This window comes from Saccostrea cucullata, unplaced genomic scaffold, assembly GCF_032062105.1.
Source record: "Saccostrea cucullata isolate Sc308-1 unplaced genomic scaffold, CSIRO_AGI_Scuc_v1 ctg765, whole genome shotgun sequence".
In the NCBI taxonomy this organism is placed as follows: Eukaryota; Metazoa; Mollusca; class Bivalvia; order Ostreida; family Ostreidae; genus Saccostrea; species Saccostrea cuccullata.
In genome coordinates, this window is record NW_026932784.1 from 119,342 (window position 1) to 252,500 (window position 133,159).

Genomic DNA, 133,159 nt, shown 5'->3' on the forward strand with positions numbered 1-133,159 from the left:
ATCATATCCAGGCTTATAAGTCCAGTCAAGCAATTTAAATTAGGATCAGAGCAAACACAGACATCTAAAAGATCAGAAGTGCGATCAGGTTCCATGAAGGAGTGAGCATACTCTTGCGACCTTGATGCCATACATGATGTAACTAGACTACGCACTGTAGGATGTTTTTAAATGTGAAAATGTGATGAGGAAAGATATTGTTACCGTTGAAGCAATATTTACAAAGTTCAGATTTGCTGCTATATTTGCTATTGAGTCTGAGGGTGTAAAGTTGTTTTTTTTTTACAACTACCATTCTAATTTTGCTTTATATTACAGAGTATATGTAAAACTGAAGAATATTTTTTTTCTTCTGAAATGATTTTTCTCGGCTTTTCACTTGTTCTAAATTACGTGTATTTCATTTATTTTCTTCGTTTTCTGTTATAAAATTGCTTTTGGTGTAATTTTAATTTTCAAAAAGAATTGAAAAAACAAAATGTATAAATTACACAGTCATGGACATTGATAAAATTCATATATGAACAATTGCCATGATAGCAAATTTTTTCAGTAAAGTACATTTGTATATCATTTATTGGAAGACTTAATCCCTAAAATTTCTTTTTGAGAGTCAGAAGGTTCACCTCAAATCAATGATATTGTAACATCATAGCATTTCAAGAAAACGTTTTCACTGTAGGATTTAGAGAGGCAGAATTTAAAGGCATGATTCAATACCAGTGCATTCACTAAAAGAAAACACATAAGATATTTGGAAACAAATTTCCATAACCAGCTAACCAATTTGCCAATAATACTTCTTTAACTGCTTATCCCTTTGTTTGAATGAGTGTGTATATATATTCTTCGTTAGATTTCTTAGTTTGGTGGTAGAATTTTCAAACTTATGGTAAGGACTTTGTTTTTTAATTGAATTTGATAACGGTTGTTCCCTCTACCTTATAAATGCCTAATATTCATGACGGGTGTGACCGTCAACAAGGAATGCTTACTCCTCCAAGGCAGTTGATCCCACTTCTGGAATAACTAGGTTTGCGTTTACAGATTGGTTCTGGTAACTTGTTTAGATTGATCACGTTTTTTTACCGTTCGTTATCTTCACCTGTTATTGTTTCCTGTGTCACTAAGATTGTTTTGTTTACAGGACCCTGGTTTTATCCCACTGTATACCTTACTCAATTTCTTCGCACCGTCACGTCAACCTTTTAGCTTATTTATTTATCATTCATAACCCTAAGCCGTCTAGGAAGAACCCTCGCTTCGTGATTGGAATGGCCGAAATTCAAATCACGACTGCTTCTTGCCTTATAGTAAATGAAAAATGGGAAGAAACACATCCTTCGCCAAGCGCTCAACACTTTGAAGTGAAAGTCTTTGGCGAGATAAAGAACCTTTACTGCTAAATGGCCCTGAGTGCCGAGCAAAAGTCTAAAGTTGAAGCCCTTCATCGGCATACGTCTCTATATAAGAGGCATTCTCATAAGGGAAGTAAAACACAAAACAAACAATCAAACAATCAGAAAGCCTGCTTTAACATGATATAATGTTTGATTCAAGGGACATTTTTAATTTCCCCAAGATGTCCTTTGTCCTCTTTATAATAAAACTATTCATGTAATATTGAAAAATTATGTCACAATATTTTAAGTCAGCAGAGAGGATACATCAACTTCTGATTATGGTTATAATATAGAATAAAATCAGGTACATGTACTTCAGAACTTTTCATTCTGAAGTCTCTGGTTTTATCCTATAATCATAACAGGAAGTTGATATATCATCTGTGAAGTTGTACATGTTAAATGTATATTTACATTGTATATAAAACTAATCAACGTGAAATGTAGGAAAAACCTTATTTACTTGCAATCATTTCAGAAAAGTAGATATAACATGAAAATGAAAGAATCATTCTTTGACTATTATTTTGTAACATGACACACGAGTCTAAAATCCATTCTCATTCGGGGCTTCATTAGTCAAGAAATGAGAAAATGATACTTAGACGACCTTCGAGGCAGGTGATCTTAGTTTCTTGCTACGGCAAATCAAATTTTTCAAGTTAATAATTTTTTTAAAAATATTTATATTTTATTTTAATCTTAAATTCAATAAGGAACATACCAATCCAATAACTATGGTTATTCTTTATATATGAATTATACATGTATATACAAGTAAAGGTTTGAACGCGAATGATTTGGGGTATTTGCGCATTAATGTACAAAGCGACTTATTTTCTCAGTTATTCAAAATGTCAAAGGTTTCTGATGAAATACAATACAATTAAATGTTCAAGACAATTGACAAAATTTGACTTAAGTCTACGACTGCTTTAATATCCCTGTGCATGTTAAACTTTAAAATATCAAATTTCAAAGCTGATTTCCAGGAACACATTGTCATTGTTAAAAAGTCATCGAATAATACTTGGGTTATTTCTTCACAATACGCAGTACTTGACAAACACAGTGCACTTGATGAATAATGATAACCACAGGCATGCAACAGCAGGCAAAACAAGGACATGTAATAATTTATTGTATGATGACGTATTTGTTCCACAATTTTCTTTTACAACAAACACTAGTACTTCATTATACATTAGCGATGCATTCATTAAAAAAAAAGGCAATTACGACTTCTTATCCTTTTCAAAGAGGGCTATTAAAGTATATTTTTAGGAATTTCCCGTATAGTGTTCTGTTTTTGCATTTGAATGTCTACAGTAAATTATTTAGCACATAAAAAATGTTTTCAATATGATTTGCAAGAGCAAAGAGCATAGATAGTTAGAACCAAAAACCCTGAAGATACACTTTTAAAAAAATTCTCTCGTTGTGTTTAGAGCATTAATATTGTTTTAACTCAAGTTATTTAAAACAAACAAAACTACTTCGCAATTTTTTCCCTCCTCTCGACGGGTTGCTCCCATGCAGGAAGTAAAAAAAAATGACGACAAATTTGTAGATTTTGCACACCGGAAACTTCCAATTGTAGATACAACAGGGATGTATGAACAGACGTCGTATCACTTCATTCAGGGATTGTTTATATGAATCGAAAAATGTGCACGTCTCGTGTGAAAGACCGCATTCGACAGCAAGATAAAATTCTTTAGAAGATAAACCATAAGGGAATGAAATAGTAGTTGAAGGATGTGTGGAAGAAATGATGCAAAAAAATCTGGAAGCAATGAAGGGGAGGAATCACAAGGTACGAAAACAAGTTTTTTTTTTTTTTTTTTATTTTTTTTGTAAATTTCAATGATTAGATCAAAAATTTTAATTATTACTTTTAATTCTAAATTGATATTGAATCGTTACGTAACCTTAAACCTTTAACATTTATTCAAGAAATATAGTCAACCATGTGTATTTTCTTAAGATCGATAAGGAGATGAAAATCAAAATTTAAGAATCAACAATTTTAGATGAAAGTGTAATGATCTAAATTGATTATTGAATTACGATTATAACATTTACGGTTTGTGAACTCAAACCATTAAATTACTTACATAGGAAACAGAAATATATTCAACCATGATAATTAACATCGATAAGGAGATGAAAATCAAACAGAATAGGACCTTTTACTGTGATTAAAATCCCAAATCTTAATATCCTTTTAACAATTATGATGAATATCCTTATATAATTTTAATATTTTTAATTCAATAATATTATTACATTACCACAGAAATATAGTGTAAAACTGTCTAATAAAATGGAAAAAATATGCTAATATTTTTTTTCCCAAATTTCATGTTAAATTTCTAAATAAAGTAATTTTTTTTCAAGAAACTAATGACAAAACTACAACCACTGTTTCTTCAGAAGTGGACTGCAGCGTCAACAATTTCAACACAACTGGTAATTCAAAATAAAATTTTAAAGCTTGTTTTTAACTTCGTTAAATGTACCTGAGCAAGATAAGGCAATCTTTTAGTACAGCTATACACCGGAAAGCAAAAATGTACATGTATATGTAATTATGTCTTGTGGAAACATAATTGTTACTTACTGTATTTTAGGGGCAAACTTTTGTACAGAAATATTTTCTAGCAGTAATATATAGTATTGTCTTAAAGAGATAATAAAAGAGACGTATCAAAAATCACAAAGTGACTCTGATTAAGCATTTGCAGTAGATAACTATTTATGCAATTTTAGTAGATGATTAAAGATGAACATTTTCATTATAAATTATGTTTATAAGCCCTTTACCACACTTTTTTTTCTAATCATCATAATTTTGCTTATTTTTTTCTTCTTTTAATGCAAAGGATGTGAAATAACACTTGCTGGTAAACTGTTGATAGTGCTAGACGGTGCCAAGGATGGTATGATCATGAAGAACAACGGATTTAAATGCTTTTGTGAACTAGTGTATTTCAATCTCAACGGAACCAGTGTAACTGCAGAAGTTCTGACTGGCAGCAATAAAGCCATAAACTGTTCCTCTATAAAAACTGAACGTGTCAATGAAACTTTTCTTGAAGAGGAATTAAAATCTTTGGGATCAGTATACAACCCCAAAGTTGGGGAAGCAGGAATGGCGGTGATTGTATCAGAAAGTTCAAACGTGTCTGGTTTAATTAATAACCGGAATTTTCCAGATGAGAAAGAGGAGCCGTTCATATATTTTGTTAGTGTTGGAAAGCAAAAGAACACGAGCATTGAGGACTCTTGTCATCGGCAGTACAGATCTATAAATGATATGTCAGAAATTTCAACCATCGGATCGGAATTGATGGAAAATGCATGTAATCGTATGTATAAGTTCATAATATTAAGTACTTTAAATATGTTATATTTGGCGTGTACGATATTTGGCGGAAATTCATCTTTCAGCAAATTGGCGGCGTATATTTGACGTAGCGCTTTCTGCATGAGCTAGATGTAAACGCTAGTATAGTATTACAAGACAATTAGCGATGTACTATATATAGGAGGTTCTGCTCTCTGCAAAAAACGCTTAATAGAATGCACCGCCAAATGTAATCCGTTTACGATATCTTGTCATGAAGATGATGTATGGATTAAAATCATAATGATTTTACAGTGTTATTTGTATTCCACAGCTATGGATTATATGAAAAATAACAGCTGTCTAACTTTATCAAAGACTGAAAGTCCGATATCAACACCCTCTCATCAAGGTATTGTCACACAATTATTGATGTGTTGAAAGACATTCTTCTCCAATGAAGAATGATTTTATTTTGGCTGCACTTATATGGCTGTACCTGTGGTAGATGGTGCATTATATTCTTTTAGTTTGAAAAAATGACATATTTACTAATACACACTTATCAAAGGGAAATAATATTAAACATTATAGCTAAAGCAATTAAATTATGGCAAAAGATCGACATTGACACTGAAATATTTATTATTTCTTTACGGTTGCAACTCAATAACATACCATCGAAAAGTTAAAAAGATTTAATTTTGGGGTATTGGAATTTAATCTCAAGACTAAATACTATGTTATTAGAATGGCTGAGAAAGCTTTCTAGTTACCCTTTCAACAAATCCTGAAATATTTGTTCAATTACTTGCAAAATCTCTATGATATTTTAGCTCACCTGAGCTGAAAGCTCAAATGAGCTTTTCTGATCATCTGATGTCCTTCGTCCGTCCGTCTGTCCAGTTGTACATCTGTAATTTTTTTTTACATTTTCGAATTATTCTCAAGAACCGTTGTGTCAATTTTAACCAAACTTAGTACAAAACATCCTTTGGTAAAGGGGAGTTTAAATTATTAAGATTCGGGGCCAAGTCCCCTTACAAGGGGAGATAGACAAGAAAAGACAAAAAAGGGTGGGGTCATTAAAAAATCTTCTTCTCAAGAATCACAGGGCCAGGAAATCTGAAACTTATGTGGAAGCATCCTGGGATAGGGTAGATTCTAAATTGTTAAAATAATGACCCCGGGGGTAGGGCAGGGCCACAATAGGGAATCAAGTTTTACATAGAAATATATAGGAACAATCTTTAAAAATCTTCTTAAGAACTACTGGGCCAGGAAATCTGAAACTTATGAGGGAGCATTCTGGGGTAGGGGTGATTCTAATTTCTTAAAATTATAACCCCTGGGGGGTAGGGCGGGACCTCAATAGGGAATCCAAATTTTATAAAGAAATACATAGGAAAATTCTTAGAAAAATCTTCTTCTCAAGAACCAATGAGCCAGGAAAGCTGAAACTTTTGTGGGAGCATCCGGGGGTAGTGTAGATTCTAAATCGTTAAAATCATGACCCCCAGGAATAGGGCGGGGCTACAAGTTTTACATAGTAATATATAGGAAATATCTTTTTCTCAAGAACCATTGGGTCAGAAAAGCTGAAACATATGTGGGAGCATCCCGGAATAGTGTATATTATCAATTGTTAAAATTATGACCCCTAGAGAAGGGCGGGACCACAATAGGAAATCCATGTTTTACATAGAAATATATAGGAAAAATCTTCTTCCCAAGATCCATTGTAAATTCTAAAGTATTAAAATCATGACAGGGGAAGGGGGTAGGGGGCGGTATAACAAGAGGGGAAATCTAGGAAAGAGCTGCATCAACAAAGTTACTCAGGTGAGCGATGTGGCCCATGGGCCTCTTGTTTCGTTTAAGCTTCGGTGGAAATGGCCGTTGTCGTCGGTAGTGTTATCGGGGCCCTGATTCTGGCAGTAGTAATCGTTCTTTGTCTCATTTTTTCACCAAAACTTAAAGGAAAAGGAAAATCTAAAAGAGACACCTTTGTGGAATTTTCGGCTGTGGACAGCGGGGTAAGGTTTCTTCTTCCTATATATGTTTCATTACATTTCATCTTACAATGTCAATTGATAAAATATTGCTTAGATTAAATTAGTAGAAATATCAAATTTGCAATAAGATAATATAAATTATCAATGGCATTGCACATGTGGACATGTTGACTTTTAAAAAATACTTTTTTCAGAAGTATTTATTTAGTATCAAAATATTGATGTCAATATATTTTTTTATAAAATAGACCGGATAAAAGAGTTACCTTTTTTGTTTAGTTTGGGGGATTATCCGTGTATTCGGAAGCAAAACAGATTCCACGATATTCTTCAAGAGATTCACAGAACGTTTACAACGCCCTGTGGGAAAAAGAGAAAGCCAAGAAAAACAGAGATCAAGAAGAAAATTATCACGATTTAGACATGAACTTTGTCGACGGTAAAGCTGATACGTCATTATATGATCACATGAAGAGAGAAGAGGATTTAGATGACGTATTTGAGGCACCTGGCTAAAACAAATAAAAACCCTGCTACACTCTTATGGGTTTCAGAAGAGGACAAAATCCTACAAGTTTGAAAAAATAACCTACTTGTTCAAATTGAAGTCTCTTTTCCAAGTACTGTTAATTGCTTTTTATTCACAAAAACGTTATTTTTACATTATTTCATGAGACGAGACATCTTCTTCGCTAAAACTTCATTTAAGCGAAATTTGTTATTGGCTCAGATTATAAGGAATTACCCAAATTCGTGAACTTTTTGATTTGGTTATAAACAACTAATTCAAGATGAAGTGAAAATAAGGCCTTCAGAGAAAGGAAATCTGATGAAATGTTTAGATAACACTTGTCAAAGCATGTATAAGTAGGTATTAAGTACAAAGTATGTATCTAGATTTTTGCATGTTTTTGATTACTGCTGGGTTTCTATTTAAATATAAGTGCACTTAGCAGAAAAAAATGATGTGTGTAATTGAAATTTCGCCTTGATAATGTATTTTAATCTTTTACCTTCAATTGTCTTAATTCAGGAAAAAAGTTCATATTTCATAATTCTCTACCCTGATTTGGGTACAAGTTTAGAAAACTCAGAGTGGTATATATTCACGGAATAGGAAAACAATGAAACATTATACAATTAATTTTTTAAGCTTCTATGTTTATGCTTAATTATAAACAAATGAGCTACTTATGAATATAAAATGTTTTCTTCATTATTACTTAAGAGCGTTCATTTTAGGCTTCCCAACCTAGGGAAGCATCTGTTAAACTCCGTATATCCTTCAATAGAAACAAGTTTTCTTTTTTTTAATTAAACTCTGGTCGTTACTTGATTTTAGACTGATTGAAGTAATGCAATATTGACAATGAAATATACAAAGTAAGTGAATTGATAGGTGTGAATTTACAATATGATATTGTAATTGACTTAATTATCTATGTATAAAATTCTGACAACAGAAACAAAACTTATAGTCATTAAAACCATAAGTTTAATTGATTTCTTTTGAGATACAAAAGAGAAAGACTTAAAAAAAATATTTTTTCTAGTTCATTTTGATTTGATTTTAGATACATAAGAGGAACATTAAACTGTTTTTAATTGATGTGTTTGAGATACAATAGAGAAAAACGTTCCTTCCTGGTTATCAGGAAATATTTCCTCGTGGAATATCATTACACTGATGTTATTCTAGAAATTTTTATCTAGGCACAAACGGTGAAGGAAATGCATGTCAAGTGGAAAATGATACAAAAAAATTAAATTCGGTTTATTATTTTTTTATTGCTCCAATTTACATGTACATTTTTAACTTGTATATTGTACTTACAGTCTTTTCAACACCGGTCGTAATTTTCGTAATTGTGTAATTTTTTTTTAATCTTGAATATTTTTTAATAAATAAAGTGTCAAAAAATTTAATATGATTTCAATAAATGTTTTTTTATCAACGAAGGCGACGAATTTTTTTTTTAGAGAATATCACACAAAAAAAAGTTAAAGGTTAACAGCCATCCAACTTGAAAAAAAGCTCAGTTTAATGTACATGTTGGACTTTCTAATTTTCAATTTATTATAGACAAGGTCAGTAACATAATCTTTGTTACAGCATTTCTCTTTATATAATTAATTAAAATTAACGTATTTTTTTCAAACTGCGAAGGGAAATGGATATAAATTGATAAGAGTCATGTCTTAACTACCGTTAATAGCTATAGGCTAGGACAGAAATAATAAAGAAAGGACACAATTTTTAAATCTATGACATTCCGATATCGATGAAGATACATGTAATGGGATCATTTTGTATCCTAGAAAGATTAATTAATTATTGTACGTTGACATTTTCTAACTATATAGAAGTGCCACCATATACCCGTCTGGGGATTCAAATCTAGTCCTATACTCGGCACTTAGAGCGAAAGTGCAGGTGTCATAAGAGTTTTTCATTTGAATTGCTGGTCAAATCATGGCTGATGCATAATAATTCATGAATCTTCCATTCCGATTCGGACTTTTAACACGAGACCGGAGCTGAATTATTTTATGAGATGTAAACTTCAACCAGATACAAATTGACGAAATTTATTATTATTTAGGGCGTGTTGATTTCTTCCTATACATTGTATTTGAGTGGGGAGTGATCAGGTCATGGACTTGATTTTCAAGCACCAGCTCCACTTCGACCGAAATAAACTTGAGTGCCTTGCTTGATGGCTATTTATTTTTTGGTCTAAAATCTTAACAAAGAATTGTTTTACAAGATCTGAAATGGAAACCTCTAAAAAATACCACCTACCTAAATTTGTGTATCTTTGGTAAGAATACATAGCATAATTTAATACTTTGTTCCAACTGCAATGAGGGATCTCGATCGTGCCAACTCCTACCATGATACGGGACCTTGATTTTGAAGGCCTTTTTCAAAAGAGCCTTGGCTTTAATTTCAATTGTAGGAAGTTAGGCGAAGAAACAGTACATATGTAATAAATATATGTTGTTGGATTTGATTTAAATTGATGAGATGTTGTTTTACGTCTCTTTCAAGGACTTCTGGTATTCAGTTTACAGAGATGTCACCATGTACCGGTTACTTTATACGAAAATCGAAACCCGACCCCCTATCATACACTCGCTCGACAGGGCGGCCAAGATTCAATCCTCGTGCAGAGGCCATCCTTTAACCTAACATGACTGTTTTTTTCGATTTAAGAATATAGTTTTTCAAGGATGCATGTTTTATTCTCAGTTAAAATTGTGAAATAATGCCACAGAAATTATAAATGAAGTGAAATAGAATGAATTTTGTTACTCATAATCTGGTTTATCTTAGTGGATAACTTGAATCTATAATGCACAAATAAGACTGAAGGAATTTTTGGAACCTTATAAATGCGAAAAAAGATGTCTTCTTTAAACTTAAAAAGGACTTTTGACAACCACATTTATTTAAGCTGATTGGAATACTAGTATGCAGATGATTTGTTATATGTTGTATAATATGTTCTAGGGTTTAAATTTGCAAGAGTATAAAACAGCTAATTTTAATATAGCTCTAGTTATGTAACTTTACATTAACTTTGAAATGATCGAAAGATTGAACATTACTTCAGTCTTAATGCAATCACATTTGCAACTTTATTTGTATAACAAAGTCTAACAACACCATCTATTTCACCTTTTATGAATAAATATGATGTTTTCTCTTTCTGTTGATTAAATTAGGCTTTCGAGTGTTTTTTTTTACTCTAATATTTGATCGTTTTACCTGGAGTCAGTTACTGATTCTCGAATTTCAAACAAATTCTAACTTAACTTAAGAAATTTTTCTAAACCACTGAAAAGATATGACTGGTTTATCGAAAGGTATCACTATTCACTTAACATCCCCCGAAAATGTTCATGCTCAGTAATTTCAGTCATATTTTTCGTCTTATCGAAAGGTGTTAAATTCACTGCATTGTCTTTTAGACCTCCAGATAATTCATTTGTTTTCGTCTTTCCTTTATCTGCGGATTTATACTTTATGTTAATCGTCACTTTCATCTCCCGCACTTCGGCGTATTCACCGTTCACGGAATCTGTTTCAGATACCCAAGAAGCACACTTCTGCAAAGAGTCATTCAGACGAGTTGTAATGGATTTGCTGTCCATGCTTTCTTTACTTGAGTATCTATCCTTGTCTGAATTTACCTCCTTATTATTAGAAATCTTTGGTAATTTTCCGAATTTAAAGACTTCTGGTTTGAAGGGTTTGTTTGTTTGTCGTAAAAAGTTGATATGTTTTTCAGCTTCCACTACTTTTTGACCTATATCCCTTGAACTTGACTGGGATTGTCCAAAAACACTGTTATCAGAAAGTTCAGAAGTCTCGGTACTTGTGAATACTTTCTGAGTTGATGATGTTGTTATTTCACTTGGATCGTTTGATTGTTGCACGGTTGTGATTGCAAATAATTCAGAACACTCAAGTTTTTGTGGTTTTCTTGCCTCTTGTAATTGTGTGCTCATGGGTGGAAGATGATGTGTCTTTTTGAAAATCTTTTTCCCCATGAGTCCATTTGTCGAGTTAACAAACTGAAGGTGTTTGTTAAGATCAAACATTCTTCGGTACCTTTTCTTAAATTCAATTTCGTTATGTATGCTCCCAAAGACAGAGGTCTCGTCATCTGGGGCGTCTTTACTGATGGGAAAAGATTTGGATAAAGGAGGTCGACCATTGTATGATCGTCTGCTACGAAAAGTTTCACTATCCACTGAAAAATCTGAATCTGAACCGCGCACTGTAGAACCCCCTGATGTCTTTGTGTCATCCAAATCTTTTAATTTCAACCGTTTCTTCTGTAGTTTCTTTCTTTTAACAATATTCGAATTGCTAAAACGTGGAGCTCTTTTTGTTGACAACGAACTGTAAAAACCACTTTGTGCAGGTTTGTCTTTCATCCAATGATCAACTTGTTTTGCAATGTCTTTATTCCAGTTTTCAAATTCTTGTTGCATACGGGGAGTTTTCCGATACATTTGAGACAAACTACCGTTCCTTGGAGTCTCCAATTCATCTGAGTTGTATGAAATTTGCCTACAAGTAATAAAAAATAGAACTGTTTTAATCAATATAATTTATCTTTGTTTCAATAAAAACTAGCATGTTGGTAACAATGGGCCACAACCCTCACCTAAGTCATTATGATCCAACATAATGAGATTTTCCCATTTGCATTACTATGTAAACCTTTGATCACATAATTTAGCTTCCTCTTATCCCAAGGGATATAAACAGAACAAACTAGAAAAATTGAAATACATGATAAATTGTTTCACGATAATTTTGACTTGACATTGGATTTACAGTTTTTGAGAGAAAGATTTTTCTGTGTATTCATTCTGAATTTTGATTACTCATTGTCGTCTTTCCCTTCCCCCATGGTTTTAACAAACTTAAATCTACACTACAGAGCAAATATTAATGAATCAAATTTTCTAACGAATGCTACAATACAAATATGACAATCTGACCTTGAAGTTTTCGAGAGAGATACTGTTATAGTTTTTCCCCCCGTATTTCCTCTACTTCCTAAATAAACTTCAATTGCTCATTGTCCTATCTAAAGGCTCATAATTATATTAAAATTGAATTTGATTTATTTATGAAACTTTCATATTAATTTCAAATTTCCTGGTCAAGTGATCAATAAGAAGATTATTTTTCAATATATTTCTAAGTGAAACGTTAAGCGCAAATTGTTTCCAAACCTACCCCCAGGGACAAATGTTTGCTTTGAACAAATACACTCTACCACTATAATGTTTTCAGTAAAGTACAACATTCTAATCCAGTGGTTATTCAAAAAATTGACCTCATCGTTCTTGAAAAAGAAAATTAAAATTTTGAAAAAGTTTAGATACAAAGATGGACAGACGTACGATGGGCAGAATATAATAAGATCAGAAAATCACACTTAATTTTTCAGCTCAGGTGAGCTTAAATGTAAAAGCGATTGCCGTGATAAAAAAAAACATAACTATGTAGCAAGAACTTGAATTTGTAACATAAGGTTTCCTTAAAATTAGATGCTACGATATCGGCTATACCATTATATGTTTCTAGCTTTCTACAATGCCAAGTCAAATCCAGAATCCAGGATAATCAGTTTTAAAGGTAAAGGCTTATCAATCGGAAACACCCTACAATCAAAGTGCCATGCGCCAACGATCAAAATTAACACATTTCCTTTCGTTAAGACTTGTCACAGAAAACAACTGCTTCTCAATAATGCTTTGTCACTGTGAAACTCGTTTCGCCCTTTTCCTCATTTGTTGCAGATTCCTTTTTAAGATATAGTGGTACTTGTATGAATATATTTATGTTTTTGTTATAAAATTTATTGCATTTTTAAGCTTGATAATTTTACATCTTCTTAAACCTTTTATATATTTTGCACGTATCATTCTTGAGCATTAAAAGTGTTTTCTTAAGTTCTCATGTTATATGACCTTGATATATTATTATATCAATATTTAATAAAGCTGTTTTCATTTTTGTGCATTTCGTAGAAGTAAGTCTCAATGAAGCTTATCATTACACATTTTATTTTTGTACCCTATATCGGAAATAATAAAACTCAGTCAAATTAAAGGAGGACGAGTTTCTTCCTTATTCATATTCTTTTGCTCTCTTATCCTACTTATCTTATTGATGATAAATAATTGTTTGTCAAAACAGACATCCACGTCCACAAATTTAAAACAGAAGTAAGCTGCACAAGCTTCTGAGTTAGTACTTTTAAGTACTGGAATGACTGAATAACTTCAAATTCGTAAAAAAAAACAACAACGGTATAATTCTTTTACATCACCTGGTACTTCCAGAATGAATATATAAGGACAAATTATAACTTGCAAGCAGAAATACAATGAACTCAAGTGACGTAAACTTTTTGTGAAAAGCGTTTTCCTCTTTTCAAATGTGGGTGGAAATCTAAAATACTTTTCATGGAAGAAGCAAATGAGTGCATTTTTATGATGAAAAACTGCTGCGCAGAAGAAAATTACACCTTACATTACAACATACAGGACACTGACAAAGCATCTTGGTTTCAGTAATAACCGTTTTTCATTAACAATAGCGGAAAATGATTTAATTAGAATATAATAATTAAGAATAAACTTGAAATAAACCGCTTTTGGTTTTAAACATGCTGTGTTTGACAAAAAAAAAACCAGCTGAGCAAATTTCAATAAACACATATGGATACGTACCATGAAATTAAGCATTATCCAATTCGAAAAAAGTTGGCCTTAATTCTATCTTTAAAGGTACTTCCTATGCCTTGTGACTAAATATAACATCTCATACCCTTACCAGAATACACAATCTTCATCTATATACAGTGTATAAGTTAACGCTACGAATTAACGCCCGTTGCAGGATAAAAGGCTACCCTTTCAGAAATGGCGTAACAGCTTAATTTACTTTGTTAACGACCTATTTGGACCTTATGATTGAAAATTATTGTATACAGTCTCCGTGGAACTGGTTCCCGCCTTGCTTCCACCACAATCAATAAACGTCCTGTCATCAGTAATGTTCCCTAAATGGAAAATCATGCACCAAGGCGGATATCTAAGACGGTTGCCTTACAAGTTAATTGGCAGAATCCTGCTTTCAAACAAAGAACGCCAAGACGATGTAGAAAATGATATGTAGTAATTGTGATAAGCAAACCTTTTGCAAAGATATTTTTGTTAATGAATTTTTAGAGTGTTCAATACTTCAGAAATTAAATAATAGTTTTTGGTTTTTGAAATCGAAACCAAAAAGTGAGTTCATTTTCACTTACAGTACATGCGCACTTAAGTATGGAATCTTCGGACAAGTGCTTTAAATTTAGGTTTTGTAGACCATGCATGTGATTTACATTAAGAAAAGAGACAAAATCTTGTTTTGAACCCATTGTAACTGTCAATACATTTCACATTCAACTGAATGTGAATATTCGTATGTTTTGAATTTTTCTTTCCATATTCATCATGTGCTGCTACGAATCTTTCTTTTATTATTTTCATTATAACTTATATACAACATTTAGTTTTATTTGTAATGTGGTAGAATAAAATTGTATCATAATTCCAATTATATTTAATGAAAAGGGAAATAAGATTGAAAGACTAAAAGTGATCATACCTATGTTTAATTTATTTCACATTATATTATATATCCTATTATATGAAAATTATACAATTGATTACTAGTATATTGGTTGAATAGCTTTCGCTCGTACGCGGCAAAAATCCTCGTATTTTATGCCAATAGCAAATAAAACAACCATGTTCACCGACGGCAACTTAATTTACAGACTTCAACAAAACCGTCAATATTATTCTCAGAAACTAATTGCAACATATTGATTCTCCCCGTGCGATTTTTTCCTATTATATGTTAATAATCCTGGGAAAAGTTTTTTTCCAATTTCTTCTAATATAGAAATTCAATTAATTTATTCCTCGTCGATCTTTTTATAGCATCTATGTGAAAAATAGATATGAGGCGATATAATATAGATTAATATTGTCTTCATAACTACATATAATATCTCTCTTGAAAGTCACAGCCTTTAAGATATTTATGAAAGTTTGTAACTAGACCAAAAAAATTTGAACGGATGTTCGACATCATCATTATTTGATGCCAATTCGATTCTTACTACCTACTATAATTCAATTTCGTGATACAGATCTGTAGAAGATCATATTCCAGTCTAATTTTCTCTTTTTACTGCTTGCAAAATCGCAGTATACATGTATATACATATAGATAGATAACAATGCATTATATATGTGGATCACACAATTCAAACATTGATAGTTTTCAAAAGAGCTGAGATCTTATATCTATCGATTTGAAAACTCCTAAGGTGAAAATGTAGATATGAACGAGAAAGTTTATATTATTTGAACAATAACTTTTAAACTTTGTGATTTTTTAAAACTTTAGAAATTTTATTGTTTCCTTGAATTTGATGTGGGGTGTTGTTGTCATCTTCAAATATTTTATCTCGTTTATCTTACATTTTTTTTTCAGTAAACGTTAAAACATGGCTTCACATCATGTATGTATGTCGTCGTGTTTTCTTGAATTTGAAAAATTCAGTTGTTATGCATAGCTCACGAGAATGTTAATATACAAATTTTAAAAAATAAAAATTACCAACCAATAATCCGTCTAAGCTAAAACTAACCCTCTTTAGCAGGCTCTGGAACATGCATTAATTAAACTAAGATGGCATATGCAAATAGCGTAACATATAATCCTTTCTAACAGGAATCAAACAGTCATGTAACCGAACCACTCCATCCCAAACAACGCATGACAACGTGTAGCAAATGCTCCAAGTTTGAACTTTTATTTTTTAGCAGAAAAACATCTTTTAACAGATGATGAAGGGTAAATAATACCAATTTATCAAATCATATGTTTTTCATAACATTCCATGCGGTAGGTTTTGAACACGATTTGATGACTTTTAACAACCGTCTCTCTAATTTGTAACTTACCCCAAACTAAGTGAATCAAAGTCAGGAATTCTATATTGCCACACAAAATCTTCTTCCAAGCCTAAATCTGCCATTTTGTTAAACGAATGTCTTAATTCAAGAAAACCTTAATGAAACATAAAAGCGATTCTTTCACCACTTGTTGTTCTCTTCGATACAATGCAAAGTTGGTGTGCAGTGTTGACATTTCCTATCTACAAATAACATTCCTTATGGTAGAAGTCATTATTGAAACGGGTGCCAAAATCAACCTGGGGCAGGCAACAGTTGTGCAAACTCATTATTAAGAGTCCAGTGAGGGGACCTTTGTCGCCACATGAATTAAGCATCTATGTAACCCCTGACTCAGATCAAAACGAATTACACAAAAGCTCGGATTGAATTTAAAATATAATCTGGGTAGCTCAGTTTCGTTATAATTTATTTCAGGCGTCTTTGGGAGCAAAATCCTATATCTTCATTATCGATAAATTTACATGCGCTGTTGATTTAATTAATGGATTGTATTCAATTTTTGACATGTTATTGATAAGTATTTAGGCTAATGTTTCAACGCTATGTACTGGGCTTGCGACCAAACTTTGTTGATATGTGTACCCCTAATAGTGCTGTGTTCCTTGTTGAAAGAGGATTTAAATGTATTTAGTTGTATAGTAAACATGGATTGGTGTAGATTAAGTATGGTGTTTCGAATATTTGATTGTCTGTATTAACCTATGTAGACAATTACTGCACTGATAGGATTGAAACCTTTAGAATACAGAGATTGGCGATACCATTGAAAGAGAGCCGACTTCTTTGATGCAAGACAATTCAAGTATTATTATGGTGAAGTAACTAAATAAATGTTATTTTTGTCTGAGGTTTTCCTTATGCTATCTAAGAGTCATCTTGTACTCTCAATTAAAAGCTAAGGTTTGGGTTACCCATAAAAAAGTAATGCAATACATATAATTTCTTTTATATAAACGTTTAGTGACCTGTTCAGGATAAATACATAGGAATTATTTAATGAAAGATTATATGTCAGACGTATTTGATTTGAATGGGGTTTGTTAGAAAGAACATGGTTTAATCAACTTAATACATGCATAATGTTAAAACTTCAACTTGTCAGAAGAAAAAATAATTATTTCGTGTTGTTATTTGAGGCTATATTGTTAAACTCATGATCTGTATTACGATAATTAAAATTTTACGAAATTGATTTTATACAAAATAAATGTATATTTTTCTACAATTTTCATTTGTTTTTACTATCTTTTGCAATTTGGATAAAAATGTCCATTTGAACCCTGCTTGAAAGCAAAGGACCTTGGAGGCATATGTTTTAAAAATTAATCCTTAAATTTGTTTTAATTTTATTGCAAGTTTATTTTTAGGCTACTTAAATTCTGAAAGAGAATCTACAAATATACATATTCGCATAAAATTGTAAAAAATATATATTTTAGTTCATTGATTATTTTAATTACAATAAAAATGACACAGGAATTGCATGTCTTTGCATTTTTGTTGCACCTTAAGTTAGCTGTGGTGAGGTCAACGCAATGTCATCTATACAAACATTTACGATACATCACATCAGTAAAAATAGGTTACTCTTATTTTCACTTTTCCAATATATAAATGACAAAATACTTATTGAAAGTGAAACTTACTTAATTTTTATCGGTAAGGTGTTCGAAATATTCTTGTAGAACGTCTTCTCCATCAACAAACCAGAGCTTGCCTTTGGTGTCGGAGGCTTCCCGGACGTGTTTGGTTTGGAATCCACTTCCTGTATTAGTTGAAATGGTGGCACAAATGAATACCCCATGACAGCGGGTGATGCACCGATTATCGGGTTGGAGTAAACACTGATAGATGTCGTTGCCCGGGGGTCCTCCACTTCCGTCATCAGATGGAGGGAGGGGACGAAAGCGTATCCATGTGCGGAGGACATGGAAGGAGTTGCTATTCCTCCTGCATCCAAATCCACACTAGAAGACGCATCCATGATCAAAATTCTGTAAAAAATTAAAAAGGATACTGGCTTGTTAACCTTCATTAAATCTTTGAACATGATGTATGTTCTTTTGATACAATTTAGAATATGATGCATTGATTAACTGGAAATATTGTTCAGAAATGGATTGTTCATATTTTTTCCATTGTTAATGTAACAGCTATTTGATTTTCCATAAAATGGTGTAATATTTTTCTTTGATAGCATAAAATAACAAGTGTGACAGTGACAAATTTAAATAAACAGAATAATAATATCAATTTGAAAGAAATACAAATTTGTATTAAATGTAAATAACTTCCAAAGTTAAAGCACATCTCCATAATATTTTTTTATCCGTAAAAGAACATAAGTGTGTTGATCAATATATATATTTCATAATGTTGTGTGAAAACTTGTTTAATGGAAAGATAATTTATAGTGAAAAATTCTCAAAGCAATTGAAGATGAAAAATAGAAGCTATACCTGTATATATTTTTTCCTTTTCTACTTCCAAGACAATAATATTGAAACTTTAGACCTTATCCTTGGGTGGTATAACAACTTTAACATTGTGATTCAAAAGTGATTATTTTAAATAGACTTCCTAAAGCATTGTAATGTTGCCAATGAATCTGAAATTATTTTATTGTTTTACAGGCAAGAAAACAACGCCCGGAAAGAGTAAGATCTTAACCTTATGATTACAGGTCTATTCAAAAGAATTTGATTTAAAATTTTCTTTATTTCTTAAAGGCACTAATTTTCATTCACAGGTCGACGATGAAAAGAAAACTTTAAAAGTAGTTGTGATATAAATTTTACTGACTGATTATGTGTTTATTTTGCCAAATCATTTTAAAATAAAAAATGTACACTGGAAAGCTAAAGGATATCATATTGATAAAATAATAATCTAATGAAAAATAATAAAGAACGCTAGAAGAATTTTTTTACTTTCACATTATATTACATTCTTGTTATACTCAACTCAATTTTCGAGATTTAAGCACTAAATAAACACATTCGTTTACAAATAATTAAAGGTTATAAATCTATCAAAAGTCTTATCGTTTTTCTGTCACTACTTTTATCACAATAATAAACTATTTTATTGCTAAAACTTTTAACCCACCCTGTAATGGCAAACGTCCACCTTTTAAATGATTAGTCATAAATCAGATTATATTCATTTATTCCATGCGAATTACGGGTCGTTTATCTCTTCTTTATTTTTATGATTTAAAGGAAAGGATTTATAAAAACCTTTGACAAGATTTTAAATATTTGTGATGTTCTTAAAAGGTGTGTGAAAGCACACAGAAACCCATTGTCTAATGGTTTAGTCTGACAAACTTTTAAGTATCATCAAATCTTGTCCTTTTGAAAGATTTTACGGGAACCTTAAGTAAAATATTATCGTTTGAAAACTTAGGTACAGGATTTTCATGAAAGATTACTTTCATATTAATCATTCGATATATGCAGCTGTACATGTAAAACGTCTTTAAATAAGGAAAAAGTGGATATTATTTGTTTTAAATGATGTTCATATATTTCAATTTTTCCTACTATGGAAAACAAATTGATGCATTGACTAATATATAATTATTTTTTAACTGATTTTGAAACGACATACCTTTTTCTATGAAATTTTAGATAAAACTGTAACAAAATTTTTACAGAATTTTCTCACTTACCTTGCAATCATTTTTCAGCTTATCTACATAAATCATGAAGAAAAAAAATGTTATTGCTATTATCTCGAAATGCAGTCGTGATTAACCTTTTCTAATTATTTTTTAAATATCCGTATAAAATTTTATGTCTAAGATAAATATCATTTTCTGAGAAAATTTTGAATAATTTATGCACTTACCCAAACATTATTGCACAAATTTCCAGCGAATATGTCTTCAAACTGTGAATGAAATACAAACATTCCATTAAACGTGTGATTTTTTCCTAAAATTATAAGTTTAAAGATTGTAGTTTTAAAATCATGCTCCTTAAACGAAAAAAAACCCATTGCAAACAGTTCTTTTTCTCCTTATGCATTCTATTACTTTGCAAAGATTCTCTATTTTACTATCTATCAAGTTTTTCTGTTACCTCAAACTGTCAAAATGAAAGAAACCAGAAAAGAAGAAGACAGTTTAAGTCTCGTTTGATAATTCAAGGTAAACATTAAAGTGTCTATTTGTCTTACTCATATCTAATTCATTGTTCGTTTTCAGAGTAAATACTTTTTTAAATCTCTGGTATACCGCCATTAAGCTTTGAAAAAATGTAAGCGATTAACAATCTTTCTCTAATTGAAATATCCAAGAAACTGTTTAAACTGTTTGTATTTTACTTTTCATAAAATTGTATGATAGGAAAGGGTTGAATTTAAATGCACTGGTAATCCTTTTGCGATTTTAACAATATAATATGTCGGTGACCACATGATATTGAAATGTATATTTATTCGTTTAATATCACGAACCTCAGCAACTAACAGAACTAAGAAATAAGATTTGCATTGTCAACTTATCTTTCATATATGTGCATATTAAACACACATGATTTTTAACAAATCTCTGTCCTTGTTTTCATAGTATATATTTACAAATATCAGTGTCGCATAACAGCTGAAAATTAATAATAATCAATTTCTTTCATCCTGTGAACAATGCAAAACGCAAAGATCACAGAGAATCCACGGATCTACCTAAACCCAACCGACCTGACCCGAAGTAATGGAGGTAAATATTCTATATTGACACAAAAAACTTAACGGCGTAAACCGTGATAAAAAAGAAACAATAACCTGAAATAGGTATAAAATGTACCCTTCATAATTCGAAGATACAATGAAGATTGTATTTGCAAACTTTATACTCATTTTCAACAGTTTGCTGAAGACCTTTAACAGCATTTTCATTTTAGGAAGCTACATTTGTTTGAAATTTGATTGTACTCAAAACATGTTCTTGTGAACATTATCAGTGAGGAGAGATCAATGTCATTTGTACTTCATAAATAGGGGAAGCTGGCACTGGAAAAAATAAGCTTGTTCATAGGTTTATATTTCGATGTTCTATTGACTGAAGACGACAGGGCTAATAAACAACTAAATTGTTTGACAGAAAAAAAGCCTTCAGATTTTCCATTGCCAACTTTCTTTATTTGTAGGTAATTTTGTTTTAACCTGTTTATTGCCTTAAGAAGATGTTTTAGAACTAATTCAAACCGAGGCAGACTTCTATCAGATAAGTTGAAGTTAGAAGGATTGCAGGAAAATCGTCTTTTTCTTTCAAAATTCGTCAATTCTGTGATCATTATAATGATCTTTTTAGAAGGTATATCCTATTAATGGCTATTATTTTGGCTGACTTGTAAAGCCTTCATTTTTTATTCTTACTTTGGCTTTGGAATATTTCGTCTAACTGAACAATATAAAACTGACACAAATTGATGCAAAACGATATTATTCTACCTGGTGCAGTGGTTAGAGATTTTTCTCCATAGTTTATTTGTAATAAGCTGATCCCATAGTCGCGGATTCGAATCCAACTGCGGAACAAGGAGACTATTCCTTCAAACGAGACCATATAAACCAACGTCTATGGCAAGCCCTTTTACTATTTATTCGGAAATTTTTTTTTCTTTCAAAATGAGAGATATCTCTCTAGCATAGAGAGATATCTCTTTAACTTATGGAGATATCTCTTTAGCTCATAGAGATATCTCTTTTACTAATAGAGATATCTTTAAACTTTAGAGAGATATCTCTTTCAACAAAAGAGATATCATTTTTTGAAAGAGAGATATCTCTTTTTGTAAGAGAGATATCTTCATAAGCTAGAGAGATATCTCTTTAAGCGAGAGAGATATCTCTAAAAGTTAGAGAGATATCTCTTTTACAAGTTTAAAAGAGATATCTCTCTTAATTAGAGAGATATCTCTTTAGATTTTCAAAAAGAGATATCTTTCTAAGCTAAAGAGATATCTCTTTTAATGAAAGAGATATCTCTTTTCCAATCACCCTTTAAATAAAATAATTAATTCTCCCGTTAAAAACGAAAGCGAAACAGGAAGTAATGTTTGTTAAGTCGTTCGTTTTCTGATTATTGAAAAGAAGAGGATAAAATGGACTGATTGATACAGGTAAACAACGCTTTATTGTTTTATGCGGAAGTAACAGGATTTCAAACCAAAACGTTCCCCAATGATTGGTTCCATATTATATTTATTTCATTTATTAAGCTCACAGGACAGCTGAGGTGGGGATATAGTTCTAATGCAAAGTCAATAAAAACAAATAGGAAATACATGTACCCAATTTCATCGATCACGGGAATACATGGTTGATTACTACGTCGATTAAACATAATCCTGATAGAATTAATGTTCTTTTTTAATTAATTTAGTAATCCAAAAATAAAAACGTCCAACATTACTTCTTTCATGTACACAGGGATGTATACATTCAATTTCAATATTAACTGTAGGACGTTACAGTGGCGTAGCATCGCTTTTGAAAGTGGGGGGGGGGGGGGGCAGCCAGAGAAAACATTTTTACTACCTGAAAAGTTGACAAGAAAAGAAAAAAAGGGGGGTTGCCCAAAGTCGAAAATTCAGTGCCAGTTCTAATACTACATTTTCGATACATCGCTAAAAGTCTAAAAGTTGGGGGGGGGGGGGCAACCAGGCTTTCAATTTACTTTTCCTATTGTATAAGTTAGGTTGGGAAAAAAGTGGGAGGGGGGCAGCCCCCCCCCCCCCCCTGTTGCTACGCCCCTGCGTTAATCAACATACCTGTACGATCAGTATATTAACTGTAAAGCCTTATGACCCCCTTCCCAAACACAGGCACCTGAAGTATGGATAATACCCCCCTTTTTTTATTTAAAAAAAAAATGTGGAGGGTATTATCCATACTTCAGGTGCCTGTGTTCCCAAATACTCTTACAGTTATGAAAAAGACATTTTATTTTCTTAAAATAGGTATTAGAAATAGGAATTTTCTTATTTGTCAAAGCTAGAACAATCCCCAATTTATCCAATGGTGTCACCCGACAGGTCCGCACTGGGTCCATAGGACATTCACCATACAATGGTAGAACATTTTATGTACATTTGTCATTATATTTTACAGGGATCCAGGAGGTACTGAAAAAGGGACAATGCTTTGACTGAATGTGCCATCCGTGTACCAGTATAGACCTGTTAAAATGAGGCATATCCAATAATTCTTATACTCATGAAGAGTGTGGCAACTTCCAAGTAGATGGCACTCGTTTTAAATCAGAGGTACAGGGTAAATTTTTGGGCTGCACTTTTCTTTACTTCAATATTTCAAACTTACTAGTTCAGTTTCAAGTCCACAAAAGCTCAAATAGCATGGTAAATCAATGGACCATAATGCTAGTTAAATTTGTCATATGCTTTCTTATTAAATTATCAATTTGAAATTTGATTGGTAAAAAACATTTATTAATAAGTACAATTCTTCTACTGTGTGCCTGTCATTAAATCCCAATGATTGCAAATGCACATTGGTAGGTTCTCCATAAAAATTGCTAACTGTGCAAAGTGTTTGCACATTTTTTTTTTCAATGAACAACATTTTCTTAACATTGAATCCTTCAGTATAACAAAAACAAATATTGCATGCTTATTTTAATACACGATAAATAAACTTAAGAACAAATTTAAGGAAGTTTAATTTGTGTATTTGGTAGTTACATCCATAAATAGTTTTATATATATAAAGGATGTACACAAGCATTTTATAATTGAAAATATTCAAGAAAGTATTCACTTAATTTCTTGTAGATGCTCACTTCTAGGATGTTTTCCATGTTCTTGTGAAAAGTGTTTTACATCGCACCATTCAGCTACAAATACTTTGCCGGTGGAACTGTGACATCAATCAACTGCTCATGCCACTGCGAATTGGCAGAATTTCATTTTGGGACAAGCAAACTGTTTCAAATATTTTACACCTGCAAGTTAGTATTTAAGAAATTTTGTTTGAAGGAAGCTAAAAGCTAATGAGTACTGAAAATACAAGCCAGATGAAGTACAAAAGTGTTGATACAAGTCATTTAGAATGTTAAATTCTTTGCAGGTAGTGATGAGTGTACATGAAGTTTTTTCGGGATCTGGTCCAACATCATACGTACAAAAGGTCACTGTGCTTTCTTAGTTATATAAGCAGGCATATTGTTAAAGCGGTTACATATGTAGCTTCAAATGATGCTTGACTGTTAAAGTGTTTTTCTTCAATTTATAAGTAAACCATGATTGATCTCTGATGCAGTTTTATAGAGCCATGTCCATTCTTTAATATTCCATCATCCAACTGTCACAAAGAACTGAAATAAAAATGATTTTGATTTTAAAAATATTTTTAGTTTTTATATGTAACATAAAATTCTACAGAAATTCAAATATTAAAACTACTTCAAAACAAGATGTGTTTGTGAAACACTATGCACCAGGCAGCAACAAATTCAAACAAGTTTTTTTTAGCATATAGGTCACAGTCAAGGTCATAAGGTCATTGGCTTTAGTGTCATTTGAAAGAGCTTAATAAGTGGAGTATGCAAATCAAATATGAAGTCTATCTTTAATGGTTCAAAAGGTAAGGCAAAAGTTCAAAATGGTATTTATAACATTAAAGTCAAAGTAAAGGTCACAAGTTCACTGGCCTTTGTGTCATTTGATAGAGCTTAATTAGTGAAGAAGGCATTCCAAATATGATATCTCTATCTTTAATGATTCAAAAATTATGGCGAAAGTTCAAAAAAAGCTATTTTTAGCATATAGGTCACAGTCAAGGTCACAATGTCTTTGACCTTGGTGTCTTTTGAAAGAATTTAATTAGTGGAGTAAGCATATTATAAATGAAGTCTGTATCTGTCTGTCAGTCCATTTAGTTTCCATTCATTTTCTTCACAACCATTGCCACTGAAATTTGGTATACAGGTATATCATATGAATATCTAGGTCAAGTTCCGTTTTGGGTACGATCATCGTGCCATTTTTGACAGAGTTATGCCCCTTGGATTTAGAAAAATTCCAATTACTTGCAGTTTCCGTTCATTTCCTTTGCAGAGGTTGCACATAGTGAAATGCAATTTAGTATACAGATTTGTCAGATGAATATTTAGGTCAAGTTCTCTTTTGGGTATGATCGCACCATTTTTGACAGAGTTATGCCTTTTTGGACTTAGATAAAAAATTCCAATGTGGGGAGAGGGGGGCATAAGTGTTTAACAAACAGCTCATTATTTTTAAGTTTAGAAAGTGCACTGTGTGAGTGTGTGCAATTGTGATGGTGAGTGGGTGAAAATTGTCTTGTGTTTGTACAGTGTGCATTGTATATATATGGATATGGAAAAAGCTTCAAAATAAAGCATTAAAAAAAAAGTTTTGGAAAGTATGGCAATCATATACCAGTACTCAGAAATGCTAAATAAAAGGCTTCGTAGATGAAAAAAAATAATTAAAACTACCAGTCAAATAAGTATTAAATGTAAATCTTTTAAGATGAAGGTTTTGCTTTGTCAGATTCTTTGCTTATAGGGACACTTGCCTTTTAATGATGTCATGACAGGTGAGGCACATGGCTGGTCTTCATGCTGGATCAGTTCTTAATTAAAACCATCCAGTATTGTCCCAAGATTGCCAGATGTACAGACAAAACCTGTAATTTCTGTAACATGTCATTTGAATTATTACATAGGCCATAGTTGTATGTGCAACTGATAATAATGTAGGAACAGTAAGGTGCCTGACAAATAATGAGTTATAAATCTTACAAATATCCATTCATTTCATACAAATCTTAACTTTCTTCATTAAATTTTATCAATGATTTTACAAGAAAATCAGAATAAAAATTGTCCTTTTTATACACAAAAAATATTTTCATTAAAATTTTTTTTAAAATATTTGTTGCATTTTCATATTTAGGGTACCCTTCCAAGGCCAACAATAAAAAATGATTTGTTTTATGTACTCTGACCGACCTTTTAAAATAGCCCCTACCCATTTGCAATCATTTTCTGGATGCACTTAAAAATTTTTAATCCCCCCCCTTAATTTCCATAGATGATTTAATGATAAGGTGTCATATTTTTTTTAGGATGCTTTTTAATTTATAAATACAAAGTCTTTCTCACTAAATGAAAACATTAACAGATTTCTGAGTCTGTGGTTTTAAATATGACAGTTATCAATTTATTCAATACTGTAAGGCATAAAAAAACAACTAGAAGTATGTCCAAGGGACAGGAATGCCTGCCGAGGGTATATTAGTAATGCAACATGAAAATTCGTAGGAAATTTGATCAGAATATCTTGAAAAGTGATACAGTTGAATTGCTTACATCAGCATATGAAGTTTGACACTAATTTCAGAGATGTGAGGTCAAGGTCAAATAAAGGGTCAAGGTCATGTTGATGCAGTTGAATTGCTTACATCAGAATGTATCACCATATGAAGTTTGACACTAATTCAGGAAAATTGAGGTCAAGGTCAAAAGAAAGGCTAAGGTCAAAAATGTTTGTTTCAGTTGAAAAGCTCTCTTCAGTATGGTAAGTATGATTATACAGAAAATCTCATTTAGTACGAACACGGATATTGCAAATTCACAGGTATAGCGAAGTCATCTTGGATTCCCAGCTATAAAAATTCAATTAATTTCTTATATGATTATAAGGAATTACGGATATAGCGAAGTAATTTCATAGGTCCCAGCAACTTCGTTATAACCGAGTTTTGCTGTAACACCATCTTGAATGGTATGTTTAAAACTGAGCTAAAAACAAATTTAAGAAAAGGGCGATCAAGGTCAAAGGAAAGGTCAAGGGTAAAAAATGTTAATGTAGTTGCATAGTTGCATAGCTCTTATCAATATCTATCAGCAAAGTTTGATGAAATATCCTGTATAGTTTCTTTGAAACTGGGCTTTGAACTGAGCTAAAAGCAAAGTGTGACGGAAAGACAGAAAGATGGAAGACAGACATGACAAACACTATATGCCCAGGCCATAATCATGGCAGCTGGCATAAAAAAACTACCGGTACCTACTGACCTACTTACCAACCTTGATAAAAGTGGGTAGGAGTACATCAAACAAATATATTTTTAAAGATGGCCAATGTTGACAAGTATATTAGTCATTTGATATATGCTATGTCTTATAAAAAATGAATTTTATATTTGTCTTAGAACTTATATTATTTTGTTTCATCAATTTCATACCTGTATTTGATTTGCATTGTTTTGGATGCTGTTAATTCAAAGTCAGTTTATTCTTAGGTGCTGCTGACTTTGGATCTCTTAGGAACTGCATCTTTTATCTGTCACTGGTTCTCTTGTACCTCTGCTATAAAATAAGTTTAAGTGTATACAGTTGTGTAATATCAGTGAATAAATTGAACAGACAGATTGATTGATTGTATATTGTTTATCGTTCCTCTCAAGAATTTTTCACTCATATGGAAACACCAGTGGAGAGCTGCAAATTTTGTCCTATACTCGGCACTCAGGGCCATTGACTGATTGAGCAGGAAGGGATCATTTTTAGTGCCAACACCTGTTCTACTCCGACAAGGGGCCACGATTATGCTGTATCATCCCAAGGACAGGTCTCCACATCCCACAGTGGGATTTAAACTCATGACGTAAGGATCAACTCCTTACTTTAGAGCAGACACTCTAACCACTGTGCCATGCAGGCGAATTTGAACAGACAGAAAATTGACCAAAATCCATAAATCATGTTCTATAAACAGGGAACATACTCTCTAAGGGAGAAATATGGTCATCTGAATTTTATTTTATGCAGAGAGATGGCAAAATATATGAACATCTTATCCTTGTGAAATAGTTCTAAATTGCTACAAACATTTAATGCTCAAAAAAATAATCCACAGATACAAAGCAGGTTAAAATTTACTGAAAAAAAGTATATTAAAACAGGGACTTATATACTAATAGTATATAGGTCCCTAATTTAAAAAAATTACCCAATTTGACCAAACAAAAGTGATGCAGCCACAATATCATAAATATGACGTTGGTACCCATCCATGACAAAACTCCTCCTTAATCAGCTGATAATAACATCTCGGATTCAGGAGAAATCTGTTAAAACATTAAGGCAATAGATAATTTCGAAACTATTCATTCGGTTAAGCATAAAACACTTCATTTTCCCTCAAAACAAACAAGAAACGGATGACACTCTCTGATCAGGTCCAGGAAAATCACTATATTTAGCTATATAGCTTAATTTACCTATATAGGTTTATTTACCTACAAAATATAGCTTTATTTAGCTATTTCAGAGTAAATTTCTGTTTTATGAAAAGCAGACAAAAAGTCGCATAATGAGGCAATATTAGTTTTCTACTTTGAAATGGACTGAAAACAATTCATCATAAACCCACTTATAAAAATGTTTCTCCTTTTGTAAAATTGCAATCAAAGATCTAAAAGTTTTGGGGCTATGTTTAACAGTTAATCTGTGAGTAAGCAGCTACTTTAACAAAGGAAAGAAGTTTTGGTCAACAAGATAATTGATTGGTGATAATTGAGCACAATGCAAGGCAATCATACTTAGTCATGCCTCACCGCACTTCCAGCTATCCAAACAATAGAGATGCATTTTTTGGTTAAAAAGTGTTTAAAAGAGGCAATGCTTTTACTATCTATGCCCTAGGTTGTTTTTATCAAACCTTTTTAAAAAAATATCAGCCATAATTAAAATGCGACTTTTTGTCTGCTTTTCATAAAACAGAAACTTATTCCAAAATAGCTAAATAAAGCTATATTTTATAGGTAAATAAACCTTTATAGGTAAATTAAGCTATATAGCTAAATTTAGTGATTTTCCTGGACCTGCTGATTTGTTTACCTGTATTTCGATCGAAATATTCCTGGTGGACGCTCGCACCTAATTTTTTATGACATGAAATTCATCCATCGTAAGTCGGAAAACCCTTCGGCTTTGTAAAACTATTTAATTTCCCCCCGAAAGCTTTGTGTAACCCAGAAACACGCTGAAATCAATACACAACACCACACGGAAGTGAAAATTATCGTAAAATCTCGCGAGTCACGTGATGAGACTTACAGACTCTGGACCGAATTTTCTCAGCTTTTGAAATAATGAATAAAAAGTTTACTTCCGGTAAAGGGAGAAGTCATTTTAAATGGAATTTAAATAAACATAATGAAGAAAGATATCTCTTTGCATTTAAGAGATATCTCTTTTTGCTTCAGAGATATCTCATTTAGACCCGTTTGAAAGATATCTCTTTCACTTTGAGAGATATCTCTTAAAATAAACTTAGAGAGATATCTCTTTTACTTTAAGAGATATCTCTTTAAATAGGAAAGATATCTCTCTAAGTGAAAGAGATATCTCTCTAGGTGAAAGAGATATCTCTCTTGTTGAAAGAGATATCTCTTTAATGATTAGAGATATCTCTTTAACGTTCAGAGATATCTCTTATCACGAAAGAGATATCTCTCAAGGAGAAAGAGATATCTCTCAAAGAAAAAGAGATATCTCTCTAAGTATAAGAGATATCTCTCTAACTTTAAGAGATATCTCTTTCTTATAGAGATATCTCGTAAGAATAAGAGATATCTCTTAAAGTTGAGAGATATCTCTATTTTTTAAGAGATATCTCTCTAAAATGAGAGATATCTCTGTAATTTTAAGATCAAATTTATTTTCCGAATAAATAGTAAAAGGGCTTGCCATAAACGTCCCTTATCGAAGTAGGTGCTGGCACGAATAATCCCCCACCGCTCAAATGTCTTACGTGCCGAATATAGGTCTAAATAACACAACCCATCACCGGCAAGTGGTGGCGTCTCAGTATGACTGAATTTCGAAAGGACAATCACTAAAAAATATACGAAATGATGTAAGCCTAATAGTTACCAATAAGGGATGTACTAAAATTTACGAATGTATAGTGATTATATTCTAGAGTCGACCATTTGAATGTCTTTGAACTCAATTATATAGAGAAGAAAAATATTGCTATTAACTCGAAAAATGGTTTTTATTCAGCGGTTAATTTGATGATTTATACATGTAAATGTAACAAAAATGGTATGAAAACATTAAAATTAATGTTTTGAAAGATCAAATATAACTACTCTTCGCCTTAGGATTTAATTGAACCAAAGGAAGGAAATAATTCGCTCAGACTGGGTTATCTCGCTTTCAAAATAATTCCAAATCAATCGAAACTATACATGTATAGAAAATTTTATGTTTTTTTTTTTAAAGAAAGCATACCTTCTTTTAGTCAAAAAACACTTTTTCCTTGAACAATTATAACGTCCCACACTTGTCATTAGTAGAAGCATTGTGGGACATGGCGCAATTAATAATATCGTAATAATTTGTTAATTTTTGTCTTATCAATCGCATTATTAATGTGATGAATTATTTTTTATGACCTTGAGACCAAGACACTACATTACAAATATTGTCAAATTGCCACTTTAAATTGTTAATAAAAGCATCAAAACAATCATCAAAATCATTAAGGATCTAAATACCCAAGTATGTACTTTAGAATTGTATTAACTAGACCGTTCATTCCACACTTTAATCAGATATATTTCCAAAACAAGCATTGGTAATAATATTCAAAGCTATACGAGGGTCATAATACACAGTATATCATAATACATATTGAGGTATTTGATTTTATTATTTCATATTTGAAAAGTTCTATCAAAGATCTCCTAAACTAAAGAAAATTTCATAATTTTCATATTGTCTTCGCGAAGAAATCCATTTTTAAAGTAAGATGGCCACTACACTGTGCTGAAATCAGTTTGTAAATGATCCAAGAAGATGAATTTAAGAGCGTATTTAAAAATTGCGGGGTAAATTGGGGTAAACCTTATATCTAAGATATGATTTTCTCATGTAGAAAAAAATATCTTTAACGCTGTATACTTTTCAGATAGATTCAATAATTCAGAAAGAAAAGAGTTCAAATATAACAGTCAATGCGGTCAATTGAAATTTGTGGGGCACAAAAAAATCGACTTCATGTGCCAGATGAAATTTGAAAATTTTATTTTCATAGAAAGACATTGTTAAGATACTGAACATTTAATTGTCAAAGCAATTTGCAGAATTCTGACAAAGGAAAAATATATATCAATCTTTCAATTAGATAGGTGCCCTATTTTTTCACAAATGCTCAGAAGAGAACATTCGTTAAATGTGCCAATGGTTTATATAAAGACAAATTTTTAAACAAAATAGAAGATTTGATTAACTTGCGTAATGTATGACGAAACATAGGTGCACTTTTTTATACACTGTAGTCGTAAAATAAGATTAATGATAAAAAAATGTGGAATCAGAGAAAATGGTGTCATTATATATGATAAAAGGAAGCAATGGCTCCAAATAAGTTTTATTAGTTTTTGTGTATTTAACGAGGTCAAATAAACATGTACATACATCCAAATGAAGATCTAGCAATGGTAAGTTTCATCTTCAAATTGCACAAAGGAAAGCTGAATAGATTTCCTGCAAAGGTTTAGTCCGAAATTTGGTAACAAGGGTTTTTTTCGTGTGCCTGACAACGCAGCTGCATATACGCTTAGAGTAATAAATAAGATTTTGAAGAAAAAAAGTATACAGGACTTTTTATTCACCAATATTAGCTTGATCGCAGCAACTGTGAGATCTTTTGATTCCCAAAACACATGAAAACAATCAAAGGAAGATTGTACAATCAAAGGAAGATTGGGTAATCAAATGGGAAATGATATTCATCAGTGTCTTTGGGGCATTCCTAAAGATGAGTATGCTGAGGATTTCTGCTCATAGATACAAAAATTTAAGGGTAACAGAAAATGCCCTGAGGGATTGAAACTATTAAGAATATGTATTTCGTACTTTTATTATTTTTAGATGACATGTTGCATTATTCATTGAACGACTCTCGTATTAGTGTTACAAGTGAATGTGCGCAGTAGTTTATGTTTTCAAATTCTCTATGTTTTTACGCTGCAAGGCAAACAGTTGATAGTTCTAGGAGTTGACAGTTTGACAGTGGACAGTTTGCTCCAGCAAACAGCTAAAAATGTTTTGTAATACTTTTTACCTTTTAAGACAAACCTCAAAGCGGTCAAATATCTGATCGACTTATTCACTGAGCAGTCTAACATCGATTACTTTGGACTACTCTGGAAACTTTTAAGTATAAAGATGTTATAAATGTATAAAAAAAAAATCTTATTTTTTACTTTCCAGGGAGAAATGCACCGATGCACTTGCAGTGTATATCATTCTGATTTTTTTTATTTATTCTAAAATATCTTCAGTTGCATAATTTGAATGAACATGTAAATTTTCAATATTGAAAGACAAAGGCGTTCGATCTTTATAACATAAAATAATACATGATCAGGAATAATTTATAAACACGGATATAAGCTGAAACGTTCGGAAAACATCTTACGTAAGAATTCCATCCAATACTATCGAAAAATATTAACTTCAAAGTCATTGTGTTTGTTCTTTTAATTTTCTTGATTAACATACCGGTATGGTGTAGCATAGTGTCTAAACAGTCGTTTATTCATTTTTAATGAGGAAGAAATGGAACATTCGAGGTTTACTATCCATTCACATTTATAGGATATGTTCCATGATTTTATCATTTGAACATCACATTTTACTACATTAATCAATCAAAAAGTAATCATATTCGACAATTTGAATTAAAATTCAGCTGTATGTTCATAGCAATATGCAAAGTATTGGATAACAAATCGCATCTATCGCTTTCAGATATACATGTTTGAGAAATATATTTGTTCTAACTTTGTGATCCAGTGCAAATAAAGTCGATTTTTATGACAAGGCATCAGGTGTAAAGACGAAAAATGGCCCCATCGAATAATGACCGGGGGTCATTTTTCAACGACAAAAATGACCCGCACTCGTAGAAAATCAATTTTTTGTAGAAAAAGAACCCCATGGGTCATAATTTCATATGTGCGTCCTATAAAAAAAAAATGACCCCCGTTGAAAAACGTCCCCTTTTAGAGTGATACAAAATTCAAAAGTTTAAAATGATGCAAAGCATCAGATCGCCAAAAAATATTTCATTTTAGTATTTTAAAGGAATTTCAAAACGAATCCATAGGAAAAATAACAAGAAAATGCATGTACAAGTACTATGCATGGTATATATCTTTATATAATTTTCAGTGTGATCAAACGAAGTAAACAAATTTGTGCATATAAGATTAGGACATCATTTGCCTTGTTATGTGATAATGACGATGTTCTAGATATCAAAATAGGAGTTTAAAGATAATTATTGTTTTCAAAACAATATTTACTAAAGCCCTTTTTCTTAAAAACTTGTACAAGTAATTAGTTATTTTAGGCACTAGTATTGTTCTTCATATCCAGAAACTTTTAAAAAAACGTTTTGATTCCATGCCTTATGCACGTTCATCTTGAGGAGCAATTCATGCAAACTTTATTTTCTATAAAATCAAAAATCAATGAATATCTGAGGAAAAATAAACGAATAAAAACCTAACCACAACCATTTAGACAAAGTATAAAGCAAATTTTTAAAACTTATTCATTACAATGAAAAAATAGCGCCTCAATTCCCCATGTGCACATTCTAACACAACCAACACTTAATTCTTGATCTGACACTTATTTTGGGTCTCACAGAGCAAAGCATAAATTTTGCCACTATAATCATATGGGAGGAGGCGGGGGGGGGGGGGGGGGGGTTATCATCTAGTGAGCTCATGGCTCATTTGATTGTCCATGGGTTGTTAAGATACTTTACAGGTACATGTGGGAAGTATATACATACATAATTAAAGAAATGATCTTCAATTAATTTTTCATACTTTGCTTTGACTCAGTATGAAGAAAACGTTACAAAATCTGATTTTCATATTAAAAGCGCTCTACAAATTATACCCAGAACAAAGTGAAAGAGTGGAATAAAACAAGATTAAAACTAGAGGTATTGTGAGCACTGAGCTCAGTAAGTGATATACACCCACCCACCCATCCCCGCGCCTCCCATATGATTATATTAGTAAAGCCCATGCTTTGCTCTGGGGAACACCAAATGAGAGACAGATCATAAAGTAAAATAAGAAGTGCACAATTACATTATGTACATGTAATAAAGAATGTGTGAAAGTATCATTAAGTTTTATTACACTGTCCAAAAAGTAAATTAGAGGATGCACAATGGCATTATGTAACAAAAAATCTGCATGTGAAAGTTGGGGATAATTATTCTAGGGGGTCATTTTTCTTCACGTGGGGGATTGCAAATTTTTAGGGTGATGACACTTTATCTACGGGCAAAAAGGGTCATTTTTCGACGTCGAATAATGACCGGGGGGTCATTTCTCGCCGTAGAATAATGACCGGGAGTCATTTCTCGCCGTAGAATAATGACCCCGGTCATTATTCTATGGGGAGCATTATTCGTCTTTACACCGGCAAATGTAATCAGTCATTTCAATTAATTTCATTATTTAAAACAAAAATCGTATCTGTTTTAAAAGCGTTTTGAGCATAGTAATCCTACACAAATCTTTCATAAAAGGATTTAATGAGATGGATTTTGTTAATCTTCTGACTTATAAATCGATTACGAATATCCAATAATTCAATTATTCGTTTTCTGACCATCGCCTTTGCCTTTCTCTATATAGTTTTAGTTGTAAAAAAATATACACTTTTTTGCATTGTTATTGATTTTCCAAATTAACTTCTTGTAGTATGAATAGAAAATATTTTATGTGAACAAAGATGTAATACAGATCTTATTTATGAATAAAAGATTGTGTATGCTTCATTACTGAACGAGAAATAATACTCAAATTTTAAAAGAAATTAGCCAGCTGAAAAAATATGAAACTTCAGTTGTTTTTAAAATAATTTTTTAGTCTGATTGTTTTACAAAAAATTGATAAAATTCTTCAATTTATGAACAATTTGAACAAAATAAATGAGATATAAAGGTATTTTAAATGAAATATTAAATTATTTGTGTTTAAATAAGAGATATTAAAGCAAAACAAAAACAGCTGTAGAAATTGAAAACACTTATTACTTACATATGTCATTCCAATACAAATGATGTACAAAACAGATCATTCATCTTAACAGAGAAATAAATACATACTTGGTTTTTAGTACCACCTTTTATCAATGTATCAACAGGAGAGAAGTTGTTTAAAGCACTGTATATTGTTAAACACAGATGAACACATAAGGCAAGACTGAGCTGTTGGCAAATAAATCCAACTCCTTCAGGGGGGCTGAGAAGTCAATATCATATGCTGGAGTATGTTTACACGAACTTTTCGATCATACCTCTCTTCCTAGCTATTGTCAACGCAAGAAGGAGTTGTTCAAGCACATGGAATGGATTACTAAAAACGCATTGTTTAGCCACTTTGAAAAAAGTGGTAAATCTGCAATGCATACAATTCAAAATAATAGAAATCTCAAGTATGTTGGTTGCTATCTGTCACAAAGAACGCGCTCCGTTCTTGACTAGGTTTTCTCAAATGTGTCATTTCGTCGATGCCCTCACTACTGTTTTGTTGATCTCCCCCATTCTTTTTGAGTGAATGTGATTTGATAGCATGTTGTGTCACCGTTTTACCTGAGTAAGAAGTAAAGCCTTCGATTTGTGGGCTGTCAATTTTTAAACTCTTCAAATATTCATCAATTGGAGGCACCCCCTGATCCGCGTCAAAATATTCATCATCCTCCATTTCACCCCTATTGTCTGAGTGTACTTTTCCTTTAATCTTGATTTGATCCCCGCTACCTGGGGTGACAGGGGCAACATTAGAGCCGTTGGTATCATTGGAGGCCAAGGTTTGATCTATAAAGTCCATTGCTTGCTGGGCAGCATTGATCGTATCGGCGATATCTCGCATTGACTCTTGGTAGAGATTACTGTATCCTGTATGTAACCCCTTAGAAGTCCCGTGCTGGACATTCCTACGCGCCGAAGAACTCCTGCTTAATCCAGATTCTCTGCTTCCAGGAATAGAATTTTCTTCAATAACATCACAGTTTATGTCTTGTCTGGACCACCGAGGAACCATTATTTCCTCTGATGATATGTTGCTTAGCTCCCTGATGACGTCATCACCCCCTGTTTTGTAAGCTATTCGAATTGACATTCGAACATCCGCCGGTGTTTCACTTGCTGCTTTAGTTTTTGTAGACCGAGTAAGATTACTTTCCTCTCTCTCCGTTATATCTGTTAGATTACAGACTTGTGGGAAGTTTCTGTTATTCTGTTTAAATATGGGCTGTGCGCCCGCATTGTGTCTTTGTAAGGCGGAAATAGATAATGGTAAAACGTTATCATTTTCCTCCATGTGTTTCAAATCGTCTGTAACAGTATTAAATTTTTGATTACTTGATTTTGTACTATTAGGACGAGAGTTTGACATTGTCAGATGACTACTTTCATCATCGTCAGACTCAAAATCATTATCGTTATCTCCTAAATGAAGCCGAGGAACACTTGGATTGGACATCCCTTTCTCAGTTATACCTGAACCCTCATCTTCGTCGTCAGCATCAGAATAAGTGTAATCTGAAAGATGATAGTGAGGGGTTTGGTAATCTGTCAATTCAGATATCCGACTTTGTGGAGGAGCAACAGGATGTAGGGAAGATTTCCTTGTGTACTTCTGAAGAGCATGATTCTGCATTGACCGGATGTTCATCATTTCTATAGAGTACTCATCGGTGGGCACGTGGGATCCTTTCAATTTAGGACGGCTATTATATTTCTGCAGGCGCTTCACACGTTTGTTATTTACAAGAGAGGAATGGACAAAATGTACATTTCGGTTGGCATCAAACATCTTTTGATATCGTCTTTGAAAGTCGTTCAAATCTTTTAATGTTTCTTCCTCAAGATTCTGTTGCATTCTAACAGGGAAACCATTTATCAGTGATACTTCACTGCGCGTGCTTTGGTCCCCAAGCTGACTGTAAACAAGATCAAATTCAGAATCGTAACCAGACGTTCGTGTATCAGTATCCGTAGTAATCGTCTTGATTTCGCTGAGGTCTCTTTCATCATTTCTCACTGTTCTTCGTCCTCTGTACTGCTTATTGCACTTTGAGCAGTTACGTTTTGTGTGTTTACATAGAGAATTAATGGGCATTGCTTGGAATAAATGGTTAGTTGCATTGCATTCATCGTATTTGGTACCCATCCCTAACTGGTAGGTTCTGCTCCTCAAGGTATATGATCCATTCTTGTAGACATTCATGATTGCATTCAAATCTGAGTCTGTGTGCTCTTTAACCATTTTCCTGTGCAACGAAAGGATGTTTTATATACTTAGCAGACAGCTGTAATACGACCCTATATTTCATTTGCAAAAGTATAAATATTTAGCTGTTCTGTGAATGCAACACTTCTGTATATTACTTTAATAGTAATAGTAACACATTCTTTTGCCGTAAAGAAAGTGCAACCGGAAACCAATTCTTTGTCTGACTTTTTTTACATTTATAAAATTGATGTTTCTTGAAACCATAAACATGTAGTTTTTTGAAAAGTTGCATGTTTAAATATAAAATGCAAGAAAGATCATATACAAACTTTATTTTGATAGGAAGATTGTCAAGACTTCGGCTGACGGCTTTATTTGTCCGTTCCCTTTCCTTCTGCAGTTTCATAATGTACCTCTGGGACACCTCCTGGCTGTTAAGTCCTTGTAATAGACCCTGTTTAGCAGACAGTCCTATTCGGGCGGGAGGAACTCGGAGGGAGGCGGCGGTGGGAATGGTCCCTCCCTTGCACAGGTCCTGCCAGGCAGACGACTCTTCTTTTGTAGCCACTTCCTCTCGGCTGTAAAGTAAAGAATCTGTATTGAAGTAATTTTCATTTCCAGGAGATTTTGAGGCACTTGTACCAGATTTTGATAGGTTCTCCTGAATAAACAAATCTCTTACTACTAGTTTAAAAGAATAGCAATGATTGTTCAAAACTTCCACCTATTTTGCTTGCAAACAACAAAGACGTTTTGGAACTGGCTATGCAACTTGCTGGTCAAAATTATTGTAAATACAGAATTACAAGAAATAATTTCTAAGATGGAACATTTATAATAATGAGGGTAATTTTAAAAGTTGTGTTAATTTTTAATTCTTGCAAGTTTTGTCAGTTGCAATGCATGGAAGATCTAGAAATATCCATTGTTTAGACAAAAGAAGCCTGTAAATTGAAACATTTTGTCTAGTAAATGGATTTTGGATCCTTCAAACTTTTCAAAAGAGTAAGCTTTAAAGGGTTTCTAAAAATGCATTGAAAACTTCGGTTCAAGAGAAATAAAATGATTATTGAAAACTGAAAACTCTATTAACACCCTTTTATCTTCTTAGCAATCAGATAATGCTTCTGGATACGAAGGCAATAGTAGCATTACATACCCTAACCAACAAAGACTCCTGAGAAAAACTCTTCCTCGATACTTTTGATCAATTCTATTGCTTGATCCACAAATCATCGCCATATTGCGTACCACAATAGACCTTTCTGCTATTAATTTAGAGCTGTTCGGAATCGTTATTTTTTCTCACCAATACTATTTTAAAACATCGACATCCTGGCTCTAAAGGTGCTTCTGAACAGTTAAAAACGAGACCTTTATAACTGAAATCGGAAGTCTGTTTTGATCCTACGTCTTTTCAGGTCCAAATTAGTTTTCTTGTGTATTAATGAGAAATTTATGCAGTTTTCTTGTCAACATTTTCATTGAAATTAATAAACATGGCTTAGCGAAAAATCGATGGCAAAAGAAATGCCTTCACCTTTATTTGGAAAAGGTCCGCTAACATGTTTTGTTGTACTCTTACTTCTGACACTGCCTGTAAATCCCAAGTTCATTTACTTGTTAAATACCTTAACTATACATTAATTCGTAGTTCACTAATGCGAAAGTCGCGACTTCAGGATGGCTATCATGTGCAATTTTCTGCAAACTCATGCATTATGCAATACAATCCAAATAAATAAAACAATGCTCCAGAAACTTATATTTCAATCAATCTTGAAGGATGTAAAGAGGAAAAAAATGACGTAATTAATTACCTTTAAAGACTTTGTGGACATATTTTGATTAGATAAGATTTTTATTCATCGATACTGCCTGACAGAAGATTGCTGACTCGTCATTTTGGAAACGTTAATGCCTTATTTTGACACAGACAGACTTTAGATAAACATCATATTAAACATTGAGATATTATCAGTATATATATATATATAGGTAAATCTTTTTAAAAAAGAAACACGAAAACCTTTAGTTTAGCTTAAGCGCTTTCATTTCAAATCTTCAGAAGCTTTATAATAAGTAACATAGCAACATAACGTCATAACGTCATAATAAGCGGAACATTACATACAAACGTCTATTGTGACGTCATAGTCAAACTTTGCGGGAAAACTGTAGAATGAAAATTATAAGTACAATTTTTACAACAATTATGCTCAATTGTTCAGTCTAGGTTTGAACACATGTATAAAATGTTTTTCTTTCTCACGTCTCTGAATATCACTTTCACTTGAAAGTTTGTAAAAAGGAAATATAGTGAATTGTTTATTTCCACAAGTATCCAAATGTTCACTCAGAGGGATTTGCCGATATTCCGGAGAATTAATATGTTGTCGGTGGACACGCACCCGGGCACGCAATTGATTGCTCGTTTCCCCGATATAAAATTCTTGGCATCCAGCACACGTTATTACATATATTACATTTTTAGTGGCACAAGACATGTTTGCATTGACTGTGAATTGTCTTCCTTTAAAGTCATAAGTTGATCCTTCCATTATATGTGCACACGTCCCGCAACGCGCGTCTGCACACTTAGTCACTTTGTAACTATTATTAAAATGGGATGAACACAGAATTCTTCTAAGATTTTTGGGCTGTCTTCTGCTGTTAATGAATTTTACATCTCTATATATTTGTTGTGTTGACCGGTCCGTTTTCAGAACGTTGTTAAGTTGGTGTACTACGGAGGTCAAATTATGGTTCCTTGGATTGTGGGTATGCACAAATGGAATTATATCCGTTTTATTTTCCTGGGTTTTTGTAGACAGTAATTCTGACCGTTCATATCCTTTGGCTTTCAATATCCCGTTATCTATCAGGTTTTGGGGATATCCCTGTTTTAAAAGGTAGAACTTGAGTTCTTTCAGTCGGATATCTCTTGTGATTTCGTCACTAACGATAGCACATAAACGTCTTGCCAGATTGTATGGAATTGCTGTTTTTGTGTGATGAGGGTGACAGGATCCGAAATGTAAATACTGGTGGGTGTCAGTTGATTTATAGAAGATATCTGTTGAAAGTTTGGTATCTTCTTTAATGACAAGAACATCAAGGAAAGGTAATTCCATATCGCTGCATTCCATGGTAAATTTAATACTGGAATCTAAGTCATTTAATAATTGGTGGAAAATTGATAATTTCTCAATGATGTCATTCCAAAGAATGAAACAGTCATCTAAAAATCGTTTCCAATTTGATGTTATAGCTTTAGCGTCCTTTTCTCCCCATAGAGTGACAAGTCGTTGATGGAGTTTTTGTTCAAGGTATCCCAAAGTTAAGGTGGCATACGTGGGAGCCACTTTTGTTCCCATCGCTGTTCCTTTGGTTTGAATAAAATGCTCTATTCCGAAGGCAAATGTATTGTTTTGAAGTATAATTCTTAATCCTTCTAAGATGAATTCTTGTTCAAAACGATCCTGTAGTAAGTGTGGGTATCTATCAATCCAGTATTTAACCGCTTTTATACCCAATTCCACGGGTATATTTGTGTATAAATTCACGACGTCGAATGACACGAGTTTCGTATTAGGTTGAATATGTTCTGGTAGGTGGTTGATAAAATCTATATCATCTCTTATAAAACTAGGAACCTTTTCACAATAAGGCTTTAATAAAATGTCTAACAAGTGACTCAGTCTTTGAGTTGAACAATTAGGCCCCCCTACGATTGGCCGAAAAGAGAGATCTTCAGGATTTAGACAGCAAATATATTCTCCTCTCTGAGCCTTTATGGCGTTTTTGATTTCTAATGACTTGTGTACTTTTGGTAATCCGTAAAATTGACTCTCTTTTGTTTCAAAGTTTGTGAGGTAGTCTTTCTCCTTAGCAGTTAAATCTAGATGGCCCACAGACAAGTTGTTTTATCTTTGATAAAGTTTTTGTCTCGTGATTTGCATTAATACTCCCATAGTAGTTAGGGTCCTGTAGCATATTCAAAATCTTGCGTTCGTAATATGTTTTATTCATGATGACTACTCCGCCTCCTTTGTCGGCTTCTTTGATAACGATACTTTCGTCATTATGTAAGTCATTTAGAGCTTTTTGCTCTTCTTTTGTGAGATTAGATCTAATATTCTTTTTAATATTAGGTAGGTTTATATTATCTAGGGTTTCACATACCGTATCTAGAGTTCAATTTCTACCTCGTTTTGGAATAAAGTGGGATTTATTTCTAACCATATTTTCACTATCTTCTGTTGATTCGTCGTTATCTTCGTAAAAGTATTCCCTTAGTCGTAGTCGCCTTGTATATTCCTTAACGTCCGTTTTATATATATATATATATATATAGGAAGATGGGTCGTTAACACATACATAAAAATTAAAGAACTGAGAAGGATTATATTCCAATTATTAAGTGGAATTGTGATATGAAAAAATGAAATTGTTTATAGTTCTTCTACTAAATGTGCATAATCATCCTTAGGAATGTTTTCCTTTTGTTTTCAGAGGAATATTCAAAATTCGACTCCTTTATTTATTTGGAGAAACCTTTTGCCCTATCTCTGTAAAATTTAAAGACCACCTTAGACAGAGTACTGAGATTTGAACCTTGACGTGTACATCTATCAAATGAGGACAATGGGGGTTAAATGGCCCGCTTACATAGAATAATATACCCTCTTCTTATCTGGTACATGAAGTGCATTATAACTGACCTTTACTCAGAGATCAAATAAAAGAATATCGTTTGATATACCCACAATTCGTGTGCCGTACTTATTGCGTGGTATCCAAAGTGCAGCATGTTTAAGCAACCATATAATTTAGAATTTTGTTTTATTATAGTCTTGAGTATTGGTCATTATTTTCTGACAAAGGCTTGGTGCATTGGGTGATTTGTCAAAAAGTCTTTTAAAACATTGCAAAGCATTTACGGGTTTTATTTCACTTTCTCCTAATCTTAATACATTCACTTTAAATGCCTTTGTCATTAATTTCATTATGTACGTGTTGGTTCAATAATACGCAGTTCCAAATATTAATCTTTTGATAAAGTTAACCATGTTCATTGTAACGAGAAACAAGTATGTAATTAAAATAAATATATCCAAAAGTGCATACTCATATGTACCAACGGTATTTATTTATCTAAAAAAAAATTCGGAAATGTACACGAAAAAAAAAACTTAAAGAAATTTGAGAGATATTTCAAATTAATATGCATGGATGACTTCGTAGAGAATACCTCGGAATGGAAGATTTTTTTTCTTGTTTATGATTCTGAATTTGCTGTAATTTTTCCTAGCATGATACCTAGCCAGTTCTAAAACATTTGTGTAACTACAGAAAACTAAAATGTATGTGTGTAACTTATATGTAACAAATTACATATATTGAATTATCAATTCAATACATAATGAAGGTTACATAGAAATAATGGGAAACAAAGAAATCAAACAAAGCAATCACTGACATCATAAGTACAGTTTAATTTATATTATATAACCAATAACAATGAAAAAGATGGTATATGAGGTAAATTGTAAGATTTGCCAGATAATTTGGATCGAACCTCAGCCGATCAAAACAGAATACAATGATTGAAACTATTTTGACACACCTTAAGTGATGTAATTTAACTATTATGACAAATAGAAAACATTTTTCATGCCAAACAAGGACTGGCGCTCTAAATACTGAAATATAAATTGTACCCCAGGAGATTTTCTCTTCAAAATCATTAATTTTTTTCTTACATTCATTTTGAATGATATGTGAATATAACGAAGAGAAAACGTGCTCAAAATCCATATTGAAACGATAATCATTCTGAGCAAAATATACATATATAGCTTGTAAAACATCAGAGATGAGATCAGGTGTCATGGAGGAGTGACCATCCCCTGTGCTATCGGTCACATCCACAGTGTGGCTTTTAAGCATGATCAGGTGTAAAAATAATGGCGTAATAATTTGTGTACATGAGAGAAATTAAAATGTAATGATTCTAAGCTTTCGAATAATATTATATTCTTTTTATCCAGTGCCATATGAAAGTGAAGGGCTAGATAATTTTAAGTTTCTCAAGGCTAATCCTTGTAAATCTCATCTTGAACAAACTTTTCACATTACTCTTCATGCACTGTGTTATATATTTAATGTTCGCAAGTTATTTGTTAAACAATGAGGTCAATAGTCACTTTTGATTTACCTGAAAAACACCCACAACATTCGTTTTTTTTCCTATCTGTGCTAACATTTGTGTATGGATAAACGCCTAATACCATATGTTTTTACAGAGAGAGAAAAAATCAGTATTAAAATTTATATTTCAAAGGACATCAACAAACTTGAAAGTAGGTATTGGTATATCTATTCAAGCAAGAGGTACAATGCTCGTCCGACAGAAGAATCTTTTGCACTTACTATAATAACAAGTTCATCTTACCAATCATTCACATAGAATTTTTAATATACCACACCTGATCAATCTTTTTCTTCTTTTTTACTAAACAAATGTTTTCAGATTGAATAACAAAGCACATTTCTGGGTTTAAAACACGGAATTACTTTTGTTCAATATATATAACACAGTCATGTATATGTGTCAATTTGATGCACCAGATGAAAAATGAAAAACAAAGAAAGGTAATTATACAGGCAATGGTAAACATTGAATCCATTTATCAGTGTCATGCGTTATATTTCAAAGGCAATTGAAATGTGTCACCTTATTTAGATTTTTTTCTAAAAAAAAAAAGTTTCACAATATCAGGGGGAAAATAAAGTAGTTTCAATTGGAGATTTCAAATTTAAATATTTAAAAAAGAACTACTTAAATACCTGTATTTATGCAATGAAATATGAAGTGCTTTTTGTTTATCTTTTTTTAAATGAATTGTTTTTAAAAAGCATCAATTAAAACTATGTTTGATTTTCTTTATTTCACGTTTCTATTCAAGACCTAAATTAATTTTTGATAACTTCTTCTATGAATGTAACAATGGGAAAAAGCCTTTGTCTATTATGTTTTCACTATATGAAAAGGTAAATAAAATAGAAATTTATCAAAAATGGTACTATCATAGCAAAAAAAAAACATATGATTGAGAAATTAGGAAGCATACATGCAATAATGATAGCAATATGTTACAACCATTGTGGAATTATGTGGCACCATGATACTAAAATACTTGATTTACATTAGAAAGCATACTTACACACTGCAACACAGACAAAGAGTGTTAATGACATTTTTATATCGCTGCTCAGACATCTCACACAGGGACACACTTAGCAGGTAATCATCATCTCCCTAAATTATTGTTCTCCAATACATAATATTCAATGTCCAGAAAAACAAACTTGATCAGTAAATCCCTTGGTGTTTTCGTTGGAGTGTTTCACACCTAATCTCATATTCTTAAACCATGTACAAATGTGGAACTATATAAGCGCCATTGTTTAAATCAAAGACTCGTTTAATAAGTCTTTACATTTCAAAGATATTAAATTTATTTGAGCTGGGCTGCCTCGATACTTGATCGATGTGTAATTTGTAACGTATTTTATTTCTTCTGGCGTTAGAGCTTAGTTGGTCAATGATCAGAGAGGTTACAGACTTAGAATTATAAAAATCGATACATTCAAATTTATCTTTGGGGAAGCAAATATTTAATCCATTATTCATAAAAGAAAAGTTTGTTTTATTATTTATTTCACCTTCAATTAGCTTTAATCAAGAACTAATTAATTTGTATATTATAAAGTGTTTCAAACATTTGTACTTAACGGATAGGTCGTTAAATGCATGAAGGCTTTATATGCTTGCACACAGATTGCATTAAGAAAAAAAGTCTTCATATGAAAGTGCTTTAAATTTACAATGATAGATTATGTAACTATGTTTATTAAAAATCAAGTGCTCAGTTACCCAATTTTTAAAAATTCTAGACGATAATTGATTTTTAGCTTTATGGGCTTTTATGCATTTTTTTTTCAAATAGAGCTCTTGATATTAAGTTATTGAATATCTTTGTTTAAATAGTTCAAGAAAAAAACTGACTTTATTTGATTCAAGTCAATTTAACAAATTGGGAGGATTACATGATTTAAATTTTCATCATCTTCATTGTCGCTCGGTTGATATTTTATAAAAAGGGATTTAGCTTTTAATTACATATTTGTGCAACTAAACTATCCTTCATTTATGTGCAAGTGCACAGTACTAATTTCATCCTTGATATAACAAATTTTACCTCAAACTTACCAAAAGCAGTACTTTAAACGTATAGATTTTTTTTTCTTTTTTGTAAATTCTGTTTTCCAATTATTTTAACATCTTGTAAATAAAATCCTAACTGAAATAGATAATAAACAATAATTTAATTAAATTTTCTATGTATACCTTTCACTGTTCTCTAGTGGGCTCTTCCAAGGGCGATCTATGGATGTTGTTCTTGGTGCTTTGATTCCCGCCATTTTCAGAAAAATGTCCACCGAATAAGAACACCAGTCTTGTTCAGAGAGTAAACAAAGTCAGCTGGAAATACTAGCCTCAGAATTCAATACATCACGTCAATACCCGGCAAACATTACTTAGTAATAAGATTTCAGGTATCTACAGATGTCTGCAATGTCTTCAGACAGGTGACACGACGCACAGAGTCATCATGATCAATAATAAAGTCAATGTATATAATATAATATTTAGGGTGTAACAATAACTAAAGACCTGGGGCATTTGATTTCTTGCCAAAAAAATCGGTTCCTGATCAGATATATAAGATATTGTCTACCACAGCTGTGCTAAAAGGAACGGCGGACAATAGAAAAGAAGATTCCATTTTTGTGGTAAATGTTTGAGCTTATCGCATTGTTAATGATTTCACCCCTTAAATAGGTCCTGACATCACTTTAAGACAATCATGACGTTTAAGGTTCTTGCTCTTTGAAAATCATATCGATGTGAAAGGAAAAATCGAAGCAGTTGTTTTTGAAAACTGTCATTTTTAAAGACATGAAAACAATTTGGGTTCACGGTCGGAAAGGCAAGGGTTAAACACAATACAGAGAATAATGAACACGTACACCCCCAAATATTGGATGATTGAATTACATGTACATGAAGTAGATCAACTATTAGAAATTCATTTACGTTATTCTTTTCGCTTGATATAAATACTTCAGCTTTTTACAATCTGGAATGAAATGAGTCAAAACATTATGAAAAATAACTTTTGAACATTAGGTACTCGGGCTTTTTTATTTTTATTAATATGTATTTCTTGTGACAAGATTTTCCTTTTGGGTACCAACATATTTTACCTCCTGACTTTAGTGATTGACCTCTATACGTTAGCATTTTTTCCCAAAGTTTAGCCTTTACTTGACCATAAGTTTAAACACTTAGGGTTTGCCATTTGAGAATTTAAAACCTTGGCATTGAGCTACCATTCAGGGATTTGGTATTTCTAAAAGACATCTTGGATTCCTCGTCTTTCAAAGCTGGGAAATAGTATATTACGCCTCTTTTTGTGACATTAAATCTAACGTTAGAGGGAAACTGTAATCATCAATACTTCATTCTATTTAGTTGAGTACATGTATATAATTATATAATTATTTTGATAGATTGGACGGAATACATAATATCAACTTTTCATTATCAATTCATGACTATATTATAAATAATAATTTGAAATATCGATAGTTATGAAAAATTAATATCCGCTTTTCTATGCTTATTTGGCGTAATGACGGGTCAACTTGATTATTTTTTGCAAGACTTTAAAAACTTAAATGTCTGTTATATAAGAATAGAGTAGGAAATTGACGACCCAAACATTTTATGAGACAATAAATGTCTGCCGCGCAAAAAACATAGATGTTAGTATTTAATTTCAATAGATTTCCGTCTCTCTTTATAATTAAAACGACATGTCTGCTAGCATAAATGTAAAGCAGTTTTGTTATTCATTTATAAACAAAGTAATTTCCAATGACAGATTATTACAAGTAGTACATGATTTTTAGCTGTGTGAGTAACATATGATGGGTACAGTTCCTTGCTGAAGAACAATCTAGCTATGTTTGTTTATAGTTTATAATTTACAGAACGCATTAAAAGGATGTGAAACTAAACGTTCATAACAAATTTTAACTGGCTGTAAAAACAGTCAGAATCAATAAGTCAAAATAAGTCAAGGGAAGTAAATTTACGAGTTCCATTTTTATTCAAAAAGCAATTGTTAATAATATCAAAAAGCCTGGACTTTAATTTATGTTTGGAAATGGTTTTATATAAAGGTGAAAAGTCGTAATTTTTTCATGTTGTTGATTTTGGTAAAATGGAAATTGTTATACATATGTATATATCTGATTTACACCACTTTTCAAATATATTGTTGCATAGATTCTCCTTCAAGTAACGAGGAAAGAAAGAGGCTTCAGTTGGTACCTAGATTTTACTGGAACCAGCTATGTATCTTTATTATTCTTTGTTTGTTAGGATTTTTAGTGACGTTCCGTAATCCAATATAGATAAAGTATATAGACAATAGACAATATTGAATTTCCAATCAAGGGCCCCCAGAAAGGCATGAAAGATACATTAGTAGACAAAGACAGTACGGTATCAATAATGACATAACAAAAAATCAAGCAAACTATGTAAAAGTAAAAAGTCATACTAATCAAGTTGTTGTGCTTTATAATGTCATATTAAATGTTCAGAAAGGTAGTATGAAAGTTGAAGTAAGACATTCATATTTTCACATGTAATGATCCAAAGATACTTTTTGAGATCTATCTATGCTATTAGAATTTTTTTTATATTTCTGTGCTTCATTTAGAAGTTTGGCTCTTCTTTCTTTGTAAAAAGGACAATCTATGGTTAAATGTACATGTATTTCGTTTTCCACTACATTACATTTTTCACATATTCTTTTATCTCTTCAAATCCAGTATACGAGGGGTTATCAAAAAGTTCGTGGACTAGCGCCATAAAATTAAAACCGCTCAAGGTAAATCAATGAATTTTTAAATATCTAGTAAGCATCATCTTTTCTATCCAAAGAATAAACCGCAAATCATTAATTTTATTTTTTAATAAATTACTAATGTTTTTCTAAGCAATGGTATGTCCAAGCGGCGCAACCTCGAAAACGACGTTTTTTCGACATATGTATAACTGAGAAAAACTCATTTGATATGATTATTTGACATCCAAAATTCCCGTTAATTCAGGTATGTGTCGGGACACAATTGTTCTATAAAATATTAAACTTTCACTTCATTCTGGACGTTCTTTGAAATTTTATCGTAAATTTTACACGGAATGTCTAAACAAATTAGGCCTTGAAAATGACGTCAAAAGGCGGAGGGGTTTCCGTTTCCAACATTATATTAAGTTTTGCCCCTGAAAAAACTAGTATAGACCTCAAATATGTTGAAACTGGCTACAGAGAAGTAAAATACATCCATATTACTTGTCTTTTAATGTCAAAATAGATTCAGAGAGTAAAGGGATACACAGTTAATGTCGATTTGCAGTCAAGGTGTGAAAAATCAATCCCGTCAAAAATGACGTTGATCATGTGTTGTAGATATTGAACTCCCAAAAGCAAAATATGCCGGCACAATCAAGCGCGGATGTTTCCCAATGTCTTAATCCATCTGGAATATTATATTCATTGAAGGCCACTGTTAATGATATTGTAAATTCATAAAAACAAGGCGGGTTTAAGTCCTTACTCAGCTCCAGGGAATCTCATCAAAAAAGTGTATGAGGTAGAAGATGACATTGAAAAAAACAATGACGTTATCGGACGTCGTGAAAATAAACGACGACAGCGCCGGTGTAACGTTGAATTTTGACCCGGGTTGAAAATTGACCCGGGGGTCATTTTTCAACGTTGAATACTGAGACCAAAGGTGTTGAATTTAGACCCTAATCCGTTGAATACTGAGCCGGGTCGTGGAATTTTGATCATGAAACCGGTTCAAAATTCAACAGCATAAAAACATATATTTATGACTAGGTTTTCACAACTGTGATTTAATCCATAGATATGAAGGGCCGTTTTGGTATTTACTGCCAAAAGTAATATCAACTAATTGAATAGGTGATATCACCTATTCATTTGGTGATATCACCTATTCCAATAAGTGATATCATCTATTCAGATTTTGAATAGGTGATATCACCTAATCGAACAGGTGATATCAATAATTCGAATAGGTGATATCAATAATTCGAATAGGTGACATCACCTATTCAAATAGGTGATATCACCATTTTTGAAAAGGTGATATCACTTATTTAAAATGGCAGTGAATACCAAAACGGCACCCCATATATAAGTATATAACAGCACAAAGACTTGGGATACTATTTATAGAATCTGAAATGCATTTCGACTTGATGTTTCTTAAAATGGAGATAATTTTCTGTAAAACAGAAATAGTACTGATTTCACAATTAAAGATAATTAAGAATATGGCTTGATGTTTCTGAAAAAAAATACTACAAATTGTAATTAATATTTTTCATGTTCAGTAATTGATAAGATGTAACAATACCTTGAAGTCTTGAATTAGGATCTACATGTACTTTATATACATAAACATATTGGATATGTTTGTCAAAAATTGATACAAGGCATAATCTATGTACAAATAATATAGCAAATGTAGCCTTTTTTCGGTCGTGCTCGGTCGATATGCTTTTCTGTGAAGTCGATAAATCTATGAATCGACCTCATCAACGGGCTATATTTATATATTCAAATAGGTGATAGCAGTTTTTGGTATTAAATACCAAAACGTACTCATATATAGACGTCGGGAACTGGGAGAAGAATCAGAATATATTTTTAAAAACTTTATATGACAAGAAGAGAACACTTGCTGTGGGCTCAACTCAGCATTTAGATACACCAGTGACGTATGATCAAGTAACAATAGTTACTTTAGTTCTTATGTCGACTCTATTTACATTGTGTATCCGAGTAAACTTTAAATTAAAGTCACCACTGAATGTCCACAACTGTTTCATGTTTGGAGGTTTTACTATCTATAACTGAAACTATACTGTATAAGAAAAGAAATTTATGATTTCTTCTTAATCTTTTCCAAAGTGAACTTTCCTTATTTGTAAGTAATGTTCCACTATTACATGTACCTGTTTATGGTAAAACGTATACAGCGTTGCATTATTATACTTTTATGTTATCAAAAATTTTAGTTTCTTTTTCTAAATCATGTCATTCCTAATCATATGATTCCCATTCAATTAGTTGTTAGTCTTGTGCAAAATAATGTTATGTCTGTTCGAGAATTCATTATCTTTAAGTTGTAATTCTATTCGAAAATTTGTGATTTATTATTCGATAATTTTTTTTCATTTCTGTTCGATAATGAAATGATTTATATTCGATAATAATGTTAAATGTGACATTCCTATTTAATTGAGTTTACAACCAGTTCTAGTTTTGTCATATTTCTCAGAATGCAATTATTGAAAAAGAATAAGAAAAAAAATCGCATAGGGGAGATAAAATTATGCAATAAGAAAAGAAGTTTATCGAATAGGAATCGTATTTTTACGAATAGAAATGGATGCTAGTATATTTTCGAAAAACTTTATTGCAAATAAACCAAATAATTATGGAATGAGAATAATAAAATTAACGGATAAATAGGAACGACATCGAATAGGAAACGCGTGTTTTCGAAAAGTGTGATATTATGATATAAGAATCATATTGTCATATTTCCTCCAATGGGAATAGCATTTTATCGAATACAAATTACAAATAATCGAATAGAATTAACAATTAATCGAATAGAATTCATATTGTATCGAATAAGAATGATATGTTTTAGAATAAGAATAATCTTATTCTCAAGGTTATGCTCTGAAAGCGATCATTTTTTAAGCCGAGGCAAGCTTCTGACAGATAAGTTAATTGCTACAGGGATTTCACCAACCTTATTTAAAGTCAGCATTACTTACATGCTATGGTCGCTATATTGATTTTTTTCACAAATATAACCTATCATTGGATTCCTTTTGGCCTATGTGTTTCATTCTAATTCTTAGGCTGTTAATTTTTTCACTTTTTATACTGAATTTGACTAGATGGGATGTTCTGCCCACCTGATCAATATACATAGGGCTCACTGTCTAGACACCAGATTTCCAGGATTTTTGTTTTATGCCATATCATAGTTTTGTAGCTATTTATGGATGCTATGGATTTTAGAAAGTATTGTCAAAAAATAAATTTGGCATGCTTGAAGATAACTGAAATTGTGTACTGATCAAAATGTACATATATCCACGGAGTGATAGGTTTATTTCTATTATTCTTGAAAAGGGAAAAGATTGAAACCGAAATAAATATAGAGATACTGGTAAATCCCGTAAAATAACTACCCACCTAAAAATGTTAAAACTTTGAGGTGGGATCAATATTCAACAGGGTCAATTTTCAACTTGTTGAGGTCATCAGGGATAAGAAAAAAATTATCAAGCTGTTGAAAAATGACCCCGGGTATAAATTCAACGACTTTTGGTCTCAATTTTCAACGGTGAAAAAACACCCTTGGTTCAATATTCAACGTTGAAAAATGAACCCCGGGTCAATTTTCAACTCGGGTCTATATTCAACGTTACACCGGGTGATCATATAATGTCGTTTTCATTTTATAATAATTTGGCAAATAATGAACGTATCAGGCTAAAATTTTCAACATTTCTCTATTTTGTGTTGTTTTATGTTCCATATAAATTTTGAAAGCACAGACTACATAGTACTAATTTTATAGCCTCAGTCCACGAACTTTTTGATAACCCCTCGTATATCTACCAGTTTTAATTTTAAGTCTGTGAGAAGATATTCTCTATCGGGTTATATGCCTCTTCTAAAGTCAAAGTTATTTAGTAATGTTAAGTATTTTTCACATTTTGTTGTTGGAAATATTTGAAAAAATTTCAAAACTGTATGATTTTGAAGAATTTCCTCTTTATAAAGGGACCTCGTAGAATGAAAAGTTGGATAGTCCTGACCACTTAAGAGCAGAAATGCATATACATGGGTCGTGTACCTGATGATAAAGAAGTATTTAGATTTATTCCCCTTTGATATTAAGGTAGATATAATAGAGCTCTGTAATATTAATAGGGGTATATACGGCTTGTTTATCCTAAACAGCTTTTGTATTTTGAAAAAAAAACTGCTACTTGTAATTTTAAAATCACCTTTCATTTTTATTTACCTGAGGATCTCAAAAGAATAAGCCCTTAGAAGTTTGGTCTTTTTTAATGTTATTTTATTTATTATTATACTTTTGAATTTTAATATTCGTGATTAGTGGGCACTCATATGATATTATCTGTGATAGCTGGAAGTAAATTTATAAAGTGGATCGAGGTTGAAATATACTTATGGAGTATATTGATTAAGGTTCAGCATTGTAGTTTATATTAAACTAAAGGATGTTAAAATGAGTGGAAATTGGATTCCGATGTGGTCTAGTGGTTAGGATTTCTGGTTTTCACCCAGACGGCCCGGGTTCGATTCCCGGCATCGGAACACATTTTTTTTCCATCTATACTTTTCTTACGTTTGTATTTAGTTTTAAAAAATTGAAACAAACATTCCAATGTCCTTAAGTTTTTCTTTACATTTGCTTAAAAGAATTTATATTTCCTTAATTTTACTATTTACCGGTATTGTTCTGCCGGTGCTACACCATGTGTGATCTCAACGAAATGTGATTTTTACTGTTATGATAACAAGTTTTTTTAAGTCCTTCAGACATGTAAATTTCTTATTTCAATAGATTTTTTGTCTTTATTCTCCGAATTTAAAACGTCATATACATGTAAACAAATCACACTCTTCTACCACAAGTTACATCTACATGTACGCTGCATTAATTTGCGCTCATCCACACATGACGTAAACTACGTATTAACATATCCTGTGTAGGGTTACATGTACTTTAGATCTGTCTCCCATGCACGATCACTAAGCCTCAACATACATAAAGTATCTAGTTTCTCATGTATACAGTTTTGGGTCAGCATATAGAAAAGTGGCCTAGAACTCGATTTTCCTGCCATACAGGTTTTCCTATCTCTGTTACAGGTTCTCTATAATCCTCTTAACGGCATCTGAATTACCTCTCCATTTGACGATCACTTGGATTCCTATGCACGTCACAGACATCGATGTTTTGTTCCAGATGATCAATCTTTGAAGGTCCGTAATATAAGTGTCCCACCTCTCACCAGCTTTGGCAATTTTGTAACACCTGGCTTCCATCTACTGTCTCTCAGTCCAAATCTGAGTGATAAATCACATTCGATTTATCCTCTCTTTGTTCTCAGAGATTGACATGTAATCTCAAAGTAAATCGGATAAAACGTACACACATTTTATCTACTTCACAAGAGAGTGCTCTTCTACAGATAGGTCAGGCATTTGAAATGTCTAAAAAATAAATTTATTTCTTGATAAATTAATATAAATAATTACATACAAATACAGACAGTATTTAAGGCCTTAAAGGTTCGAATATCTATCGCAAATGTCCAAAAGAAGTTCCCTAGACTTTTCATTATAATTATAAGAAGAGACTTTTTGTGTGAAAAAAAAAAATGTCTAAAGGAAATTCGATGAAACTTTTTTGTCAATGTTTCAATTCATGCCAATCAAATAGAGAAAAAAAAGTGTTAATTTGAGGTATTTTAATATGAAAGTTATTTCAAATTATGTGCATGATAGACCCTATATTTTTCTTCTTTTTTCATCTTTCTAAAAGAGAACTAAAAAGAACAAAAAATGTAGGCAAAATGATATTGAATTTATGGACAAAATCTTTATAAATTTTGGGATTATTTGTCATTAAATATGTCGAAGTATTTTAGTCTATTTGAATTTGAACCGGTTAAATTTTTCATAAAAGGTAGGTTTGCTTGGTAATCAAATAGTTCAAAATCAAAGTGATAAAGTTCTGTATATTCCTTTATAATATCTTTAGATATTTGACTGAAAGCTTCGACTTTTGCTTCTACTCTCTGCTCTTTTAGCTTTGTACGATTTTGTATAGATTGGATGATATTAGTAATTTTATCAACCACTTCGGGTTTTGAGACGTTTTTCGCTCTTTCTGATGTGAACGGCATTTTTACTTCTATTGGTATTATGCCTCGAATCTGAAGATCTCGCCAGAACCTCAGTAGTGATGTATGGAATGGTTCACATGATTCTGTTTTTGTCCTGAAGGCAAAGACTCGTGCTAGCTGATTTTTAGCTATACTCAAATCAGATTCCTTTTCAAAATCTTCAAATGAAAGTTCAACATCAAAAGCTGAATTAAAAGAATCCAGTAAAAATGTCACATCCTCTCGAAATGTTTCCATTTTTCCGATGAAATCATAATTGATATTACACGGAAAACAATGTTCGTGCATAGGGAAGAAATGTCTGTCCCGGAATTGTAATGATTTCTGAGAGATGATCAGGTATTTCATGAACTCTGGAAATGTAATATCGTGACCACATTTCAATGATAATTCACTAGCGTTTGATCCTCTAACCATTCGCACAACATGTCGTCCAGTAATCTTCCAATAAACCGGATTTGGCGCGAACAGTTTGTCTACGTATCCAGAGAGGGCTCGCCCAAATGGCTCTCGAACAAACATAAACTTTGGTGATTTTGCCAGACAATCAATGAAATCATCCGATCTACCATGGAGGATACTTTTACCTTGCAAAACTCGATGCTCTATTCCAGAAAATAGTCTTTTCATTGTTTTTCGGAGAAAAGTAGACCCCACTTTTTGTATTCGACAATATAAGAATCCTAGAGGGTCATAAAATGCTATGTTATTGTTCAGTTTGTTGAAGAATAACCTGGAGGTTTGGTTTGTGTGAAATCGATTACAGCTGTTCCTTACTTTCTCTCTGCGTTGCTTCTGGACAAAATTCATTTCAGTTTGAAATATCTAAAAAGATTTAAAAATAAGATCAATGAACATGAGAAACAAATTTCAAAAAGAAAGAAAGAATAATTACTATTTAGATTTTCAATAGAGTTAAGGCGTTTTATTCTAAATTTTCGGTGATAAAACGGACTTTGACCAAGATATGCTTCTAAGACAAAGCCGTCTCCTGATTTTTCAATAGCATATTGCTATTGAAGATACATGGGTTTTCTAAATTATTTAATAAATGTGCATTTCTAGGAACGGGATAAAGTATTTGAATTTTAAAAGAAAATAAAGAGACTGTTAATTTTGAAGTGTTAACTTCATTTGCGACAATATCACGCCATAAGCTACGGAGTGCTAAATTTTGGTTTTCTCTGTTTTTCAGAACTTCGGAATAATTCTACTTGATACATTTATGAAAAAAATTAAAATTGCACGCAAATTTGTGTAGCTGTATTCATTACATTCATAGGAAACACGAAAAATTAATTATCAATTCTGACCTACTACATGTACAGCTGTAGTATTTTAAAATGTTGAAAAAAAAATAAACTTACTATAAACCTAGCTCCAGCAAGTTTATTTAGTCGACATAAATATTTTTGACAAAATGTTTGCATAATTAATACTTTTACATGTACGTACATGTGTATTTTACAAAGAAAAGTAATTTTATTTAACTTTTTGCTGTGTTATTATGTTTTGTAAGTACGAGTATTTGCCTCTAATCCTAAAATATTCAAAGTGCAATTAAATTATTTTGCAAAACTATTTCATAGCATAACTGCGAGTGGAAACATTTGTTAAAACTAAATAAAGGATAAACAATTGTCGGAATAAAGAATCTTGAGTATTAATTGGTTTATAATTGTTTCATTTTATACCATGCATTTGTAATACTCTAAAGGCTGCATTTATATATAAAGGCTATTTTGACTCTGCAATTTGTACTTTTCCTGGCATTTGAATGCAATAAATTACATTTATACATTTCAAATTTGAATGAATCTACTAAAATTATTTTAAAATAGATTCAGTAATTGGTAAATGTAATTTAGTGATTCATGTATTTCTAGCCTTTTTACATACTTAAACTTCTTCCCACAATTGGAACACAACTGAGACATCTTTATATAACCAGGGACCTATATATAGGTCTCTGATATAATCTGTAGGCTTTTGATCCTTGCTTTCAGTTGTATGTTTAGAAACTATATGATATAGGGGGGAAAAAAGAAAATCAACAAATAAATAAAAAAAAATTGAAAAAAATGACAGTTTTTGCAGATCCGTATGTATACAAAACTTTACCTTTCTAACATTACATGTAATTAAAATAATTCAAATTATAAAAGAGTCTCTTTTGCAATTTATTACATTTAAAATTACATACATTTGTAGGAAAGGTGGAACACGGATTGTCCTCAAAAGTATCGTCATTATCGTCGGTTTGATAAATATTTTCATCGTCATCATCTTCGTCATCATCAGTTTCATCAAAATATTCTGATTGAGTCAATGATGTAGCAGGAACATCATCATATTTATAGAGAACAAATAAGTTCTCTGATGAAAGAAACAAAAAAACAAGCTGAAACGTTGAGTTATTGTGTTAAATATGCAGAACTTCGGAAAAAATGTGAAGAAATTCAGGTGCGTCCTTTGAGTGTTACCAGTGTTTTATTCCTATGTAAACTGAAGAAAGAAATATTTGGAAGATTAAAAAATTAAATGACATTATTAAATAAATTTTATTTAACTTTTTTCCCATTTTTTTCTTCTCTTATGCAAAGATTACTCTAAATGACAGAAATATTATAAAGATTTAAAGAATTTCACTTACTTGAAACATGCAAACTTCCAGCTAGGAATAAAAATAAAATAATCCATATTAAAAATCTGGGAAATCTTTTGTACATAGTAAATCAAACTCAAAAATGTCACTTATATAGTGCCCTTATGGCTAGGTAGTTTAATATGAAAATTTTGTTACAGTTACCTGAAGGTCTTCTGTATTGATTGACAAAGATAAGAGGCAGTTCGATAACCAAATTTTATACTTGAATCTGTAATCCTCTGAAAAGAAATGCGTTACGCACCTCAGCAATCGTATTATGACCTCAGAGCATATGTAGCGTCAATAAAACAAAATCACTCTAAACCGTCAATAACCTTGACCTTAAAGTGATCAGTTAACTTCTCCTCTATTCAGCAGCAAAAAATTGAAAAAATAATTTAAAATTGTCTTCCATATACCTTTACCAGCTCAACGTTTTTTTAAGAATTCCGTGACTTTGCAAAAAAAATTTGCGCAAATGTTGTGCCTGAATACCAAAACGATACCAGATGAAAGATAATTATGCACTATAGCGTTTAACAAAAGACTAATCAAAGTTATTTTTTTAAAGGGACATGGACACAGTTTCAACTGATTTTTTAAAATCTAATTTTAATGTTTACAATTCCTAACCAAGGCCATTCTACTGATCAGCAAAAATTTGAACATCATTTGTTGATTTACAAAGGATATACAGAACTTGAAATTCTACATAATGTAAACAAGTCTCGTGTTTTGTTTTTGTTGGCATATTGAGAATATCACGTGCACATTTATAATTAAACCTGATTCAGCAAATTACTATAAACTGTCTAATCGTATTTATAAGTAAGTTCTTTATGAAAAAAATCTGCTTTGAACGAATATAACTTATTTTTTGTATTTTTAACTTATGTAAACAAAAACATGGCACGGGTCCTGTTTACATAACAAAGGTTTGGAGCTCTATTTTGCCTTGTTTCTCGACAATAGAAATTAAAATTTTTGATGATCATTAGAAATACCTTAGTTAAATATTTTTAGACATATAACAATGGAAAAACAAATTCGAAAATTTTTATCTGCATCTGTGTTCATATCCCTTTTAAAAGGCATTTTTTTTTTGTAAAAGGTATTTTAATTTCATTTGTAATTGGATTAAAAAATATCTATATCGTATAACCTGTACATGTGTTGCCCACGTCACAAAGACTAACGTCAAAAAAAGTATTAATCCGCTTGTCGTAACATTTGAAATGTGCTCAATTCGAAGATTATTTTTGAAGGAGATATTGTCTTACATTCTAAGTTTCTTAATTAATGCTGTAAAATTAAATCATAAAATAATGAATGAATTTAATAGCTACTACTCAAGTTATATTGGTATAATCTGAATTGGAACAATTTATGCCTTTTATAATATATAACCCGTATACAGTATATTATCCCTCGCTTGCTCTTAAGATAAAAAGGGGGAACAAAAAATAAATCAAATAAATTTAGTAATATACGATAATAATTTTTCCAAAGTATATACCTGAAAATTATCCTTTTGGATCCACAAAACAGAATTCATTGTTTCAACTGGTATTTGTTCAAATACTCACTTGAAAATTTCCGTTAAAAAGTTATCGTATGGTCTCCTCTTAGTGAGACGGGCCGTGGGTTACCGAGATTGGTAAAATGACACATAACGTAAGGTAAAGCATATATTTCTGTCTACTTTTTTTTCAAAAGGTGTACAAAATATAAACAGGTGAATTCTTTTTCATCCTCAATTTAATGTAAACAGGCAAAATAAAATTACGCCTTCCGTGTGACAATACATATATGACTTTTTCAAAGCAGACAAGTCTTATTTTACTTATATATATATTTTCCTCTCGTTATCAACAGCAAAATAATCTAAAGGATTAGAGTTGGGATCAGGTGCCATAGAGGAGTAAGCATTCCATGTTGATCGGTCACAGCCGCCGAGTTTTCCTTAAAAAGTTAGAATGTCTTTGGTAATTCTTATATCCCCCTCGATAGATTCTAGTTTAAAATTGCTTTTTCAAACAATAATCAACAATCATTTGACTGTCCTCTTCCATAAAACCAGCAAGGCATCAACACATATTGACGAAATCAACATTACAAGTCAAAAATGTTAAAGTATTTGAACTTTTTAGAGGAAGGAGTTGTTCCGTTTCCAAGAAAACATGGGTTTTTAGGATAGCCAAAAAGCTCAAAATCAGCTCTATAAAGCTCAGTATATTCCTTTAAAATATCTCTAGGTATTTGACTGAAAGCTTCTAGTTTTGCTTCCAACCTCTGTTCTTCTAATTTTGTACGATTTTGTATCGATTGTATGATATCGGTAATTTTATCAATCACTTCTGATTTTGTGATTTTCTCTTCTGGTGATGTGAAAGGCATTTTGACTTCTAGAGGTATTATTCCTCGAATCTGAAGATCTCGCCAGAATCGAAGAAGTGATTTATGAAATGGTTCACATAATTCCATTTCTTTTTTAAAATAGAATAGCTGATCGACATAATCTTGTGCGATATTCCAATCAGATTTCTGTCCAAAATCATCATATGGCACTGCCACAGGAAATTGTGAACTTAAGTAATCCAATAAATGTGCAACGTCTTCACCAAATGTTTCCATTTTCCCAATAAAGTCATACTTTATACTGCAGGGAAAGCAATGCTCAGACATTGGATAAAAATGCCGATCACGGTCTCTTGATGTTTTTTGGGAGATAATCACGTATTTCATGAATTCTGGAAAAGTGACGTCATGTCCACAACTCAGTGATGAGTTACTGGCATTCCTTCCTCTCACAATCTTTACGATATGTCGTCCTGTTAACTTCCAGTAAAAAGGATTAGGAGCAAAAAGTTTGTCTACATATCCAGAGAGTGCTCTGCCATAGGGCTCACGAACAAACATGAATTTTGGCAATTTCGATAGACACTCTTTAAATTCCTGTGTTCGATTATGAAGGATACTTTCCCCTTGCAGAATTTCATATTCCAATCCAGCAAATAATGTTTTCAATGTCTTTCGTAAAAAGGTAGATCCTACTTTCTGAATTCGGCAATACAAGAAACCAAGATTGTCATAAAACTGTATATTATTATTAAGCCTTTCAAGAAAAGACTGGGTTGTGTCATTTTGGTGAAAGTTGCTGCAGCCATTTCTAATTGTTTGTTGTCTTTCCCTCTGAACAAAATTCAAATTCTTTGATGTTTGAAACATCTGAAATGTAAATAAAATCATGAGTATAAGAATTCGGTTAAGAAAAAGTATTTTGAATCAAATACCATGTTCATTTTCGCTTATTTGTTTGTATTATTTGTTTAATTCCTGAATTACTGTAAACGACAACGAATGGATCCTTACTCAGTAACCTTCTTTAAATTATTTCAATATAATGAATAGATTTGTATTCAACTATATTTTCCAACAAAAGGGGCATCAAAAGGGGATGATAAAAAGATATATAATGAATATAAATTACGAATTTCTCAATAATTTGAGGGAGAGAACTATCTTTGAGTCCTTTGAAATGTGCCATCTGCACCCATTTAATTAAATTTTCATAATTTTTTCATATTTTGCTTGAAACTTGTAGCATCTGGTGTCAAACATCTGTGAGTGATGTACACATCCTCAATCACATATCTTTTTCATACTCTGCATTCGTCAACTGATAAATGACACTTATGATCTGAAATATGTAAATAATTTTAATTTTGGAGGAAAAAACGTGATTGCATTTTTTAGGATCGCCGCCTTTCTAATTATATTTACAAAATTAATACTTATTTCAAACAAAAAAATGGGGTCAATATGCCGCTTATGGGTGCTATAATGGTACATTCAATATGACCTTTTTTGCACTGAAATTGTGTCCTAATATTATAAATCAAATATCTTCGAAGTTTTCCATATATTTTTATACAAATAGGTCATGGAAAAAAATATAACATAGAAAGGTTGAAATGATTTCGCGTAATCCATTACTAGTATCAGACCTTCTGCACTCATGAATGTATTTTATAGTATCAAAAATTGAACAAGCTAGAAAATTATTTTTTATATTTTATATTTAATTAAAGGCTTACTCTTAAAGGCTTGCTAAATTTAATCAAATTGATCAATATTCAGAAAGAAAGTCAACAGTTCTATATTTGAATTTTTAGATATCATACTAAAAAAATGCTAATTTAATATTTAAATTGACTCATTATTTTAACTGGACTTTTAGAATATAGTTACTATGTTTGTCATAATATAATGATAGAATTCATAAAAATTAATGTAAAAGATGTCTCAGAATCAGCACGAAAAATTTCACAGCAAAAATAGCTCTGTGTGCAAACAGCAAGGAAGAAAGGATTCTCATCATAATGTTTATTTACTGCACTACAAACAGGGAAAATTGAATCTTTTTCCTCTTAGAAACTTAATGCCCAAAAATATAGTTCTTGACTTAATCTTGTCTGAATGGCATATTTAATTTCTTTTTATTATTTAATATATCATATTTGAATTTGTAGAACTTAAATAAAATGCATAATTTTAGTAAGGAAGGTCCAGAATTAAAAAAAGCTCGGGATCAAACCTCCTTAAAGTTGCTTCTAATATGCATAGGAATAAGAAACCTATTATTGTCCTTAAAAGGTCGTTCTTGTGGCGTAGTGTTATGACATACATGTGTAACTAAGTCTAAAACTGAATTTTGAAAATATTTTTTTTCTTTTTCTATTAAAATTGGTTTTATTCTTTTTGAAAGAAATTTTAATTTTAAATCAATTCTGAGCAGAATATCATTTTAATATTCAACTAATTTTTTGACTTAAAGATTTGTCCTACACATGTACAATGGGAGTCCTTAGGTCGCAGTATTCGGTATGCTTACGTCAGTTTGAATCCCATTACGGAACATGCATCGAGACTAGTCTTTCTGAAGATATTAAGTATAAACCCAAATCTTGAAGGAATGTTAAACAAATAAATATCTTAGAAATTAACAAAATTAAAACTTGAATTTTTTTTTTAGTTATGCGATTAAATACCGGTAGGAAATTTAAGTTTCATTTATAATCAGACTTTTATTATTGCATGTCGATCAATTTGGTCAAACATCTTTTGTCTTTTGAGTTAACAGACCAGTTAGCGTTGATCCCTTCGTTGATGTTGATAGACAAGTAATAGTTTATGATGAAATTAAACACAGATTTAGAAATTAGCTTAATTCTTAAGTACTTTTATATACTAGTAGTCTTATCAACTAGGCTATAAATTTAACCCTTAATATTCTATTATTAAGGTAATTTTACTTTATAAACCACCTACGATTTTCTGAAATTTGGAACATTTTTCTCTACCATCATCACCGTTTTCATCATCATTGCCTTTTTCATCATCATCGCTGTTTTCTTCCCCAAGATCATCGCTGCTATCACTTTCCTGATTCTTGTAGTATTTAAGAGGGGAGGAAGATGTAACAGAACCTCCAGTGTGATTCAATCTATCATCGAAATACTCTGTTAAGACATAAAAATCAAAGTCAGATAAATTATTCTCTAAACATGCATTTCAATAACCATGGGAAAAAATCCACAGATATATTCCAACCATTTGAGAAAAAATCATTTCACTTACGTATATTTTACACACTCGGTTAACAATCCTTTGTGTCATGATTATGATTAATCATAATCATGACACAAAGGATTGTTAACCGAGTCTTTAAAATATTGTATAAAACAATGTTTTGCTGACAAAAATATAGCCGTTTTTCCATTGATGATACTTTCGCTCGTGGAACAAATAAGGTTCATTAATATCATTCTTGCTTTTACTCATTAATTATTTTTCAAAAGAAATTTATGATTCAATTAAAAATAACAAACGATTATAGCATAACTTAATTGCGGGCATAATTGGACTAAAGATATTTCAACTTCTCAATTTCATAAAGGAATAATGGACGACCAACTTCTCAATTTCATAAAGGAATAATGGACATGTATTTTAATAGAGTAATCTCTCTTATCAGAGTATTGATGAACCTTAAACCCCAGTGATTTGGGTTTGAAATTAAGGAATTAATTATTTCGATTTAATATTCCTCTGTTTAATTTAACTTTAGGCGAATAAACATATCCCCATTATGATAAGAAGAAAAAATAAGATTGACGCCACTCACTTGATATTTGAACAATTCCCATAATGAATAAGAAAAAGACAATTACGCAATACAAAATTCGATGACTTCGTCGAAACATTTTGACACAAGATCTGAAATCCAGATTAAAAGGTAGAAGTTGCACAATTTCACTCTCAAGGGGGAGGAATGGACAAATTCGTTAGTACATATACATGCAATTTTAGCATATCAATATATGGGTGTAAGGAAAACTTTTCTGTCATATGTTGACCTAGTCCCCTTCGATATCTGATATAATGAACTGCCTCTGGCTTATATATCTACAGCCATTCCACAGTTATTCTTTACAACATTGATTTGCTGCAATATGAAGTAAGACGTTGTCTAGTTGCTCCATATATACTTTCCTTGTTAGTAGAATATCCTTCATGGCGATGTGACTTGTAAATGGAAATTCCCGAAAACAAGGAAATTGTTTGTTGGTTTATTTTAAGTCCCTTTCCAAAGAGATTGGCACTTTTGATGAAACCGTTTAACGAAAGACCCGTGTCACTGTAGGTACTTGCACGAAAAAGATCCCTCACGGCTCAAACGCTCTAAATGTCGAGTACTGGTATAATATTACAGCACTCCATGGTGAGTACTGGTGAAATAGTTTAGAAGGGACGTTAAACAATCGTCCATTTCCAGAATTTTTGACATGTTGCGATGCAAGCAGTTGCCAGTCATTGGCGTCGGAAGCAAATTAAAAGGGGGGGGCTAAGGGTGCAGGTGAACTTCAGTACTGAGATTTTTTCCAAACAGCACCACTTTCCCAATTTTAAACCTATATTGCAACGTGTCTGTGGAAAGAGGGGGTTAAACCTATGCAGCAATGTTGATTTGATTTGATTTGAACATATTTTATTATGTAAAATACATAATTGGATTGGGCAGCAGGCATAGCCTATATGAGCCCTCTCCATGCAGCAATGTTCAATGTCTATACTAAGTCTGTCTTTGGAAAAAAAGGGGGGGGCTTAAACCCCCCCCCCCCCCCCAGCCCGGTTCCGACGCCTATGCCAGTGAAAGGATTTAACAGTGCATGATTCCGGGTCTCCTTGAAATTATATACTACAACAGGGGATTTGGTTAAACATTGTCTTAACTGAAGTATCAGTGTCCGCTTTTCGCAACTTGGCGTTTGAACCATGCAGCGACGTTATTAGAAGGGTCATTTGACAAGACAAAATTTCCCGACTCTAAGTCGAAACACTGTAGATAAATGATTCCAGAAATTTGACATTTTGCTACTGCTTGAGCATTGCCCTGGTGTCTACGTACAGTATGGACGTAATCTACGGAATATTTGACCTCAGTTGAGATTGATCGATTGTTGTTTTCGTCCCATTCGAGAACTTTTCACTCATATACCGGTGAAGGACTTCAAATTGAGACCTTTACACAGCACATAGGGCCACTGAACCATATGAAAAGTGGGGGAACTGTATCGTTACCACGCCTGTCGTGACACGGACCTCGAATTGTAAGGTCTTATCCGAAGGACCCAAAACTTTCACTTCAAAGTGTACCGAGCGCATGGCGAAGAAGTTACTACGTACATGTATTTTTTTTCATCAACTTAGATCAGTCGTGGCCGAGATTCGAACTCCAGGCCTTTCGATCATGGAGCGAGTGCTCTTCCGACTGAGATACCGTGACAGCGACCTCAATTTAGCATGGATCAAGTTACTATTTATTTATGTCGTCCGTCAAAAAAACGGCACCTTTTCGTTCTGAGAAAATGAATACCCCGCATTAGCGCAGTATGAAAGTTTTTCGGCATAAACAGGTGCTTGTACGACTGACATCAAAAAATTTAGTCATTCAATTCTTATAAATAATTCGTCTTTTTTTCCTTCATACAAGTAAATTTCATTTATCTTTATCATAATTTAGAACCTTTTAGGACTTTTTTGATTAGTCTAATATTAAAGCTCCATGTAAAATAAACACGTTTTTTTTTTTATCAACTTTTTGACCGATTTCATTTTATGATTAGTCTTTGTATACCCCCTCACCCTCCTAAGAACCATTGACACCGTGGCACTTCCGTCATGGATTTTTCAGTTTTGGTTATTGCTAAATGCTTATGATGATAATTCTAACAGATTGAATAAAAAACAGCTTTGTCTCCCATCAACAATATTTGTTTACATAATTTCAAGATAGTTATGGGATCCCCTGCAACTACAGGCCTATGTCCATTGTTCGTTTGCAGTTGTTCTATCCTAGAGCAGCTTACACATATCAGCTTGAACTAGTCTATTAAAACACATGAAATAAATTATTTTGTGAACATGTTTAATGAACAATTGCAGTGTGAATAGTATGTACAAATATGTGGATGATTTTGATTGGCTGTCGATCATCTATGTTCCAGTTCTCATTGGTGGAGAAACCAGAATAACCCCATCTCCTCTCACAAACAGCATTGGGATGTTCCTCTTTGTAGTCTGAAAAATAAATAAACTGACATTACAAGAAATTAAAATTAACACTTGACAGGTATCTATATCTTGTGCTTTTGGTTTATACTGTTTTTACATATTTCAAAAATAATCAAATGATATATGCAATTATTAATCCATTATCTTTATTTAGTTGGTAGATAACAATTGATAGCTGATACATAACTATTCAATTTTTGATAAAAAGGATTCACAGAAAACATTTATTTAAAATAAAACAGTCATGTAAAATGGTACATTTATTATTTCTTAGTCCCAGAGTTCATTGGACATGCAGATTTTCAGACACAAATTTTAAGAAACTAACTTTGTATATTTCCTCGAATGTCTCTTCATCTATTTCTACTGTTGTGACAGTTTCCTCCACATCTCCTAGAATCATGTTCAAGTGCTGATCATAGGCCTGTAAAGATATAAAACATTGAAATAATGATGCTCAATATAACCTAAATATTTAATAGATTAAATTTACTTTAATTCTATATCAATTTACTAGTACTTTAAATATGAAATTTTATTTTTTAAAATATTTCTTTGGAAATATATCTTCCCCCCCCCCCCCAAAAAAAAAAAAAAATTTTGGATTATATTTTTTTCATTGAATAAAAAAAGGAACAGAAAAACATATTAATTTTCAGTATGTTAATTTTTAAAACATAACATGCCTTCCTATTAAGTTACATAATTAATTTAATGAGAGAAAAAAAACCTGCATGGTTTCACTTACATTAAGCCTTCCTCTGAGCTCACGCTCATTTCTCATCTTCACATAAATTCTTTCATCCAGACTTAGACGAATCAGATCAAGGGGCTCCTCAACATTTTGTACTGGGGCTTGCTACCAAAAAATAAATATAAATCTTAATTAACTTAATTAACTGGAATCTAAAACATATAATCCTAGCACAGACAGAAGCATGTGGTCCATGCATATTGCACAAATGTAGTATAAATTTATGCCAAAATAATAAAAATTAATAACTTAATCAGTAACAATGAGGAAGGAAACTAACAGTGACCAATCTCATGAAAACTATGTGATGGTTTGGGCCATGCATGTATATCGGCTTGGAAAGCTTAGTCAGTGGAGCACCAGACTCTGACTTGTGATGCAGGGGTCATAGGTTCAAATCCTCATCTAGCCGCACATTCTCCCCTTTCTTTTTACTGAATTTGGTGCTGTTGACAACCTCTGGAATTGCAGGTGAAAGTCCTGTCTTGCACTAATAAAAACTTAGGTTGTGTCTAAGAGGGTGAAGACAATTTAAGGAGGGAGGAATGTTTAAATAAGGTTTGGGCCTTCGATATCCATTCTTGGTCAAATCATACATGTTCTCCTTTCCTATTTCACCTACTTACAATATCAATCTGTGAAGAGGGCAGAAAAACATGAACCCCAGGTTATTCCAGGGGTAGGACCAGGTGCCATATAGCAGTAAGCATCCCCTGTTGATTAGTATGACACCTCGGTATGTGCCCTTTGTATAGCGAAATAATCCAAAATTGTTAAATGAGTAACTGGATGGAGTTAATGTAATACTGTTCAGGAAAATATTTTGAAACAAATTATATGAGATATGAATCTACCAAATCAGTCAGTCGAAATCACAAGCCAGGGACCAAAGACTATCCAAATGAACCTGCTGTAGAACCTGCTTCCTCAGTTTCAGGATGATTAGGTAAAAATTAATCCAATTCTGTCATATACATGCTCTTACACCACTACAGTTACACTTACAAAAATGACTATGAGAAGATTATTTTATTTTAACAAGACTTAACTTAAAATTTAACACTGTTTCACACAAACTGAGAATTATGTGTAAAATTAGAATTTTTATGCTATATTTTTATGCATAACCAACGATCCAAAATGATTAAACTGGGTGAGAGCACTAAAAAATAAAGCCAGAAAAAGCACCTGCTCCTGTTCATCCGCCATATTTCTTTCTGATTTCAACTGAGTAAAATGTTATTTCGGACAAAATAGCATTTTTTGAAATACAAAAAAACAAATCTGTAGTAGAATGAGACTTGATCACAATTTTTTATCTACATTTGTTCACAAATTGCGTCTTTTAAGCATTTAGTATTAAGAGTGTTCACGAATTTTTATTTTCACCAAATATATCCGAATATTAGAACTTCTTGTTCACCGGAGTGATTAAAACCGGAAGTTTACATTTTAGGAATCGGCGTGGGAAAATTCGGCAGAGTCAAGAGTCTGAATCGCGCTAAAAGGGTTTTGAACGCAAAGGGTCTACCTTTGCTCTGCAATTTAAGGTGAAATTTTAAATCTTCTTTTGGTTTGTAGGGATGAGAGCACTGCATCGCAGAACATAAGAAATATTTAGCATGCTCTTGGAAGAAACAGAGTGTTGGTAAAATGGGTAGGCAAACCCGGGCCGGGGCAAATCAAAAGCCGGGGCAGATCGAGGTTTTTCAAATATCTCCGCTAAAACTCCACCAATTCATCTGAAATTTTCAGATTTTGTTTTTTGAAGGTTCTTTTGTATTCGCTATTAATATCATCACAATATACGCGATATTTCTGATTTTCTGGGCGATTGTTCATTTCCAGGTTGGTAAAATGGGTAGGCAAAATCAATACTACATTTTACGGTATTTTTGAATCACGACTAGTTAAGCCTTTACAATTATGGACTTTTCCAATAGTTTACACTCTATATTAACGAAATATAATTAGTTTTACATTATAAAAGCTTAAAATATGCAAAATATGCGCATTTTCAGAAAAACCGGGTCATTAAAACCGGATCCGATCACCCGGGGCAAACCCGAAAATTCCGAATTAATAAATGTTTGTATTGGAGGATGTTAGCTATCACTGTTGTGACATTGCCCAGCTCTAACCACATGGAGGTATCCTCATAAGAGCCTTTTTTATTTTTATTATTTAAAATAATCAGTTTGAAAAATGGGTTTTTGGAATGAATTTTTGATTTAATCTTAAAATTTAAATTGATTTAGCACTATTCTGAAATTAAATATTTACTCACGGAGCACTAAATTAAAGATTTTCTTGAGTCTTGATATTGATATAATATTTAAAAGTGAACTGTGCATTTTAATATGTACATTTTTTTGTGTTTTTTAAATTTTTAATTTTTTTTTTTTTTTTTTTTTTTTTTTATTTAAGAGAGAATGTCACGAACCATCAAGCTTCTTCTCTATATATCATGGAAACTTGAAAAATTTGCTTTTTTAAATGGCATTGATAGTGAAACATTTGGGATGCACTGATAACATTTTGATATAAAACATGTGGCCTTTGTGAACCGTTACCATGGAAACCAAGACCAAACATCCCCAAGTGTGCAACCATATCGGTGAACGTATATTTACTACATTTTTCATTTGTAGATACATAGGTGTCACATATTATTAAATCAAAGTTAAAACACATAAGCATAGAAACTTATTCTTATATTTTTACCACTAAACATCACTGGTTAGAAATTAAAAAAAATATTTTTATGCCTCTATATTCTAGTTTTGTCTTAAATAATTAAGCCAAAATAAGAATTAAATTCTTTAATCTACAACAAGATTATCTCAATCTGGTATTAAAAATTAAACAAACACTTCCTTTTCTACAAAGATTCGGCAAAAAAATGAGAAGCATTTGTTGCAGATAATTTTTATGAGCAAATTTTCGGAACGTTTACCTCACTAAAAGCGCTTGAAAAATTCAAAGAGTTACTTCCCTTAGCTGAATCTTTTGTGTAAGCAATATGCAATATGGCGGCAAACTTGGCTGATGAGCTCTGGTGTGTTGAGTCTGTGACAACGGGGCTACAGTGGATCAGAGCTTGAGCTGACTGGGAAGCAGACTAGTAATGTAAGTAGAACTTAAGTATACAGATTTAAGATCTAAATTCATATCATAAAAACAGTAATTAAAAATTTTGGGAACGTAATTTGTCTGCAGACGACCAAACACTTGGTAAAGTCTAACGTTAATGCCATACTTAGGCTAATCATGATAATGATAATATGAGTTTTAAATAAAATACATGGACTCCTGTCAGGTAAAAATGTATGGGATATAACACAACATAATATCCTGTGCATATCCATTCAGTGTAGCATATCAAGAAATAACCGAATTTCCTCAGAATTTCGTCGCATATGGATTCTTTGATACTTCAAATACTCGTAGTTTCTCTTTGCGGTACATTCCAAAAAACCAGATACATAGCTCATATGCTTTTTGTTGAAAAAAATATCAGTCTGTCATTTGAATGTAAATTTTGTGATGATTAAAAAGTATGGAAAATGCATTGGGAAAAAATTATTCAAATAAAACGTAATTTTACAGAAATCCGTCTCCGTTTTTATTATCTTTAGCCCACTGAGTTTATAATCTAGTAAAATCCATATAAAGATCATGTTTTGAAAGTCTTTAGTTTGTATAATTGTTTATTTCTATGTAGAATTACGTGGAAAAAGTAAAAAAAATAAGAAAGTCCATGTCAACCTCAAGTTTACATGTTTTCCTATACCGCGATACTATGAGACTCTCCAATTTAGGAGGTAAATAAGACTTCCTGTTTTAATAATAGACTACAAATTAAACGATGCAAGATTGGGAAATAATTTGATACTAAAAAGTTAGGCCATAGTTTGCTTTATGAATATCAGTTGATGAAAGTTAAATTTAAAAAATCAAATTACACTTTTTTATGCAAAAGATCTAAGTACTGCGATATAATGAGACACCTATATATATATTATCCTCCAGTGCCTGGTCCCCCAGTGCCTTGGATTTTGACACTCTATACATGGTTTTAAGTAGTTTTGGATTTCTTGTTTATATATATGCTAAAATATTGTATTATTTGGGGTCTTTGTCTTATATAAAAACTTGAAACTTGATTTCAAGCAGAATCACTAATTTTTGTTTAAAGATAAAAATGAAACAAACAAAATGTTTCTGTTTCTTGCTTTTTTTTATTGTTTTATGAATATTTATTGTCTAAATAAGACAATAAAGGGTGTGTGTGTGAGGGTGTGTTTGTGTTGGGGGGGGGGGGGGATAGAGGTCAACTTTTTTCAGTACCAATTTTATTCACACAATTATTTAACTTAACTGTAACAAAAAGAGGGGGGAGGGGACCCAACCGGCCTTTAAATGAAAATTTTCAATGCTGAAATTTATGTTTAGAAAAAAAGGCTCCCCTGGTCCCCCTATTGCCCCTACGTGCCTGTGCATAAAACATATATATAAATTACATGTTAAGGTCTCATTGTAGAGAATGCTCTACAAATTGATCATTTATCATGAATTTTGAGACGATTCTAACGGAGAAATACCGATAAGTGGGGATAATAGGAACTACTTGAAATTTTTAAAACTTTTTGCATATCTTATGTAGGAAAGTTTCAAATGTAGTGTAACAATTTTGTCTGTTTGTCTGTTTATCTGTTTGTCCGTTTGTCTTCGCCATAACTTGATGGGTGAACATTAAACAGTAAAATAAACTTGGAACGGCCTAATCTTCAATCCTTGCCTGCCCTTATCTTGTTAGCTCACCTGAGCCGAAGGCTCAAGTGAGCTTTTCTGATCACATTTTTTCTGGCGTCTGTCTGTCCGTCTGTCTGTCTGTCTAGCTGTCTGTCTGTCTGTCTGTCCGTCTGTCTGTAAACTTTTCACATTTTTGACTTCTTCTCAAGAACCGCTGGGCCAATTTCAACCAAACTTGCCAGAAAGCATCCTTGGGTGAACAGGATTCAAATTTGTTCAAATGAAGGGCCACGCCCTCATTCAAGGGGAGATAATTGGCAATTAATGAAAATTTGGTGGCATGTTTTAAAAATCTTCTTCTCAAGAACCACTGTGCCAGGAAAGATGAAACGTATGGGGAATCATCCCCAGGTAGTGTAGATTTAAGTTTGCTCAAATCATGACCCCCGGGGGTAGGGCGGGGCCACAATGGCCAACCAAAGTTTTACATAGAAATATATAGAAAAATTCTTTAAAAATCTTCTTCTCAAGAATGTCCAAGCCATAATTCATCATATTCATATGGAAGCATCCTCAGGTAGTGTAGATTCAAATTTGTTTAAATCATGACCCCCGGGGGTAGGGCGGGGCCAAAATGGCCGACCACAGTTTTACCTAGAAATATATAGGAAAATTCTTTTAAAATCTTCTTCTCAAGAATAACCAAGCCATAATTCATCATATTTATATGGAAGCATCCTCAGGTAGTGTAGATTCAAGTTTGTTCAAATCATGACTTCGGGGGGTAGGGCGCGCCACAATTGCCGACCAAAGTTTTACATAGAAATATATAGGAAAATTCTTTAAAAATCTTCTTCTCAAGAATGACCAAGCCATAATTCATCATATTTACATGGAAGCATTCTCAGGTAGTGTAGATTCAAGTTTGTTCAAATCATGACCCCCGAGGTAGGGTTGGGCCAAAATGGCCGACCAAAGTTTTACATAGAAATATATAGGAAAATTCTTTAAAAATCTTCTCAAAGATAGAAAATCCATGATTGTTCATGGGACTACTTTTGGATTTTACTTTTTCAATAATATACCAATGTATACTTTTACCTAGCCACAGTGTTGAGGTGAGCGATGTGGCCCATGGGCCTCTTGTTTTTCTAGTCACATCAAGTACAAAATAACAAAATGAAGCTAAATTACATGCAATAATATACATCATACTAGATTTTATGGCAAAATTTTACATGTACTTTAACTGTATCTTAATGTTTTTCAGACAGAGGTGTATTTTTACTTGAATCAGGAAAGACTACCAGGCTGAGGGGAGATTTGCAGTTAATACCCATTTGATCTGATGCACTAATCTTGCTGTTGTTTTTTTTTGGTAAATATTAACTTTATATTCAATTTTCCTATATGTATTTTAAGTAACTATGTTATTTCTTATCCTTGGCTACCTCAAAGGTTTTTCTCTGTCCCACCAAGGTAAAAATAAAAAAGGTCTAAGAATATTTTTTTTTTAATTGTTGAGCAAAAATGATGTTAAAGCATATGCATATAATCAATGATAAAATGCTGTGTAACTACACTTGCTGATATTTTATATCTGTATTCCTACTTTATTATGCACCTGGATCGATAGATCGGGGGCACACATGTATATTGTTTTTGGCCTGTCTGTGTTTATTTGTTTGTCTTGAGTTAGAGATTCCATATTTGGAATGTATACTCCACTAATTAAGCTCTTTCAAATGACTCCAAAGTCAAAAAATGACCTTGTGACCTTGACTTTGACCTCTATGCTAAAAATAGCTTTTTCCAACTTTGCTGTCGCTGGGTGCATAGTGTTTCACAAACACATCTTGTATTTTTTTTTTGTATTTTTCAGACAGAGGTACAAAATTTCAATATGATTTGAAATGGAGTGCTCATTTTCCCAGTATGCACCACATATTGTTTGTGATAAGAATGAAAATATCAAACCATCAGCACGTATTGTCACTTTGAATGCCTGCCTTGATGATATTAGCTCACACCTGTCAACATACAGAATAAACTCATCATCATTCAGCAATGAGAGTGAACTAATTTTGTTAAGGGCAGGGATTTTTGAAGCTACATATGCTGAAAGCCTGACGATTTGCCCCAACCATAGATTTCATTTAGGGAAAGGATGGAGAAGTTCAAAACTATGTATGATGCCATTCCCCTTGCAAACTTGTGGTGGAAAAAGAAAACCAGAACGTGCTTCTGTAACTTTACACCAATCTAAGCATGTTTTGCAAGAATTTGGAATATTTATTCCTGTTGGAGCAGGTATGTTTTTGAGCTCTGATGACCATGTGATGAGACTTATGTGATAGTAAGGTGTCCATTGTCTGTCCGTCTGTCTTTAAACAAGTTTTCAAAATGCTACTCCTCCTACAGTTTTGATCTAATTTCAATATTACTTGGCACAAAAGTAGACTATACTAAGATAGATTATTTAGGTTATCTGTTTTTGATTTTGTTGAACAGTGTTGCCATGGTAATTAAAATAGAAATTTCAATCTTTGAAATACTTTCAAAATCTACTCCTACAGTTTTGGTCTGATTTTAATATATATAATGCCATTGGGGCATGCAAGTAGACTACACTAAGATACATAATTGTCTTTATTGTTTTTTTTAATTTTGATGAATGATGTTGCAATGGTATCTAAAATTGAAATTTCTGTAAAATTCTTTTAAATAACACTCTTTCATTTGCAGTCTTATTACAATCTTGTCACAAAAAGAGACTTCATTAATGATCATTATTCTTTTTATTGCTGTTGCAAAGTTTCAAGCCAAGCTGCAACTTTTCTTTTCCTTGTTATAAGTACAAACCAGTAGAGCTACTGTCTCAATAGAGTCTTCCGTTTTCAAATCTGAGATAATGAATTTATACAATGTAACTGACACTGGAGATGATTACTTCTGTCTTTTCCTTTCAGGACTATGTCGACAATGCAGAAGCAAAATTGTGGATTCAGTCAAGAAGGAAAATGGGCCTTTGTGTTTATCGCACAGTGCTTCACCGTTCAGCAATTATTTACTAGTAAGTTTTCAAGATTGTAAAGATTATAACCCGATAAATAAAACTTGCTTTTTAAAGGATAGGGGTAACAAAATTCTAAATACATGTACATTGTAACATATGCCCCCCTCCCCCACCTGAAAAAAAAATTAGGTTTGCAACTGACAGTTGGTTTGTAAACTAAATGTTGTCCATTCAATATATTGAGAATACTTTTCTGAACAGTGATCAAAGTTAGCACTTAGTGGCAGATTACCTCTATTGATTTTGAGGTCTCAAGGTCAAAGCTTTTTAATTACTCTAGACTCATGATCTTGTTTGCTCAATATTTTGAGAATACTTTATACAGGGAAATTTTCGCCCCCGTTTTATTTTCGCCCCTTTCGCCCTTCCCTCATTTGGGCGAATTTAAAAGGGGGCGAAATGAAATAATATAGTATTATTTCTTTAATGAAACTATGATTGGGCGAATTTAAAACGGGGCAAAATTGTTTGCAAGTGTGACAGGGCGAAAATTAAAGGGGGCGAAAATAACCCTGTATACAGTAATTTTCTGTAGCATCAAACTTTGTACATTCATTCTCCTTAGGGACAAGATGACACCTGTCAATTTTGCAGTAAAAAGATCAGAAATCAAGGGTCATAACACATGGACTCCAGATATTGGAAGCCCTTGTTAGCTCATTATATTGAGAACAACTTTTAAATCTAGTATACTGGTACTGTCTAAGTAAATTAAGCTCAATAATATTGAGGTCTGACATTGATCAATTTTAATAAATTGTTTACCCTAGACTTTTAAGTGACCTATTGCTTTACTTTGATACTTTCTAATTTTAAATATTGAGGGGGGTTATATTTTTATGCCCCTCTATGAATATGGCTAGGCCATAAAGTGTTTGTCATGTCCGTCTTCCGTCCTTCTTCCCTTCCATTTTTCCGTCCTTCCATCTGCCCTTCTGTCACACTTTGCGTTTAGCTCAGTGCAAAGCTTAGTTTCAAAAAAACTATCCAAGATATTTTCATCAAACTTAATATGCTGATAGGTATTGATGAGAGCTTTGCAACTGCTTCAAAATTTTTTGACTTTGACCTTTCCTTTGACGTTAACCTCACTTTTATTAAATAAGTGCTTTGCCCAGTTTTAAAGATACCATTCAAGATAGTGTTATTAAACTTCATATGCTGATATACTGAAGAGAGCAACATTTCTGACCTAGACCTTTCCTTTGACCTTGACCACACTTTTCTTAAATTAGTGTTTAACTTGGTTTTTAAAGAAACCATCCAAGATATTTTTATCAAACTTCATGAGCTAATACATACTGATGAAAACAATTCAACTGCATCAACATTTTGACCTTTCCTTTGACCTTGACCTCACTTTTCCTAAATTATGTCAAACTTCATATGCTAATACATACTGATGTAAGCAATTCCACTGCATCAACATTTTTGACCTTGACATTTCATTTGACCTTGACCTCACTTTTATCAAATTGTGTTTTAGTCAGTTTTAAAGAAATCATTCAAGATATTTTTATCAAACTCCATATGTTGATACAAAATTGATGGAAGATATTTAACTGCATCAACATTTTTTACCCTGACCTTTCCTTTGACCTTGACCTTTCCTTTGCTAAATTAGTGTTGAACTTCAAATGATAATACATATTGATGTAAGCAATTCAACTGCTTTAACTTTTTTGACCTTGACCTTCATTTTGACCTTGACATCACTTTTGAATAAACCATTCATAATATTTTTTCAACTTAATATGCTTATACATAATGATGAGAGCTTATCAACTGCATCAACATTTTTATACCCCCCGCAAACGAAGTTTGGGGGGGTATATAGGAATCACCTTGTCCGTCTGTCTGTCTGTCCGTCTGTCTAGCTGTCCGTCCGTCTGTCCATCTGTCTGTGCAATCGTGTCCCGTCCATATCTTTCTTACAGAGGGACATTAGAATCTATTACTCAACTCTAAGATTGCCCATGACCCAAGGGTGTGTCAAGACCTTATCCCAAGGTCATTTAGGGAAGTTCAAGGTCACTGGATTAAAAATTCATAATTCATGTTTGATACTATCTTTATTATGGAAGACCTTACTTCTGAAAAACCCAGCGGGGGGTATTTTGTCCTGTTTGGACAGTTCTAGTTGACCTTGGCATTTCCTTTGACCTTGACCTCATTTTAAAGAAATTAGTGTCAAACTTCATATGCTGATACATACTGATGTAAGCAATTCAACTGCATCACTATTCAAGATATTTTGATCAAATTTCATACACTAATACAAATTTTCATGTTCCATTACTAATATACCCTTGACGGGGCATTCATGTCCTATGGACATACTGTATACAGGGAAATTTTCGCCCCCGTTTTATTTTCGCCCCTTTCGCCCCAGCTTCATTTGGGCGAATTTGAAACGGGGCGAATTCATATAATACAGTATAAATACTTTAACAAAACTTGGACAGGATGAATTTAAAACGGGGCAAAATTGTCTGCAAGTGAGAAAGGGCGAAAATAACACGGGGCGAAAAAAAAACCTGTATACACTATACAGTATTTCTAGTTTCATAAATTTCTTACCTATTTAATTTTTTATTTTAACTATTTTTTTTCAAGACATCAGGAAAAGAAAACACTGTTGTACAAGACACAATTAAAGAAGATGGAGGCTCATCTGTAAATCAAGATCTCACAGTTCATAGGATACCTTCCAGCAGGTCTTCACAATCATCTGATGGTGTAAATCCAAGCACAAATACAGATGATTTTGATCAGATTGTAAGTAGCAATTTAAGATATAAGATTTAATTGTTTTTATGCCCCCGTAAACGAAGTTTCGGGGGCATATAGTTTTTGTCGTGTCTGTCTGTCTGTCTCTCTGTCTGTCTCTCTGTTTGTCTGTTTGTCTGCAAAAACTTTAACCTTGTCTGTAACTTTTGATTTAATGGAGCTGTGACTTTTACATTTCACATGTTTATTCCTTGTGACAAGACCTTTCTTTGGGTACCACCAAATTTGACCTTTTGACCTTGACCTTGGAGTCTGACCCACTTAAACACAAAAATTTTGAACTTTTACTTTGGCCATATCTTTTGAACAATAGATACCATGACATTTATATTTCACATATGTATTCTTTGTGGGAAGACCTTTCATTGGATACCAACATCCTTGACCTTTTGACCTTGGAGAGTTCCGTATCTATGAGAAAACTTGAACCTTGGCTATAACTTTTGAACATTAAGTACTACAGCTTTCATACTTCACATATATAATCCTGATGAAAAGATCTTTCATTGGATACCAAGAACCTTGACCCTTTAACCTTGACCTTGGAGTTTGACCTACTTTAAAAATACAACATTGACCATAACTTTTGAAGGGTTCAGGCTAGGGCATTCATACTTCAAAAGTTTATTCCTTGTGGCAAGACCTTTCATTTGATATCAAGAATTTTGACCTTTTGACCTTGACCTTGGAGTTTCACTTACTTTTTACAAACAATAACCTTGACCATAACTTTTGAACAGTAGGGGCTAGATCTTTCATATTTTACATGTGTAATCCCTGTGACAAGACCTTTCATTGGTTATCAAGAATCTTGACCCTTTGACCTTGACCTTAGAGTTTGACCTACTTTTTTCAAACTTTAACCTTGGTCATAACTTTTGAACGATAAGGACCAGCGCTTTCATACTTCCCAAACGTAATCTTTAAGACAAAGCCTTTCTTTAGAACCCAACAACCTTGACCCTTTGACTTTGAAACGGAGTTTGTCCTATATTATATAATGTTAACCTTGGTCATAACCCTGGAACAGGTTACCTAGCGTTTTATATTTCGCATTTCTTGTGAAAAGGCCTTACTTCAGTACCAACATATTTGATCTGCATTTGAGAAACCTTAACCTTTGCTATGTTGCCATACGGGGGCATTAGTGTTTCACAAACACATCTTGTTGTTACAAGTCTCTTAAAGGATATAAAATTATCAACTTAAATATCCTATTTTTAAATGTTATATATATACATACATGTATATTCAAAATTTTCACAACATTTACAATAAAATGAGTTTTATAATCATTCAACGTGAGATAACATAACATATCTGTCCAAGCTTATTACCAAAAGTACTGAAGTTATTCCACATTATTTTATCACTATACATAAATAATTGATTTCCTAAAAGTAACGCAAATTATTCTGTATAATCTGGTTTAGTATGGGGACACACCCCTTTGACGACCAGCTGAATCATCTGTATCCATGCAATCCCCTCATTTTCAGTCCTCAGGATTCATGGAAAATTCCAGATTTAAAAAATGTACCTTTAACTTCAAAAGTAACTCAATCTTACCACATGTAAACATCATTGCTGCTAGTTCTGTGTATCGGTTATTACCTCCCCTTGTTTTCCATCACTTCCGTTACTATGGTTGTATTATTGAGCGGCAAATTTGAACTCATAAAAAGCAGCACAATTTTACATCCACATTTGTTTATTCTAATATTAAATTATAAGGAATGACTCTAATTCTTGGCCAAATTATTCGGGTATAACCTGGTTTGGGTCAGTTTACACTTTTTTATAATCCCCAAGCGTAAACTGACCCAAACCAGGTTATATCGAATAATTTGGCCAAGAATTAGTCATTCCTGAAGTAGAGTATCAATCCAAGCAAACTTTGTGCCATTTTGAGGACCATGTCCTATTGATAGGAGGGTATAAAATTTTCAATTTTGGTTAAGTTGGTGTCTTACAAAGAAATTTTCTTTGTAGACAAGTACGCAAGTGTCCATTAATTCACAAGGCAGTCTCTGGTTACCAAGCAGTCAAGATACATATGAAGAAGAGGAGGGAGGTGATCACCTAGAAAACATTAATAACAAGAGGAAAGCTCTAGACACTTTCCTGCAAAGTTGTGGCCTAAGTCCAGTGAAGAAGCAACTCAGAACAGATTGGAATGAAGCATCTGACCGTACAAAAAATGATTATATATCATCAGCTAAATCAATTTTTCAAGAGGTTGTGAATGTCCTTGCACCAGGTCAAGGCTCTCTTCTGCTGGATGCTTTATTGAAGACTGCTTCAGATTCTGCTGACACGAACATACTGCAATTTCTTTCAAAAGCCTATAACCTATCTACTGACTGGGGAACACAGAGACAAATTTTGTCATTATTTGCTCATGCCTATACTTACAATCAGTTGATTGCCTTTATTCCAACTCTTACCAAATACAGATATACAGCAGCAAGAAAACATGCCATTACAAGGGGTGTTGGACAGCAAGTGCAAAGTTCATCATATACTAGGGAAGGTTTGTCTGATCACCAGATCAAACATTTTATAGATTTTGTCATGTCCCCTTGTATCATGACAGATTCTCCATTTTTGGAAACTAAGTTAAAACTTTCAAGTGGTGAAGTCTTTCAAGTTCCACAAATTATTTTGAATAGTGTAAGAGCTCGTGTAGTGGAGCAGTACAGGAGCTTCTGCTTTGAGTCTGAAGTAGAAAATGTTGCCAGTGACAGGTCATATATGAGAGTACTAGAGGCTATTGAGCCAAAAGTAAGGAAAAGCATGAAAGGGCTAGATAACTTTGCTGCAGATGGAGCAAGAGCTATTGATGACCTAAAGAAAATTGTTACTGAGTTGGGAAGGCTATTGAAAGGAGTGGAGTGGGCAGATGACATCGTTCAGAAACTGGCAAATGGGAAACAGTATCTTAAACTTGATTATAAGGTTTGTTTTGAAGTTTATTTTGTGTTTTTTCGTGTTCTACTGAATAATTTAAGAAAAGAAATGTGAGCAAAAATTTTTGAGAATTCAAATTTACCCACTGATCATGCTGATAATATAAAAGGTCACGTATCTTTCTATAATACAATACTATATTTTGCATTTAAAGTGTTTTTATTTTTTTTAAAGATGCATGTTGCAGTTGAGTCGGAAATTCCTGACCATTGTTCATATTATGCCCTGTCTTCAAAAGCTTATGAACATCAGGTGACTTGCAGCCATCCCCACAACCAAATCTGTTCTAGCTGTCACAGTTTAACTAACACCATAGAGCAGATAAAAAATGCCGCAGATGAAGCACAGTTTGAGGATGAAGACCAACGTGATAACATCCAGTACACATTGGCACAGGTCAGAAAATGCTTAAAACGAGAATATTTTCTGTAAATCACTATTTATTTGCGAGAACTTTATTTTCGCATTATTACACGAGACAGTATGCTCGCGAAAATTTCATTCTCGCGTATAATAGAATCCCTTAAGATTATGTAGAACAATGACCACAATTCATGAAAATTTTACATCGCTAATAAATAGTGAATATCTTTCTCGCGAAAATAAGGTGTCACCAAAATTAAGTGATCTACAGTAATACATTTGCAAATATTTTCTCTTACATTTGAACAAGGCATATTTACACCTGTGTAAAAACAGCCAGGTTTCTCTTGTTGCCATGATTTGATTATTATTCATATATCATATATGTTATTTCATGATGACGTCATAAAATGCTAACATGTTCAACACATTCAATTTATATCAATGCAAAAGCGCGTCCATGGAAAATAATATCGCACGACATGCTGTTCGGTTGCACTAAACTTACGTAGTACGTGACGTCATAATATGAGAAGCCTGAATTTAACCATTGTGGCGTAATGACAGCCAAGTCCGTTCAGTAAGGACTGTGTCAGTGCATTTGAGTGATTATATAATATAACTATTGTGGACTTCAGTGAACGGTCAATTTGTGGTTATAAGGACTCCTGGCAATTGATATTGACCTCAGACACAGAAAATGATAGCAACCTTGCAGGCTCGGTCGCTATCATTTTCTGTGTCTTCTGTCAAGATCAATTGCCAGGAGTCCTTATAATCACATATCGACCTACACTGAAGTCCATAATTGTATAATAATTTTACAATTTATCATCTCTTTGAGCTATATGGGATTTAATCACATGATTAACCTGTATTTACACTCTAATAAGTTGTAAAATGATACCCAATTTATTAATTAGAGGTTAAAATGTTTTTTTTTGTCACCTGCTTTCGAGAGAGAGATTGAGCTATATTAAACTGTGTATCACCTGTGACAAGACCTTTCTAAAAATACTATGATTTTTTTTACCTTGTGACTTTGACCTTGAAGTTTGACGTACTTTTCAAAAACTTTAACCTTGGTCATAACTTTTAAATGAGAAGAGTATGGCTTTTTATATCAAAGCTGTGTATTGCTGGGGGCAAGACCTTTCTAAATACATTATGTCTTTTGATCTTGTGACCTTGACCCTGAAGATGACCTACTTTTTAAAAGTAATTGTGATCTACACTATAACTTTTGATTGAGAAGCGATAAGGCTTTCATATTTGACTTGTGCTTTACCTGTGACAATATATTTCCGAGCATGCTATGATTTCTGACCCCTTGACCTTCACGATTGACCTAATTTTCAACTTTGGTGATAATGTCTGAATGACATATTATAGGGTATTCATATTTGACACAATATGCCATAAAAAATGACATCTCACCCACAAAAACACTGAAAGCAGGGGATCACATCTCTTTGAATGTGCTTGTAATATTTTTTTTTAAATTGTTGAACAATCAGATGTTTTATGTAACTTTTTTTTTTAGAGTGTAAAAGCTTTAGAAGAATGGAAAAAACATATATTACGATCAGTCAACCAAGATAGAGCAAGATCTGACATATTGGAAAACATAGGTGAAGATCAAGTACTATTAGAAAGAGACTGGGCCATGAAATTTTTGCCAATGATGTATAGAGAATCACAGTCAAAATGGTTTGGAAAAAGAGGCCTCAACTGGCATATAACAGTGGGAACCTTCAAGGTCAATGAGGATCTACATAGTCACACAATTGTCCATGTCTTCGACAATGCGAATCAAGATGCTACTACATCAAATTCCATTTTAAAAGATTCAGTGGAGAGACTTCAAGAGAAGAATTCAAAGTTGAAAGAAGTATTTATCAGATCTGATAATGCAGGGTGTTTTCACAGTGTAGAAGGAGTATTTGGCATACCTTGTTTGAACATAACAAGTGAGTTAAAAATTGTCCAAATGGACTTCGCTGATCCACAGGGAGGCAAAAGCATATGTGATCGTAGAGCTGCGCATATTAAAGGATCCATCAGAAAATATGTTGACGAAGGAAATAATGTCACAACTGCAAGAGAGTTCCTTGATGCTGTCATGAATTCCAACATAAAGAATGTTGAAGTGGTTTATGCATTGCCTCCAAGTTCTGGTGCTGAGAAAAAGAATTTAAAAATTAAAGATATTTCATTGCTGAATAATTTCAGATATGGTCATAGTCATGTAACATGCCACAGGCAATACCGTATTGGCAGAGGTGTGGAGTTTATGAATGAAGAAGTGGTTTTATATAACACCTTTCCATCCATTGAGACCATGACCTCCTGCTCCACAAGCACTTTTGTGAAACCTTGTGAACCATGTGAACCAGGTCAATCAGTTGTTATTGATCATGCTCAGCAAATACCTGTAGATGCAGAAAATACACAAACCATTGTGGAGGATTGTAATGAAAATGCAGAAAATACACAAACCCTTGTGGAGGAATGTAATGAAAGTTCTTTAATTTTCACTTGTCCTGAACCCAATTGCCTCATGTCATTCCAAAAATATGGATATTTGAGCAAACATTTAGACAGAGGAAATCATAAAACAAAAACACATGTGAATTCACTTTCTGATAAGGCAAAAAAGGAGTTTGTGGATCAAATTGAAACAAAGAGATCAACATTGCTTCAAAAGTCATCGACCACCTTACCATCGGATAATATAATATTAGAGAGAGGATGGGCCTTGAAATCCAAACGAATAGCTAGAAGATTTTCAAAGGAACAAACAAATTTCCTGAGAGAAATGTTTGAGAAGGGTGAAGTTACTGGTTATAAGTGTGATGCAGAAGAGGTGTCTGTGAAAATGAGAACAGTCAAGGATAATGATGGCAAAAGAAGATTCTGTCAGCAAGAATTCTTATCATCAGCTCAAATTGCCAGCTACTTCAGTAGACTGTCCTTAGAGAAGAGAAAGATTTCACTGAGTTCATATGAAGAAGAAGATCTTGTTGCAGAAGATTTTGAAAATAATGCCATGGAAATCAGAAATCTTGCTACCAGTGCAAAATGACGCGTTGCAAGCTGTTAGTCTACAGAGACTGAGAAGCTTTGGTGACCTATTTACATAGGTATCTGAATTAAGTATACCTACTTGCAAGATTGTTGCTTCCATTTTTTAAAATAATAATACCTGCATATATAACAAATTACCAGAAATTAGTTAAGCCATGCACTGTTGTAGTTTTAGACAATACCAGAAGGTTATTTTATTGACTTAGTTGGAACCAATTAAAATATTCATACTGTATGTATCACAAATACAGTAGGTATGTTGAGAAGTGGAATAACCTGTATGTCAACATTCATGATGTTTTTGTTAATTTTCAGGTACTTATGTATTTACAATGAATTTATTGTAATTTTTTTTTTAATTGGTTTTAATCTAAGAAAAAAATTTCATTTCTCTAGTATGTCAGCATGTGCTGGTTTGAACTACAATATCCATTCATAATGCTCTGTGCATTGTTTAAGTACCTTTGTTTTTTCAAAGAATATTTTGTAATGTATTTCTATTTATAAAAGCCTCAAGAAAAGCATTTGTCAGTGTATATGTGCTTATAATTATTGACCAACTAGTACAACTAGTACATTGTACAAAGTTACAAACAAGTCTAATGATATGACCATCTAGTATATGTATTTATAGGCCATTTAGAAATGTCTGAATTAAAGTCATAAGAATATATTTTCAAGAAAAAATACTTGCATTTCACAAGGTAGGTCCCGTTAACAAATACTTGGATGTCTTGAACTTTATTTCCAAAAGATGTTGAAGTTTATTTCCAAATAAATTATTTCATTTTCCATTGTCAGATAAAGGTTACAATGGGTTTGTTGTTGAAGTTCAAAATGAATGAAAAATGAGTCATCTTTTGTTCTTTAATTGAAAATTTCCAAATTTTTTAAACACTATTTTGTTTAAATTTAATAACCATAAATTCCTGACTTTTACATGTTATGTTAAATACACTAGGAAACTTTTGCTATGGTATGTTTTTAATTTTTGTAGATTTTGGTGTGTACATGGATCTAATTTAAGATTTTTGCTTTAATCTTTTATGCACACTTAATTAAGTTTTAATATGAACAAAACAATTTAAATTTAGAAATAACCTCATTCATACTCAGTGTTGCTATGGTGAGATATATATTGCTAAGGAAAAATATGATTTTTTTTAAGAATATTAAATTGGTGTGAAATGTAATCAACTTATCTATTAAAAATTTGTATAAACAATTTTTAAACGAGTATGAAGTTTATTAAATGAAAAAATAGATCAATTTCTGTCTTAACACTATACTGTTGCTATGATCTGATTATAGTGGTTGCTAGACCATTTTCAATTTGGTTATGCTGTATTGTTTTTGTTATCAAATTCTTTTAATTTTATTGGATACCTATCAATTTTAAAGATAACCACTCTCCTAATAATTAAATTTTAGCAAAATATTCGAGAGATTTCACTAATTTGTTACGACACCTTTCACCATCCATACTCCTTTCCATAAAGTTAGTGGAAGAGTGTCCTTAAATTTGTTTCTTAGTTTTATATATAACTATGGTAGATCAAAATCTCAGACCAAAAATTACATATATATTGCATCTAAGGATGCACACTATTAGATTATCCATTTGAATTCCCATATCTATTCCTTAGGAATATCATCAATTATTGAATAGTTTTTATTGATAATTCATGAATAACAAAATGTCTATTCAGCTCTGTTGCTATGGACCTCATTTGGTTGCTATGCACAGAATATGATCAATGTATAAATTTTAGTTTATATAAATATTTTTTTAAAGAAAAAAAGGTTTTTCAATCAATTTATACTTATAATACATGTTCTCCTCCATTTTTTTTTGACATGATGTTTCGAAAATGTCTTGGTTGCTATGCAGTAAATTTGGTTGCTATGGGCACATTACAGGATTTTTATCCCAAAATTTCACTATATTTATTAAGGATGCAAAAGTATGATAGCTTTTATACATATAATTGTATCAATTTGGAAGAAATTTAAAATTTTCCTAAAATATTGGAAGTGAATTTTAAGCATTCTTTAAAGAATTTAAACATGAAATTAAACAGTTTTCCCACAAAAGTAGTAAAAATGCTTCTCAATTTTTTATGTCAGTCTTGAAGATCAACATGTATTGTGCAAGAATAAAATTCATTTAAATGCTGAACCTGTTGTAGATTTTATATATATTAGTTTTAACTTGACAGGTAAATATTTAAATTTTCACATTGTTCAACTATATAGTATTTGTGTTGCCATGGCAACAGATGCATGGGTATTTAGATTTGCTTTGAAACTTTTTTGTACACTACATATCTTTAATAGTTTGCATAAAGTTTGTTGTGGGTGATATCAGTATTCTTTCTGTAAAAATATTCTTCCAAAAAAGTTAAAATTTAAGCTTTTTTCCTTCACTTACGGTGGTTTCCATGGCAACACATAAGAAGGTAGATAAATTATAGTTTTGTTGGTCAAACATCATTTTCATATATGTGAAAGTTGTGTACAATGAACACTTTTTACAACCAATATAAGAAAACAGGAGGTAAAAATTTTAAGTTTCCATCTGAAGCTTGATGATTCGTGACATCCTCTCTTAAAACATACAAACTGTTCTTATCGTGGTCACCACGACGCCCTACCAGGGCCCAGACTCAGTTTGTTTAAAACAGTCAAATAAGTAATTTAATATCACTTAATTATAAATAGCACTAGTCTTTTGACTGTAATGATTAAAAACAGGGAGAAGTTGGTGCATTACATTGGGGACAGTTGAAAAGGAAACTGTCACCTGGGTTTGAAACACCTGCACATTTCTGATGGAACCATTGCTGACAAGATGGAGTGTTGCAAGCAATCATATTGTCAAAGATGTTTGGCAGATTGCACCGTGCTGCACAGTCAAGTGGAATTGTGTGTACTTTGCCTTTTTTGGTGAGGCTCAGTCTTTTCTTTTGACTTGGGTTTCTTGGAAATGGTGTGAATTTCTTTCCTTCAATACATTTCACCAAATGACTTCTCATGTTATCGACATCATAGTTAATTGGCTGTTCACTGTTACCTGTGAAACAAAAATCTGTCAAATTGGCAATGGCATACACCCCACAATCCACTCCATTTTGCTGTTGTTTAACTTCTTTTTGTATTGCCCAAATTGATCAAGAGAGCTTGTGTGTGATTATATTAAAGCCAGTGTGAGGGATTCTGCATTAATTATGTTAGTGCAAATTTAATAAATAAATTATTTCTATTTAAATAATTAAACACAAGCTTCCAACAAATCGATTTGCATTTTTTTTTTTCAGATGACAAACATTCTCCAGTAAAAACAGGTCACCTGTACAATTATTCCGGAATTTTCAGGTTTGTCCCGGGTGATCGGATCCGGTTTTAATGACCCGGTTTTTCCTAAAACATGTAATTTTACGTAAATATTACAATAACCAAGGAAGAAATATTAATAAATGATTAATATATATTCTTAAACACCAGAATTATCCATAAATTTATGGACTTTTATGTAGCATATGTCTGAAAACGTAAATTGGGACATTGGGAAACTGCCTACCTATTTTACCAACTTGAAAATCTATAATCGCCTATAAAATCAGAATTATAAAGTATTTCAGTGCAATTTTAGCAGCGAATATTAATAATCGTGTATTAAATAGATTCTGAAAATTTCAGCTCGATCGATAAAGTATGAAGACGGAAATATGAAAAATCTCGATCTGCCCCGGCTTTTAATTTGCCCCGGCCCGGGTTTGCCTACCCATTTTACCAACACTCGAAGAAACATAACAAAGTTTCATTTTTTCAGGATGGCAAAGATTGGAACATTCTTTAACCCAGTGGTTACAAAGACTTGGAGCAAACAGCAGACCTGGAAACAGGCTAGGTCCTCCTTTATCTGGTGTATCGTCAACCTCTGTCTGGCCACATTCATGTACTTAGAACTGTAAGAAAATATAATTAACTAAGGTGGACTTATTGTTACAAGTCTTGTAGGGGGGTTATTTTGTCCTGTTTTCAGTCTGTGGTATGAACCGATCCAAGAATTAAACTTCCTACGTGAAACATGTGAAATGTAAATGTTAAATTTAGACAAAAAGAGCATGGTAATTCAAGAATTAAAAGGACACTTTACATTGCGACAAGTTTTCATGAGGGCACTTTTTAACTTCTTTGAAATAATAAGCATTTACATGTACTTCCCATACTTTAATAATCTTTTTTTATTGTAAATGTAATATTTATTCATACAAGTAATTAAAAAATGAATTCATAAATCTTTATAAATTAATTTTTCAGAAGAATAGATAATTTGATAAAGTTGATGCTTTTGTGTTTGGTTTTTTGTACAGTGATCGTAATAAGTAAAATATTGTCATTTATTGCTTTTGTATTAATTGATTCAATACATTATCATTACAGGACAATATTTGGAATAAGAAGTCAATTTAACTTGAAGACACCCATATTTTGGTACATAGGTAAAGGTTTTTTTCTGCACTGTTTCATAATTGTACATCTCTCAGTTTTAAGCAACATTAACTACTTTCTTTTGCTTTTTTGAAATAGAAAAACTACACATTGTATGGTTAAGTTATTTACCCCTGCCTCAACTCAGCAGTAATTTATTACTTGATAAACATGTCTATAATTTCTGGTGAATGTATATGCAAAAATACACATATGAATGTACATAATCATGATGTAAGGTTTAAAAATTTTATACCCCTACTTAACTTAATAATTATACCCTTAATTGTTCTGTACTTGCCTTTATTATTTTACAGAATGTGTGATTGCTCTGTTACTGCTGCTGAACACAGTTTTCCATTTCTGTACATATCTACGACCCTTTGTTTCCTCAACATCAGTGGATCTGACTCCAGAACAAAAACAACTACTAGCTATCAAAGACACAGGTGTGTATAATAACACTTTGGGGTATATGTTTACATGGTATTGTAACTATTGTTATCACCCCCACCCCCTAAAAAAAAATAAATAAAAAACTGATTTTCCACAAGTGTCACAGATTCAAAGCATAAGTTGGAATATACATTAAATCATTCTGAAAATTCCATTTAAACTTTAATTGACATTAAGAAATTTGTATATAAAAATTTGTAAATTGATATAATTTTTTTCCCCTTTTTTATGGGGGATACAGATCTAGGATTTAAGGTGTCTCCTCAGAAGTCCCCGGGGTCTCTGTCCAGTGAGGGGAGCCTAGTGTTCTCCGTGTCCACCCCCACCGCTCAGTCCAGCTCGTCTAGTGGGAGGCTGACCCCCACAAACCTGGGGTCAGGGTCCCTTAACTACAGCAGCCAATCCATCACCTACTCACCATACTCCTCCCAGGGCAGTTTTGACAGGGTAATGTATTTAGTATTCAGAGTTTTGTTGGCTGAATAATTGTTTTAAAAAGTAGTTCCTTTCAGTTAAACAAAAAAGTAGATAAAGAAAGCAGCTTAGTTAGAACTGTTAGGCCAAATAAAATTGAAATCTTGGTTCTCAGGCCCGCGCGCATCTGTTTTGAGGTAGCCGCATTGCCGATTTTATTGTATTTTTGATAAAATAAAAAGTTGATATTGCGGAGACCAATCCGGGAAAAAAATTTCCGACCTCATTTGTTTCGTAGTTTAGTATTCATATATTACTTCCGGTAGCCATTTACCATGAGATTTTGGCTCCTTCGCTTGAAAATACATTCAAGGACATTACCTACGATATTTACACGTTGTTAAGCAATGGATAAAGCAGAAATTTTGACCAGAAATGGAAAGTATATCTGTGATTTAAAAAATTATCTTTATGTTTAAGAAAATTCGGAAATTAAAATTAAAAAATATACCTCCCTCATCTAATTTATTGCCAATAAAATGAAAAATAAAATGCCGCCCTCCCGCATCTGTTTTGGAGAAAATTGGCCTGAGAACCAAGGAATTAAATCTAGATAGCCTTAGCATTGATAGGTTCCTGTGCTTGCCTTGTCTTGTTTATGGCGTAGTCCATGTCATTCATGATGATTCTTATTATTAGATCTACATTCTTTTTAATTTCAAAATTAAAGAAAATTCTATTTGTATGTATATTTTTTTACTTTCAATCTGAAATGGTTGTCATTTTTTTCCTAAACAGGGATCACACAGTGGAACAATAGGAACACCTTTCTCACAATTTTCTACGAGTCCTGGAATGTCTGCATACAGCCCAAACTTGTCTGGATACAGCCCCAATGTCTCAGGCTACAGTCCACAGATAGTCGGATACAATCCAAATCTGTCTGGATATAGTCCAAATGTATCCGGATACAGTCCTAATTTATCTGGATACAGCCCAAATTTATCAGGATATAGTCCCAACATATCCAGTTACAGTCCGAATCCATCTGGATACAGTCCAAATATGTCAAGTTATAGTCCAGGGACTGTGTTTACACCTAGTCCTAATGTGTCTGGATTTACTCATCATATGTCAGGGTATTCCCCTAATTTGTCTGGATTTATGTCAGGATCACCAGGGATGACTGGAATAGCAGACACCAGTGGGCTTAGATCCAGACATTCCCTGTCACAAACCATGAAAAATGCTGCAGGTAAGTATTTAAAAGGTGGTTGAATTACAAAAATCTTTTATTCTGAGTTCTGTCACGGGTCTCCCAATCTCAGGGAATAATAATAATTCAACACAGTTCCTCAATAAAGGTTCATATATTTATTGGATGACAATTTGCAGGAACGATGATAAATGAAGTAATGAAGTACAAACGAACGTACGAATGAAGGTGACCTGCAATGAAAATGACACACTCGTACAAATTCACACACACTAATATTTATTTAATTTCAATAGTTTAGAATAAGAATAAGACTTAGTATTAATTTACTCTTACCAGTTACACCATGGTACTAAGGTTCCGTAAGGAATTTCTTAGGTAAACTGCTAATATAACATAGATTTCTCGCAGGAGAACATCTATAATGTATCGTCAAGATTAAAAAGGAATAGTCCGTGCATAAGTATATATACCAGGACTCATACATGCGTACATAGCTACCACACCCCATACATACTGGTTTTACAACTCACACCTAGGATAAAAATAAACCACAAGACAATCACGTGACAACCAAACACTCACGTGACACGGAACACCGGACAAACCAGAATACAATACAAACACGATGACAATGAATGACCAGGTATGAATGAATGAATGAAGGAATTTACTACAGCTATCTATTATACTGACTTACTATACCAGCTGTACTAAATAATTATACTAAATAAAATAAAAACAAGTAATTGTCACCCTGTGACATTCTCCCCCTCTTTAATAAAATGTCTCCTGACATTTCTTAAAGAGAATACTCTACTACTAAACTTATCTACACTAACTTAAGTCTTATCAACACTAAGTAACTATCAAATAATAAGACTTAATGACTAATCATAAAATTATGAACTACAATATACACCATACATAATTAACTAAGTCACTGTAAGTGAAATCTTAAGTTAAATCATAGTAGTTCTATCCAAGATGAAATAAAAACATAACATAAAAACAACATATTAAATCTATATACACACATCCTGATTACCTGTGACGTTCTCCCTATTTATACATACCAAATCTGGGTCTCTATGGGAGATACCCAGGAACCATACCTATCTGGTACTTTCTTGGTTCTGGCAGACCTGCGGGGCTCTGCTACTACATTAGCTGGAATACATGGTTCCATGTGGGTTAACTTTATACTTTCGCTTGTTGAAGTCTCCCTAGTTGATGGCTCTGTGCGGTTCAGTGTTGTATTTTCTCTAGTCGATGCTTCTCTATTTGATAGTGACTTGGATGACCTTGACCTATCTGAAACACTAGATATATACTGTTTAGGTTTGACTCTTTTATGCCTTACCAAAACTTCCTCATCCTCAGATTCGGACTCTGTCTCTGATTCTGCAACTTCCTGGTCTGGTACTGCGTTCGGGACCCTGTTATCTGAATGTTGATCTAAATTCGAAGATTTTGTAATGCACATAAAAGGTAATAAAAGATTCCTATGTAATGTTCTAATTTTTCCTGATATCTCATTTTTGACTCTATAGACTGGGATGTTTGAAACAGGCTGTTCTATTACCATGTAGGGATCTCTCTCCCACTTATCAGCTAATTTTGATCTACCAGAAAATACTAATGTTCTTACCAAAACCCTATCTCCAACTTCTAATTTTTCAAAACGGACCTGCCTGTCATAACCTTGTTTATACCTTACATTGTTTCTACCAATGTTACCTCTGGCCATCTTGTATGCATAGTTTAGTCTTTTCTTCAGCTTCTGTGCATAATTCTCCCTACTTCTGGTCTTTTGTGGTGTTTCTTCCAATCCAAGATATGCATCGATCGCTAATCTAGGGTTCCACCCAAACATCAGGTAATGAGGCGAAAATCCCGTTGTCTCGTGCTTTGTTGAGTTGTAGGCGTTGACTAAAGGTAAAACATAAGTTTTCCAATCGTGCTTCTGTTCACTGTCTAACGTCCCTAACATCTTCAGCAATGTCTGGTTGAACCTTTCAACTTGCCCATTTCCCATAGGGTGGTATGGAGTTGTTCTGCTCTTCTTTACTCCAGCAATCTTACAGAGTTCCTTGATAACTGAACTTTCAAAGTTCCTACCCTGGTCTGAATGTATACGCTCAGGGAAACTGTAATGGCAGATGAAATGTTCGTAAAGTACTTTAGCCGTAGTAGATGCTAATTGGTTCCTGGTCGGAACAGCCACTGCATACCTCGTAAAGTGGTCAGTAATGACTAGTATGTTCTCATACCCACCTTTAGATTTCTCAAGAGTCAGAAAGTCCATACAAACCAGTTCCATAGGTCTTGATGTAAAAATGGAAACCAATCCTGTCCTTGGTACTTCTCTCGTCTTAAACCTCATACACCTGTCACAGTTCTCTACCTTTTCCACTACATCTGTATACATGTTTGGCCAGTAGAATCTCTGCTGTACCAACCAGTACGTTCGGTCTCGTCCTTGGTGACCCATATCCTCATGAAGTCCTATGAGTACACTGTCTTTATACTTACTTGGTAAAACTAACTGACGTATCTCCTCTCCAGCAACAGTAGTTTTTCTAAACAAGATTCCTCTTTCAATCACCAGTTGCTTCCATTCCCTTAAGAGTAACTTGACTGAATTTGATTCCTCTTGTAGGTCTTTTCCAGTTGGTTTGATTCCTCTTTGAAGTAGATCCTTGACCCTACTTATAACAGAATCGTTACCTTGTTCCAGTTCCCAATTCACAGTGCTTAGTTTCTGTGATGTCTCAGCTCTCTCAGCATTTTCAGGCTCTAGTGACTTACCAATAACACAACTCTCTGCTAGGGGATTTACCTTTACCAATGCTGCCTGAGAAATAGCTTTAACCACATCTGAAAACAGTTCTTGTTTAGGGGGATTTCTTGATAACCCATCAGCGTCTCTGTTGAGCTTACCTGATCTGTACATTATCTTAAAATCATATGCTGACAATGATGCTAACCATCGATGTGATGTTGCGTCAAGTTTGGCTGTTGTGGTGACATACGTAAGAGGATTATTGTCTGTCCTTACATCAAAATGATTGCCATACAAATAATCATGATATTTATCTACAACAGCCCATTTCAAACACAGAAATTCAAGCTTATGTGCTGGATAATGTTTCTCAGATTGCCGTAAACCCCTACTTGCATATGCAATAACACGCTCCTTACCATCCTGCTCTTGATACAGAACTGCCCCTAAACCATTAACACTTGCATCTATGTTCAAAATAAATGGCTTAGAGAAATTGGCAAAAGCAAGAATAGGAGGATGTGTAAGCTTCTGAATAATGAGTTCAAAAGATTGTTGTTCTGACTCACCCCATTTCCACTCAGCTTTCTTTCTCTTTCTGTTTTTCTTTGCTGCTTTGTTGGTAGGTTGTCCAATCAGCAGATCATTCAAGGGCTTTACAATCCTTGCGTAGTCTTTAATGAATCTGCGATAATACCCTGTAAACCCTAAGAAAGATCTTAATGACTTTACATTACATGGAACAGGCCAATTTTCTAAAGCTGATGTTTTCTCTGGATCAGTCATAATCCCTTTCTCAGAAACTACATGACCCAAATAGCGAACTTGACTTTTGAAGAATTCACATTTCTTTGGATTCAATTTTAACTTGTAGTCATGCAATCTCTGAAAAACTGATTCCAACCTCACCAGATGTTCCTGAAATGTACTCGAGAAAATTAGAATATCATCGAGAAAAAGTAAACATTCTTTTAGGTTCATATCACCCATACACATTTCCATTAGTCTTTGGAATGTCGCAGGAGCGTTGGTGAGACCAAACGGCATCCTGTTACATTCAAAGAACCCTAATGGTCCTACCGTAAAGGCTGTCTTTTTCTTGTCTTCCTCACGAATCTCGACCTGCCAGTAGCCGGACTTTAAATCTAATTTACTGAAATACCTTGATCCGTCCAATCTATCTAAAGTGTCCTCTATTCTGGGTAGAGTATACGCATCCTTGATAGTCCTGTTGTTAAGCTTCCTCAGGTCTATACAAAATCTCAAGGATCCGTCTGACTTTCTACATAGAACCACGTTAGAACAGTAGGGACTGCTCGACTTCCTGATGGCCCCTGCCTCCAACATCTCTTTCAACGTCTGCCTAACTTCTTCAATCATACCAGGGGGAATGCGTCTGTATGGTTCCTTGAAAGGTATTTCTGTGGTTAGGTTTATCTCATGTTTGACCACATCTGTCCTCCCTAGGTCTGTAGGAGATGTAGAGAATAAGTGTTGCCATTTTCCAATAGTATGCAAAGCTTCTCTTACCTCCCCCTTAGAGAGTTTGTCAGTGTTGACCTTCATCCCTAAATCTGCTAATGATCTGGTAGTGGAATCCTTCTTCTTGACTGGTTTGGTCTCTGCATGTTGTGGATTCCAGGTGTCTACTACTCTTACCTGACTCACACTACAGATGTTCGTCTTGGGTGGTATCTTAACAGCACTAGCCGAGATATTACATACCTTAACTGTGACCCTTTTGTTTTTTCCTGTACTACTGGACGCTACCAGTCGAGGGCATACTACCACTCCTGCCTGACTGTTCTCCAGCTGTTCTGTTATTAAAGTCTTCACTGTCCCTTCCATGTTTCTTACCATTCCTCTAATGTATTTCACTTCATTGGGAGCTAAATGTATAGGATATTTATTAGTTGTCTTAACAGGTACACAGCAATTAACACACATAGTGTTAATAGCCGTTTGCCATGCTTCTTCACACTCACCTGTAAAATCTACACAAAGTCTAATAACATTTGTCCCAATAATAACCGGAACTCTACTATTGAAGCTTGAATCCCGAGTTATCAATGCTGGAATAAATAATGCTTCTTGCATGAATGGAACTTCAATTTCTGCTTCTACATAACCCAAATAGGGCAAACTGTCCCCATTTGCACCATAAACATCTAATTTAAATTCAGATATTTCATGTAGACTTGGTTTGTTCTCCAGAGAATTATAAAATGACTCTGAAATGGTTGTAACCATCGAACCACTATCTATCAGACTTGAAACCTCCTTCCCACAAATTTTGACATATGCTTCATTTGTTGGACCTATCATCCTATCCTGTAACTCTTTAGGGCATAAATCAGTACTCTCTTCCGTTCGCCCCACAACAGAAGAGATTACTCTTTTGGGTAACCTTGATTTGATTGATCTGTGTACTTACCCCTGTTAGACCAACCTCTACCTCTACTTTGTCCTCTGTAAAATCTTCTTTGTGAGGACCTTCCTCTCCCCACAAACTGAAAATTGTTTACATTACCTTGTTTCTTTTCCAAGTTTTCCAGTCTTCTCTCAATACCTTTAATCGCTTTGAGAAGTTCTTGATTTGTTGTATCTCTGCTAGCTTCTATTGATCTGCTATGGAGAGCTGCAGACTTGGCATCTTTGTTCACAGTCTCCATGTTGATCTCTTCTTGCTCTACTTTCCTGATTTCTCTGAGCAAAACCTGAAATTCTGTTATATTTGCGTAGATATATCTAGTAGAATTTCTTAATGACTTACTTCTCAATCCAGTCCAAAATTTACTACATAGCATTGTATCTTTTGCAATGTCATCTATGTGGCCCTGTTTGATTGCTTTACATAGCGTAGATTCTAACCTAGAACCGAAAGCCACAATACTCTCATTCTCTTTCTGACAGTCATTATAGAACTGTTGCATTAGAGTTTCACTACTACTTACCATTCCATAAAACCCTTCTAATTTCTCCAAAATTTGACTCGTTGTAGCTGATTCACCGAGTGAAATCAGCATTGACCTTGCAGTTCCCTTGAGGGAATTTCTAATTGTCTGAAGTAATACAGCATCAGGCAACACCTGTGAATTTCTAAGGCACCTTACCTCAAAACTCCAGACTTCATAGGTCACTTCCCCTTTTTGAAGTTCCTCACTGCCACTAAATGTCGGAAGCTTTGGAGTCGTATTGAAATTACTCTGCAAAGTTGACATATTGAATGAGGGGTTTAATGCAGGTTGAAATTTACCTGGTATTGGAGAACTTGGAAATGGAAAACCTTTTCCTGGACCTGTCAGAGGTGTACTGGCCTTCATAGCCATTAAATACTCATACTCTTCCTTTGTGATGACCTTATATTTTGGGTCAATCTTACCTACATCATGTATGAGCTTTTCTTGATCTTTTTCGCCCTTTTCAATCTCTTCTTCCCAGGACTCATGATCTGATGCTTTCTCTCCACCTGTAGCCATTGTTATAATAAACACTGTTGTGACTAGAAAAGTAAAGTAGATCTTCATAGATTATACAATCAAGTTCAATGTAATAAACCCTGTAAAAAAAAATAATCTACAAAGTTATATCTCAAACTAATGATCAATACCACTACATTTTTCTAACAGTGTCACTTACACTTCAAGTATCAGTATAACTTTCCACGAATCCTGTAATTCTCTAGATAAAATTCGAGCCTAAATTCTCTAAATCTTGCTCTAAATAACTACACTAATAAATCTTAAATCTACATCTATAATAATGATGGTGTATGAAATAATGAGTTTGATGAATCCTGAAACACAAAGATGATCAACACAAAGATGACACTCAACACAACCTCCAGAACGCAAAACCTGTCAACACTGAAACTTGTAAATTTAAACCAAATTGATTATTCTGAAACAAAAATAGAGTAAAGCTCTGTCTCACAAATATTTCTCTCTGCTTTTTCACACCAATTTAATACCAAGTGCAAATAAAATGTTAGTAGAGAAGATAAGTCTCTGTACTATGTCTTACTATAAATCCAGCTACTTCCCTTTACTTTTTTTTCTCAATTATTTAGGAGTTTTAAACTTTTGAGGCTGTTTAACACACTCTCAATCGCTATACTGACTCACATGAATGAATTATGCAATCAAATGACAAATGAAACAAATATTACATAAAAAACAACAATAATCTACAAAGTGAAAGTAGAAATGTTTAAAAATAGAACATCTGACACACACAGTCAACTGCAGTCAAAATAGAAAAGTCCACCACGATTTCCAGATTGTCCAAGAATAGGCCGCGTCTATCCGTTTATAGGAATCGTTCAGCACACACAGTTCTTGGCAAGAATGTTAATTAAATGGATAATCCACCAAAACATCGCTCGTCTCGGCCACATGAGGTATCCATGAATAGTTGTGACGTCACACTGCTTACTCGAAGCGCTCGGTGTAAAAGTAGTCCCTGTGTAGCTCGTAACTGCCGACACGGGTGTTCAGTGTTTCCAGCGCTGAATTTCTCAGGATTGAATGGATATCACATAGAGCTCTGTTTCATATATGCACACTGAAGATAAATTTTCACAAATTTTCATAACACAAAAGCACTTCACTTGTTCTCTGAAAACCGCTTACTTGTTTGTAGAAATGGCCTGGTCACCTTTAATAGTTCAAAGACGTTCTTCTTAGGATTCAGCCTGGTTCCTAAGTTAAACCAGCGTTGGGCGCCATTGTCACGGGTCTCCCAATCTCAGGGAATAATAATAATTCAACACAGTTCCTCAATAAAGGTTCATATATTTATTGGATGACAATTTGCAGGAACGATGATAAATGAAGTAATGAAGTACAAACGAACGTACGAATGAAGGTGACCTGCAATGAAAATGACACACTCGTACAAATTCACACACACTAATATTTATTTAATTTCAATAGTTTAAAATAAGAATAAGACTTAGTATTAATTTACTCTTACCAGTTACACCATGGTACTAAGGTTCCGTAAGGAATTTCTTAGGTAAACTGCTATATAACATAGATTTCTCGCAGGAGAACATCTATAATGTATCGTCAAGATTAAAAAGGAATAGTCCGTGCATAAGTATATATACCAGGACTCATACATGCGTACATAGCTACCACACCCCATACATACTGGTTTTACAACTCACACCTAGGATAAAAATAAACCACAAGACAATCACGTGACAACCAAACACTCACGTGACACGGAACACCGGACAAACCAGAATACAATACAAACACGATGACAATGAATGACCAGGTATGAATGAATGAATGAAGGAATTTACTACAGCTATCTATTATACTGACTTACTATACCAGCTGTACTAAATAATTATACTAAATAAAATAAAAACAAGTAATTGTCACCCTGTGACAGTTCTATTTAAGAATTAGACAAGAAATACAAGTTTGAAGCATTTATTTTTCTTTTCTTGAGTAGCATCTTCATCATTGGACAGAATTACAGATCTTCATTCACTTAGCAAGTACCTCAAAGAACATGATGAAAAAGAGTTTATCAAAGCAGCCATCAGTAAGCTAAAACCTTAAGTAATACTGAATAATTATGCATAAAGATTAAGAAAAAAAGTAGTTAGATGTATTTGCTTTTTGCTAAAACCTATTAGCAGTTGAAACCTCTGATCAGCTAAAACCTATTAAGAGTTGAAACCTCTGATCAGCTAATCAAGAAATTTTTTTACAAAAAAATTTTTGATTTTATTTTACATTTTTATTTTTTTTTAGGTTCACCAGAGAATTCTGGTGGCTCTTCCTTCTGGAATTATGGACGGTCGGCCATGGACTATACCCACGTACTTAAAAAGTATGTCTACCAGCTGGCCAGTCGCTCCTCCCACTCCTCAGCCACGCCCAATGTCGACAACGACCAATCAAACTCCTTCAGTGGGGATGATGTAAGTTATTGATTTGATTTGAACACATTTTATTAAGTTATAACATATAAACGGATTGGGTAGCAATTATATCCTTTATGACCCCTCTCCACAATGCACAGTGAAAGTTATTGTAGGAATCATCAATAATTGGATAATAATTATTGAATATGAAAAGATGCTGATAATAATATTCATTCTTGTGATTGGTTGGTTGTCAGTCCCTACCATAAATATGATATTTTCGAAAAAATAGCATCTTTATACTGGGCAGTTATATGTGTCTTGTCATGGTTGCACATCATTTGGAGGCTTAAGATTTGATCGTTTTCATTTTAGTTTTAATGCATGAACACAACTTGGATTTTTTTTATTTTCAAAATAAATGACACAAGTTAGATTTGTTTTGCAAATTTCAAAAGTTTAATGTATAAACAAAAGTATTTGTACTGTTAAAAAAAAATCAACTTCAGCATTTCAGACATTGCTTTTATATTGACTTTTCCAAACTATCACAGATATTTTGGATTGAGTGCGGTTTTTTTGTGTAATGTATATTATTTACATGTAGGTGTGGAGTAAAAGAGGAGTGACAGAAGATGACCTCTTTCTGTGGACAGAGAGATTGAGAAAGGTAGGAGTTATTGTTCTTGTTAAGACAAGGGATCTTAGTTCATACCGTTTAAAATATATTTGTACCAATAGTGGCCCCCTTAACTTTGAATTAGCGAATAGATAAAGTTGTTTTATGTTGTGTATATACTTAAATTGTGAACTTGTTTTTTTTAACGTCTTTTTTTTGGGGGGGGGGGGTGGGTAATACTAGTTTAATAATAGGGTATTAAACACTGATTTTGATTGTATATCATAATATGTATTGCTGATACATATTTTTTTCTTATGAATTTAGTGGATATGCCAGACCATTGTAGCTCCTTTAAGGAAAGAAATAGAGGAAGTAAATGCTGGTTTGCGGAGAATTGGATCCGAGGACACAGAAATAGGGGGTAGGGTTTCTAATGTGTAATGTTGTACATTGTAGATGATAAAGACTTCACTTATGGAGGGGTTGGAGGTCCTACAATATATATGCCTCAACAGGGTTCGACACTAACGGTAGCCCGCTGGCCCGGGACAACTGAATATTGAGGTTGGGCTACCAAACATGCCTTTAAACTTGCCCTGCAGGGCTACTAAGAATTTTACTAAATACTCATTCAAAGCAACAAAAATATTTATCAATTACACACAATGTATCTAATAATTATCAAATCTATTTTCAAACGTTTATAATTATTTTTTTTGTATGTCAAAATTGTAAAATTTAAAGGTGATTCGAAATACCCAAAATGATTATATATGTGGACTTTTTTGAATAGAAGAATGTCTAAGGTACAGTCATAGAGTGGCATATAATTTCTACCCAAAATACAGCCAGAATGCAGGATTTGGCATCTCTATTTTCAAAATTTTCCGGGGGAAGCCCCCCGTACCCCCACCAGCAGGAGGGGAAAACCCCTCCCGCACCTACCCCCCTCGTCGCTTCGCGACTCGGCCACCAGCCTTCGGCTGCTGGACAACTAATACATGAACAGGGCTAGTAGAAATTCAAAATGGTTAGCCCTGCTGACAACTATGGTTTAAAAGTTAGTGTCGATCCCTGCTCAAGTTAGAATAATCTAACTGTGTCTCGGTACAAGCCCTCGCCACAGTTAGAATACCTCCCATAGACTCACAATGTAGCAAAAATTGAAGAATCGCTCCGAAACGATTTGGAAGGACATAAAAAAATTTGCACTCAAAATAACTGCCAAATTAATTGTAACAAACCTTTTTGAGGTTGCATATGCATTTAAACCTAAAATACAAACAAAATAAAGACAAGAATTCAACCAATTTTCTCAACGTCTTTTTTTCGCTTCGAATTTACGCGCCATGTTTGCATTCAGAACTCTCTAGATTGTTCTTAGTAAATGCGCAGAGTACGAGTTATTGCCCGTGTTTCTTTTGCTACAGCTACACGGAACGAATTCTATCGTTAAACCGGGTCCGTAGGACATTTATCATTTAAACGATAGAACATTCTATCTACCGGTAATATGCTTCTAGTAGCTACTGTAAACCAAATTTTATCCGTTCCATCCTTTATTCAGGATTCACAAATTGAAATCAATCTGCAACAAATAATTTTTGTGACTGAGGAAATATTCTTTACAACAAATACATGTACAAAGCAAAATGAATGGTTCACAACAATTAATATTTGCGAGCTAAAATATGTCATGAAACTCACAGATATTTAAGAAGAAAAATAGTTGGTTTGCAATATTTAGATTCAATATACACATCATTAAATGGGATAGGAATAAAATTGTTATTCTAACGATTTTACGTAAAAGAGTCATTTAGCGATAATAAGTATTCAAAAAAATAAGGAATGTACCGTAATTAAAGACAAAATTCCGATTTTATGATTGATGCATCACATATCTTTCTGATCTTAACCATTTACAGAAGTTGGAGTTTCCACTCTAAAGCAGCTGGCTTTGACTAAAGGTCCTTATGTGCCAACATTAAATGCAGTTGTTCCATATCTGGACTTCTCATCAAATCAGGAATATCTAGTCAAAAGAATAAAAGGTGATGTATACATAAGTATTTATTTTTATTAGTGTTTACATGGCAAGAAATTTACTCATTAAGAATTCTTACTCAGGAACAAATTTACTCTTTGTGCAATAGTTAATTTTCTACTGTATAAGTAGAATTTTTAGCAAGGATGTAATTTTGGCATTAGTAGCGAGGGTGCTGACATCGCTAAAATTGAATATAGCTAAAAATTAATTGTGTATTATTTGTAATATCTTCTTTAGTTAGCATTTTAAATTGCTAAAATTACTTCACCTTGAAAAAATAAAATACCAGTTCTTAGGTAGAAATCGCTAAATTTGCGTCTTGCTAAAATTTCCACTTATACAGTATGTGTTCTTCTTTGATTTATATACTGTGATATTTCTTTTAAAATAATATTTGCTCATACAACAAGGAGTTTAAATATATTTTATGACCAAATCTACAATAGGGCATATCAATTAATGCAATTGTTGTATTTTCCTTGTAGACCTAGGTAAAGATGGCTGTATGAGTGAGTTTTGCTGGAACTCGGGAGGAGACTATGGGAAAGAATGGGGAGAGCACCTGCCAACAGACGCTGCGGTAAATACCCCCCCCCATATAACATTTTATTTGCTAGAACTGGATAACATGTACAGAGTCCAGGGGCCCCTTTTACAGAGTAACTTACGACTAAGACCAAAAACTTCAGATTGTTGTAATATTTTGCAAAATTAATATTTCTCTTTGAAATTGTTTGTGTAAAAATATCATACCACATTCCTTTTAAAAAGTTTAAAATAATTTTCGATATAATATACCAAAATTCTTGAAAAAAAATTGTCAAGCGAATATTTTTTTCCATGATTTTTGTTCATGTTTTAATATATATGTAGCTCTCAACTCGTGTAAACTATTTCATGTGACTGAAAGCCATGTCCCTATTTATATACACTACGTTCAATTTGAAAAAAAAAGAAGAAAAAATATTTGTCAAAGGGTTACCCTAATTTTACGTTTATTTATATCTCCATGTTTCTTGAACTGCAAGTGTTGTACAATACTAAGACAATTTAAAGATCTTGAACTGCAAGTGTGATACAACACTAAGACAATTTAGTCATTAAGAACTGCAAGTGTGGTACAACACTAAGACAATTTAGTCATCTTGAACTGCAAGTGTGGTACAACACTAAGACAATCTAGTTTCTTGAGCTTCTCTGTATATTTTATTTAAAAAAAAGATAACTTGAAAATTCTGTTTTCAGGTGGTTATGCATTTGTTCTGTACATACATGGACTCTCGTCTTCCAGCACAACCCAAATATCCTGATGGAAAAACATTCACTTCACAACACTTCATTAAAACTCCTGACGAACCTAGTAAGAACACATGATTCTTTACAAGGTTTTTTCCCTTTTTAGGTCACCTGAGTAAACTCGGGTGACCTATTGCTATCCGTTTTCGTCCGTCGTCGTCCGTCGTGCGTTAACATTTGAACATTTTCAGCTTCTTCTCTGAAACCACCAAACCAATTTCAACCAAATTTGGCATATAACATCTATGGATGAAGGGGAACAAAAATTGTGAATTTCATGGTCCCTGCCCCCCTGGGGCCTGGGGGGTGGGGCAAAAACCACTAAAATTAGTGCAATCTTTAAAAATCTTCTTCTTTACTCCTGGACATCAAGCAGTCAAACTGTTGGTATGATTGTAATCAGCATTGAGTACTCTACCAAAATTGTGAAATTCATGGCCCCAGGGTCAGGGGTTCTGGTGTTAGGGTGGGGCTAAATAAGTATATAGTGAAAATGCATTATTTCTTTGAAAATCTTCTTCTCTGTTCCTGAGTATTAAATAAAGTAATTAAGTACATAGTTATGATGAGCAAGAGTGCCTCTACCAAAATTGTGAATTTTATGGCCCCAGGGTCAGGGGTTCTGGTGTTCGGGTGGGGTTCTATTGATTATATAGTGAAAATGCATTAAATCTTTGAAAATCTTCTTCTATGCTCCTAGGTATTAAATAAACTAATTAAGTGCATAGTTATGATGAGCAAGAGTGCCTCTACCTAAATTGTGAATTTTATGGCCCCAGGATCAGGGGTTCTGGTGTTAGGGCAGGGCTCTATTGATTTTATAGTGAAAATGCATTATTTCTTTGAAAATCTTCTTCTCTGTTCCTGAGTATGAAATAAACTAATTAAGTACATAGTTATGATGAGCAAGAGTGCCTCTACCAAAATTGTGAATATTATGGCTTCAGGGTCAGGGGTTCTGGTGTTAGGGTGGGGTTCTGTTGATTATATAGTGAAAATGCATTAAATCTTTGAAAATCTTCTTCTCTGCTCTTAGGTATTAAATAAACTAACTAAGTGCATAGTTATGATGAGCAAGAGTGCCTCTACCAAAATTGTGAATTTTATGGCCCCAGGGTCAGGGGTTCTGGTGTTAGGGCGGGGCTCTATTGATTATATAGTGAAAATGCATTCATTCTTTGAAAAGTCTTTTCTCTACTCCTAGGTATTAAATAAACTAATTAAGGACATAATTATGATGAGTAAGAATGCTTCTACCAAAATTGTGAATTTTATGACCCCATGGTCAGGGATTATGGTGTTAGGGTGTGGCTCTATCATGATTATATGGTGATAATACATTACATCTATGAAAATCATTTTCTCTACTCCCGGGTAATAAGCAGATGAACTATTTATATAGTTATGATGTGCAAGGGCTCTTCTTCCAGAATTGTGAATTTCAAGGCCCCTGGGTCAGGGATACCAAAGGGGGGGGGGCTATACTTCTATGTACTGAAAATGAATTGTTTGAAATCTGCTTCTTGGTATTAATTGAACGTTTTAAATAAGCAAGTGTGCCTTTTCAAAAATTGTGCAATGTGTAGACCTAGGGTCAGGGGTTCATATGTGATAAGGGCACTCCTGATTATTGCTGAATATTACTGATTAGTTGACATGCTTTTTTGTTACCCTACCCTGCTTATGGGTATTAAGTAAACAAACTTAACAATTGCTAAGTGTATAGTTATGATTAGCAATGGAGCCTCTTTCAAAATTGTGAATGTCATAGCATCTAGCTTAAAACATGAACCAAATTCAATCATTTGAAAGTTGTTGCATGATGCTCAGGTGACCTATAAGGCCCATGGGCCTCTTGTTTATACTTGGATTTCTCCATATATGGTGCTGCATTTGATGATATTAATCTATGATTTTTTGATATTATTATATTATATGTAATGCTTATATTTCACTGTGAACTATCCTGTATATCAGTACTTCAAATCTGAGAACTTTTACTTGTGAGGATCAAGTCAATTTTGCATTGTTATAATCATGATAATATTGTTTGTTTCTTAATTGTATATGCCCCCAGAGGGCCCTTGATTGGTGAATAAATAAATATATATAATATATATTTATATTCATCAGTAAGTTTCTTTTATTAAAACATCCATACCATATGCAATCCAACAAGAATTCAATGCTAAATTAAACATAAAATTATATTTTTGCAGCATTCATGATTACTTTAAGTAGTTTTATTTTAAAAACAATGAATAGCAGCTAATTCATCAGATATGTACTTTACATCTATATGCAGTGTAAACAAATGCATTTATATTGCCAATCGAAAATTCAGTTTTGCAAATAAAAGGTTTGCCAATTGAGAACTTTAATTTACAGTAGAAAGATTTAAAATGAAATTGTGAAAATTCTGTCAACTTGTTAAAATTCCTAATGAGACCTATGAGAAAATGTTTAATTTTCAAGATAGTTTTATGCTTTATGTGACAGTTGTGTTGTTTCACTTTGTATGATATAAAAAAAGTTTTAAATAAAAATTTGTTGACAGATTTAGACAAAGAAGACACAGTCTGTATATATCAGTCGTCCATCAACCCACCTCATTTTCAAGTTGTGTTTGGAAAGACAGTTCACAAGTTACCAAAGGTAAAACTGATTTATTTGTTAGTGTGTTGAGAATTTTTCACTCATATGGAGATGCCACCACTTGCTGGTGGAAAGCTGCAAATTTTGTCCTGTACTTTTTTACATCCATTGAGCAGTATATGGGATCATTTTCGTGCCAGCTCCTTCTGAGACACAGGACCTTGATTAATACGGTCTCATCCGAAGGACAGGTCTCCACTTCCCACAGTGAGATTCGAACCCATGGAACAAGGATCAACTCCTTACTTTGTGACTCTAGAGCAGACTCTTTAACCACTGTGCCACACTGGCAAAACTGATGTGTCACTTTACCATAAACTAATGTTACATGATATTCCTTTGAAATTGTTTATATACATGTACATAGCCACAGCTTTTACATACAATTTTTTTTCTATTATTTTGAAACAGGGAAGAAACAACATGTTTCAAGCTTTGTTGCTGTTTTTACATCACATTGACACTAAAGAACATGGAATGCTAGGGTAAGTTGTTTTATAAGAAGTGTGACTTGTTTACGACATCTGACACCAGACTGATGTATAAATATCATTCATTATATATTTTTTTTCGTTTTTTTGAAGGGGGAGGGGATGATTGTTGCCCAAAGTTTATAAGAAATGTTCAGTACATGGCTCATATCTCACATATTGTGAAAGGAAAGATAAACTTAGTTTCAGAAATGAACTGTAAATACCTGTTATTGTTTTTTATCATATAGTGATGTTCAGTCAAATCTCATCATAAAAGTATTATTTTTTACAGGCGTGTAAGTCTTGGCATGTCAGGAATCAATATAACATGGATCTTCAAATGAAGGGGCACCTAAGGGGAGGTAAAGAGGCACCTAAGGGGAGGTAAATTCCATCCTGGTCCTATCATCTCATGTTGGTTTCAAACCCAGATGTTAAACTTTGGTACCAGAGAGAAGATGCCGAAGATTGAAGAAAAATTTCATTTGACTGGCTGCTTTTTTGTTATAAAATGTATGTCAGTTGTGTCTAACAAACAGTTTAAATGTTCATTTGAAAACAAGAAAGTTTTGTGATCTTATTGAACAAACTATGCATTTCTTGTGAATTCGAAATATTGAAGGGAAATAAAACAGGAAAAAAATTTGATTTGTTTTGAAGATTGCATTACATTACAAGTGTGTGTATCAGTACATTGAAGATAGATCTGTGAAAAAATGATGCTTTCTGATCATGCATATTGATTTTTTTAAGCTCACCTATTTTACTAAAAATTTTTGGCCCTCAGTTTAAATACCAAATATGGTGTTTCAGCGCAATTATATATATACACACAGGCAATATATAGACATCAAAACAGATGGGATTATGCATCTGATATACGAATCATTGGTGCTTGAACTCTGACAAGCAAAATATGTTGGTATTTGTACTTTCCTTTTGTGTATATCATATGCATTGAAAGCAGCTGCTCATTACCTGGTAAAATCTTTTTAAAAAACAGGTTTATGCCTTAAATTAGTTTACATCTCATCAATATAAAAAGTATGAGGTAGAGGGAGCGAACGTCGAGAGACAATGGCATTGTGTAGAAGTCATGAACCAAAATGGTAACAGCGCTTGGTGGTCATATAATGTTTTTATTTGATAATAATTTGTGAATTGTCAACACATCAAGTTAAAATTTTAACATTTCATTATAAGAGGGGTGATCAAAAAGTTCGCGAACTAATCGAATAGTTTCCATAAAAGAAACAATATTTGGTTTCAGTGTTGACTATATTTTAAATTAGTCCTTTCCGATTTTTATGCACATCAACCACCTTTCTGCTCATGCGCCAATCACGTGATACAGGCGGTCACGTGACATCATCTGCAGCGTTCTTTCACAAAAGCTGAAAGATTTTTCTAAGTGTTATATTTATTTCCGTGTAAGTTAACATAATAACAAGAAAAGTTCATTAGTCAGAAATGGTCAAATCTCGGCAACAGAATGGGTGGGCAAGAATATCCTTACCAAAATTAAGCATGACGACCATCAAAACTCAAATCTTCTGTCTCAGGAGAGACTTTATTTAAGGTGGATAGAGAATGGATGTCTCCTTTTTATCATACCTAATATGTTTAAAATCTAAAGTAAACAACATGTTAGGTATTTTATAATTATATTATTGTTCAAATATTCAACTATTTTTCAAAATGTAAATTGGAAGTCATCGATAGCAAATTGCTAAATTAAAAACACATCTCTTTTCAAACTTGTATCATTTTTAAACATATATCTTCCTTCACTAAAACGATCAATCCAATCATTGAACTTATAGAAAGTCATTTGTCTTAATAAACTGTGTACAAATTATTATATGCTACTGCAAAGGGATTTCTTAGATACATGTTATAATAAATTGTACAGTCGTTTGTTGAACGTGTACGACTGAGACAACCATTTTTCGTCACAAGTGACCTACATAATGACGTCATTTTCACATTGTGACGTCACAAACAAGGAGCAAAACTTTATTCACTATATGCTATTTATATAACCTGTGTATGGCTATGTGTGTACCAATTTTCTTTCTAATCTGAATTGTGGTTTTGTAGATGTAGAGATATTTCCCGAACTTTTTGATCATCCGTCGTACTTCGCTGTTTCAAGTTCCCTATTAATTCTGTGTGCTGGGACTGCCTAGTATTAATTTTATTGCTTCCTTTATCTTTTTAATTCACCTGAGTAAACTCAGGTGACCTATTGCTATCTGTTTTCGTCCGTCGTCGTGCGTTAACATTTGAACATTTTCAGCTTCTTCTCTGCAACCACTGAACCAATTTCAACCAAATTTGACCTAAAGCATCTATGGGTGAAGGGGAACAAAAATTGTGAATTTCATGATCCCTGCCCCCCTGGGGCCTGGGGATGGGGCCAAAACCACTAAAATTAATGCAATCTTTAAAAATCTTCTTCTTTACTCATGGACATCAAGCAGTCAAACTGTTTGCATGATTGTAATTAGCAATGAGTCCTCTACCAAAATTGTGAAATTCATAGCCCTGGGGTCAGGGGTTCTAGTGCTAGGGCGGGGCTAAATAAGTAGGTAGTGAAAATGCATTATTTCTTTGAAAATCTTCTTCTCTGCTCCTGGGTATTAAATAAACCAACTAAGCACATAGTTATGATGAGCAAGAGTGCCACTACCAAAATGTGAATTTTATGGCCCCAGGGTCAGGGGTTCTGGTGTTATGGCGGGGCTCTATTGATTATATAGTGAAAATACATGAATACTTTGAAAATCTTCTCTGCTCCTGAGTATTAGATAAACTAACTAAGTGCATAGTTATGATGAGCAAGAGTGCCTCTACCAAAATTGTGAATTTTTTACGTATGTCAGCGGGTTTTTGTTTTATGGCCCCAGGGTCAGGGGTTCTGGTGTTAGGGCGGGGCTCTATTGATTTTATAGTGAAAATACATGAATTCTTTGAAAATCTTCTTTTCTGCTCCTGGGTATTAAATAAACTCAAAATGTATTTTGAGTTCATTTTTAAGCTCACATCTAAGCTTAAGGTTATTACTGTACTGAAAAAGGCTTTGGCCATCAATCTACAGAAAAATTAAGTGCATCCAAATTACATTTTTTGAAATACCAAAAAAAAAAATCATACATATTTATTTTGAACATATTTTATTGTATTTTAATTTACAAAGGGATTGGGCACTAGTTCTGAAAACTTATAACACTCTCTCCCAAACACACGATGATGTCACCAATTTTAATACCAAATATGCTGGTTCATAATTTTTATTTTTTACGTATGTCAGCGGGTTTTTATGCTCCGTTGGTTAACAGAGCATAAGAACCCGCTGGCCTTGAACATGACATTGTTATATTATGCTCTGAAAATTACAGGGTGTGTTCCCATTTCGCCTTAACTGTGAAATTCAGGTAAGAAAAATTTAAAAAGTACTAAGGCGAAATGGGAATTTTAGTATTTGTAAATATTATTCTAATTTAAATGATAAATTTTTTTTTAGATTGAATTCAGCAGTTAATTGGAATTTATGAATAAAGTGAATGAAATAGTACATGTAATATCAAGTATTTGTTTAAAAAAAATACTTTATGATAAATATATTAAATCGTCATCACCTTAATTCACCTGGGAGCTTACTAAGGCGAAATGGGAATGCTAAATTTTACAGTTAAGGCGAGATGGGAACAAACCAATTACAGCAGTTCAATCAGCAATGAATTATACATCAGATGCACCATCCCGCCCGTCGTGGTGTCTTTATATTGCCTACAATGTATATATGTTTAATCATACTGAACCACCATATTTTATATTAATATTGATGACATAAGCTGTTCATTTCATATCTGTACCAATCTTTTCAATAAAAATGCATGTTTGTTTAAAAATAAGCTTCTATGCTTCTGGATGTAAATAATACGCTCGTACATGTATTCATAAGGAAAAGGCTTAAAAATATTCCTTGCTTTTGGACATTTAGCTAAAAAACTAAAATGGTTATGTTGAGCAAAGATGCCTCCTCGAAATTATGAAATTCATAGCCACTTGTGCAGTGTATCGGGTGTCAGAGAAGGGTTTTATTGACTATTGATAGTAAAATGTATGTTTTCCTTGAAAATCTTTCTCTCCTCTAGGGTAGTTGGCAAATACTAGTAGCTTTAAAGAATATGGGGAAACGGGCAAGGTTGCTTAAGCACGTGCGCAATTATAAAATTTATGTTCCAGGGTCAAGTGTTCTGATGTGAGCATGAAACTCTCTTAATTAAATAGTGAAAAGACACAATTTCTTTGAAATTCTTCTCTGTTTCTACGAATTTGGCAATATACGAGGGCTGTTCAATAAATAATGTCATCGGTGCTCGGAAAGAAACAAAAAACGCTTTTCAGTGGTTTAGTCTTACTGATTTCACTTTAATATTCTCTTTTAATTAAGACAAGACGTGTCCATTACAGTTTTATCCAATTTCTGATTGTTTTTAAACAAATTTTTCAGTATAGTCCTTTGTATACTGGAATATGTCAGATCATATGATTTCCTGTACTTGTTTGTTTTTTTTTTCTTTCTGAAAGGTGTTTTTTCAAGTTTGGGAAATGAAACAAGTCAAAGGTTGAAAGATCTAGCGAATATTGTTGGTGTGACAAAATATTAACTTTCTGTTTAACCCCAAAACTCCTCTACTCTTCATGGCCCGTGGGTTTGGACGCTGTCATAAAGAAATTTACTGTGGTTAATTCCTGATTCTGATTCCTTCCTCTCATAAACCTTTCGATTTTTTTACAAAAATTTTGCTTTCTAGACTTGTCCAGAAACTGACCCGAATACGAATTTGAATAAGAAGACCACAAATATTTAAGAAAATAGTATATAAAACTGTTTTGTGCTCTTGCAATTCTTTGCTCTTCTCAAACCTTTGCTGTTTCTGTCAAGTGCATCTTATTTAAAATTTGTTTGGAGGGTTTAAAGCAATGGATTCAAGTTTCATTATATCTTTAAATTTCAGACAAACGTGGATAGCTACAATTTTCGATTTTTAAAAATAATTGTTTAGATATTCTTAACGCTGTCGTTTTCACTAATTTTTTCAGAACATAGGGTGACCTTTGAGTACTTAGTTTTTTTACTGTCAAATGTTTCTTTAAAACATTGTGATCTACCCCAAAAATGATACCTATCAAATTTGCTCTGTTCTTAAAGTCAATCAAATATAATCAGTGATAATTTGTTGAATTTTCGCATACAGTACATTGGTTGTTGTAAGTTCTTGCGCCAAGGACGGTACCCATTTTTATGCCCATTATATCATTTTTATGCCCCCGTAAACGAAGTTTCGGGGGTATATAGTTTTTGTCGTGTCCGTCCGTCTCTCTGTCTCTCTGTTTGTCCGCAAAAACTTTAACCTTGCCCATAACTTTTGATTTAGTCGAGCTATGACTTTCATATTTCATACGTGTATTCCTTGTGACAAGACCTTTCTTTGGGTACCACCAAATTTGACCTTTTCATGTGTGTATAAAACAGGCATTTGTTGCTGTAAATTTCTTGTGAAAAAACATACATGTACTTCAGTTATATATTTCTTTGAGGATTCATTGGAACAAGTTTTATAGACCAGTTTTAATTTTAAAGGGAAGCTAGTGCTCTCATACTTTACATATTTAATTTGACATGACCTTTCATTTGCTAACAAGAAATTTACCCTTTGACCTTCTTAGAATTTTACCAAAAAATTTTTTAACCTTGGCCAAACAGGCTTTTTACATAAGTATTCTATGTGGCAAGATCTTTCATTAGATACCAATTACCTTGACCCTTTGACCTTGACCTTGGAGATTTTGCACTGATTGAAAAAACTTTAACATTGGCCTACTTTCAAATTTCACAATTGTTTTCCAGTGAGAAACCCTACTTTTGGTACCATTAAATTTGCATTTAAGAAAAGTTTAATCTTTGCTATGTTGCCATACGGGGGCATCAGTGTTTCACAAACACATCTTGTTGTTCATTGAAATGCACCTGCTCATGTGTGTATAAAACAGGCACTGTAAATTTCATACATGTACTTCTAATGACAAGTTTTATAGCAGTTTCAATGAAGTTTATTTTAATGATTCTTTACCATTCATTTTTAATGATTTCAAATTTAAATGAAAATCAAATAAACTGTTTTCAGCAAGTTTAATGTCATATGATTTCAAATTTAAATATTATCCAGCTCATGACATTAATTATTAAACAGCTCTCGTAAAAAGTGCAAGTTTATGATAAGCAAGTTGCATCTTCGAATTCCATATTGGAGAAATTCCTTGCCCCAAGGGGCTCGTGATATAAGGGCAGGGATATGTTGATTATAATTATAGTTAAAATGCATTTTTTTTCTTTGTAATTTTCTGCCATATGATAATTAGGAGACACACAGAGATCAAAGTTATAAAGATTAACTTTTTTCTGATACATGTATATGAAATTTTGAACTATTGGGTTCTGATGCTAGACAGGGGTTTATTGTAAAGTTCTTGTAAAGAAATGTGACGTACCACAGTTTACTAAGTTAAAATTTTTCCCCACTCCCTATTCAAAATATTAAAATAATTAATCCCTGTAAATAAAAAAGCCATTAATGATTCGACTGAATAAAATAATTAGAAAGTATTTGTACAAAGTTTAATATAAAAAAGGTACCACCGTAATATTTAGCAGTTAGATAGACTTATTAAAATTGTGAATAATAGATGAATAAGGAAAATGACACGAAATACCTTATGTGCATTAAATATGAATGATATATAAAATCAATATTTGCAAGCACTATTGTTGTTTGATAATTATCTATAGATAGGAATGTACTAGCCTTTATAGCAAGTACATGTAATTGGATTTTTCTGAGTTGCTGTTTTGTTGAACTTTTGATCAATCTATGTTGCTTGCTTAGGGCAACACATCTATTGGTTTATATTTGTTGAATTTATACATCTGTGTATCCTTTACAGTGTTGTATTATACTCCTGTGCTCTTTGAACATAACAGCTGCATTAATAATACAACTATACAAATGTGGTATCATTATTTCAAGGTAGAGATTTTTTTTAGTTTCATTTTATTTCCACAACAGGAATTTCTGGGTATTTTGATAGTGTAGTGAAAATGAACTTTTATGTTTTCTTTTAAAAATTACTGTAATATAAACTAAGATATGCACTTTTTAATGAATATTCACTTATCAAGCGAACAGAAGTTTTGCTTGCTTGTTTTGAGCTAAGAACCATCAAAAATGTATCCTTGTTTCAGGCCTTGAATAGGTTGTAATTGATTGATTGATAGTATGTTGTTTGACGTCCTGTTTGAGAATTTTCACTCAAATACGTCATAATATATCGGTGAATGTCTTTTTTAAAAATTAGACCTGTACTCGACATGGCAATATGGGATCTTCATCACACCAACGACTACCATAATAAGGGCTCCGTTATTTCTAATGTTTCATCCGAGGGACAAGCAAATTTCACGTCTAAGTGTTCAGCGTTTGGCGAACGAACAATGATGAATCTCTTCCTCTCCTAAGACATGGAACAAAATTACCATTATAATATTAGAATACATCGCTATGCAATATTTCAGATTTTAAAATTCAAGGAGGACACTTATTGATTACAATACAAAAAATTAAGAAAACTTAAATTCATATATTTCCTTGGATAATAGATATAAATTTTAAATTTACATTATTTAAAATGAAAATGATATTTCGGAAAATATATAACCCATTTTATAACTCTATAATACAGCGTTCTCTATACATATGTACAATTTCTAAAACGAGGTAAATTATTGACAAACAAGTTGATGAAACAAGAATATCAGCCGTCTCTTTTTAAATTCCTATGGTAGACACGATGACCATGTCAGTAAATACAATTCATCACTGAGTCAAACACTGACTGATGCTTTTCATACCAATTGTAAGTCCATTGTTAACACACTGAATTGTTGACAGGTTATTTCTTTATTTCCCGATCATGACAAGGAGCACAAGGAGTGTGTGACCGATCGGCAGTGGATTAGGTTCGATGTAAACGTAAGCAGTCCCTGTCGACCGACGTATGCTCGGGTATACGGAAAAATCTATAGACGATTCAGAGAAAATAATAGCCTATCAATTTCTATAAAAAAAAATGTCTGTCAACATACACATGTATGACTTAACGATAAGCTGTATTTGCTGGAAGGTCATTGCATCAACCATAGAATTTACGAAATGATGACTTTACAAGGAAATGTTGATATTATTACTATATTAATTAATAACCTACTTGTTAAACATGTACTTATCTTCCTTTTCTAAACGTAGAGTGTGCTCTAAAGACATAAACTTCATATGCAAGTAGAAATAATTATTGCTACATAAATGATTATTTAATCAAGAGACGATAGAAATGTTGGAGTCATCACATTTATCAAAGAGGTTGTTGTTAGAATGTTATATTGTATTTTTCTAGAAAAGTATCCAAATATGAAACAGGTGTGTTGCAAGAGTGATAAAGCTCACTGACGTTTGCCAGGTTCTGCCAACACATGTATACGGAGCTAACATTTAATAATTGTTTTAACATACATTTCGTTATCAACGCATTTTTTTGGTTTTTAAATACAAATGTTGTGCAATCACATTTTTCATTACTGATCTTTTCTTCTACATCCGATTTATTGACAAACTATTCTATTTTGTCAATTTTGCTTCAGCTATCATTCTATACTCTATATAAATGTCCTACCACCACAATGCAGTGCACATTTTGACAAGACTCTCTCTGAAATATATGGAGATAATGAACAGCATTCGAGCTCAAAAGTCCAAAAAACAATACAATATAGGAACAGAGCAAACACGGACCTCCAAAACTTTAGAAGTTGGATCAGGTGCCATTGAGGAGTGAGTATCCCCTGCGACTGGCAAAAGTCGATAAAAAATGGGTAGCAATTTTTCCTTCGCCATTTGCTTGGTATTTGAAAGTTGTAGGTCCTTCGGATGGAACCTTAAAAACCGAGGTCCCGGGTCACAGCACTGCTCAATGGCCCTCAGTACCGTGTAAAGGTCAAAATTTGAAGCCCTTCAGCAGTATATGGTGACGTCTCTACACGAGTGAAAAAAGTCTCGAATGGGGCTTAAAACAACATACAATAATTCAGTCAATTATATCAACCTCCACTGCTGGCTACATGTAGTAGCAATACCAAAAGGAGACAGCCAGGAGCCTTATCATCTACGTGTAAGAATAGGTTATTGCCTCTCTAAATCAACCCCAATGGTGACGTACGGAAACTAAGCAGTGTAAAATGATGCTCTTCAGATTTAGTTGGCAGCTCGTCAAGAAGGAAACTCTTTGTATACAACACAGTCGGTTAACCGTTATACACAACGAGACTGTTAAACAACATCGAAATTACCACACAGTTAAGTTGTTTCTTCAAAACCTGTAGAACAGGTTTTCCATAAATATAATAGCCAATCACAATAAACACCGAAAACACGTGTTGAAACATGTGTTGTTGGTAACTTCAATAGACATGTTAAGTTCAAAAATATGTACATATTCGTTGCAATACGTGTTTTACAGAAGTGGTTAGTCTCTAACTCTCTCTTCTAATTTTTTTAAAGCTCCATTTCAGTAACTCATGATGCTTGTCGCGAAGAATGGGGTGTCCGAAAACTACGATGAATATTTCTTTCTCGTTTCTAAAAAAAATATGGGCGTGTCATTATGTTATAATTGACGTTCAAAACATGACTCAGAACTTTTCATTCAAAAATTGTAAACAACATCGAAATTACCACACAGTAAGAAATGATACACAATAAGAAAACACGTGATCGTGGACTTAAGCACAAAAGTGCTTTAATAGAGATCAAGAATAGATTTCAAAAAGCTAAAGCTAAAAGAGTCAGGTGATTAGGGGAAGAGTTTGACCAAATGGTGACGGAATGTAAAGGAAAGCTGTAATTGTTATAGGAAGATAAAGTAAACCATATATCTTCATAGTAAACATATGTATATATAGAATAATATTTCCATTTCTATTTGTTTTCTCTGTGATAACTCTTTGAAAGTTAGTGGAGTTGATTTCTTGAGAATTCTACCGGAATGTAAATTAGTCAAATCGATAGGTCAGAAGCTAAGGAGGCCATATATGCATGAAAATCTCGAGGTCGTCTGTCTTTGTGTCTGACGCTAAGGAGACCAAATATGCATGTAAATCTCGAGCTCGTGCGGCTGTCTTTTGACGTCAGTGGGCAAGGACTATTAAAATTGACATGGGAGACCTCGTGTAATTTAAATATATTGGTCTACATTTTAAAAAATTTTAATTTACAATTTTTTTCTGAATGTAATGGAAATATAAGGAATCATTGTCTAATTAGTATAGTATGCCGGGGACATCAACGATAGTGAGAAACATGGAATAATTTATGCATAACGGGCGGAGCCCGTTGTGTAAATTATCCCGCGTTTCCCACTATCGTTGATGCCCTGGCATACTAAACTTACTAGACAGTTATTCATTAAATAAGCAAAACCATTTTTCGCAGTGAGATGAATACATGTATATGAATTACAAGAGTGTTCAGTCATCCAGGAAGATGAAAAAGACTTATCAGAATGGCTAGCTATATAGTGTTCAGATTGTTCCAGGTACTGGTGAAAAAATCACAAACGCAAGTGAAAAGAGAACGTGCACGTGATTTAACTTCATCCAAAGGACATTGCAAAGTTATAGGATCTGGTCTTGAGTGAAAAGAAAATTAACAAAAGAAGCAACAAGAAAATCGTACGTTTATGTTAAGCATTGTTAAATGCAAAGGAATAGAAAACAGGTGACATACAAGGAATTTTAGAATAGACTATAGATTAAAAGAAGTGAAGAACACCAAAGGGATTGGGAGGAAAACAAAAATACACCTTATTTAAAGTTTGGAAAGACCAATGATAATAAATATCATTATAGACGCACAATCTTGAAGATTTGCCCCCCCCCCCTCCTCTCAAACACACAAACCAAAACGTCTTCCTGCGAACCTGTTTGATACAATGAAGCGCACTGATGTGGTAAAATTTTCCGTTCCAATGGAGCGTTTTGAGCTATCTTTAGAACATTTATTGCCATCTGATGACACGCCCATTTCTATAGAAATGGATAAAACGGTCAATTTGTTTATTCGAATACATGTAGGACAGGTTTTCCATAAAGATAATAGCCAATCAAATTGACGGTCTAAATAAAAACCGAGTAAACACGTGTTCGACCGAAACATGTGTTGTGGTAACTTCAATAGACGTGATTAGTTAAAAATACGTACATATTCGTTGCAATTTGTGTTTTACAAAGTCTTTAACTCTCTCTTCCTCCGTTTCAGTGAAATGTTACGAAAAATGATCATTATGTTTTAATTGACGTCATTATAACGTTTCATCCAAATGGAAAATTTTACCACTTCAATGCGCTTTATTGTATAATGAAGCGCATTGAAGTGGTAATTTTCCGTTTGGATGAAATGTTCTGAGTCATGTTTTGAACGTCAATTATAACATAATGACACGCCCATTTCTTTAGAAACGAAAAAGAAATATTCATCGTAATATTTAAGGACACCCTACTCTTCGTGACAAGCAACATGAGTTACACCGAAATGGAGATTTTTAAAGTTATAAGAGAGAGTGTTAGAGAGTTTCCTCTTCTTCAAAACACGTATTTGCAACGAATTTGTACATAATTATGAATTTATCATGTTCACTGGAGTTACCATAACACAGGTATCTGTCGAACACGTGCTTACTCAGTGTTTATGTAGACCGTCAATTTGATTGGCTATTATATTTATGTTATACCTGTTCTACGGTATTCGAATGAACCATTTCACTGATTTTTCTTTTCTAAAATATTGAGGGCTTCATTGTATATAAAATTCATCGTTCTAAAAATAGCTCAAAACGTTCCAGTCAAACGGAAAATTTTACCACTTCAATGCGCTTCATTGTATTTAATTAATTCATGCTTGAGAATGAGTTAACAATAATACTTTAAGTTCCCTATATATTGTTCGCTGCACTCCCGAAGTGTATAAAATGCTATATAAATAATGAAACACTGAACCCTGTCTTGACCGTCACTTGACCCCCAGGTCTTTGACATGGCATACACTTTACAATGAATCTGTCTTGTATTCGAGCTACCCGACATTTTTTTGCTTATTGATTTAAAAATACTTTGAAGCATGCAAGCGGCTTTCATCTGTATACGACATTTGAAAAACAAAATCAATATCAAAAGAAATTTAAATGTCTTCTGGACATGTGCTGCCTCCAAAGCCTACTATATAAATATATAAATTTGTAGTCCTCCATAACGGTTTAAGATGTCCTTGATATCTTTAATATCTGAAGTCTGGTATATGTAGTTCTGATGACAAGGAAATATAATGAGACAGATTTTAAGTGACTCGTGTAACGAAACAACCTTGTTTTCATTAATGTAAACCCTGTAGGCCTAGAAATGGGATACTTAACAAGCTTGAATCAATTTACTTCAAATATTAAAAAATACTTGTGTTCATTGTATGTGGAAGAACGTGTGCCTTTGAGGTGCCTAAATTATCCCAATCTATTTTTGTCCTATTAAACAATTTCTAAGCTCATATTACTTCCTTTATATTCTTGTCCGACTCATGTTACAATTGCCAACCCTTGCCAAAACTGCTACATGTGTACCTGACTTGCATGTATCAATATGATACTCATGCTCAAAACATTTTTTTTCTGAAAAGCTTCACACACAAGCTAGTATAAGAGGACTTACGTACCCTGTGTCTTTTATTTCATAGATAATCATCTAGGGAATGACATTATTGAAGCAGTTTGAAGACGTGATAGTTAAAGAACTGGTTTTATTATTGCCCGTAACTCCTGGGATCATCGAAGCGAGACTTGCAAAGTGTACACATGCACTATTGAATACAGATTGTTTTGTGATATGAGCCACTTAAATCCGTTTTATTATGTTTTCCTGACTTGAGAACTACAAAAATATATGCATTTAAAGTACATACAAAAAGGGATTTTCCTACGAAAGACGAATAGGGCCACATAAAAAAATATTTTTATCTCGTAATTACGAGAAAAGATCTCGTTATAACGAGAAAAGATCTCGTTATTACGAGTTAATTATCTCGTAATTACGAGATCTTTTCTCGTAATTACGAGATAATTAACTCGTAATAACGAGATCTTTTCTCGTTATGAAGAGATCTTTTCTCGTAATTACGAGATAAAAATATTTTTACGAGTTAATTATCTCGTTATAACGAGAAAATATCTCGTTATTACGAGTTATTTATCTCGAAATTACGAGTTAATTATCTCGTTATAACGAGAAAAGATCTCGTAATTACGAGAAAAGATCTCGTAAATTACGAGTTAATTTCATTGTAATTACTCTTTTCTCGTTATTACGAGAAAAGATCTATAAAAAATGGTGCGTTTCATTGTTCTACTCTTTTTTCGTTATAACGAGATAATTAACTCGTAATAACGAGATCTTTCCTCGTTATTACGAGATCTTTTCTCGTAATTACGAGATAAAAATATTTTTTTTATGTGGCCCTATTCGGCTTTCGTATTTTCATGGTCCATACTGATAATTTTTCAATTTTTATTTAGATTGAAGTTTTGATGGGGACTTATTTTGGGTAAAATTAAAAAGAGCAATATGTAAATTTAAGTGTATCAAAATTCATATTTCTAACAATGAAATCTTCCATTTTTCAACAAATTATGTTGGTTTGTCAAGCATAAAGTTCTCAACTTAACAAGTATCTTTCCTTTAGTTATAAGGGCGTCTATTTTAAAAGAACAGGTAATTTTATTTTGAAAAGGAAGAAAAAACATTTTTTGTAATAATTTTTGAATTGATCTGCGTTACATGTAAGTTTGTTAAGTATACTTAAAGTTAGTTATCAGATAGATTACCCGTTATGATGATTTCTCCGCTTGTGTAGCTATAATAAAAGTTATAACAAGAATTAGGCGTCTTACTTATATACATTGTATCAGTTTGTTGAATACGACATAAACTGCACGAGTTTTTCAAAAAGCCTCTTTTTTAAAAAAAAAAAAAAAAAAGGAGGACTGCACTTAAAACCGGGGATTTAGTTTTTTCAGTAACTTATGTTGCTTTTATATCTTATCTTAACCTTATTACCCTTAATTTTCTATATATTTCATGCTCAACGCATGAACAGCCTCCAAAACGAGGTAAGTTATTGACAAACAAGTTGATGAAACAAGAATATTAGACGTCCCGTTTAAAAGCAACATTTCATATGTTCTATAATTGATACAATGACCTTGTGTGCAAATACAGTCTATCAATAATTATTTAAGTCAAATGCTGACTGGCGTTTTTTTTTTTTTTTTTTTTTTTTTTTTTTTTAGTTCTTTATTTACACATTGAATTGACGCCGTAGTTTTCCGTTATTTCCCGATCATGGCAAGGAGCAACGGCGGGTGTCAACGATCGGCAGGGGATGCTCACTCCTCCATGGCACCTGATTCCACCTCTGATGTTTCACAGGTACGCGTTTGCTCTGCTCTGCTCCTAACTTGTATTGGTTAATTAATGGGCTTGAGAATGTTTTAGTGAGTGTCAGTGAGACACGCTACTTACAGGTCACATTACGTGTCGAAATCTTACTTGTGCTAGGGAATTGCATGGTTAATTATATTCAGTATGTTACAGTCCTTTATAACAACAGGTCGAGGATATGAGAACAGACAGTTTTTCCTCTCCTTTTAACCCTAAAGCGCATGTTTGTTTATTACTGGTATTTTTCTTTTATTTTTTTCAAAAGTTCCTGCATGTTTCATTTAATTTATCACAATGTTCCTCTAAAGACATACATTCTAGTGTTTTTTTTCTCTCCATTTTTAGTATGGAATATATATCATCTGAAATGATTTCTTTCAAAGAAGCAAAATATTAGGGCACAACCCTGACTATGAAATTTTCATTTTTGGTTCTTTTTACTTTTATTATATAAAAAAGAGATATGACTACAAATGTTCTGTGACCGAATTTCTAACGATTTAAATTTGAAATCAAGGAAATGTATGAGAATCCATTTGAATTTATTAAATGCAGATTTTGATACAATGTGCCTTTTAGTAAAGAAAAATATTATAGAAGTCCCTAAGTTTTCTAACAACACTGGATCCTGGAAAGGTATGCATGGATCTATGAACGTTCTTCTCTGCAGATTATACTTTGAAGCAGTAAAGATGGAGCCATTCATGTGTCATATGCATGAGTGACATTGAGTGTATAATTATTTATAAACCTCCGCAAGTAATTGTTGGAACTTTTACTGGTAAATTTAACACAAGAATTCCACTTAAAAGTCTACTTTTATTTAAATTCATATTTATTTAAAAGGTTTTTTTTTTAAGAGTTTAGTTCAAATATTGCTGCAAAACGTTTGTTGTCAGAAGAAACCTTTGTGGCCCTTTAAAGGTAAAGGAAAACTTCAGAATTTCAAATGAGAAAATCTATACCGCTGGGATTGCTTTTAGTCATATCGATTTACGTTCCGGGTGTTGATTTCAGGCCAAATGCACAAAAAGTTTCATTTAAATCGTTTAGATTTTAAGTCAGTGTATTTTTTTTATCAGTTGTACCTGAAATAATGATGATGAACAACTAATAAAAATGAAATCCTATTTAAGATACTGTGTACCCCTACGGATTATATACCTGACCTGACCTGAACTAACCTCATTGACCTCCGAGGTGTTACTGTAGCACGTCATAATAGCTCAGTCGGTTAGTGTGTTCGCTACATTTTGTATATCCGTGATCGGGAGGTCATGGGACGCGACGGACATAAGTCGATAATTCTAAATCAAGGTAACAACTATTCCTTCAGGAAGAGCTCGAAGATGTGGGGATTTTGGATGGGCTCATAGAAATCCTGGCCCCGTATTATGAGAGACGATGGTGTATTAACGGAAAAGATCCCACACTGCTCATTAGTCAATCGCTCTTAGTGCCAAACAAATTTCTAAATTAAAGCATGATGACATCTCTGAGAAGAAACCCCTAAATTGTCATAAAACAATATCAATTAATAAATTGTATAATTATATTATTTGTGAGTGAAAATATATTTGACACAAATGAAACACAAATGTAATATTAACGAAATCACGTGATAAGTGCAGAAGCGTCCAGCTAGGTCCCACAATGCGGAAACTACTTTTAATGACAACTGTGAGTTTTCACAACTACGACCTATCTTGTGATCCTATTTATCAAATCAGATCAATTTTGTGTTTTTCTTTTTAAGAGTGTTGGGAAGAAAAGGTATATGAGTAATTGTCTTGTGAACAATAAACATATTCATTGCAAGTGATAAGAATTGTGTATCATTTAATACAAATCCCAGTACTAAGCAATTAAGGGGCTGCAGTATTCAGAGTGATTATGCTGAGGATATGCAATTAGTAGGCATAGAAAAGATGGCAGAAGAGTGTACAATGGCTGGCTTAATTTCTTAGGTATCAATTTAATCACATATGTATGAGATTACTATCCACTGCAGTGCATCACAAAGGAGAACTCCTGTTTAAGTGTATATTGAATGAACGGATCTTGTCCTGAAACTGGGATATCGTTCAACTTGATTGCAGTATAGTTACATGTACAAAGAATTTACCATGTGCAATCTTTTTTATATCTTTACCACAAGAACAAACATGATTGAGAATACAATTGAAGGACAAAAAGTATATGAAAAATAAAACAAACTATCGGGTACATAGAAAAGGCGAGAAAACACTTTAAGTGAGACAAAGGGGGAATCAGCCATGTCTCTTAATGAAAATCAATAATACGAGTTAGTTATTCAGTCATCTGATCTAAACTTTGAGAGTAAATCTGACCGAAATTCATGCAAAATAGTGAATAGACGGGAAAATGCTGTATAAGCAATATCTTAAATAATATACCGTGGTAATTAATGTTTCAGTAAAAGGCTGCAAAATTAATTCCAGTACGAACAAAGAAAAAACATTTTATTGATTAAATTTATATCTGTACAAATAATTATATAAAGTACAGGATTTAAAAAGATGACATATTGTATCATTGATATGTATATAATTGTGTTTTTCGTTATGGAACAGTTCAGACTGAAAAAAAATCCGAAGGGATGACATGCTTATAGCGCTGATTCCTGTCTGATAAATTGCAATGATTTTTTGAATAAATAATGAGGATATATATACTATTCAGATGATGTAAACATTCAACTGTGAACATGATATGTTTTAGACTTCAAAAGTTTCAAATGCAAATTTGAATTATAATAATGACATTATAGGTAGAAGATACAATACAGAAATTTACAAAGGAGCTCAACCGAGGAATGAGAGATAAAAAGGCTGCTGCTCTGTATGAAAGATTAAATATATAGGGATTTTTATTCAAGATAGAATGTACAAAATTGACTACCTTCTGCTATGAAAAGAAACCTTTATAAACAGTCGAGAGACCTGTTAAAACAAACGAAATAATCAGGAAAAAACTTCAGATGGTAGGTATTTGGTAAATGTATTAAAAACAAAAAGACAAACAATACTGAATAATTCATTAAATGGAAATGAAAGTAGTACTGCAACATACATGGACAGAGCAAAAAAAAAAACCCGACAGAGATCCTACCTCTCTGATTGATTGTAACCCTTAAAGAGACAAAGACACAGTTTCAGTTATAAATTTTCAAATTATTTTTCTATTTTTTACAAATATTTGACTAAAAGTTTTTCTAATGATGATCAAAAATTTGAATTTCGGTTGTCGGGATACAAGACAGATTTAGAGCTCCAAACCTTTGTTATCTAAACAGGGTCCGTGTCATGTTTTTGTTTACACATTTGTATACATACGTAATAATTATATTGTTAAATATACTAAATAAATATATGTTCATTCAAAGCAAATATTTTCAATAAAGAAGTTAATTCTAAATAAGATTAGACAGTTTCTAGTGATTTGCTGAACTCCTTTTTGTTATAAATTTATTCTTCTATATGTAAACAAACACAAGGCACGAGCCTTGTTTACATTATGAAGATCTTTCTGTATCTCGTTTGTTAATCAACAAATGATGTTCAAATTTTTGCTTATCATTAGATGATGCATTAGTTAGGAATTGTAAGCATTAAAATTGGTTTAAAAAATCAGCTGAAACTGTGTCCATTTCCCTTTAAGGCATGCTGATCATTTATACATATTCTACACAATCTATACATTTCAAGTAGCAGATTTACAGAAAAAGTATAGGAAAGGGTTTTTTTTGTAAATGATTTTAAAAAACTTGATTTTACGATTATGTTCGACGGGGTTTCATTCACTGAACTTTAAAAAGCACAATTTTAAAAAATCGGCAAGTTGGATTTTGGTAGTTGTTTCACTCGAACATTTCATTCAAATCAGCATTCACCATGAGAAAAATAGCGTTGCATGATGGTTCCTTTCGGCCGCTCAGGCTTCCCATTAGTCCTATCCAAAATGTCACATATCTGGCACATTGAGTTTAAAAATACCTCATGAATACCAATTTCATAATATTTGTCTTTTTCTTTAAGGTACTGCGTAAACAAAGTTTCATTGGAGGCTATTTCTTTGATTTTCTCTGCCAAGGCCTTCGGCGAAGGAAAATCCAAAGCACTTATAAAAGAACCTTTAGGTAAATACTCAGGTGCTGTTGATGGGCCGTTTATAACGGGTACCATATTAAGATTTTCCAAATACATGTTGTAAGTTTTCTCCGTGGTATAATCTTCACATATATTATTTTCGAAAGAAAAATAAAATTTATAGTCTCGAGAAAAGTTTCGCAAACACTCTGTTATAAATGGCGTTCGAATTAAGCATTCACCATTTCCACACGTCCCAAACATATCAATATCTAGATACTTTTTCAGTTCTTTTATGCGATTTCGTCGATTAGATGGCACAGGACAGTGTCCGGACATCCAGACACCTAATTTCTTCTTCTTTCTGAACACTTCTGAATAATCCTTGTCTAAAGGTTTACTCCGCTTGATTAGGGTCCCATATGGCCTATAGATGTCCGACTTCCTACGGTATGACATTAACCAATCTAATTTAGCTTCAAAATTTTTTGAGGGCCTCGACATGAACGCAGTGTTCTCCATTGTGTTAAAAACCCACATTTGGTTGGGTTTTTTAGGAGGCGGGTTTCCTCCCATGGTAGAATGTGTAAACAATACAACGTCACTTTTATGTATATCTGCTGAATTCTTTGAAAACAAGCAGTTAGGATGCTTTTTACATTTCTTAGCGTTGGCATAATTAAAACTATCCACTAGATAAAAAGGTATATTGTACCACAATATTCTATATTCCTTTTTGCTTTCCTGGGATGAGTTGTAACTTGTCGGACTAATAGTAGATATTTTGTCCCTTTTTTGGTTCGCTGAGGGTCCCTGATAAATTGGCGTTTTATCTATTACTTCTGTGCTCGTAAACAGTTCAAACAAGAGGAAGAAAAATCCTGTTGATATGAAGAATACAATGAAGACCCGCACGGAAAGTTCCATTTGTGGAGCCCTGAAAAGATATCAAAGTTGTTGTTAAACACAAAATGTTTCATATTTCTTTTCAGCAATTCCTTAATATTAACGAAAGGGCATATAGATATGATAAGTCAATGAGTCAAAATCATTTGTTTCTTTTAAGATATCAGTATAAATATACTGCGAAAGATTTATGAAAATTATGAGTATATAGCGAATAAATGACAACTTAACTGTACATAAAATCAAGAAAAGACTGCACAATATACGTGCAAGAAAAAAAATGTATCTTCCGTTTCAGGTTTTTTTCGTGTATGTCAATGTCACGCACATACAATAGGGAGGAAGAAGTACAGGAATATTTTCATGCTGGCCTGGGGAATACTGAAATTATTTTTACTTTTATTTTTCTCCATAAAAATATTTTTTAGCATCTGAAACCTGTAATTTTCTGAAACCTAATACTTTCAGGAATGGAACAAAATGTACACGGGTCATGCAAAAACTTTACAATTTCCCCTTTGTGTGTCACGGTGTGTCTTTCATATTTTCATACAAATAACTGAAAATATGTTTTTTATAACAAAGGCTTTCGTATTTTATCGTCAGAATACGATGGGTACAACACGATATCAGGTAAACTCCGCAATAGTGTATTCTAATCAATATCTTGCCACAGATGGATATGGTGTAGACGACAGCTCACTCTTCTAATTTCAGTGCAAATCATTGCCCTTTCATAAAAAATATAGCTTATCTTTATCTTTGACTACATCCCCGAGAATCTATATGTTGAATAGAGATACATCAAATAGGTTCAGCTTGAACAGTAGTCAAGCTTATCATTTCACTGGAATATGTCGAATCAACATAGAATATGAACCCGATTTATATTGTTAATTGATAAATCTCTATGTCGAATGCATTTATTTTGACTTGGCCGTGAGCCTCTTTATGACTTGCTCTCCTTTAAATGACCTTATCAACCGTCCTCGCTGTTGTCTCTTTAATATCTCTTTGAAAGTGAAGTGTTTTAAATAGAGAATAATACATACCCTTTTCCATATCACATCCTTTATGAGCCCGAGACACCAATATCAGCCAGAGGGCCGAAGGCCCGAGGGCTGATTTTGGTTGAGGGCTGATACAGGATGTGATGTGGAAAAGGGTATGTATTACATGTATTATGTTTATTACATATTTAGTAATATAATACAGCACACATTAATCAAGTTGAGAACAAAATAAGTAAATAATCATAGATGGACTTCTTACATACATGTACATGGTCTATTGTCTCATATGGTTTGGGATTGTTTCTACTTCTATTTCAATGCACTTAATCCATAATATGAAAATAATCTATTTATTTGTAAATTAGATTATCCTTATTTTCAAAAAGTCAAAATTCAGGAGGAATGCCACGCCAACTTTTTATTTTATAAATCTCTGAGTCAACCTATTTAAACAATGGTTTCAGCATTGAAAGGCCGACATTAACTCTTAATTATCTTATATGATTCTTTTTGTATTTTTTCAAAGAAAATTCCAAAAATTATTTACGTCCAAATTAAATGCTTTCTTGTAAAAATTTTGCTGTAAATGAATGCATCACATGAATATCTAATAAATTATGTAAAGAAAAGCCGTATAGATATTAAATCTTTTTAAATAAAAAATTATTTATGAAAATAAAACACATAATTTGTGAATATTTTTTAAACTTGTGGTTAAAATCTTCTTAAAACCAGTCACAACTGGGGAGAACATGTTCATTTATCATATTTATAAAAGAAATTGAAACGAAATAGCCAAATTTTAGAGAATTTAATTTTTTTTATTGATTTTGGACAATCCAGATCAAATTTAAACCGATCCCAACCATAATTGTACAATTATTGGAAATAAATAACTTTTCCCCAAGAACACTAGTCTGATTAGATGTTATAAGGGTTAAAACATTATTGAACCTGACAATAAAATAGATTTCTTCATTGTAAATACATGAAAAGGCAATAAATTATTTTATTCAGTTTGTATTAATTTTGATCGGGATCAGTTTAATTTTGATCGGGTTAGGTCCAAATATTAAAAAAATTAATTTCTCTAAAATTTCTCAATTTCGTTTCAATTTCTTTTAAAAATATGATTGACAAACATGTACTTAGTTGTGACTAGTTTTATGGTGTTTTTAACCATAGGTTTAAAAAATGTTCACAAATAATGTGTTTTATTTTCATAAATAATTTTTTATTTAAAAAATTTAAAAGTCTAACCAGCCTTTCTTTACATATTTTATAAGATATTCATATGATGCATTCGTTTACAGCAAACTTTTAACTCGAAAACAACTTATTTGGATATAAATATTTTTTTTTCATTTTCTTTGAAAAAATATTAAAAAAAATAATAATAATATAAAATAATTAAGAGCTAATATCGGCCTTTCAACATGTTCAATGCTGAAACCATTGTTTAAAAAGGATGACTCAAAGATCTATAAAATAAAAAGTTGGTGTGGCATTCCACCTTAAGAACGTAGAAGTCGTCAATGATTGTATCACTAATCTCACTCAAAATCTGGTGGACCCTTCAGACTCATAATCAACTGACTTGCACATTCTCTCGATGACCATTCATTCCATCGGGCTACTTCTTCAATTTGCATGAAAAATTCTGTAATTTCACAAATATCATCAAATGAAGGGGTTTTTATTTCCTTACGTTTATTAGCAGAACCACTAATTACACTATCCCATCTTCTATCTGACCTTTGACCTCTAGATAGACTGGTATCTGAATAACAAACACTCAGATTGTAAATTTTTAAATCTCTCTTTCTCAGCTTTCGTTCTCTTAGAACATTCAGCAGTAAGATTTCCTATTTGTCTGTCTAATTCTCTCAAATTCAAAACTCTCTCTTGCTCAGTATCAAAACGAACGCTTCTGTTAGAGCGTGCTGGAGTAGATGTCTCAAAACCCCGACCATATCTTAAATCCTCTGATGACATTTCTAATTCAATTCTAATTAAACTAAGTATTTCAAAATAAAGTAGTTGAAAAAAAGATCGAAGTTTGAAATCCACAAGTGAAATGTTTTACAACATACCTCACTCTAAGCCCAAGCAAAAGTGAATTTATTTGTTTTACTAGACAATATAGATTTCAGCCAAGCCCGGGTCACTGAATAGGACTCACATCGTGTAGCACGTGTCTAAACAAGGCACTACCCACGACAATGAAAATCCTATCCTGGTCACGGTTCACCAAACAATGTAGCAGGTCTGGTGTTCTTATAGCCTGTATTTCGCGTTGTGTTTATTTTTTTGTTTTGAGACGACTTTCTGAACATAAGACCTCTACATTAGATTATACCTCGGAAATATTTTGTAAATTGAAACTGTCAAAAATCTTATTGGCCGAAAGATAAAAGTGGGCGTTTCTTAATAAAACATGGATAATTTACATCCAATCGCATCATCTCGGGTCTTTCCGTCAGAGGTCGGAAAAACAACCTCGAATGTATTAATATCACTGGATGTTAAAAATTTATACATTTCCTGTTTATTCAAATATAGGATAGACTGAGTTAGAAGTCCCTTCTGTAGTATGTTTTAGGTAATATCATTACATTGAATAAAGTTAAACTCCATATTCCACAGATAAATCGTCTCCATGCATTTATTTCAAAGATCGTGAAAAGGGAGGGTTGTAATGGCGTCTACCGTATACATTCGAGGTCGTTTTTCCGCTAGTCGGAAAGGCCCGAGAAGTTGCGATTGCCCTAATCTGCCACAAAACCAAGGTCCCGTGCAGCGTTTTTTCAAATATTGACAATTGTAATTAAGAGCAGATTTTATAATATAGTTCAAATTCACGTAGTTCATTTTACCATGACGATCAATTTCAAAAGATGACATAGGATTTTTGGAAGATATTTTCTTGAAGTTATGGGATTTGATGAAGTAGGGTATTGTTATATTCAGACTTTTGGATTGATTGATCTAATTTTTTTTTACGTCCTGTTCTTGATTTTTTATTTAAACAATATTTTATTATGTATGAATTTAATATAACAGGATTTGACAGCAGGTACTGCCTATACAGTGTATAAATCCTCTACATAAAACAAATTATCTTAAATTTTAGATGATGTACTTGAGTACGTGTATCTTCATTAATTAGCTTTGAAATGAAGCAACAACAACAAAGTTCACATTTGGTGCAAACATTTCTCGTGATCAGAGATAGTGCCATAAACCATATTCAACTTTTAATTTGAACAAGTTTCATCCACTTTTTAGCCCATTTAAGTAACGCCTCGGGGACTTTCAATATGAAATTTAATCAGTATTTGCATAGACATAGATCGAAAGTTCGTTTCAAGTAGGCATTTGAAAAGAACCTCTTGAAATAAAGAGGGGTCATCACTCAATTTTAAAGAAATTTAAAAATGAGTATTTCAATGTGAATAGGGCAGTCCATAAGAAATTGAATAGAAATACTTAATTAGCTCCTGTATGTTGGGAGGTTCCAGTTTGTGATTACACATGTGTGTTTTGATAGCAACACATGAGACAGATATGGAGATACGTGTAACGAACAGTTTTCAAGATCAAATGTCCACTAAACAATACAAATCAGGAGCAGAGCATATTCGGACCTCTAAAACATCAGAGATTGGATCAGGTGCCATGGAGGAGTGACCATCCCCTGCCGACCGGTCACAAATGGTAATGTATTCAAACCCATTAGAATGGACAGGGGGAAAAAATTCCATGTAAATGAGACCAATAATTGACGAGGTCATTGAAATGAAATAAAACATATTATCAATTGGTAGTTACATGTAACTTCTAAAGAAACTGGCTTTGAATTCATTCCAAGTGTTGTAGAGTTCTGTTTAAAATTAATGGCAGATTGGGTGTTACATTGACATTGTTAAAAGAATTTTCGTGTATATATATAATCCCATGCAGTCTTTTAATCCGTTAGTTAACCTTAAATCTACACGTGTAGATATTCTCATTGAACTTTAAATGTTCTGCTCTCAGATTAAGGTCATTTGAACATATAATGTACCTTTCCCTTCGAAAGATATTCCTAAAAAACAACTAGTGCATATTTTCAAATGTTCTCATATTTTAAATAAGCTTCAAAAACATATTTGTACTGTTTAATTATTTTTAAGATCAGTTACTGTTATTTTCACCTATTTAACAAAAATATATATTTCATATGTCATATAATCAAAACACACTTAGTGATGAATTACATAGTAATGAATTATTTTGGTAAATTTTATTGTTTACACATTAAAAGTTTAATTTTAAAAAAACCAGTAATTAATACATTGTTTTTGCTATGCAAAAACCAATGCAATCTTCCCTAGTTATTATAGGAATCTTTATCTGAAAATTCTAATTATGTCACAAAATGTATTTTCGATATTAGTTAAATATACAGGCTATCCCTGTATGAAAAAAAGCATGTATCCTTATAAACTTTAATATATATGGTAAATGGATTCTATTTCTGGATATTCGTGTCCATTTAGAGAATATTAAAAGGACGTAATTCAACTTATTTCAGCCCAATTAAAAAATTACAACATAAAAAAGTGCAATCAAAAATTCTTCATTTCCTTGTAGTTAAACAGCTGGACTGAAATACTACATATTGCATCATTTCATTTGTGTAAATCAGTCTGAAAATGTGTTTAACAACAATGGCAGATACAATGAAGCGCATTGAAGTGGTAAAATTTTCCATTTGGACAAAACGTTCTGAGTCATGTTTTGAACGTCAATTATAACATAACGACACGCCCATTTGCTTTTTCGTTGTTACATTTTGGGTTATTTTATATTTGCATTGAAGACAGCGCAAAATGTAATATAGCAATATGTAATAAAACAAATATTATTAATCACTGTATAACTATGGACACGCAGAAACAATCCATTTTATTATTGGAGAGAAAGAAAGAGAGAATTTCGTTTTGCAGGCTTGCAAGGCACGTGATTTGTATGGAAAAGTATGGAATCATAATATTGTCAAACCCTCTTCCCGCTAAATATTTACGCCTGTCAGTAGAAATGAATACTCTTTTTTCTAGATTTATCGCATTTGTCTATCAAAATGCAAAGGTACACTGGTCAATAGAATGACACCCCCTTCCAACAACAACAACACCCCCCCCCCCCTGCATGCATGTTTCATATTTTGCAACGCCGTTAATTTGAATATTAAACTCATTTTCAATACATGTAGCTAATTAAATAGATATTTATTTAGTATAATGTTTCATTTTCCTTTCTTCTGTCACTACTGTTTTGAAAATTGTACTCAATCTGAATGACAAAAATGTGTGCTATTACAATTTGTTTTCTTGCCTTTTGCTTAATCTTCACGAAAATTGTAACAACGCAAAATGTAATAATCCAAAAATCGCATTTTTTCATTTTGCGTTATTACGTTTTGCGTTGATCTCGACGCAAAATGTAATAACGCAAAATGTACATGTAATAATCCTCAAAGTGTAACAATCTGGGTTTATTACATTTTGCGTTGTAACAACACTGCTTACCTTCCTATCAAGATTAAGGATTTTATTTTTTATGTTTGTGGAGAGGGGGTGGATTTGCAGCTCTAATCTGGATTTGATTTAAATAAGAAGTGTCCAGTCAACATGTACACAAACCGCGTCGTACACAAAAAGTCCACTCGTACATACTGTAAATCAGAAGTCAACTTGTACACAAATCAGAAGTCAACTTGTGCACAAATTAGAAGTCAACTCGTACACAACGTTTTATTTACAATTGTTAGTTTTTATATGAATAATGTGCAAGAAACATATATTGACGCAAGCGTCAAAAATCGGCCGCAGATCAATTAATTGTTCCTTTCATGAAGTAATTATAGAAACTGAAATTTGCGTGTCCTGTTATCAAAATTTCTTTTATTTATCTGTTAAAATATCTCCTTGACATGAATCACTTCCTACGACATTGACGATTTTCTTCATGAATATTACATGTATATAGATCTCGGATGGAAGTTTGATGTTTATGTATAGTTTTTACCTAAAAAGTACAAAACTAAAGTTTAAACTTAGCTATAACTATAGATAGCTTTACTTTCATAAAAACGCAACAAATATGTGGGCTCCTCGCT

At 32.9% G+C, this 133,159-nt stretch overlaps 9 protein-coding genes and 1 non-coding gene across 14 annotated transcripts in view; 4 read left to right on the forward strand and 6 right to left on the reverse strand.

Annotated features, from left to right (window-relative positions):
* Nucleotides 1–2,855: 2,855 nt before the first annotated feature.
* On the forward strand, nucleotides 2,856–7,333 carry LOC134236133 (uncharacterized). Its single transcript, XM_062718307.1, has 6 exons — nucleotides 2,856–3,219; nucleotides 3,804–3,875; nucleotides 4,289–4,774; nucleotides 5,087–5,164; nucleotides 6,634–6,788; nucleotides 7,047–7,333. Exons 1-6 carry the CDS (start codon nucleotides 3,162–3,164, stop codon nucleotides 7,281–7,283), a joined length of 1,086 nt encoding a protein of 361 aa, XP_062574291.1. The 5' UTR covers nucleotides 2,856–3,161; the 3' UTR covers nucleotides 7,284–7,333.
* A 3,307-nt stretch (nucleotides 7,334–10,640) lies between these two features.
* On the reverse strand, nucleotides 10,641–20,255 carry LOC134236144 (uncharacterized). 3 transcript variants are annotated; one of them, XM_062718317.1, is made up of 4 exons: nucleotides 20,193–20,255; nucleotides 20,014–20,036; nucleotides 17,987–18,334; nucleotides 10,641–11,850 (listed from the first exon to the last, which is right to left on the reverse strand). In XM_062718317.1, the coding sequence occupies exons 2-4, from the start codon at nucleotides 20,022–20,024 to the stop codon at nucleotides 10,644–10,646; spliced, it is 1,566 nt and encodes a 521-aa protein (XP_062574301.1). In that variant the 5' UTR covers nucleotides 20,025–20,036; nucleotides 20,193–20,255; the 3' UTR covers nucleotides 10,641–10,643. The 3 variants fall into 3 exon arrangements, with proteins under 3 accessions (XP_062574301.1, XP_062574302.1, XP_062574303.1); XM_062718318.1 differs by lacking the exon at nucleotides 20,014–20,036 and having other exon boundaries at nucleotides 20,193–20,217; XM_062718319.1 differs by lacking the exons at nucleotides 17,987–18,334; nucleotides 20,014–20,036; nucleotides 20,193–20,255 and adding an exon at nucleotides 16,326–16,968.
* Nucleotides 20,256–35,389: 15,134 nt separating this feature from the next.
* LOC134236159 (uncharacterized) lies at nucleotides 35,390–46,303 on the reverse strand. The gene is made up of 3 exons (XM_062718337.1): nucleotides 46,096–46,303; nucleotides 38,009–38,257; nucleotides 35,390–37,716 (listed from the first exon to the last, which is right to left on the reverse strand). The coding sequence occupies exons 1-3, from the start codon at nucleotides 46,167–46,169 to the stop codon at nucleotides 35,874–35,876; spliced, it is 2,166 nt and encodes a 721-aa protein (XP_062574321.1). The 5' UTR covers nucleotides 46,170–46,303; the 3' UTR covers nucleotides 35,390–35,873.
* Nucleotides 46,304–53,215: 6,912 nt separating this feature from the next.
* Nucleotides 53,216–53,287, forward strand: Trnae-uuc (transfer RNA glutamic acid (anticodon UUC)). The gene has a single exon. It is a non-coding gene; the product is annotated as a tRNA-Glu (tRNA).
* A 1,307-nt stretch (nucleotides 53,288–54,594) lies between these two features.
* LOC134236134 (carbohydrate sulfotransferase 13-like) lies at nucleotides 54,595–59,203 on the reverse strand. Its single transcript, XM_062718308.1, has 3 exons — nucleotides 59,182–59,203; nucleotides 57,089–57,261; nucleotides 54,595–55,710 (listed from the first exon to the last, which is right to left on the reverse strand). Exons 1-3 carry the CDS (start codon nucleotides 59,201–59,203, stop codon nucleotides 54,595–54,597), a joined length of 1,311 nt encoding a protein of 436 aa, XP_062574292.1.
* A 315-nt stretch (nucleotides 59,204–59,518) lies between these two features.
* LOC134236135 (carbohydrate sulfotransferase 8-like) lies at nucleotides 59,519–63,741 on the reverse strand. Its single transcript, XM_062718309.1, has 3 exons — nucleotides 63,720–63,741; nucleotides 62,864–63,093; nucleotides 59,519–60,760 (listed from the first exon to the last, which is right to left on the reverse strand). Exons 1-3 carry the CDS (start codon nucleotides 63,739–63,741, stop codon nucleotides 59,645–59,647), a joined length of 1,368 nt encoding a protein of 455 aa, XP_062574293.1. The 3' UTR covers nucleotides 59,519–59,644.
* A 2,265-nt stretch (nucleotides 63,742–66,006) lies between these two features.
* LOC134236148 (U6 snRNA-associated Sm-like protein LSm3) lies at nucleotides 66,007–68,196 on the reverse strand. The gene is made up of 4 exons (XM_062718322.1): nucleotides 68,112–68,196; nucleotides 66,918–67,028; nucleotides 66,498–66,593; nucleotides 66,007–66,175 (listed from the first exon to the last, which is right to left on the reverse strand). Exons 1-4 carry the CDS (start codon nucleotides 68,130–68,132, stop codon nucleotides 66,092–66,094), a joined length of 312 nt encoding a protein of 103 aa, XP_062574306.1. The 5' UTR covers nucleotides 68,133–68,196; the 3' UTR covers nucleotides 66,007–66,091.
* A 183-nt stretch (nucleotides 68,197–68,379) lies between these two features.
* LOC134236146 (transmembrane protein 209-like) lies at nucleotides 68,380–106,965 on the forward strand. Its single transcript, XM_062718321.1, has 16 exons — nucleotides 68,380–68,473; nucleotides 87,797–87,934; nucleotides 88,411–88,469; nucleotides 88,776–88,907; nucleotides 89,156–89,361; nucleotides 90,127–90,583; nucleotides 98,796–98,888; nucleotides 99,101–99,270; nucleotides 99,821–99,883; nucleotides 100,160–100,256; nucleotides 101,764–101,889; nucleotides 102,371–102,465; nucleotides 103,131–103,245; nucleotides 105,739–105,836; nucleotides 106,248–106,321; nucleotides 106,602–106,965. Exons 2-16 carry the CDS (start codon nucleotides 87,798–87,800, stop codon nucleotides 106,651–106,653), a joined length of 1,974 nt encoding a protein of 657 aa, XP_062574305.1. The 5' UTR covers nucleotides 68,380–68,473; nucleotide 87,797; the 3' UTR covers nucleotides 106,654–106,965.
* Nucleotides 73,425–86,558, forward strand: LOC134236145 (uncharacterized). Its single transcript, XM_062718320.1, has 6 exons — nucleotides 73,425–73,988; nucleotides 74,648–74,751; nucleotides 77,371–77,532; nucleotides 79,537–80,502; nucleotides 80,689–80,910; nucleotides 82,421–86,558. The coding sequence occupies exons 1-6, from the start codon at nucleotides 73,592–73,594 to the stop codon at nucleotides 83,960–83,962; spliced, it is 3,393 nt and encodes a 1,130-aa protein (XP_062574304.1). The 5' UTR covers nucleotides 73,425–73,591; the 3' UTR covers nucleotides 83,963–86,558.
* Nucleotides 106,966–123,434: 16,469 nt separating the features above from the next.
* Nucleotides 123,435–133,159, reverse strand: part of LOC134236149 (alpha-(1,3)-fucosyltransferase fut-1-like) — a 16,761-nt gene continuing 7,036 nt past the window's right edge. For all 3 annotated transcript variants that reach the window (XM_062718324.1, XM_062718323.1, XM_062718327.1), the window contains one exon: nucleotides 123,435–126,014. In XM_062718324.1, coding sequence (XP_062574308.1) covers nucleotides 124,871–126,014 — 1,144 coding nt within the window. In that variant the 3' untranslated portion in view covers nucleotides 123,435–124,870. The remainder of the gene's footprint in view (nucleotides 126,015–133,159) is intronic.

Excerpts from the sequence above, each read along its gene's own strand:
- LOC134236159 (XM_062718337.1), bottom strand. The coding sequence starts at position 46,169 with ATGGCGGGAATCAAAGCACCAAGAACAACATCCATAGATCGCCCTTGG. Across the intron at positions 38,258-46,095 it reads CCACTAGAGAACAGTGAAAG|CCGAGAGGAAGTGGCTACAA; the intron begins GTATACATAGAA and ends TTTACTTTACAG. Across the intron at positions 37,717-38,008 it reads AATCTTCCTATCAAAATAAA|GAAAATGGTTAAAGAGCACA; the intron begins GTTTGTATATGA and ends TTCGTTGCACAG.
- LOC134236134 (XM_062718308.1), bottom strand. The coding sequence starts at position 59,203 with ATGTGTCATTTTACCAATCTCG. Across the intron at positions 57,262-59,181 it reads GTGTCATTTTACCAATCTCG|AGAACTTATTTGTTCTCTAT; the intron begins GTAACCCACGGC and ends TTCTTTCATCAG. Across the intron at positions 55,711-57,088 it reads GTTCCACCTTTCCTACAAAT|ATATTTCAAACTGAAATGAA; the intron begins GTATGTAATTTT and ends AAATCTTTTTAG.
- LOC134236148 (XM_062718322.1), bottom strand. The coding sequence starts at position 68,132 with ATGGCGGATGAACAGGAGCAG. Across the intron at positions 67,029-68,111 it reads TGGCGGATGAACAGGAGCAG|CAAGCCCCAGTACAAAATGT; the intron begins GTGCTTTTTCTG and ends ATTTTTTGGTAG. Across the intron at positions 66,176-66,497 it reads CATTCGAGGAAATATACAAA|ACTACAAAGAGGAACATCCC; the intron begins GTTAGTTTCTTA and ends TTTATTTTTCAG.
- LOC134236135 (XM_062718309.1), bottom strand. The coding sequence starts at position 63,741 with ATGGGAATTGTTCAAATATCAA. Across the intron at positions 63,094-63,719 it reads GGGAATTGTTCAAATATCAA|AGAATAATTTATCTGACTTT; the intron begins GTGAGTGGCGTC and ends ATGCATGTTTAG. Across the intron at positions 60,761-62,863 it reads GTTCCAAATTTCAGAAAATC|ATGTTTCAAACATCAAAGAA; the intron begins GTAGGTGGTTTA and ends TTTACATTTCAG.
- LOC134236145 (XM_062718320.1), top strand. The coding sequence starts at position 73,592 with ATGGAGTGCTCATTTTCCCAGTATGCACCACATATTGTTTGTGATAAG. Across the intron at positions 73,989-74,647 it reads ATTTATTCCTGTTGGAGCAG|GACTATGTCGACAATGCAGA; the intron begins GTATGTTTTTGA and ends TTTTCCTTTCAG. Across the intron at positions 77,533-79,536 it reads CAGATGATTTTGATCAGATT|ACAAGTACGCAAGTGTCCAT; the intron begins GTAAGTAGCAAT and ends TTTTCTTTGTAG.
- LOC134236133 (XM_062718307.1), top strand. The coding sequence starts at position 3,162 with ATGTGTGGAAGAAATGATGCAAAAAAATCTGGAAGCAATGAAGGGGAG. Across the intron at positions 3,220-3,803 it reads TGAAGGGGAGGAATCACAAG|AAACTAATGACAAAACTACA; the intron begins GTACGAAAACAA and ends TTTTTTTTCAAG. Across the intron at positions 6,789-7,046 it reads TTTCGGCTGTGGACAGCGGG|TTTGGGGGATTATCCGTGTA; the intron begins GTAAGGTTTCTT and ends TTTTTTGTTTAG.
- LOC134236144 (XM_062718317.1), bottom strand. Across the intron at positions 11,851-17,986 it reads ACCTTACCGATAAAAATTAA|GCAAATTTCATACAACTCAG; the intron begins GTAAGTTTCACT and ends TATTACTTGTAG.
- LOC134236146 (XM_062718321.1), top strand. The coding sequence starts at position 87,798 with ATGGCAAAGATTGGAACATTCTTTAACCCAGTGGTTACAAAGACTTGG. Across the intron at positions 89,362-90,126 it reads CCCAGGGCAGTTTTGACAGG|GGATCACACAGTGGAACAAT; the intron begins GTAATGTATTTA and ends TTTCCTAAACAG. Across the intron at positions 99,271-99,820 it reads ACTCCTTCAGTGGGGATGAT|GTGTGGAGTAAAAGAGGAGT; the intron begins GTAAGTTATTGA and ends ATTTACATGTAG.